This window comes from Pinus tabuliformis, chromosome 5_2 (assembly GCF_031772625.1).
Source record: "Pinus tabuliformis cultivar Carrire ecotype Pingquan chromosome 5_2, CPIR1, whole genome shotgun sequence".
Taxonomy (NCBI): Eukaryota; Viridiplantae; Streptophyta; class Pinopsida; order Pinales; family Pinaceae; genus Pinus; species Pinus tabuliformis.
The window spans coordinates 922,108,643-922,252,821 of record NC_142306.1 but is presented as its reverse complement, the minus strand read 5'-3'; positions in this window follow the sequence as shown (position 1 = coordinate 922,252,821).

The following is a 144,179-nucleotide window of genomic DNA, read 5'->3' as shown; positions in this document are numbered from 1 at the left end:
GATTCATCAGTTGCTCATGAATCTTATTGGAAATGTATGTAGCATAATCATAGTGCACAGTAGGAGGCTTTCCAGGGGAAAATATGGACAGCATGGCCATAATGGTGTCATCAACATCCTCAATTCCCCTGTACCATAACTGATCAAGTCCACAAGCATTTTACCCAAGTCATTGAGATATGGATTTCCAATAGGAGGTGTTCTCACAGCTTCAGAGCTTGGCTGAATAAATAACTGATTAATCTTGATGACTTGGGCACTGGACAGCTTGCCCCCCTTCTTTAATAAGTCCATCATAGAGAGAGGAGTTAGTGGCTTTGCAGTGTGAAAGTGCAGCATCTCATTTATGGCCTCAGGGGTGATATGGAACAAGACTGAACTTGTGGGACTGAGAACAGCTCTTTGACATGGATCATAGTTTTCACAGCATCTATGGATCAAGTTTGGAAGGACATTGACTTGAGGAAGGTTAAAAATGGGCAGATTGGAGTCCCAAATCCCTAAAATATCAGCTCCACTGAGGTGTTGAGCCTTTAACTCATTTAGCATATGAATGTTAAATTTGGAATTCATTGAGAATGTCTCTGTCATCTGATAATCTTTATCACCCAGGGCCTTCCACTCTAACTCTCTGTGTGGGGCATTCAGAGGTGGGACATTTAATGCTACTGGTGTTTCCATGGTTAAATAGTACTCTGAATTGTACTAGGACTTGTTCTACTGGACAAAGCAACACAGAGGGGTATTTTGCAAGAGTGAGGCAATTTGCAAGGAAAGAACTGGGTAAATTGTGGCGAGAACAATCGAAATGCTCCAAAGAGAGATAAATGAGCAACTGCTGGGACTAGTACCACTGTTTTCCCGGTGAATTAGTGCAGCTCAGGTTTCAAGTCCACGAATGCGCGGACTGACTGTAAGTTTATGAAAACTTGGCTAAGTGCGGACTTTGCAGGTGAATTTCGACCCTACAACTGAAATGAATGCTGGTCGCCGGGGATTTGCTGGCAAACACACTGTTTTTCACTCTTTCTAAGCTAGCTTTGGTGAATTATGCACGAAACCAGGTGCGGAGGGGAAACTTGGATAAATACCTGGTAAAGCTTTGGCAATGGTGACCAATGCAAGTGAATTTCTAGGCGCCCACGGTCTCCAAGTCGAATTTTGCAGGCTGGCGGCGAAATGGTCGTAATATGCATGTAGAACGAAGCAATAGTTCTTTTGCCAAAAGTGACAAAAACCGCGATTTTTGGCGAAAATATGGACTTTTTGGGTTATTGGCGCTTTTTTTGGGTGACGTCAGCATGACGTCATCAGGGTGGGGTCGGGTACGGAAGGGTGACGTGGCGGCCTGTGAGTGGTGCATGGGGATGTGACGGGATAAGCGGTAAACAATAAGTGGTAAGTGGTTTGCTCGGACCGCTCTGGATACGGTCGCGGTATTGTCAGAGGGTGGCCCGATAAGATTTGGGAGCGACGTGTGGCAAAGTCCTGACGTCACCCTCTGACAATTTCTCGGGAGGTAACATTCGGTCATCGGGGCCGACCCGATATGGATGAGGACCGTCGGATGGGAAAGCCCAGATCCGACGGTCGACGGGTCAATAAGGTGGCAGGACAATACGGCAGCGGGCGGGGCATATTTTATTGTTTTTCTGGAAATGTGCGCCCAAACGGAATCTTTAGACTTTGGCGGATTTTATGGGTTTTCCAATGCTTTTTTGTAAAAGTGCGCATTTGCAAATGAACTTTGGATAAAACGGAAAAATGGGTTTATTTGGTGTTTTTTGTGTTGAAATGTGAATTACAGCAAACTTAGGATAAGGGGTAAAGGTGGGTTTTACAAGGCCTTTCTGCAAGTAGAGTGGGTAAATGATTTCAAAGGGTGTTAAAGGGAAAAGGGGTATAGCTTAGGTTATCAAACTGACCAGAGGTCAATTTAATCCCTGACTTCATACAACCACATGCAAGCAGACTTTATTCCTGCATGATTTTCCAATATTCGAGCATATGGCTATAATGCCAAGGGGGAGGGAATATGTACATATTTGGGATTTGCTCTATAGGATTATCCTAATAATAGGGGAAAGGGAGTATAGGGAGTTAAATAAATAGGAAATTAGGAGTTAATATGAGTGGAAGAGGTGGATGAAGGGGGAAAGACACTAAGTTTTATATGGAATCAACTTAGTTCAGGAAGTAGATCAAAATGAAAAGAATTTTACACAAGAAATGTGGCTTTTAAAGAAACAAGAATCAACAAAAGAGTTTGACTTCTTTCATGAGCATAGGTAGTATTGGGATGTTAGCAATGAATGTGATGGGGGATAATCTGGAAGTAAGACATGCTTCATTGAGTTGCTGCAAAAACTACTGAATAAGAGACCTGCACTGGCACCATGTTTTTCCTTTGGTTGGTCCAGTGACATAAAGGAAATCATGCTTCTGCAACCCCATCTACCTACCCACTCTATTGCCTAGCATTTTTTGTTACTCCAAAGAGGGTGCACTTAGACTTGCAAACCCTTATGTGCCTTTTCTTTTCCTTTGGCTTTTTCTTTTGATTTTCTCTCTAAAGCTAGCCTTATTGCTTCCAAGGCCCCATATTAAACAGTTGGGAACCTTCATTCTCTACCTAACTACTTTATCTGCCAAGATTGAACTGTTTGGATAGATTTCTTTCTCTAATCTATAACCAGAAATTGAAACATGGCATGGCCCAGCTTAGACTGTTGGATCACCCATTCAGAAGTAGGACAACATCAACCAACTATAGCCATGTGCCTTCCACCAAAATATGAGATCTTTGCATCCTCAAAGTAGATCATATTGGCACTTCCCCTACCAATCATAAGAAATGAAACCTATTGGTATAGGTAGCTAACATCTCCAACTGGAAATTCAATCGAAGAAGTTACAAGAGCCATGAATATCTACCAATACCCACTTCGAATTTCAATAGGTTCTAGCTCTGGCTGTTCTATAACAGATTATAGGAGTTGTTTAACAACTCTCCCTTGATAAAATGGTGCTAAGAATTCCCTCAAATCTTCTTCCTCTGAACTTGCAATATGCAGTTCCTCAGATCCTCTGCTTGCTACTTCTTCTTCTCCGAATTGCACTTCTGCTATTGGAGGAGGTTTTGGTTGTGACATTGATTGTCCTCTAGATCTTGTATGAAATCTTACCCTATCAGCGGCTCGTGACAATGCTCTAGACTCATCCCTTGAGATGATCTCTTGGATGTAAGTTTTTCTACCCAAATCAACCCCTTTTCTTTTCTGGGGTCTCCCTCTGCCCCTTTTATTGGTCTCTGTTCATACAATCAGGAAATAAAAGGGAAACACTCAAACAAATTAAAATCTCAAGACTTGGAGCAGGATAAGAACTTCCCTCCCTAGGACGAGAGAGTGGCCCCTAAAGAAAACAAGAGAAAGAAAATAAACAAATCACAAAAATAAAGTTGAGGACCCGAAACAGGGCGAAAAATAAAACTTCCCTTCCAAGGATGAGAGAGAAATACTTATAAAAGCATAACAAAGAAATCTAAAGCTCTAGGCCAGGATCAAGGTGATAAAAAATTCTTTCTCTGGGATGGGAGAATAATCCTAAGAACACAAGAAAGACAAGAAACCAAACACCCAAACGATCTAATACTTAGGACCTGGAGCAAGTTGTAAGCTTCCTTCCTCGGGATGAGAGATCAGTCCTATGGTCAATAATGATCGTACTTTGGTGCCTTTGATAGCCTCCCTAGCAACGATGCCAAAATGTTGGTTTTCAAGTATGAATCATGCAATTCACCCAATCCACATTTAATTGTCAACTCGGGGTTCTACTAGTTGTTTCAAGGCTATCATGAACTGTATGTGCAGGCCATAGTTTCCCTACCCAGCATTGAACATTAATTATAAATTCATCAATGTGTGACAAGAAGAAATACTGTAACAAAAAATAAGAGTAACAACAAGTAATAACTGTAACAGCAATAAGAGTAACAACAATTAGGACTCACAACAACACACTGATAAACATTCACAACAACCATAAACTCACGGAAATAAACCTAACACACATCTAATCCAGCAGCACTTGGTCAAGAGAGTGGGCCCAACTCCTTGATCAGGGCTGTGGCGAGATCAATGAATCATGATATGCTAAGAAGATCAAACTGTCATTAATTAAATAAATATTACAAGTATGTTGTTACAGACTCAGAGTTAGAGTATTTCTCCTGTAACCTTAACGACTCTTAATAGTAATAGCTTTCACAGCCTGCAACTCTACTTTATACATTTTGTCAATAATATAGCTCCTAGAATTACGACACTGTCTGCCTTTAATTACATGGTGGTTTTTAGAAAAAAAGCAGAATGTAAAAGATAAAAGTGTGTCAATCGAAATATTGATTCACAGTTGTAGCCAATATCCAAGGATAGCGCTGCCAGTTTTGACGGTATCATCCAGTGAATCAAGATCTTGGTCATTCTCCCTTCAAATCTGTAGAAATAACTGAATTAGCAAGCCGCTTAGGTAATAGTCCCCTACAACTATGCTTCATTGACAAATAATCCATAAAGACATGACAAGAGGTATACCTATGCATTTTAAGATATCGATTTACCATTATAAGTGTGAAATGGATAAAAAGAACAAGGTAAAAGGGTGAGTAAAAGTATGTAAATCTAACCACCAACAACAACCAACTAGAAGAATTGGATTATCATGTGCATGCCAAATTGTTGTATAATCTTGGCAAGCTATGTGTTCCGTAGGGTGAAAGAGTCAACATCATAAGGGAAGCACATACTTCTCTTATTGCTGTCCATTTTGGTGTAGGAAAAATAATGGCATACTTACAAAGGTATTGTTATTGGCCTCGTATGACTGAAAGTATGTCATGATATGTAAAGGGATGTTCTTTGTGTTCTACTAGTAATCCTAGCAATAGAAAGTTGGGATTGTATACTCCATTTCATGTTCCTTCTCGTCCTTGGAAAAGTGTTTCTATGGATTTTGTGGGAGGGCTACCTATGTCTAGGAAAGGTCATGATTATCTTTATGTTGTTGTGGATCGTTTTAGAAAAATGTGTATTTTGATGCCTTGTAAGAAGAAGGTTACAACTAAACAAACTACACATATGTTCTTTCAAAATGTATGGGTTCATTTTGGGTTGCCCACATCTATTATTTCTGATCGATATTCTCAATTTTTCGGGAAATTTTGGTCAAGTTTATGGGGACTCATGGACACCAAGTTGAAGAAGAGCATGACATTTCATCCGCAAAGTGGTCATCAAACAGAAGTGGTGAATAAAATAGTAGTACATCTCCCTCGTGGTTATTGAAACAAACATCCCAAGCTTTGGGATGAACATTTGCACTACATCTAGCATGCTTGCAATAGGGCCAAGCATTCTTTGACTCAAACATCTCCATTTGAAGCATGCTTGGGATATTTACCAAAATATCCCTTAGATTTTATCTTTGGGAAAGATGTTTCTATTGAAGGACACAGTGACATAGATAAGGCCAAGTTCTTCATTGAAAAAGTTCAATTGGTGCATCAAATGGTTCAAGAATAGTTGGAAAAGAATCAAGCCAAGTACAAGACAAGACATGATAAGCATCGTGTTGAACACAATTTTCAGGTTGGAGATGAAGTTTGGCTTTACATTAGCAAGGAAAGGCTTCAAGGAGAAGGTAAAAAAACTAAAAAGAATCAGATATGGACCTTTTAAGATTTTAGAAAATATTGATAATAATGCATTTCAGTTAGATTTTCCTTGTTTAGTAATCTTCGGAAAAATCACATAATCAATCATATGTCGATGCGTTTCGAACCAACCAGTGTGGTTGATTGTCAGGACAAGATGAAGAACTGATCTGGCTTAGCTTGAATAAATAGAGTGTGCAGAGACTCCAACGACTATATTGCAAGGACTAATTTTGACCTGATGACCAAAGTCAAACTAATATTTTTATTGTTAATAGAGACATATTATTATTAGGTAATTGAATAATACCACAAATTTATTGTTTTAAATATAATGGTCAATAAATCTACATATTTATTAAAAACCTATATTTTTTATTATTCGTAGATTTTCCTTCATATATGAAAATCTATGAAGTTGTTAATGTTGAGAATCTAAGGTTATATGAGCCTCCTTTGATTGAAGATCAAGGAGAGCATGTTCAGATTCTAATAATAGAATAATTTTCTCCTGAATATCTTGAATAATTATAGCAAGATACTATCCTTGACAAAAAAACAAGGCCTTCACGAAGAGGTAATGTGGAATACCTTCGTGTAGGACTCAAGAGAACTGATCCAAGCAAGGCCAAAATGATTGAGATTGGAAGGGTGAGGGAGATGTATCCTCAATTATATATTGACCAAAAATAATATTTTTGTTGTCCAAAAGTTTCCAATGGGGAGGATTGATCCAAAGGACCAGAAAAGTGCTCAAAAATGAAAGTCCTTAGAAGTTCCTAAAACGAGTGCTAAAACATAATTCTCATTATTCTGAATCCAACACAACATGAATCGCTAAAACTGATATCGTATGCTCAATTTATGATGTTTTTTCCGTTTGGCTCAACAACTAAATATTGTTGCAGGTTGCTGACTAGATTGATGACTGTGTAGTCTATAGGTTTTAACCCTGTACAGAAATTACCTGCAGATGAATTCTAAAAAACAGAAAATAAACAATGACGAGACTATAAAACAAATACCCAAATATTTCCCCTGGATCCCAAAACTGGGACTACCAAATTGATTTTTAATTATATTCCTTCAATGTTACAATACTTATATATACATGTCGAAGCATTCATAAACCTCAATCCATTAACCCTGGATTAGAACATAATCATAGTTCCCTTGACTGGATCTACAAAATACGATGGGTAGAAAACCATCATGCCCAAAACTATGTGTAAAACCCTTGCACAAAACCATAGGTAGTTCTACCCACCTAATAGAGGGTCCAAAAAAAATTTCTCGGGGCAGGGGGCTACCACCCCCTAAAATCCCATGAAATGGGGGACTGTGCCCCCCTGTGACCTCCCTACAATGCCCAACACAATGAACAGGGGGGGTTATCAACACCCCATGCATGTGACTAGTCATGGAAAGAATATAACACACACAACATTCTCCCACTTGTTGTTTTCTTTTCCACACAAGGGGTAACAAGAGAGATTATTCATTGGTATAAGCTTGTAATGCCCATTATTTCTCTACACCAAGAAAACTTATCAGTGCTCACAAACTTCATCAATGAATCTGCAACATTCTTCAAAGTGTCCACCTTTACCAGCAACACCTTTTTGTCCTCAACCATATGCCTCACAAAGTGATACTAAAAAATCAATGTTCTTATTCTTTGAATGATAAGCAGGGTTCTATGCCAAGAAAATTACACTTTGGCTCTCATAGTCCATCCTTATAGCTTGTTGTACTAATCCACACTTGAACACAATATCTACAACCAAACTTCTTCCTTTCTTGTATGAGTGGCTACCATGTATTATGCTTCTTTGGTAGAAAGTGCCACTACAGGATGTCTCTTGCTCATCCAACTGATTGCACCCTGTTGTGGTCACCAACAACCCCCCTCTTTGTTTGATATTAGTAATAACATCAAGCAAAAGGGGACCCTTAACCAAAAAATCCAAAAAATATTTTTGTTTGAAAAAAATCTTTTGTATCAACCCCCTAAGAGCTATATCGCGTCGCAAAGGAAAAAGGAGCGCTTTCCCAAAGCACACAAACACACCAAGGAAGAGCGACGCAAGAACTCATCGCATTGCGTGCATCAAAGGCGCTCAAAAGAGGAGAACCTAAAGAAAGGCCGACGGCCGATATGCGACGTCGCACGTCGCAATGTCGCATGAGCAGCACGAAGTGACAAAGTGAAAACCTTGCGATCTTGCGATATTGCGATATGCGATCTGCGACCATGCAAAGCTGTGATCTGCGACCTATGGTTTGCGACGAATGAGACTGTCAATTGCTGCAACGCCACCTATTTACATCACAAATTTCAAGACTGCGATGCAAATCGTAGAAATCATTCATCGCAGGCATTCCTCAACATGATCTGTGAGCCCAAAATTAGGCGCGCACCTTACGGGAAATTAATGACCGCATGCTTGAGTATCCAGAAATGATTGCATCGCATTTATCGAAGAGTAAAGTCATGATGAATGTCAAAATTATGCATTCATTAGAATTTAATGCTTTCATGTCAATCTTTTCGTCATTTCCCTTCTTCTTTGCGTAAACTGCAAGACATGCTACTGATATAAATCTATATGCAGGAAACATCTAAGGGAAGAGCGCCAATAAGACAACAGAGAGAAGATGCCTCCGCAATTGGATGCCGCATGCAGCAGAACCACGGATTCCAGAATATCACCCAACAGGCACTGATGAAAATAGACTGTCCAAGACTCAGAGTCAAAGGCACACAAAAGCAGCGTGTTTACAAAATATCCTGAAGCTCAGACTTGGTAAAGCAGAGAAAGAAGCGCAAGAGAAGGAAGACGCTCCAGAAAAGCCTGGAACAAAGAACGGAAAAAATTCTCGAAACAGGGGATTTTCCATACAGCGCGACTTCTAACTCATTGAGTCATTCGCACGACCGGAAACCGAAATAGCAACAGCAAAATTAGTTCGAGAAGAAACTGGGTTGTACTAAGTGTGCGCACAGCGAATACACCCAGCCAGAGAAAGGTTTTCGAAAATATCTTCTAGCCTGTCAGAAAGAGGTGCCAGCTCTTGTTATTTCTAATTATCAAGCTCGAACAAAAGGAAAGGACAACCAGCCGACTCTTTCAAGGCGAATAGTGCATTGCTTACAGCACTAAAGAACAGATACAAAAACGGTTAGAAATTAGATTTGATTTTTAGAAATAAATTTGCTTTTAGTAAAAGGGCGGTCATTTGAAGCCGTTCCCTCAATTTGTGTAATTAAAATTAGCCGGTTAGTAGTATTTAACCCTTCTCGTTGCATTGGAGAAGGGTCCGGAAATTTTTCAAAAAACTTGTCCTCAGAACATGCACTTTTGCACCCTCGGAGGGGGTTTTTGATGAATGGACGGATCAAGATTTATTGATGTTTGCATTTTGATACCTGCTACTGATGTTGCACTTCTGTACTCTTAGTAGGCATTAGAAGTAAGTAGAAATAGATCATTATTGCTTCAGGTCTGTGAGTATAAAGTCAGTCATAAATGGTACTTTTATCTCTTGACGAGTTTCTGCTTGCATTCTTAGAGTAATATACAGCTGATGTTGTTTATATGTTAACGTATGAATGAGTGGACTACCATTTGGCACTTTTGTACGGTGGAGTCATTGATTTATGCTTAATACATGAATAACTGATTATGCGATATGTTGTTCACAATCGTTCTGCTTAACTTTTTATGCAGGATGGTTCATCTTAATTGATTTATATTCTCATAATAGCTGAATAATCTTCATTACTATTTATTGTGTGAAACCTTTCTAGATCGCATAATGGAAAAAGTTCTATCCCGGGTTAGCGTAGATTAGATGTGTTATTGTTTATAGATTAAAGTAGTATAAAATTCACTCTCAGAGTTCAGAACTAGATTAGCTTAGAAATAATTCTATATTTTCATTATCATATTCTACACACACACCCCCTTAGAACGGGAAGCTGGTCCCGTTATCCCCAGTCGCACCCGCTACACCAAACGGGCACAGAGCCGCCAACCAGGTTCCCGACCGGGTGGGTATCCCCCTTCTTGTTGACCTGATTTCAGGGCCCTCAACATATTTGGCGCTAGAAGGAGGGCCCGAACTATGAATGGCACCTAAAGAAATATCTAAATACCATTCTGAGAGTAATACACCCTCATCAACTCCCTCGACTTCTCCAACACGGTTAAACCTGGAATTTGAAGTCGCTCGAGTATCTACCACTGCTACATATTCGAATATATCAGACCAATCTATCATTGAACCCCCTAAAATTCGGACTTTGATTCGTAAACTCCAGGGATTTTCTATTTTTAACCAGAAGTCTGATAAGTCTAAAAGCAACGTGACTTCGCAGTATAACCCTGCTCATCCCCTTACCAGATCAAAGAGTGAAAAATTTGGCATACAACCAAGTGAATTCCCTCTCCCTACCAGGAAAAGAGCAAGGAAAACACCACCAGAGTCTGACAGTCGGACTCCTTCATCCACTTCGTCCATATCAACTCCCTCACCGCGAAGTCAACCACCCTCTCTTTCATTCCAACTCACTCACCCATCTTCTACAAACCTTCCTCTTCAAACATCAAAGATCTTAATATCTTCATCTTCTCAGCATCAGACTTCATCTTCTACACTTCCATTAACTAGCAGCTCAACGATGGCCCAGTCTCCATGGAACAATCTTGGGGCAGTTTTAATGCCTCCACCCCTGAGCCCTATACCGGCCCATCCTGAGAAATGGCTGCCTAAATTCAATCCGGAAGCAGGCATGCTAGCCGAGGAACATATCAATAATTTCATGCTTTCTATTAATCTCAACGGAGTCACTAACGAAGACGCTGTTGTCCGGCTGTTCCCTTATACAATGCAAGGAACAGCCGGGTCATGGTACTTTTCGTTACCTTCTGGATCCATCACTAGCTGGGACATTTTTCAAAGTCAGTTCCTCACCAAGTTTGGTGATGACAGATCCACGGCGACATTGATCAGTGACCTATCTAATCTTAAAGTTGAGGCTAGAGAACCCATTAAAGATTTTAACTTACGGTTCAATAAGATCCTCAACAAAATCCCCGCTACCTCACAACCCAGCGAGGAAGTAAGATGTGAATGGTACATCACGGCTTTACCTCCAAACTTGGCTATCTTCGTAGATAGGGAAAACAAGACCACCTTAGTCGACAACTTGACAGAAGCGTTAGCAGTGGAAAAACGCGTGGGAGCCCTAGAAAAGATATCTGCTATAGAAGAACGCAAATCTAAGAATATCTCTTTCAAAGAAGACACCAAGAAGAAGAAAACGAAAGATCCTTTCGATTTGGAAGGATTACAAAAAGTGTTGAAAACCATGTCAAATGAGATGATTGATATTAAGAAACAAGTAGCAGAGACTTCTTCGAAAAAGCCCTTTAGGACTTTTAAAAGAAATCCTCCCATGGAGGTAAGACCACCTAGTGTTGTCTCAAACGTTGAATCTGAAGAAGACGAAGAAGAAGAGAATACGACTGAAGGGCAGACCGACGAGGAAGAGGTCGTAGAACTACAAGGAATGTGGGACTTCATCCTCCCACAAGAAGAGGATCAAGAAGCATTTCCTGTTAGCATGAGAAGAAAAAATCAACTTGATCCTCCCATAACTACCCCAAAACAAAAGGGCGCAAGCCCTGCAACAAAAGAAAAGGTCACAACAAAAAAGACAACAGCTAAAGCGACCCAGATTAGCCCAGTCCAATCTGATCAAACGCCTCCATCAAGAACACTAATAGTGTCGGATGAAATGGAGTATAACATCATTGATGACATGAAGAAGACTAGGGCTAATATCACTCTGTATGAATTGAGTAAATTGAAACACCAGCAGAAAATAATGATGAAAGAATTACATGTTGTGCCTACTACATCTTTACCTACAGCAGTAGCTTCCCACGATCTGGGAAGGCCTCCAACCAACACGATCAATAAAATTGATCCAAATTACATCGCCTTGATTGGAGGAAGATTAAGATCTCATACTCCTCCTTTTCTTCTCACATATGAAATCTTCAACAAAAACGTGCACAATTGCTTGGTCGATTCTGGTGCTTCAACGAATATTTTACCCAGGTCAATATGTGCTAAATTGAATGTGCAACCTCAAAGATCCGCAGTACGCATAGTTCAACTTGATCGATCCCAAGTCGAAGTGATTGGTGAACTCAATCAGGTGACCATAAGATTGTCGTCTAACCCGAAAGTGTGTCAGGTTATCGACATTCTAGTAGCTGATATCCCTGAGTTCTATGGTTTGATTCTTAGCAGGGATTGGTCGGAAAAACTCCACGGATATTTTTCAACCGATTGGTCGCACATGTGGTTACCATACAATGGTAAACCAAATCAGATAAAGGTTGAACGAGAGTTGCACCAAAAATACATAGTGACATAACTGGAAGGAGAAAATGAGGCCATAACGTACAATAGCAGCATTGTAGGCAATTACGCAATAGATTCTTTCCTATGTAATTTCAATGCTCATATTTCACCATACTTAGAGAATTCAGTTTTATCCCAAGTTGAAAATTTCTCACAAACTGATGACTCAAAATGTTTTAGTTTTTTAGATAATTCTGTAAATACATCTTTATTTTGGAAATTATATTTTGACGGATCTAAATCAAATGAAGGAGCAGGAGCAGGATGCGTTCTGATTAACCCAGATGGGAACAAGATTATGCTCACATGCAGACTTGAGTTCGATTGCACGAACAACATAGCGGAGTACGAAGCCTTGGTTCAAGGCCTATACAAAGCAATCGGATTGAATGTTAAGTATCTTCAAGTCTTTGGAGATTCGGAGATCGTTGTAAAACAGGTACGTAACACCATACATTGCCTGTCAAGTCATTTAAAGCATTATCAATCATTAGTTCAAGATCTCACTGCACATTTCGTAGCATTCAACATCTCGTCAATTCCAAGAATTCAAAACGCGAGCGCAGACCTGTTAGCTAACGTAGCCTCTAGACTTATCCCTTCTGAAGATTTTAGTCCTGATAGGTTTTCAATAGAATTGATCTTTAAACCATCCATCCCTAACAATATCACCAATTGGAGAGTGTTCAACGACGATCCTGACATCGTAAATTTCCTTACTTCTGAAGGATCCTACTCAAACCAGATAATAGACGAAGACCATCATGATCATCAAATACAACAAAATAGCTCTGACAATGCTATACCGAAATCAGTGGTCAAGCTAGAAGATCTATATGATTTGAAAAGTCGGTTTAAAAGGTCCACCAATGCTAAACTTTGCAGTTCTACCCTAAACTATGAATTAGTAAACCTAGGGACCAATCAGAAGCCACAGAACGTTAACCTAGGCCAAGGCCTAGCCCCTGAAGAAAAATCAGCATATATCCGTCTTCTGAGACAATACAAAAACGTTTTTGCCTGGAATTAGGATGAGCTGAATACTTACAACACTTCTATCATTCAACATGTTATCCCTATGATTGACAATGAAAAACCTGTCCAGCAGAAGCTCAGAAAAATACACCCTAACCTAGAAAATCAGATAAAAACTGAGCTTAATAAGTTGCTGAGAGCCAGAATAATCTTCCCCGTCAGGCATTCTAAATGGGTATCCAATATGGTGCCCATTAGGAAGAAAAACGGAGACATTAGAATCTGTATTGATTTCTGAAATCTTAACAAAGCCTGTCAGAAAGATAACTTTCCCCTCCCACCTATGGAGCAAATTCTACAGGCAGTAGCAGGCTCAGAATTAATGTCATTCCTAGATGGATTCTCAGGATACAATCAAGTATTGGTGCATCCTGATGATCAGTTAAAGACTACGTTCCGAACCAAATGGGGCACTTATGCATATCGGAAGATGCCATTTGGTCTCATCAATGCCGGAGCTACCTTTCAGAGAGCCGTGGACATCGCGTTTAAAGGGTTAGTCAATAAATCAGTAGTGATTTACCTAGATGATATAACAGTGTACTCCAAAAATCGAAACAACCACCTCAAAGATTTTAAGCAAATCTTTCAAAGATGCTTGAGGTATGGGATTTCGCTCAACCCAAAGAAATCTTTCTTTGCGTTAATCGAAGGGAAATTGCTCGGATTCATAGTGTCGAAATCCGGTATTCACATAGAACCCGACAAAATCAAGGAAATATCTGAAATATCCATACCTCATAACAAGAAAGCAATGCAATCCTTCCTTGGACAGATCAATTTTGTCAAAAGATTTGTCCCGGATTTTTCACGTATTATTTCTCCCTTACAAAATATGATAAAAAAGAATTCAACTTTCAAATGGGGTCTAGATGAGCACGAAGCATTTAACTTAATAAAACAAGCTATCATCAATGCTCCATCTTTGGCCACCCCAAATTTTTCAGGATCTTTCATCTTATACACTTTTGCCTTAGAGAAATCCTATGCCGCGATTTTGACCCAAGCAAATCAAGAGAAAGCGGAAGCTCCAATTGCATTCTTTAGCTCGAACTTACAAGGTGCTGAAATTAATTACTCAGACGTAGAGAAACAAGCATATGCTGTTTTCAAAGCAATCAAATATTTCAGACCTTTCTTGCTTAAAGCCCACACCAAAGTCGTAGTGCCGTTTCCAGCCGTAAGAAACCTTTTGGTGCAGAAAGACGTGGGCGAGAAGAGAGCTAATTGGATTACCGCTTTACAAGAATATGATCTTGAGATCAAACCAGCAAACATCGTAAGAGGTCAAGGCTTCTGCAAGATGTTAGCCGGAGCATCGCAAATCCTAGAGAACTCATCTGAAGAGGTACAAGCATATGAGGTAAGCCTAAACGATGCAAAATCATTATATGCTGACACCATTTATTTTCTTAAGAACGGGTATGCTCCATCACATCTGGATCATACCAAGAAAAGAGCTCTGAGATTAAAAGCTAAACAATACCAGCTCATAAATGATGTCCTGTTTAAAAAGAATTACGATTCTGTACTCCTTAGGTGTCTTGAGAAAACTGAAGCCGAAAAGGTTTTTCAGGAACTTCACGATGGAGCAGCAGGTGGACACTATGCCAGAGATGCGACTGCACACAAAATCTTGCGTGCAGGATATTATTGGCCCACGTTGTTCAAAGACTCATACAATCACGTAAGGAAATGCCAAGTCTGCCAGACTGCTGCAGGAAAACAAAGGAAACCATCCATGCCGCTACAACCGGTCAACATCGACCAACCATTCAGTCAATGGGGATTGGACATAATAGGTGAGATCGTTCCTCACTCTTCTAAGCAACATAAGTATATCCTTACGGCAACTGATTATTTTACCAAATGGGTAGAAGCAGTTCCTCTCAAGACAGTTCATTCTGAAAACATTATTGAGTTCATAGACCAATTTATCATAACTAGGTTTGGATTGCCAACGGCCTTAATGTTTGATAACGCTTCATATTTTTCTGGAAATGCTATGACTGAGTTTGCGTTTAAAAGAGGGTTCAAACTGAAATATTCTGCCAACTACTATCCGCAAGGTAATGGATTGGCTGAATCAACAAACAAGAACCTAATCAGAATTATCAAAATAACAGTTGACCAAAACCAAAGGAATTGGCACAAAGCGCTGGTAAATGCTTTATGGGCTGATAGAATCACAAAGAAAGCTTCAATCGGCACTTCTCCCTTTAATTTAGTTTATGGGAGGGAAGTGGTTCTTCCGACTCACTTAGTCATTCCCTCTTTGTCTTTAGTGCAATACATCGATGAAGTACCTACTTCCTCATTACAATTAAGACAAATGGAAATAATCAAACTAGAAGAACAACGAGAACAAGCTAGGAAAACCCATGCACATCACCAAGCGCTAATAAAATCTTCTTTTGACTCAAGCATCATAACCAGAAAAAACTTTCAGATGGGTGAATTAGTTTTGAAATGGGATAAGGCTCATGAAGAAAAGGGCAAACATACGAAATTTCAGAAGCTGTGGCTTGGCCCTTTTCAGATTGTGGAAGTCGTAGGCCCATCTACATTCGTATTGCAGGATCTAGCAGGAAGGAGAGATTCTTTACCTGTCAATGGACTGATTCTTAAATTATATTTTCCATAGAATAGAAATCTTCTAATTTTTGTAGGATAGATTTAGTTTTTAGTTTTTATTTTTGTTTTGCTTTTCTCTTTTGAATAAAACCCGTTGTAGATGATCATTTAAAAAGGATTCATGAAAGAGCACGCCAATTCTCTATCAGATTTTGATTTCGCTTGTACAAATAGCAAAATTTTTGAAAAATCTGAATTTTATTATTGACAAATAGAGTTAACTTCACTTTGATTACGATACTCGTTACAACCTCTAAAAAAAAAAAAAAAACTTTGACAAAAGCAACCTCTGGTAAAAGAATTGTTTTGTATCAGCACCATGAAGGGTATCATCAATAATAAAATAAGCATTCTCTGCAAAGTTGTTGTTTTCAAAAACTCTATTATTGTCGTCCAGAGCTTTCTTAAGGAAAAACAATGACTTCCTCCCTGCAAAAAGGAAACTACAGCATCCAGAGAAACGATCCAAGCAAAACACTATATCTCAAAGAATAAGAGGTCTCATCACGAGCCGGCTTATCATGATCACAGATATTATAACTTGCTGACTTTGCCAATACTGTCTATCAAAACAGGGCAACGACTTAAGATTGTTGCAATCCAAAGACAAGAGGTCTCATCATGAGCCGGCTTGTTCAGTACAAGTGTAAATCAGGTGAATGACTGTGTCATAATTTGGCCACCAAACCAAGACATTGTTCTTTAGAGAATTAAAAAAGGAAAAGTGTGTTAAAAAGGATTTTTCTCTGGAATGTTGCGAGTAACCTCAAAGCAGGAAAAAGGATCATTGCTGGATAATATGGTAACCCTTTCGAGGCTATGGACGCTTGTGGGCAGCAGAGGCTCTACCTACGACAAATGAGCATACTTTTAAGCCAGTACGCAGAGAAGACCTTATTTTATCTTTTATCAAGACCAAGTAATGTCTGATGCAAGTGCAAGAAGAAACCTGAGGAAGCAAGAAATTGAGATATAAAACAGGTTGAAACAAAATATCGTCGACAAGGTGAGGGGCAATCTGCTCCATCTGTCCAGAACAAAATTTAGACATATAAAAATTTTTGCTGTTTCGGAAGTGAACGGTCAATAGAAATGCAGAGATAATTGGTTCTTCACAGTGAATCGCCATTGTTGTGGTCACCAAAAACCCCCCTCTTTGTTTGATATTAGTAATAACATTAAGCAAAAGGGGACCCTTAACCAAAAAATCCAAAAAATATTTTCGTTTGAAAAAAATCTTTTGTATCAACTTCCTAAGAGCTATATCGCGTCGCAAAGGAAAAAAGAGCGCTTTCCCAAAGCACACAAACACACCAAGGAAGAGCGACGCAAGAACTCATCGCATCGCGTGCATCAAAGGCGCTCAAAAGAGGAGAACCTAAAGAAAGGCCGACGGCCGATATGCGACGTCGCACATCGCAATGTCGCATGAGCAGCACGAAGTGACAAAGCGAAAACCTTGCGATCTTGCGATATTGCGATATACGATCTGCGACCATGCAAAGCTGCGATCTGCGACCTATGGTTTGCGACGAATGAGACTGTCAATTGCTGCAACGCCACCTATTTACATCGCAATTTTCAAGACTGCGATGCAAATCACAGAAATGATTCATCGCAGGCATTCCTCAGCATGATCTGTGAGCCCAAAATTAGGCGCGCACCTTACAGGAAATTAATGACCGCATGCTTGAGTATCCAGAAATGATTGCATCGCATTTATCGAAGAGTCAAGTCATGATGAATGTCAGAATTACGCATTCATTAGAATTTAATGCTTTCATGTCAATCTTTTCGTCATTTCCCTTCTTCTTTGCGTAAACTGCAAGACATGCTACTGATATAAATCTATATGCAGGAAACATCTAAGGGAAGAGCGCCAATAAGACAATAGAGAGAAGATGCCTCCGCAATTGGATGCTGCATGCAGCAAAACCGCGGATTCCAGAATATCGCCCAACAGGCACTGATGAAAATAGACTGTCCAAGACTCAGAGTCAAAGGCGCACAAAAGCAGCGTGTTTACAAAAGATCCTGAAGCTCAGACTTGGTAAAGCAGAGAAAGAAGTGCAAGAGAAGGAAGACGCTCCAGAAAAGCCTGGAACAAAGAACGGAAACAATTCTCAAAACAGGGGATTGTCCATACAGTGCGACTTCTAACTCATTGAGTCATTCGCACGACCGGAAACCGAAATAGCAACAGCAAAATCAGTTCGAGAAGAAACTGGGTTGTACTAAGTGTGCGCACAGCGAATACACCCAGCCAGAGAAAGCTTTTCGAAAATATCTTCTAGCCTGTCAGAAAGAGGTGCCAGCTCTTTTTATTTCTAAGTATCAAGCTCGAACAAAAGGAAAGGACAACCAGCCGACTCTTTCAGGGCGAACAACGCATTACTTACAGCACTAAAGAACAGATACAAAAACGGTTAGAAATTAGATTTGATTTTTAGAAATAAATTTGCTTTTAGTAAAAGGGTGGTCATTTGAAGCCGTTCCCTCAATTTGTGTAATTAAAATTAGCCGGTTAGTAGTATTTAACCCTTCTTGTTGCATTGGAGAAGGGTCTGGAAATTTGTCAAAAAACTTGTCCTCAGAACATGCACTTTTGCACCCTCGGAGGGGGTTTTTGATGAATGGACGGATCAAGATTTATTGATGTTTGCATTTTAATACCTGCTACTGATGTTGCACTTCTGTACTCTTAGTAGGCATTAGAAGTAAGTAGCAATAGATCATTATTGCTTCAGGTCTGTGAGTATAAAGTCAGTCATAAATGGTACTTTTATCTCTTGACGAGTTTCTGCTTGCATTCTTAGAGTAATATACAATTGATGTTGTTTATATGTTAACGTATGAATGAGTGGACTACCATTTGGCACTTTTGTATGGTGGAGTCATTGATTTGTGCTTAATACATGAATAACTGATTATGCGATATGTTGTTCACAATCGTTCTGCTTAACTTTTTATGCAGGATGGTTCTTCTTAATTGATTTATATTCTCATAATAGCTGAATAATCTTCATTACCAGTTATTGTGTGAAACCTTTCTAGATCGCATAATGGAAAAAGTTCTATCCCAGGTTAGCATAGATTAGATGTGTTATTCTTTATAGATTAAAGTAGTATAAAATTCACTCTCAGAGTTCAAAACTAGATTAGCTTAGAAATAATTCTATATTTTCATTATCATATTCTACACACACACCCCCTTAGAACGGGAAGCTAGTCCCGTTATCCCCAATCGGACCCGCTACACCAAACGGGCACAGAGCCGCCAACCAGGTTCTCGACCGGGTGCGTATCCCCCTTGTTGTTGACCCGATTTCAGGGCCCTCACCACACCCCCAAATAGGTTAAACACATACCCACTTGTAGATCTTCTCCAATCCATATCTCCATTCCAGGCCACATCAACAAAGCCATGGATGTCCAAAACTCTGTCCAATCCTTGTCTTCCTTGGTAACACAAACCATAATTACTAGTGCCATGTAAATACTTAAAAACCCGCTTCACTGCTATCCAATGCTCCTTCCTTAATTTTTACATAAACCTACTCAATACTCCCACTGCATGTGTAATGTCTGGTCTAGTACAAACCATTTCATAAATCAAACTACTGACTGCACTTGCGTATGGAACACGGGACATGTCCTCTTCCTCTTCTTATGTCTTGGGACACTGTTTAGCAGATAACTTTACACCTACAGGAATAGAAACCTTCACCGGTTTACTATCCTGCATATTAAACCTCTGCAATATTGTCTTGACATACTTCCTCTGGTTTAACCAGAGATTCCCTTTGCCTGATCTCATTTAATTTTCATGCCCAAAATATAGTTTCCAGCACCAAGATCTTTCATGTCGAATTTGGAGGGAAATTGAATCTTCAAATGTTGGATAATTTCCAACTAGTAACATATCATCCACATACAATACCAGATAAATAACGTAGTCACCGATTAATTTAAAATACACACAGTGATCAGCTTTGCTTTTAGTGAAGCCAAGTCCCCCTTTAAATGTATCAAATTTCTGATACCACATCCTTGGTGATTGTTTTAAACTATACAAAGACTTTTTAAACTTGCATACCAATTATTTCTTTCCCTTCACAACAAAGCCTTGAGGTTACTTCATGTAGATCTCTTTTTCCAGGTCCCCATGAACAAATGTTACCTTCACATCCATCTGTTCTACCTCAAAACTAAAAGAATCAACAATAGATAAAAGTAATCTAATAAAAGCTACCTTGGAATCAAGAGAAATAATATCACCAAAATCAATTCCCAACACCCAGAAATAACCTTTTTCTACCAACCAAGCTTTGTATTTATCCACCTTTCCTTCTGCATTCATTTTCTTCTTAAACACCCATTTTCTTCCAACAAGTTTCCTTCCAGCCGACAACTCCACTAGTTCCCAAGCCTCATTGTTTTCCAAATATGGCATTTCATCAACCATGGCCTCTTTCCAGATTTTTTCATCACGAACTGCACTTCTCACAGCTGTATTTTGTGGCTCTTCATCTTTTGATTCCTTTCCTGTTATAGAGTTTGGTTATTCCTCCTTTAGCTCAAACTCTATCTTCTTAGGTTCCGTTGGTAGAACTTCATGTTTAATAACACATTTCATCTCTCTAAACACCACATCTCAGATATACACAACCTTCCTTATTTCTGGGTTCCAAAGCCTATAATCTTTTAAACCATCCTTATACCAAATAAAAATGCACCTTTCATATTTACTATCTAACTTGGTTCTTTTCTCCTTTGGAACATATACATATGCATCACATCCAAATACCCTCAGATGTGAAAGAGAGGGTTTCTTACTAGCCCGTACCTCATGTGGAGTCTTATCCTCCAATACTGATGATGGTGATCTATTAACCAAGCAACATGTAATCTCCACAGCCTCTGCCCAGAATTCTTGTCCTAACTCAACACCACTGAGCATGCTTCTTGCATTTTCCATCAACGTCATGTTCATTCTTTCTGCAACTCCATTTTGCTGAGGTGTGTATGGAGTTGTCTTCTGTCGTTATATACCACACTTCTTACATAACTCTTGAAATTACTTCTTGCAGAATTCTCCACCATTATTTGTCCTCAACGCATTTATCTTCTTCTCTGTCTAGTTTTCCACCAGATGCTTAAATTATTTAAACCTCTCAAAGACTTCATATTTCTTCCTGAGGAAATATATCCATGTATTCCTTGAGAAGTATTATATAAATGATACATAGTACACAAACTTACCCAATGATGGAACCAACACAGGTCCAAACACATCATTGTGCACAAGCTCTAGCAGAAACTTGCCCGATTCTACTTCCCATATACACAATGTTCGTAGAAATAGAAATAAAGAGAGAAATTAGACATACCTTCTACCTTACCATTACCATGAAGTATTCTAAGGCCCTTCTCCCCAATATGTCTAAGCCTTTGATGCCATAGCATGTTCTTTTCTCCAGAGACCACTAGATTTTCTACACCTCTTTCAGGAACCACTGAACTGTTCCACCCATCAATAACAATACTACTCAAAAGCTTTTACATAGTTCCAATCCAAACTCTGCACATCAATACCAGTGCTCCCTGAACCATCTTGCAAGTATCTTTCTCGAACACTATTTTTACACCTACATCATCCATCTTGCTTACAAAAATCAGATTTCTGGCCAATGCAAGAATATGTAGAACACCCAGAAGTGTTATAATCCTTCCACCTTGCAACTTCAACTTGAATTTTCCACATCTGATGATTCTAGCCTTCCTGTCATCCCCTAAGAATACATCACCACCATCATATTTCTCATACTCACAAAACCACTCCCTATGGGGCGTGTAGTGAAAGGATGCACCTGAGTCAATTAACCATGCCTCATGATCTATATGTGTACTTGAAGAAGAAGCAAAGTACACATCCCCACCTACATATGAGGTGGTTTTTTTCCTCTGCAGAAGGATCATCATTAGATCCCTTTCCTTTCTCAGGAGATTTAGGTATATAGTCTATTTTGAAGTTCCATTCCTTTCTGCATTTCCAGCACAACTTTACAGGTTTTCATGGAGATTTAGATCTCCCACTCGAGGACTTAGTTTTAATGTTTCTATTCTGGGACCGTCCTTGTACAGACAAGGCATCTCCATTATGGCCCTCCATATTTTTCTGTCTCATCTCCTCCGATAGCAAGGATGAGACTATTTCGTCAAACTTCAAGGTAGTTGTATTGTTACCTATGGCAATAACTACAAAATCCCACAAATCTGGTAAAGAACACAACAAAGTGATGCACTTATATTCATTTGAAATTTTAATATCAACATATAAAAACAATATTACCACAATATTAAAGGTGTTCAGATTCTCTGTCACCAAGTCTCCATCCTTCATCCTCGGGTTACGAAACTTTTTCCATAGAAACAATTTATTCACCAGAGACGTAGATTGGTACAAAGCCCCAACTTGTCCCACAAAGCCTTCGTCAGAGCTTCTCCTAATACATTAAATAATACTGAATCCAAGATACACAACTGGATTGTGATATTTTCTTTCTGATCCAACTTCGTCGAGTCTTTATCTGACATTGTTGTTGGTTTAGTACTTGGATCTACTACGATCCGCTGATATTTATCCACCAACAAATCCTCCATCTTGAGTTTCCACAACTCAAAACTCTGACCATTATATTTCTCGATCTCTATCTTTCCACTGCTCACCATCTTCTTTCATCGCAAGAATCGATCCCACAAATATCCCACTCAATAGGGTCTACTACAGGTCCGAGAAAAAAAACTTAGTAGCAAAGGCATCCCCTTAAAGTTGAAACAACTCTGATACCAAATGTAGGTTTTAATCATGTACAAAAATTACCTGTAGACGAATTCTAAAAGATAGAAAATAAACAATGATGAGAATATAAAACAAATACACAGAGATTTCCCTTGGATACCAAAACTGAGACTAGCAGATTGATTTTAATTATATTCCTTTCAATGTTACAATACCTATATATACATGCTGAAGCATTCATAAAACCCAATCCATTAACCTTGGATTAGAACATAATCGTAGTTCGATTAACTTGATCTAGAAAATACCATGGGCAGAAAACCATCATGCCAAAAAACATGTTCAAAACCCATGCACAAAACCATAGGCATATTTGCCCACTTGATATAGGGTCCAAAAAAACATTCTCAAGGCACTGCCCCGGACCCTGTGCAGGGGAGCTACAACCCCCCTGAAACCTCCTGATAGGGGGGTCGGCGCTTGCCTTGTGACCCCGCTGCTACTCTTGGTGCAATGAACTAAATAATATAAACATTATAAGAACATGACAAAGGGCGAAGGTATAAGGTGAAAAGGCTGGGGGGAGGGGCTTAAGGCCCTAGCCCAACTCATATGATAGGAATAGGACCAAATGTTGTTGGGGAAATTATATGGATGATATATCACCACAATATTAAATATTCAACCAGGGATTCGTAACCAATAGAGTTGATATACTATGTGTGCCGATAATAGATAAGTCTCTATGTCTAATGAGTATTAGTCTAGATAAAAAGTATTCAAAACTAATACTAACTTCCTCACACAATTTGGAACCAAAACTCAGAAATAAAATATTAACGAAACTGTGAGCTAAATTTGTTTTCTCAGGGAACAAGTTTATCCATTTACAAGCTCATGAAACAGAAATATGGATCTAACTATGTTTTCTTGTAGAAACTTATTTTAATCACTACACTAGAATCAATTCACTGCATTTAAACAACACTCAAACCAACTAAGACTAATATTGAAAGAAACTCTGAATTCTAGTACAAGAATTGTATGACAAGAGTCTTCACTAACAACATATGTAGGTGAATCATGAGATCTTTGATCTTAGCTTCCCTCTTCTTCAAAATAGCATTCAACAATTAAATGTGCAATTTAAGAAATAAAGTTTGCATTCATAAAATTAATGAACAGTCACTCAAACAAATAGATTGCTTTCATATGATCAAAACTGGAATTATATTAACACTCTGAAAAATACTAAATCACTCTCACACATAAACCAAATCAATATTCACAATACTATAATGAAAACTTGCCTTGATGGCTTCGGTGGGCCCTTGCCGAGCTACCAAGGAAAGTTGGAAGAATCTATAGAACTAAAGGATCCACTAACACATCAAATTCATCAATTGTTGCTCATATTATTGATTTCAAAAGAAAAGGTTACAAAATCAAGTCTCCAACATAACAATAGAGTTAAAACTCTGTCTCCAACTAGTTATGTCTCACTTTCTAGCTAACTCTTTGTCTCTTACTAGCTATCTCTCTCTCTGTCTAACTTGCTATCATTTACAAGACTTCTCTTATAGAGAAAATGATGTTACATTTAAGGCTTAATAGAATAATAATAAATAAGTACAAAAAGTTACATTTTAGCTCATTCTATATGTTTGGCTTCATCCTCATCACATACAATGCATGAATGATGAAACATATCTCGATTTCTTATAACAAGATGATGCCTTTGACCAAAAATTTCCTCGGCCCCATCGAAGACAGTTCGTTCAGCCACCGAACCTAGAAAGTAGGGTATGGTATTGAAATAACATAGTCAATGCAGGTGGTATCGGAATAACACAGGTGCTGGATCGCAGGTACCAGATGAGCACAGGTGCCAGATTGCTGTTGTTGGTGTTAGATCACTGTGGTTGGTGCCAGATGGGCATAGGTGCTGGATCGCTAATGTTGGTGTTGAATGAGCACAAATACATGGGTGAATACAGATGATAAGGACCACAGGAAAGTGTTGTCAGGTAGCTGATAAGCAAACACACGGGTACTGGATGAGAACCCAAGTATTGGATGAGAACGCGAGTACTAGATTAATAACATTGGCACTGGATAAGTAGGAGTGCTAGTATTGGACCGATAATGCTAGTACTGGATGAGTAGGAGCACGAGTACTGGATCAATACACTCGTACAAGATGAGTAGAAACATGGTCTAAATATCTATGTGAGTCAATCCAATTAATTAGAGAGTATAAAGAATCAATCATTCTATTTCTACTACAACAGAACCTAAAAATCACACTTTGAAATATAAATTACCTCATAGATACATAAAGAGGCTAAAAGGTATATTTTTGAAGAAGGTAGGTGAATAGTGAGTATATTTCAAGGTAACGTTGATCAAAATAAGAGGAAAATATGGGGTATGAAAGGCATCAAAAAGGAGACTCAACTTTCCCCCATGCCTAAGTCATTTCATGTCCTCATGTAAAAAGTATTGAACCATCCCTCAAAACTTCAAAAATGGAGTCCTCTTGCCTGAACATTAGCTGTTTGGATCCAATAGATTCACACATGAAGCTTCTTCCTTAAGCTCCCTTTTAATGACTTTGGTATAGTGTATGAGGTGAAGAACCTTATTCAGCTTAGTGGAGGCCTCATTTCACTCCTCTTGTAACCTCTGATTGTTCTCTTTTAACTGATCATTTTATTTCTTGAGGTATTCATCCGACAACTTATATTCTTTCACCTCTACCCTTAGTTTCTCATTTTTCTTCTGAAGTTTTTCAATTTTGATGATCATCTGTTGTTTAGTTAAAGGACTAGCAGGTCCAATTGTGTCCTTCTTGGAAAATTTTCTCTTATATTCAACCTCTCTTCTAAATTCTTTCAAGGTCTATGTAGCTAATTCCTCAGTTTCATTAAGGGGTTCATCTTGTACATATTCCTTTTCAGATGGGACAAAGACATCTATTGGATTTTCTGGAAGAGAAGGAGTATGAGTAGTCACTACCTGTTTTGCCATGCTCCTAGTAGTTCGACGTTGAGGTGTTGATGACTCACCAAATTTTATAGCGGGAGTGAGGATGCTATCCTAAAAAAATCTTCTCTTCTTCCCTTTTGTCTGTGAGAGGGACTTTGTGAATTATTCTTTCTGTGCCTTTTTTTCTTTTTTCTCAGAATTCTGTGTGCTATTACTCCTTCACTAGTTCTAGGTTTCTTCACCTTTTTAATACTGAGTGTAGGAGTCTCTTCCTAAGGTAACTCAACAAATACCTCATAAGTAGTGCCTGTGAGCTCTCCTTTATCACTGTCAGTTGGATTTTTCTTCTTCTTCTTCTCAGTGGTTGATATTTTACTTGGAGTTGGTGAATCGAGAGAGGATATCTTACCCTTTGATGGTCACTTTATTATTGTTTCAGGAGTTCCCCCCTCTTCTACTGTTTTACTCTTGTCCAACTTATTAACGGACCTTGAGGGAGTAGGGCTATCAATGCCTTCTTTGGACTTCAACTTCCTTTGTTTCTTCTTACTGTTGTCTAGGTCCTTACTACTATCCCTGGGCATGCTTTCCTCTATGTGTTTAGAACCTTCTCCTTGAGCAAAATATTGTGAGATGAATGTCTTCCAATTGCTACCCTGCTTCTTTATCTCATGAGTAACTAACAATTTTATCAGCCCATGATGGTAGATACTAGTTTCAACCTTTTTAAAGGTCGATTTAACTCCTCTTTCCATCTTGTTTAGACTCATCCAAAGGAAGTACGAGAAATTTATCTGAGGTCCTCCTTCAAAATGTAATAGAAGCCTTAGGTGGTAAAGAAAGCTGAGTACATACCTGCCTTCACAAGTCAAGAACCTTTGAAGTTTGTTGAGCATCAACCTATATTCCTCTTTAACCTAATTCCTGGGGATGCCTTTAGCCCAATTAGGGTCCAAGTGTTCGACGGTCAAGAACTTTTGACAGAGCTCCTTGTTAATGCTCACACCCTTGAAATATTTTTCCCCTGCAATTGGTAATCCTGTGGCCTCTGCTATGGTAGCCTTTGTGATTTTCAATTGTAAACCTCCTAATTGAATGTTCTCACCATCATAATTTTAGGTGAAGGCATGCTAAACTCCATCATGGTACCCTTTGAACTTCTTAAGGAAGGAGATCCAGCCGACTTGCTCAATTTTTTCTTTACATAATTGATATTCCTCTATTTCTTAATAAAATTGGAACACCAGTTCGTGTCGATATACCCCGATGTCGGTCTTTAAAAATGGATCTTGGACTCGGGAAGGGTCTAGTACTGGATTTGACCGAGTACCGAGATGATAATAGAGTACCAGAATTGATATTACAGAGTACCAGAAGTGATATCATGGAGTATTGGAAATGGTTGGAAAAGTGACAGATGGAGCCATAAAAGAGTACTAGAAATGGTTGAGAGAGTGTTGGATGGGGCGATAATAGAGTACTGGAAATGGTTGACAGAGTGCTAGATGGGGAGATAAAAGAGTACTAAAAATGGTTGAGAGAGTGTCGGATGGGGTGATAACAGAGTACCAAAAATGGTTGACAGAGTGCCAGATGAATCAGTGGGGGCTCATGAAATGAAGGCCGAAGGCTAAGAAAAATAGAAATGATGCTCATCTGGATGGTGAAGCCATCCAGAGGAGCATTTATAATTCAAAATGGAATGGAAACGGTCACATTGTTTCCATAATTATTAGACAAGATCATATGGGATGATGGCGATACATTATATGTGGAGCTGATCTAGAAATAATTTATGTTGATGATATCCACTTCATGCGAATGAATGTTTAAACATGATGAATAGAATGTGGTTGAGTACAACAGTGCGGGACGATCCATATCAATGTTTTGATCATTCATCATCATCATTCACATTATGGTTATGGAATGGAGGTAACATCATTGCTTAAACAACCCATGGAGGTTCGATTTTAGAATTCATTTGCTCATATTATGATTTGAATTCATCCACTAACACTCATAATAAAATCATATTGAAAAGGAATTTTTCTTGGAACAACCGGGGAATGAAGGTAAGTACTTTAGGATTAGGATAGGGGCCTAACAAGTGATGGTAAATAAAAGTATTATGAGGATAATTATATATTCATTACATGATTAATATGAATCCTAATAGCATAAAACAAAATACTGACCTCATACCTCTATTACCAGATTACACATGAAAGCTTTTTAGTACCAAATGCACACATGAATTGATTTCCAGTACGGGATGAACACAGTTTTGCAATACCAGATGAAATTTTAATAAGATGCCATAATGAATAGTCTTGAAATTGGAATCCCGTAGGTTTTCCCTTGTAAATTAACATGTTCTGAAGGTCGATCTATAGTAGGTGCTAGTAATTACTGATGCTTCTTGTGAATTTTTTCTGTTTTAAGGATCACACAGGAAAAACTACAAAAAACACATTGGTACAGGAACTTTGAAATTGTGACGGAAGTCTCAAAAAGTGAGGCAAAAGAATTCAATGATCGGGCGCCAAGATTTTTAACAAGAAGGTATTCTGCAGTTGGACAACCTCCTCTTTTTGGAACCAAACTAATCACTGCTCCTATTGTTACTTCCATTTTATTGACAAATAAACCTAAATACTATTGTTCTGTGGATTTTTCTTGAGCCCATATCAGTTAATGCTCGCCGGTATTTTCAATTTTTAGGAGTCTGAAAAACTTAAAGAAAACTCCATTTCACTTACCCATGGATTTTTCTTGAGCTCGGGCCAGTTCATGCTCACTGGTGTTTTCAACTTTAAGGAGTCTAAAAAACTTAAAGAAAACTCCATAGTTTCCTTTTTCATAAATAATTTGCCAGCGCTGGTTAAAGGAATAAAATTACACTAGGTAAATATCCTTCTTTATTGTCTATCTACAGGGAAGGAAGCACAATTAGTAATACCAAAATCATTATCCAACAACACACCTATATACATATATGTACACAGTCAAATTAAATTATACAACAAAACTTACAATGGTGGATCAACAAGAGGAGAACTCCCCTTCCTAACCAACTATATTTCAGAATTTTGAAGAACATGATTCGTGAAATCCTCTTTAGATAGTGGCTTATGATAAAATTTCAATCGATGTCCATTCAAAACAAAGGAAGTTTGATTTGCATCGATAGTTTTTATCTTGACCGAGCCATTGTCATAGACTGTGTCTATCTCATAAGGTCCAAGCCACTATGTTGTCAATTTTACTTTGAAATCCTTAAATCTGTTGTCATACAACAGAGCCCAGTCACCTGGTTGAAAACGTTTATTTTTAATAAACTTATCATTCCATTTGGTTCTCTAATCCTGAACAAGCATTGTCCTTTGAAAAGCATCTTGTCTAATCTCATCCAATGCATTCAATTCCATTAGCCTTTGTTTCTATGCCTCATCTAGAAGCAAAACCTATTTTTCGTAAACCAACTCATATGGAGAATGTCATGTTGTGTTCCTCCACATTGTCCTATAGGCCCACAAAGCCTTTGGTAACCTATCAGCCCAGTCTTTATGATGCAATGGTATTGTATTGGTGAAAATGGCCTCAATTACTTTATTGGTGGACTCTACCTGTCCATTTGCCTGGGGGTGGTAAGGTTTATATTTCTGGTGTCTAATTTGATATTGCTTTGTAATAGCTTTAACCAATCTGGAAGTGAATTAAGTGCCCTGATCAGTTACTGTTTCCCTTGGTACACCAAAACGGGTAAATATTTCTTCAATTAAAAATTCAGCAACAGATTGTTCATTAGAAAAATATAGTGATTTAGCCTCTACCCATTTGGTTACATAATCCGTACATACCATAATATATTTATTCCTGGTCCTACAAAATCTAATGCTCATTTATCAAAAGGTTCGATGACTACCTGTGCTTGAAGAGGCATTTCATCTGCTAGAATAGATTTCCCCATCCTTTGACAATCATCACAACTGGCCACATATTTCTTTGCATCCTTGAAAATGGTGGGCCAATAATACCCAAATTTTAACACTCTATATGCGGTTCTCTTGTGGATGAAATTCCCACCACATGGTTCATTGTGGCATGATTTTAGAATGTCTTGCATCTCATATTCTCGTACACATCTTCTGAGCACCAAATCTGGTCTAGTATTGTATAAACAATCCTCATGCCACATATAATTGGCACTAAGTTGTATGATTCTTTGTTTTTCTCTTGAAGAAAAATTTTGTGGAAAATTTCTTGTAACCAGGTAATTAACTACATCTGCATACCAAGGAGTATAAGTAGAAATAACAAATAAATTTTCATCCGGAAAATCATCAGTAACTGGTGCACTATCACCTGTGTGAACAAGTCTAGACAAAAAATCAATGACAAGATTATCTTTTCCTAGTTTGTCAATAATAGTAATATTAAATTCTTGCAGTAGTAACAACCATCTAGTAACACGGGCATTAGTGACAGGTTTATTCATTAAAAATATGATAGTTGAATGGTTTGTATGTACAAAAACTTCATACTCAGTTATATAATATCTAAATTTATTAATGGCATGAATTACTGATAAGGATTCTTTTTCAGTGACCGTGTAATTCAGTTCTGTAGGAGAGATATTTTTTCTACCAAAATAGATGGCATAGGGAATTTGATTCTCTTTGGCCTAAAAAAACCCCCGAAGTTGTGTCTGAGGCATTGGTACAGATGTGAAAAGGGAGGGCCCAATTTGGTCCTCTTAGAACTGGAGCAGTTGACAATTTTTATTTAAGAGTTTCAAGGGAAATTTGACACCAAGAATCCCATTGGAATTATGCATCTTTGGTTAAAAATTTGAACATAGGGGTGCATATTGTTGTAAAATTTTGAATAAATCTTCTGTAATATCTGACATGCCCTAGAAAGATTCTAACTTCTTTTTTAGAGCTGGGAGTTTTGATTTGAGTGATTATTTCGGTCTTAGAATGATCTAGTCTTATCCCAGTCCCATAAATATGGTGGCCTAACACAACACCCTCTATAAGAATCATTCTAGATTTTTCATTGCTAAGGGCAAGGTTGGTCTCTTGACATCTGATTAAAACTTTCTCTAGGTTGTCTAAAGCTTGTTGGAAATCTTCCCCATATACTTTGAAGTCATCCATATAGACTTCCACACAGCCTTGGGTTAGGTTGGAAAAAATAGCAAGGAAACCCATTTGAAAGGTGGAAGGGGCATTGCATAACCCAAAAGGAAGCACCCTGTAGGCATAAGTACCCCACGGACAAGTAAATGTAGTATTTTCTTTGTCTTCGGGTGCAATTTGGATCTGATTATAACCGCTAAATCCATCCAAGAAGGAGAAATACTTCTTCCCAAATAAGACATCCAATACCTGATCGATAAAAGTCAAGGGAAAGTAGTCTCTAAAGGTAGCCTTATTTATTTCCCTAAAATCCACACAAATCCTCCATTTACTGTTTTTCTTAGGTACAATGACTAGTGGTGATACCCACTTACTATCAAAAACAGGGTAAATGAAGTTAGCATTTATGAGCTTTTTAAGTTCTTCTTTTACCATATCCTTTAGGACTGGATTCATCCTTCTTTGAGGCTACCTCACTGGTCTAATTTCATCATTTGTATATATGTGATGCATGCAGGTGTCAGGGTGGATCCCCTTCATATCAAAGTAATCCCATGAAAAAACACCACATTGTCTTCTAATCATTTGCATAAATTGTTCTTGTAGCTCTATTTCTAGACCAAAATTAACATATAGAAACTTCCCAGGGTTAATTTCAACAACATGGACAAAGGACTCTTTACCTTCACTTATTGTTGTTATGGAAAAGAATGTGGAGGTAGAGGCATGACATGCTTCTTGAAATTCAAGACTGAAAATATGTTCATATTCTTGAAAGGATTGCGGAAAATCAATACATCATGTTGTGGTTAAGAACAAGTTGAAAACTTGATCTTCAATTTGTTCTTGAAGACCTTTATACTGTTCGATTATTAACAAAGGTTCAGTACATTCTTCCTCTCCATATGGGTTCTCTATCCATAAGGGGATTTCTCTAAAGGATGGGCAGGAGGAAATAAGGTAATTTTTTGACTTTGACATCTATTGGAAATGGTCATATCTCCAGTCCTTCCTCCAATAAAGGCATCAAAAGTGGCTAGCTAAGGTTGGCCCAGTACTACTAGATGTCCACGTTTAGAGGATTTCAGATGGATCACAAAGAATTCCTTGGGATATTCCCAGGAAGCTAGTACGACTCTTATGTCATCTAGGCTTCTTGCAGGTTTAAGGATGGATTTGTTTGCTAACTCAAATAGTGTTTGAGTTGGCCTCAAGCCTTATAACTACAGTTTTTTCATAACATCCACAGTCATGAAATTTATTGCTACACCTAGGTCAACAAGAGTGTTTCGTAAAGATACACCATTAATTTGTATGGTCACGACTATATTCCCAAGACTAATGTATTTAGAAGGCATTTCTGACAATTGGCCAACTAATTTTATAACAAGGGGGTCCTTCCTTTTTCTTCATGGATTTTTAATGCACAGATCCCTTAAAATCTTGGCGTAGATAGGAATATCTATTATGTCTTGAAGCAAGGGTATCTTTACACAAATACTTCGCAATTCAGTTTCTAACTCATATCCTAGCGGGACCTCAGGATTTTTGACAAGCAATCTCTTTGGATAGGGTGGTTGGGTAACCTTCTCAGATGGTTTAGGTTGTATGGTAGAATTGATGGGTGTTGAGGGAGGGATTTCCTCCTCATCATGATGAGAAAATTCCTCTTGACTACATATGCCCTTGTCTTTAGGAGGTGATTCTATTGGTTCTTCTTCTTGAATTATCACTACAAATCCTGTTTTATTTAAGACCTTCTCAAATCTTAGTCAAATTTCACTGATTGGAATTGAAGTGATAGTATATTTAGGGAAGGTTTTCAGCTCCATATTCTGTACAGGTTGAGCCACTATATTATTAGGGTTTGGAATGGGCTATGCAGGTAATTGAGTAGTTCGAGGAGGATCAGGGTTTGGTGGAATTTGTTATTGATTCAAATTCATGGGCATAGCAAGTTGTTGTGGAGTTGAATTCATGGGTAGTTTTTGTTGACTTGGATTCATGGGAAGAGAAGGTTGTTGTGAATTTGAGTTCTAGGCAGTTGTTTTTGAGGAAATGAAGGTAATAGAGTTGGGTTTAACCCTGACAATAAATGAGAAATATTTGGAGGATATTGTGTGCAGATTGGGTAAGAAGTTGCTTGGTATCGTTGTGGAGGAATATTCACATAAGGAGTCCCCCTCCAACCTTGTTTCCAAGCATGTCCTTGTGATGATTGAGGCCCCATTGGGAGTAAGGAATTTGAGAGGCCCACTATGGTTGTGCAAATTGCATGGAAGGATCTTGGAACATGGAGGGGTTTTATTGCCTCCATGGTCTCCTAGGAGGATAAGATGGATCTTGTGGTTTTGTTCCCCCTTTCTAAATGGCTTGTAACACAGATAATGAAGGGAATTCATTAGTTGGGTGTTTATCCATGCAAATTCCACAAATTTCTATGACATTAAAAGGGCATTCTTTCTTAGGATGCTTCTTCTTACAACGAGGGAAAAAGATAGCTAAAGCAATGTTTTCCTCTTCTTGTTTCCTCTTACTATTGAGGGTATCTAGTTGGTTACTAATTGTGCTAAGGATATCCATTTTAAGGTTTTCCAATAGATTTCCCAAATCTATTATGGTTCCACCACTTGTATTGGGATTTCCAACTCGACTTGTAAGTTATCTTACGATTTTCCCAGCTTTGGCTTGACTACAGGAGTACTTCTTGCAGTATTCAACAATTTCAGTAAATGATTTTTGATAAACATCGCCATAACTCATGAGATTAAGTACTTCCATACAGTCATCCCGTACTCCTTTTAGAAAAATGGTTCTAACTGTGGCTAGGTCAAGAGAAACTTGCTTGGGTTTTTGGTAGTTGTAAATGAACCTTTCTAGGTAGTCTTTTGGGCTTTCTTCTTCAGTTTATTTCATTTTAAAGATGTCATTCTTGTCATCCCTAGGTCTAAAGTAATCTTGGCATTTTTGGAGAAAGGATTCTTTCCTATCATCCCAAGATGTAATAGTGTGTTCCCCTAGACTCATGAACCATCTTAATGCTGAGTTTTTTAAGGTGGTTGGAAAAAGCTTTAACTTTTGAGCATTATCTGTATAATTATAACTTATGCACAGTATATCAAATTCAAATAAAAATGAATCGATGTCTTCAGAAGACATATCATTGAAGTGAGGTAATGATGAAAAAGGAATGTTCTTCATGATGACATTCCTAGTAATGTCAAGAATTGGAAATCCAAATGTTTATGGATCATTGTTGGCTTCATTTTTTTCTGGATTGTCTACTCTTCCTTCTCCTTCCATTCTTTCTTCCCACAACTTAGAATTTGTGGAAGTAGGAGATGCCTCTCCTTCAGGACATAATGGTTCACACACTAGGTTATCTGCAATGTTCCAAGGTACTATCTCCAATGTAGTCTGAACTTCTTCTACCATTGTCTTTGTTTCTGTCCCAAGCTAATTTATTGATGTTTATTATGTTGCTACCACCAAACTTTTCTCCTCTAGAGTTTTCCTTGCATAGTGATTAGCAAAATTAGTTGGATTAACAATTTTGGGACCATATAGGTTTTCTGGGATTTTTTATGAAACAAACCTACCTTTCCTATCTCTAATTCTTCTCATGAAATGAAAACATCAAACTTTAACTACTTACCAAAAGAGAGGACAACTTAACTTTGGAGAAACCCCACTATAGTGGATGCGTGGCTCTTCACTCACGTCTTACCGTATTCTCTCCACCCTTAGGTCATCCTCAATATCACTCAAAATCCATCAAAAGACAAATCATTACCTATTACCATTTACAGCTCCCCGACAACAACGCCAAAAATGTTGGGGCAATTATATGGATGATATATCGCCACAATATTAAATTATCAAACAAGGATTCATAATTAGTAAAGATGATATACTATATGTGTCAATAATAGATAAGTCCCTATGTCTGATGAGTATAGTCTAGATAAAAAGTATTCAAAACTAATACTAACTTCCTCACACAATTTGGAATAAAAACTCATAAATAAAATCTTAACGAAACTATGAGCTAAATGTTTTTGCTCAGGTAACAAGTTTATCCATTTACAAGCTCATGAAACAAAAATATGGATCTAACTCTGTTTTCCTGTAGCAACTAATTTTAATCACTACACTAGAATCAATTCACTGCATTCAAACAACAATCAAAACAACCAAGACTAATCCTGAAAGAAACTCTGCATTCTAGTACAGGAAATGTATGACAAGAGTCTTCACTAACAACGCATGTAGGTGAATGGTGAGATCTCTGATCTTAGCTTCCATGTTCTTCAAAATAGCATTCAACAATTAAATGTGCAGCTTAAGAAATAAAGTTGCATTCATAAAATTAATGAACTGTCACTCAGAAAAATAGATTACTTGCATATGATCAAAATTGGAATTGTATTAACACTCTAAAAAATACTAAATCACTCTCACACAAAAACCAAACCAATATTCACAGTACTATAATGAAAACTTGCCTTGATGGCTTCGGTGGGCCCTTGCCAAGCTACCAAGGAAAGTTGGAAGAATCTACAAATCTAAAGGATCCACCAACACATCAAATTCATCAATTTCTACTCATATTATTGCTTTCAAAGGAAAAGGCTACAAAATCAAGTCTCCAACATAAAAATAGAGTTAAAACCCTGTCTCCAACTAGCTATATCTCATTCTCTAGCTAATTCTCCCTCTGTCTCTTACTAGCTATTTCTCTCTTTGGCTAACTTGTTATCATCTACAAGCATTCTCTTATAGAGAAAATGGCGTTACATTCAAGGCTTAATAGAATAGTAATAAATCACTACAAAATATTATAGTTCAGCTCATTCTACATATTCGACTTCATCCTCATGACACACAGTAGGGTTTAGTACTGGAATAACACAGCCAATGAAGTTGGTACCAGGATAACACAAGTGCTAGATCGTAGGTACCAGATGAGCGCAGGTGTTGGATTGTTGTTGTTGGTGCTGGATCACTGTGGTTGGTGTCGGATGGGCATAGGTGTTGGACCGTTGTTGTTGGTGCCAGATGAGAACAGATACATGGGTGAACATGGATAAGAAGCAACATGGACAACTTTTGTCGAATAGTTGATAAGTGAACGCATGGGTACTGAACGAGAACACAAGTACCATATTGATAACCCTAGTACCAAATAAGTAGGAGCACTGGTACTAGACCGATAATGTTGGTACTAGTTGAGTAGGAGCATGAGTACTGGATCAATATAGTGGTACCAGATGAGTAGGAACATGGTCTAAACATTTTGTGTGAGCTAATCCAATTGATTAGAGAGTATAAAAAATCAATATTTATTTCTACTATAAGAAAACATCAAAATCATGCTTTGAAATATAAATTACCTCATAGATACATAAGGAGGAAAAAAGGTATATTTTTGAAGAAGGTAGGTGAATAATTAGTAGATTTCGAGGTAAATTTGATAAAAAATAGAGGACAATATGAGGTATAAAAGGCATCAAAAAGGAGACTCAAAAAGCGTGGAGACAGTTGGAGCTACGACGAAGTTTAAGCCATGAACCTCGGTTTCGTGAACAACCATGTAACCACCAGCAAGAATCAGGGGCTACTTCAATGGGGTTGGACTGTTAGCTTCAGCCCCCATCCCCATGGTGTCAATGCAATGACAATAATAGACGGTAGGTGCGAAGTGGTGGGGGTTGCAGTTAACCTAGCCCTTGACCACATGGCAATATGACCGAGAATGGGGCCGAGATTTAGGTGCATAGAGTTATTGGACATTTTAACTGTTTGACAAATTGCACTTTTGTCGGCATGAATCCCACCGGCGTCAGGCAAAATTTCCGCTCGACGGGCTGTAGAATGGTGGAAAACATATGACAGTTAGCCAATTATGCTAGTTTGTAGAACAATTTGTTGCAAAACTTCCAAGAGCCATAACTTGATGAGTTTTTGGCCCTTTTTTGGCCAACAAGAGCCCATATAGGGATTTTTGGTCTCCTGGAAACCATTGGAGACATTATTTTTTCATTTTGAGCACTGTAAACCTATGTAATTACAGATTTGAGCACTTAATTGAAGAGGCCCAACATTGGAAGTTGGACCAGGAGATGTAGCCCAGGAGGGGTGAACTCCTTTATCAATTTGTTGTACTGTATTGTTGTGTATGGTTTATTTGTCTTTGTTTATTTGCTGCAAATTGAGTTTAAAACACTAATTTATGTACTTTTGCAACTTGATCCATTGCCTAAAAGACATAAAATTTTACTTGCAAATTTTCCATAAACCTTCAAGTTTGTAATTCAGATCAAAGGAAGACTCCACTCATTTTGTAGGTCAAAAGTTCAAGTGTAGGAAATTCCCTTTATAAGGCCATGGGCATCACCATTTTTATGTTAAAGGGAGGAAAGGATTTTGGTGGAAAATGTTCTCTTCTAGTTGGATATAGGTCACACTAATGCTTGGGCTACCACATTTTAATTTGTTGGTATATCTTTAATTTAAAAATTGTTTACACTTCTGTGGCGCATTATTTTTGTTTTTAAGAGAAGGATATTTTGGGAGGAATTCAAACCTCTTAATATCTTGATGTAGCTAAATATATTAATGAAGATATTTTTTTTTTACACTCATCTTATGACTATGTATTTTTGCATCATGTATTAGTTGGTGTTTAATGATTATTTTCTTTGATGGTTGCATCATATTTTAGTTGGAATTGAGTTAATATGAAATAACATCTTGGAGAGTTTTCATTAGTTCCATGTGTCAATGCGGTTAACTTAATTAAGAATGCTCATGTGCTACATAACTTGTTGTTTTTTCTTAAACATTTCAGGTGTCATCATCAACTTATGCCTTGACTCCGTGTACCCAAAGGACAAGGAACTAAGGCTTGCTTGTCTTCTCACATTAACATCTAAAACGTCCAAAAATAACTTCATTCTATAAATTTGAATTTTATATTAGCTTCGATAGGATATATTGCTAATATTATTAGGGAATCCACCCTTGTGCCAAACAATACCTAGCCTATAGTGAGGAGGACACTAAGGTGACAGTGAGTGGTATGTTCAAGTTCTTATAGATTTTATATTATTTAGATGATTGAAATTATATTTTTATGTAGATATTGTAGGTAACATCATTGATCAAAGTACATATGTCAACATGAAAAGAATGGAATAGAAAACAACATTATACATAATTGAGTAGGATAATGAACTAGCTTTTTTATACTTTATAAAACTATTTGATTTAAGAGAGTCAAATATGATATGGATCGGATCATTATATTTTTTGTCATCCATATTAATGCTTTCAGAGAGGACAAAGTGGAGGAATCAACTCACAGGTTCATTTTTACTACTGGGACCCAGTTTGCAAAAATAAGGTATGAAACCTTCCAGAAGCGTTTTGAGGCACCAAACGACGTTTTTTCGGGGTAAAATTTTTTCCGCTCTAGTCGCTTCAGCGCCAAAAATTTTCATGTTATTATACACATAGAAACCTTTACAACAGTGCAATAATCATGTCAATCAGATTTTGTATGCGAAAGTCATGTCACTTAGAAGCTAACCTTCATGTTTTCACCACCATGATTCAAGAGGATGCCACGTTATCCCCTATTATTCATGAAAAAGGGTCTAGCCACATGAATATGATGTAGAAGACTCTAGAAGAGTATATATTGTAATTCTAGTTAAGAGTTGAGGTAGTCAAACCTACCACTAGTAGTCTATCGGGTTGTGTTATAATTGGGCCACTAGGAGGAAAGGGGTTCCATTCTTTCGAGTGCATTTGTTCCATAGTTGAGCAAAAATAACCGCAAGGGATAGGAGGTAGAGCACACCGAGAGGATTTGTGCACTGTAGTAGCCAGTGGGCCAAATGCCATACTTCTTTGTGCTTGGAACCATATTTCCATTCAGAGAAAAAGAGCAGAGCAACCTCACCTTCCAGTAGGGTTTTTCTCTCGAAAGGGTGTCCAGGAGCATATCTTGTGTTATATGTGTGTGAGAGATTTTATTTTACCATTCTCTTTTTTTTGGCACAATTTTTATTCACATCCATGCACTATTAACAGCAAAATCTACAGATATGAAAATCTAACAAAACTATAAGTGTATAATTTCATATTTCAAATATAATTTTATCATATTTGTTGTGATGAACTGTGTAGTGGAATATCCACGACAATTTACAGATCCAAATACCACTTAATATAGATTAAAATTGATAAATATTAGCACTAAAAATAGCACAAGAAGCATTAAAAACCCTTCATTAAGATTGTGCAATATGAAGGAATGTGTTTTCCATTACAATAATACAGAATCTTCATTACAAATTTAAACTCCAAAATTATCATAATTAATGTAAAATGATTAAGAAAGGGCTCAAAATCACCCTAATTTGTAGAGGCATCTAACTCAACCATCTTCTCTCCCTATTAATTATATGCCATTTGTTGAGAATTTGATCACAATTTGATCCTCAAATCTAAAATTTACGGAAAACAAAGAAATGTCATAACAACTCTTAAAAGTGAAAATCGTGACTTATTTGTAGACCATTGTTCAAATCTAGAAAGTCGGTATGGACATGGCATATTTGCTCAAGTTGATGGAGTTCTAGGGGGTGCACTCTTCACCATGAGCAAGGAATCCTTTGTTAACTCCTTGACTCTCATAGGGCATTCCCATTAATCTTGATGTTGTGAAGACATTCCCCACCTTTGTGTTCATTAGGCAATGGTAGAAAGAAGGAAAATCCATCTTAGTTTGCCTCTCTTCACCTTTACAACAAGAAAAAAAGAAGTGTGCCTACTTAACTTTCAATAATATTTTTTAATTGAAAAAACTTTGCAAGAATGAGCAATGAAATAATGGATGGAAGCTAATTATAAAAAACCTTAAACCCACATAGTTTAGATGAGGGGCATGCCCCTAATTTCCTTGGCAACAAGGCTTTTGTTTCTTAAGTTTTGGACTTTTCTTCTTATGTGGATTAGTTTCTCAAATTCATCAATACTAGTGTTCCTTAATGTTTATAAATAACTCCTAAATTTGAGTGACCTTTTGGTCTTATGAGCTAGGGAAATTTTGATTGTTTGTTCCATAACACACAATTTGTAAAGAAAGTGTCTACATTGTGTTTTCCCCATTGTAGGCACATCTTAACTTAAATTTATTAAACATTTTAAAAAGATAATAAAGAAATCAAAATGGAGACCTTAAAATTTCACTTGTTTTTTTTGGTAAGTCAGCACCCACGAACTGATTGGAACCAATGACCTATCACATGGAGTTCCTTAAGGGTGCACCCTTCACGTCGAATGAAATCCCCCAAAACGATTTGACTACTAAAATCTACAAAAACATACATATTCTACCCCTCTAATTTTAAACATATAACTTTTTACAAAAAAAACACATACTCTTAATTATTAAACTCACTCAAAATAAAAATAAAAATAAAAAAACATACTCTTATAAATTACTCTATTACTCTTATAAATCACGTGTAATAAATCAAATTTATAACCCACCAAACTATAAATATAAACATGAATATATAATAGAATTTGAAATAGCATTCCACATCGGAAGGCGTAAGATAAGGAACCGACCCTTTTATAGGGTTTATTAAAATTAGGGAAACCAAGGTCGTGTTGAGATTGATAAAAATAATGATCCGAAAATAACATGAAAATTATTTAATTTTTTTCAAGGATTTTATATTTGGTAGTGATTTTTTCGAAGGGTGATTTTGTAATTTGTATAATCTGAATTTAAATTGTTTTTAATTCAAAAATATATTTTAAATAACAAAGAATAATTATTTTTTATAATTTTTTGGATTAATTAAACTGTATCATTTTTATATGTTTAGTTTTTAGATCAATCATATATAGTTTTATAGGTTTATAAGTTTAGAACCAGGTTTATCATTGGGTTTATAGTAAGTGGGTCCCAACCTGTAAACCTAAAAAGTTATATGTGATTGATGTGGAAGAAGTATGAATCACAGAAATCTATATTCAGAGGTAGCACTTTTGTTCAAAAATATATGTGTAGTTTAAACATGCTACATTCTCCTGGAAAACAACAGAAATTTAAGAGTTGTTTTTTTTTAAATCGAAGTTAAAACTGTCAAGCTTCATGATTTTGGGCGCACAAAGAATTTTTGATGGTGTTGGATCTATTTCAACCTCCCATAGTTGAATGTCTAAAATAATTTCTAACTAAATTCTCCAGACAAAAAATAACCAAAAATTCGAGGTCCAACCTAGAAATATGTCATACAATACCAAAAATATATTTTAAATAACTAAATTTAACATCTTACCTAAACTTTTGCATTAATTAAACAGTATCATTTGGATCTCCGAAAATTACATATGACCTAAATTAGTATAAAATGATTGACAAAGGGCCAAAATAGTACTCTAGAATTTCCTTGCTCGGTCGTCCTATATCTTCCCTGTCAAATTACATCCTCTCCTTTGTTGACAATTTGATCCCTGAATTTAAAAGTCACATGCAAACAAAGAAAGCGCTGAGCACCACCTGAAATGGCATTCAATCAAAATGCTTTCTGAAATTGCCAATAAGCTTCTGGGAACTGGATTCCAAGTTACAGCTGTGTCAAAATGCTTTTGTCATTGCCAATAAGCTTCTCTGAGAACAGGATTCCAGCTTTTCCAGGCTACAACTGTGTCAGAATGTTGAGCACAATGCCCCAAACTACCACTTTGCATTCATTTCTGGGTCCATCCGTGTATATGATGTCAGGATTCAATGTATTAGTAGCCCCTGCAACGACCTCCGCCAATCTCTGTCATTTCAACTGCAATCGTTGTTGTCAAATTTATGGTTTGTCGCAGAAAGCAAAAAAGTACTATATTCTGCAGCAACATATGCTCTCTTTGCATTCCTTTAAAAAACACTAAGTCCACCATATTGTCATCTGTGCTTCGCCTGCTGCTCCAGCAGCAAGAATCGTATATCCAAATAGTCTATTCTGTCTGTTAGATTTGTTTGGGGCGGTATTTTTTTTAACATTTTTTTTTCTTAAAATTGTTTAGAATTATTTCAGTGATTTGTTGAAATTACTAAATAGAATTGTGAATCTTTTACAATCTTACCAAATAGAATTGTGAATCTTTTACAATCTTATCAATATGTGTTTTTAGTGTTAAATTCATATATACAATCAAAATTTTATTTAAAAAATAAAAAATTCCACCCAAATTTTTGACAAAAATTTCTCATAACTAAACAATCCCTTCCAAAACTGATATTAATATTACCATAAAAACACCCAACTGCTTGTTGAATAAAAACCAGTATAAAAATTTATGCCCTCTATGTCATCTGGAAAAGCCTGGATGTCTAAATGCTTGATGGCCATGAAAGAATTAAAAAATACACTAACTGGAACTCCAGAGCTGTCAACATACAAAAAATTACCAAAAAAATACTATGAGAACTTGTCAATAAAAACCAGTGTAAAAATTTATGCCATCTATGTCATCTGGAAAGGCCTGGATGTCTAAATGTTTGATGGCCAAGAAAAAATTAAAAAATGCACTATCTGGAACTCCAGAACTGGCAACATGCAGAAAAATACCAAAAAATACTCAGGGAACTTGTCAGTACTGTGGAATACATATGCCATTGTAGAATCCTTGAATATACGGTTCCGCTGTTCACATTGCTGCTATATATTTAGCTATAGAATTCATTAAGATGTGTGGGGTTGATGATGTGATTATTTGGAGCCTCGTCTTCTGCATGCGTGCATGTTCTGTGTTTATCCATGTATTCCATCTGTGTGTGCATCTTATGTGTTTATAGGGAGCTGCAGACGGATTGAGAGGGATGTAAGTATAGGTGAGTGAGAAATGAGGTTAATAGAGGGTAAAACGAAGGAAGTGATTTTCGAAATTATTTCGGGTAAATAAAATTATATTTATATATATATAAATAATTTGTTTAAATAATTTTTTAATTGATTTTATTTATTTATTTAAAAAATATGGTTTTTTGTTTTTATTTTTATTTTTTATTTTGGTGTTATTTTTCTCACTTCTCACTTTTATATATATATATATATATATATTCAAATTTTATGGTTTTGTTTGCAATAATATTGGGTTTTAAGGTCATTGTTTTAAAAGGTGGAAAAAGTAGAGAGTGCTATTGATAGAATATATTTATTTTTTTATTTAAGGGTTGCTCTTAAGATTTTGGCTGCAAACATTTTGGCTTTTAAGGTCATGATTTCAAAAATCATATTTTGAGCGACATAAAAAGAAGCGGTATCACTCGAGCATTATTTTCCACTTTAGGGTTGATTTTAAGTTTTTTTGTTGCATTGGTACCAATTGCTAAGTATGTGGTTTCAAAGTAGTTGCAATTTTAGCTTCTAAAAAATGTTTTTGTTGTTGTTAGAACCACTTTTGGGTTGGGGGGTTGGTTTTAAGGTTCTCACTAGCAATCGTACAAGACTGCTAATGACATGGTTGTAAAAGACTTTTTGATGTGGGGATTGATTTTGGTGTTTTTTACAGAAAAATATAGATTTCTAGGGATAGAGTTCTCATTTTGAAGTCATAATTCTCATAAGTTAGTAATTGTGTTAATAGTTATTTGTGAAAGATATATATATTTTTTTTTTATCGATAATACTACTCTAAGAAATTATATTATGTACATGGAGAAATTACAATCAGTGAAACGAGTTTTCCAGACCAGCGACAGCACTGTGACATTGCAGCCAACAGTGGCTTGCATTGAGCTCTGGGTACCCAGAACCTCCTCCAAAAAGCCAGAGTTTAAACATAGACATAGCCCACGCAGGGGTTGAGATGCAAAAACAATACCCACGCTGGGGCAGAGGCCCAAAAAACATTACCCACGCAGGGGCAGAGACCCGAAAAACATCACCCACGCAGGGGCAGAGACCCAGAAAACATTACCCACGCAGGGGCGACCCTGCACCTTAGCAAATTTCCTTATTAATCTAGATGGTGAAATGTAAAACACCGCAGGCTCGAAAAAGAAAACAGAGCAGGCCCGTTCGACCCAGCCAAAGACCCAGTGACCAAACCAAACATAAGCAGACGACCAGACAAAGACCCAGCGACCAAGACCGTGGACATCAAAATCTGACCTGAACGGCGAGCGGGTGATGCAACTATGCGTCTGGCTCCAAGTCGTCCAGGTCCAAGTCGTCCGGGTCCATCTCCACAATCGGGTACCCGAAGCCAAAGGGAACGTCCAGGTCCTCGTTCGCGGCCTCTTTGGATGATGACGCCCCCTGCGCCATAGTCTGGAGAGGCTCCTTCCCTTTTGTATCTTCCACCTGAACTTTGTCTTGGTCCCTCGGATTCGCAGAGGGTAATTCATGCTTGTTTGCCCCTTCAAGGTCCATCGCTTCATCTCTGACAAAGAGGATGGAAACGTGGACATTGAAATTGCCCATCTTGAATACCGCAGTGCCGAATGCTGGGCTTCCAGGCTGCCTTGGCGGTTTCTCATCCGGATCGTATGTATCCATGAATTGAGAAACTTGCAGATGGGGAATTCCTGCCCGTCGTAGACTACAACAGCAGCAACATTGATGCTGCCCTTCTGCCATTGCGGGGGGGCGAGAAGGTGCCCCGCGTCCAGGTCCCCTTCGACATGGCTGTCTTTCTCTAGTTCTTGCCATGTGAACAGAGAAGCTGCCCACACTACAAACCCAATAACAAATCTCCAGAAGCGTCCAAGCACAGAGAATGTTCCCACTCTTCTGCAGAACCAGAACTCGCCGAGAATGTCGCTGCAACATTCTGGCTCCATACTTAACCTCCTCTGCCTTCCCTCGGCACCAGAGCGCCATGAATGCTCTTCTCTCCCCTCTGCTACCAGCATTAATGGACATTAAGGATTCTTGGGGCAGAGGCTTATGTTATTTAAGCCTCCGTCCTCTTCACGTGGCTCCGTCCTCTCGGCAAATGGCATTGTCCTCTCAGCATGTGGCACCATGCCCTCCGCCACCACATCACCCGCATCCGGGGTATTTGTGAAAGATATTGATAATGATATTACTTTCAAATTTATGTGGTTTGAAATGACCATATTGATCATTTGATAAATTGTTGTACAAATTGTCAATTGCTCTCGACAATATTTATTTTCATCTCATTTTCACAATGTGCAATAATATTTATTTTCATCACATATTTACAAAGGCTTTGACAGTTGTTTGGTCAATTTAATGTTCTTAAATTGCAAGCATAAATTATGGACCAGAGTTGGTAAACTTGTGAAGTGCAGGTGCACTATATATGCTAGAAGCTTATTCTTTCGTTTAGTAAGATGATGGTTATGTTTATTTTGATATTTTTGTTGTTTATCTAGATTTTCATTAGAGTTAGATTTCTACAACTTAATACTTGAAAGTTAAGCTATTGTGAGAATGAATGAAAGTTAGGATATTGTTAGATCAATCTATCAAATCATATCTAATTAATTATCATCTAGAAAATGTCTTATGTTATTCATCCTAAATTTATGAATCTATATAAACACTTTGCTGCTATGAAATAGAGAATTAAAATCCAAAAACTTTCCTATGAAATATATACTATTCTGAGTTTAAAGAACATGAAGGAAGTTTCTAATTACTAATTATAGAATGATATAAATTCTAACTCTAAAAAGCATGAAGATACTGAATTTAATGAAGTGAAAAGCATTGAAGGACTAGACTATGTGAAAGACTATAACTATAAACGAAATGAAAAACAATAACGAGATAACTGAGTCTATACGAAATAACGAAAGCAATGAAATAATTAAACTAGAATGCAGTGAGAATAGAAAGTATTTAAATGAATGTAATTACAAATCAATGAAATTAAAAAATTAAAACCTTCACTGTCTGCAGGGGCCCTCCGCATCTAATAGGTATGATTCACAATCAAATACGCATCAGATCAACAAAGTAACTTCAAATTAATGCAAAAGTGAAAGCCTAGTTCACAATTTCTTCAACAATTAACTTAATACTTCCTCCCTATTATTGTTTACAGAGAATACATATTTATATAAAATTTGTGCTCAATCTATTGAGACTTTCATGCCTATGGATCTGATGTTTAATCATAATTCAAATATGAAACTTAAATAGGAAAATCATTATTCATCGATTTTCTATTTAGAAAGCTAATCACAAAAATGTGTTGCGTCTGGACTCCTTGATGCTACGTGTTGACCTGTATCTTTGACCGTGTTGTTGTGTGATCCTTTTGATGAACTGGATCGAGTGAATAGGAGGAGATCCATGAGGGGATCAATCCTCAACTACCCATATGCTTAGTTGTTTCATTAGCACACCAGAACCCCGCGAACCATGGAGGTAGCTGCAGATTTACAAAATGGTTGCAGAATCATGTTAATTATGTAGCTAATGCACTCTTTAATATAACAATAAGGAACATTAATGCATATGAGAAATAAGGCATGTAATAGCTATTACCTTATCAACATCTATGATTTGTTGCCTTTATTGAGCAACTTGATAGTGATGATGAAAAAGAGAAAAATGGTGGAAAAAGGGTGTCAAAACAAAACAGTTATGGAACTTTACATTCCCCCACATTGAAGATTTTGTATATCCTCATACAAACTGCAAAATTGATATCTTAAACTACTGCATTTGCTAGGATACTTCTGCTAGTACATCCAACTTCATCTTTTTCACTTTCTTTCTAGTAATTGTCATCCTTGGTGTCCTCATGAGGATCTTGTATGTCAAGTTTACAACCTATTTATGTAAATCCTCATTTTTTTCTTTAGTTTCTTGTTCTTATTAAACCATAGACTTAGATGTAAGAGGAGATTATCACTCTTAGCTATTTGAATGTTGTTTTGTGCTTTCAAGGCTTGATTTTCATTTTTGATATACCTGTTTAATGTCTCCAGTTCAAAGATTTATTGTTTCTATATATTGACCACTAGAGGTTTTTGTGGTTCTTTAAACTGATTTTCGTCTTCCTCTTGAATTGGAATTTATGTTCTTGATGGATCCGTTTTCTCCAAGGACTCTATATAATCATAAATCTCCTGTTGCACTGGATCGACCTCTGGTGTTCTTTGTCTTGGAGTCTGAGGAGGCGATGTGATAGCTGGTGGTGAAACCCTTGGTGGTGAAACCTTTGGAGATGAAACTCTTGATTTTTCTTCTTCGGATTCTGAGTTTTATTCTATTTCTATACTGACATGCTTTGTGCTCTTTTAGGGTAGTCTTTTTGCTGAGTTGAGTCTAGTACTCCTTCTCAAGGCTATGAAAGGAGTCTTTTGAATTTTCTTCTTTTCTATTTTAGGCTTCTCTGCTTGTGATGGAATCTCTATTTAAAGTGGGATGTCATCTTTTATGGCTCTTGTTCCTGTGTCTTATCAATATTTCTTCCCCTTTTAGGCCTGCTGCTATTTGGCTGCCCATCAGTTTCTTCCTGAAAGTGATTTATAACTAAAAACCTCTCCCAATTATCACCTCTGTTTTGGAGATGAAATTCAACAAGTATTTTGACCAAACCATGGTGATACATTATATTATCTATAAATTGAATTCTCCTTTGTACATTTCCTAACATCTTCCTAAGAATATTCAGCAAGAAATATGGAAGGTTTATTTCATTTTCTTCAAGGAAATTCATTAGCAACCGAATATGATAGAAGAACATACACCCAAACCTTCCTTCACAGGTAACAAATTTTTGAATTATTAGAAGTAGGTTTCTCCACTTACTTTTCAGTGCTATGCTTGGGATGCCCTTCTTGAAAATGGTGGTATCCATGCTTGGCTTCTTTCAGAAAAACTTCCAATCCTCTGTTTCTATTCCTCTGTTCTTGAACCATTTTTCTCCAATCCGCGGGAGTCTAGTGTCTTCGGCTATAAATTACTCTGTCACTGTGAGTTTGATGTCCCCTATCTCCACTTCGACTCCATCAAATGCCTTAGCGAAAGATTTAGTCACTTCTTTATGGAAGCCATCAATTTTTTCTACAAATTCGAGCCATTGTGATTTTTGTAGTAATTCTTTCATTTTAGGATATCCCTCCAAGAATTTCTTGCCTACTGGCTGTGTTCTCACTATCACACCCATGGATGAGAAGCTTTGTTTCACAACTATTTTGTTTGATAGGGTAGAATGCTTGGTAGGGTGGATAGCTTGGTAGGGTTTCTAGAGTGGAGAGGTTGAGAGTATGAGTGATGGAACAATGAAAGCGTAAGTTGTGAGGATATGATGTAATGAAGCAGAATCTAACCTTTAAAATTATTTATGCTTCTGTCTTGGGCGGTCGATTCAATGGATCAGGATATGAGTGAATGACGGCTTATGCAAGACTTGACATGACACAACCAACTCTTTGCAATAATGATTTTGATTTTTGGTAGTACTATGTCTTATAATTCATATATCTAATGTTTTAATCCCTATTATTAAATTGAAGCAATGCATACCTTTGAGTTATTTTCTTGTTAACATTTGGTTTCTTTTTATGTTATCTTCAGGTACCTTTCCAGTTGAGGGAGTCGATCATTCCTTAAATTGCATGACCAGAGGTGTCTGTCACATAGGCTGTAGAAAATCATTACAGTTGTAGAAAATCAATGATTCTGTAGCTATTTTTTTTTTTTGGAAAAAGAGAGGGATAAAAGAAAATGGGATTCTAGAAAATGGAATACAAAGAAAATTTAATATGCCAAGAATTCTTGTTTTTCATCTTGAATTTTCTTCATAAACATGCCAACAATTTGTTGGTTTTCATGTTTATACATATTTATTATTATTATTATTATTATATGAAAAATAAAAATTCTAACGTGGAGAAGAAGAAGAGTTCTTCTTAACCAACTTCAAATCATAGTTGTCTTGTAAAATCTTTACAAATTCCTCTTTTTTCATTGGTTTATGATAGATCCTGAGTCGGTGCACATTCACTAGGAGAGGAATTTTTTCTTCATCAATAATCCTAATTCTGACTGCTCCATTATCAAAAAAAAATTCAATCTCATAAGGCCCAAGCTAGTGAGTTTGAAATTTTCCTTTGAAATTTTTGAACTTTGAATCAAAGTATAATGCCCAGTCTCCTAGCTGAAATTTTCTTTCTTTGATGTACTTATCATGCCATCTGGATCTCTGTTGTTGAATTAAACTAGTCTTATGGATATCATCTTGCCTTATTTCATCAAGCTCATTGAGTTATCCCATTCTTTGTTTTTGTACTTTTGATAAGTCAAGTCCCAACTTGACTATTGTCTTATAGGTCTGGATCTGGAACTCAATTGGAAATAGGACCTTCTTCCCATAAACAAGTTCATAGGGAGTATGTCCTGTAGTGTTTCTCCATGTGGTATGGTAGGCCCATAAATCTTCTGGAAGCTTTTTGGCCTAGTCCCTTATGTGCAAGTGAACTATCTTGGTAAGGATTGCTTCAATCACTTTGTTGGTAGATTCTACTTGTCCATTTGCTTGTGGATGGTATGGAGTAAACTTCTGATGCTTGATTTTAGATTCTTCCACTATCTTTTGCACTACTCTAGATGTAAATTGCTTTCCTTGATCTGTTATAATTTCTCTTGGGACACCAAAATGGGTAAAAATATCCTAAAAAAAAAATGAAATTACAGCATTTTCAGTAACAAAAGGAAGTGCTTTAGCTTCTACCCATTTAGTGACATAAGCAATGCATACAAGTATATATATATATATATATATATATATATATATATATATATATATATATATGGATTAATTGGTCCAAAAAAATCCAAAGCCCATTTTTCAAAAGGTTTGATGAGTACTTTAGGCTGTAGTGGAATTTCATCTGAAGGAACAGGTTTCCCCATTTTTTGACAACTATCACACCTCTTAACATATTCCTTCGCATCCTTAGAAAGGGAAGGCCAATAATATCCTAAGAGAAGGACTTTATAAGTAGTTATTTTGTCAGAAAAATGACCCCCACATGGTTCATCATGGCATGCTTTAAGTATTTCAGGTATTTCATCTTCTCTTACACATCTTCGGATGATGAGATTTGGTCCTGTCTTGTATAATTCTTAATTTATCCATGAATAAGATGCACTTGATTGGATTATTCTTCTATTTTCTCTAGGAAACAAATAAGAGGGTAACTTTCCTAAAACTAAATAATCGGCAATATCTGCAAACCAAGGTGATTTAGTAGACACTGCAAAAGGATATTCATCAGGAAACTTATCTTATACATGTATATCATTGTTATCATTTTGAATTCTAGATAAAAATTCAACAATTGTGTTTTGTTTTCCAGGTCAATCAAGAATGGTGATATTGAATTCTTTTAACATTAATAACAATTTTGTTACTCTACCATTAGTAACTGGTTTGTTCATTAAATATCTAATGGAAGATTGATCTTCATGAACAAAAGTTTCATAGACAATAATGTAATGTTTAAATTTATTAATGGCATGAATGACAACTAAAAACTCCTTCTCAGTTACAATATAATTTATCTCTGCAGGAGTTAAATTTTTACTGGTATAGTAAATGGCATAAGGAGTAAGGTATTTTTATCCTAACACAGCTCCTGGAGCTGTATCTGAAGCATCAATTGATATATGAAAAGGCAATTTCCAACTGGGTCCTTTTAAGATAAGTGCTTCAAAGATCTTTTTTTTCAAAGTTTCGAAATCCTTTTGACAATCAGAGTTCCAACTAAATTCACAGTCCTTGGTGAGTAATTTGAAAATTGGAGATGCAATCTTTGTGAAGTTTTCTATAAATCTTATATAATATCTAGTAAAACCAATAAAACTTCTAACAGCTTGTTGACAACTAGGGATTGATAATTTGGAAATAATTTCTACCTTAGATGAGTCTACCTTAATTCCATCTCCTGAAATATGGTGACCTAAAAAAATTCCTTCATTAAACACTATAAACACTTTTCACAACTTAATGAAATATTTGCTTCTTTACATCTTAGGAGAACTTTTTCTAAATTTTCAAGTGCTTCTTCGAAAAAATTTCCATAAACCGTGAAGTCATCCATATATACTTCCACATAATCATGAATACTATCAGAGAAAATTCCTAGTACTTCCCTCTGGAATGTTTCTGGAGCATTGCATAGTCCAAAAGGAAGTACTCGGTAAGCATAAGTCCCCCATGGAAAGGTGAATGTGGTTTTGTCTTGATCTTCAGGTGCTACTTGAATCTGATTATACCCAATAAAACCATCCAAAAATGAGAAATATTTCTTCCCTGATAATGTATCTAAAACTTGACCTATTAAAGGAAGTGGAAAGTGATCTTTCAAAGTTTCTTTATTCAATTACCTGTAATCAATGCATACTCTCCATTTTCAATTTTTCTTAGGAACGATTACTAGGGGTGAAACCCATTGACTTTTTGATATTGGATAAATAAAATTTACATTTAACATTTTCTGCAATTCTTCTTTAACAATTTCGTGAAAGTGTGGATTCATTCTTCTTTGTGGTTGTCGAACTGGTCGAGCATTCTCTTCAATATAGATATGATGCATGCAGGTTTTAGGATCAATTCCTTTCATAGCAGTATATTCCCATGCGTATGCAAAAGAGTGTTTTTGTAATATTTCTACCAGTTTTTTTTTTTTTTTGTTTTCTATAATTCTTCGAGGTTTTCATTAATATTCAAGGTTTTTCTTGGAAAACATTCTATTGAAGAATTTCCAAATTTTTCTATAGAATGTAAAGACATTTGTTTAGATGATAGATATTCGATATTACATTCTTCTTGAAAATTTTGACTATCATGACAATGTAAAAAGGGTTCATGATTTTCTATTGAATTTAAAATTTGATCCTCCTCATTTATTTGTGAAATAGTGAAAACTGGTTGTATATTGCTATTTTCATCCATCCATTCTTCATTTTCTAGTTTTATCATTGTTTTTGCAGGTGGGTACAATGTAAATTTCTTTATCGAGCTTCCATTTGAGATAAACATGTCTCCTGATCTACAACTGATAAAGGCATCGACTGTAGCTAACCATGGTCTTCCTAAAATTAATAGATGTCCTCCTAAATTATTCTTGGGGGTTAAAACCATGAAATCAACAGGATATTCCCAAGAATATGAGGGTACATATATATCTTCTAACACACCATCGGTTTAATTACAGATATGTCTTCTAATTGTAACAATGTTGGTGTGTATTAAAGATTAGGAAAGTTTAATTTATCCATAGTTTGTTTTCTCATTATGTTTATGGATGCTCCTAGATCAATCGGAGTGTTTGGTATTTCAGTTCCATTGATGTGTGTTTTTACAATGGGGCTTCCTAGATCTAAATACTTCAGGATTGTTGTCTTCCCCATCATAATATCTGCAATTTTCCCGACTAATTGAATTCTTTTTATTTCATTTATTTTTCTTCCCGATCCTTTAGTACTCAATTCCTTAATTGTTTTTGCAAAAATCCATATTTATTTTATTGCTTGTCATAAAGGAATTTTTATACAGACATTTTTAAATTCGTCTAGCATATCATAATCAGGCAATATGATTTTCTTTTCTACTCCTTTATCAATTTTCAAACTTTCAGGAAAGGGTAGTCTTAGGATAGACACTGAAGGTTGTTCTATAATAGGAGTATTATTAGAATGTGTGGGACTTTTTTCCATTTCACTATTTTCTTTCTGAGGAAGGAAAATTTCTTCTTCAGAGTTATTATTATCTTTTTGAGAATTGTTTTCTATTTCCTGAATAATAATAGATGGTTTCTTATTTTCTAATACTCTACCAGACCTTAATTGAACATTATTCATATCCAATGGAGTTATCATATAATTTTGAGGATTCTGTCCTTCTAAGTTGTAAACAGGTTGTGAAGTTTTATTGTTTGGATTTGGAAGTGGTTGAACAGGTAATTGATTTGGTCTTGGTGTAAATGGAAAATAAATTTGTGGATTCACATTTTGAGCTTGAGCTTGAGGTAACTGGTTGGTTTGAGGGAAGTATTGTGGTGGAAAATTTGGATAAGGTGGTGGATATTGTTCATATTGAGAATATCTTCCATAAGGATTTTGCAATCCTTGAATCCAAGGTTGTGGTGGTTGAGCCCAAGGCTGCCATGGCATAGGTGGATTCCAAGTATTTTGTGAAGATTGTACAAATTGTTGATGATTAAAACCTTGATTTTGATTTGTTTGAGGATTTTTCCATGGTCTTTTGGCAATAAAGTAAAGGGGGTCTACCTGATTTGGCATTCCTTCTTCATTAAATACAGCCTTAAGACCTGGTATAGAGGGACATTCTTTTCTATCATGATTTTCTGCACATATAACACATGTTGATATGATTTTTAAATCCAAAGGACATTCTCTTAGAGCATGTTTCTTTCTACGCCTAGGATAAAAGATGGATAATGAAACGTTTTCGACTTTCTACTTGTTTTGTATTTTAAGGGTGTCAATTTGTTCACCGTGACTCACTAAAATATCTATTTTAAAATTATCAAACAAACTACCTAATTCTGCCCTACTTACTGTCCCAGTTGCAAATTTATTTACTCTTGATAAAAGAGGATCCTTTGAACTTTTTCCTGTTCTTGCTTTACCTCTTGAAATATGTACACATAGATCACAAATATCTGCAAAGGGTAACTAAGAAATATCTCCTTTTCCCATTAGATTGGGAAGATCTATCCATTCATCTTTAATGGATTTGAGTAAGAGAGCTTTCAAAGTTTCCTCATCCAGATTGTTCATTTTTTCCCTTTTGATATTATAAACAAATATCTCGATAAACTCTGCAATATTCTCATCTTCGTTTTGTATAATTTTGAAGACTACATATTTGATACTATGAGGCATACAATAATCCTTATATTTCCCTAAAAATGCATCTTTTATTTGTGCCCATGTCCTTATAGAATTTGTTTCTAGACTCAAAAACCATTTTATTGCTGCATCCTTTAAGGTGGCAGGGAAAATTTTTAGTTTTTGAGCATCATGCAGATAATCATATGATCTACATAATACCTTAAATTCAAAAAGAAATGTCTTTGGGTCTTCCCTTCTTATTCCATGAAAGTTGGGGAGAATAGAGGGTGAAATATTCTTCATTGTTAATGTTGTATCCTCATAAAGGATAGGGAATCCAACAGGTTCTGGATCTCCTCTATTTCCTCTACCTCTACCACCCCCTCTATTTCCTCCTCCTCCTCCAATCCTATGTTGTTCACCATTGAAATTGTGTACTCCTCCTTCTCCTTCTTCATCCATGATGGGTTCTTTAGAAGATATATCTGGTTATTCAACATGGCTATCTAGTTTCTCCTCTAGTTCTTCTATTACCTCTATCAATTGTTTGAAGTAAATTTCTTATTCTTCTTCTTCAGAAGGAACTTCTAACTCTTGAGTTAGAAGTTGTTCTCCAGTTGAAGATAGAAAAATTATTCCAGTCGTTGGAAATGTAGGATTGTCTTATATTACAACCTTTGTTGATGAGGTTGGTGAACCTTTAGATTCGATTTTGGATCTTAAGACTTCAGGAAGTTTACATTGGCTTGCTATGGATGGAATTTGAGTTTGTGTGGGTGGTGTGGCACTACGAGGTCGTGGTGGAGTGAGTGATGATGTAGAAATTAAACTTCTTCCTCGACCTACAAACCTACCTCTAGAGTCTCTTTCCCTATGCATGTCCTTTTTTTATTTGATTTTTTTAAGGCTTCTATTTACACTTCCCTCGCAACGCCGCCAAAATGTTTGGTCAATTTATTGTTCTTAAATTGCAAGCATAACTTATCAACCGGAGTTTGTAAACTTGTGAAGTGTAGGTGCACTATATATGCTAGAAGCCTATTCTTTCGTTTAGTAAGATGATGGTTATGTTTATTTTGATATTTTTATTGTTTATCTATATTTTCATTAGAGTTAGCTTTCTACAACTTAATACCTGAAAGTTAAGATACTGTCAGAATGAATGAAAGTTAGGATATTTTTAGATCAATCTATCAAATCATATCTAATTAATTATCATCTAGAAAATGTCTTATGTTATTCATCCTAAATTTATGAATCTATATAAACACTTTTCTACTATGAAACAAAGTATTAAAATCCAAAAAATTGCTTATGAAATATACACAATTCTGAGTTTAAAGAACATGACGAAAGTTTCTAATTACAAATTACAGAATGATATAAATTCTAACTCTAAAAAGCATGAAGATATTGAATGTAATGAAGCGAAAATCATTGAAGTAATAGACTATGTGAAAGACTGTAACTATAAATGGAATGTGAAACGATAACAAGATAATGAAGTCCATACGCAATAATGAAAGTAGTGAAGTAATTAAACTAGAATGAAGTGATAACAAAAAACATTTAAATGAAAGCAATTACAAAGCAACAAAAAAAAAAAAATTAAAACCTTGACTGTTTGCAAGGGCCCTCTGCATCCAATAGGTATGATTCACAATCACATATGCCTCAGATCAGAACTGTAACTTTAAATTAAAGCAAAAGCGAAAGCCTGGATCATAATTTCTTCAACAATTAACTTAATACTTCCTCCTTGTTATCGTTTACAAAGAATACATATTTATATAAAATTTGTGCTCAATCTGTTGAGACTTTCATGCCTACAAATCTGATGTTTAATCCTAATTCAAATATGAAACTTAAATAGGAAAATCGTTATTCGTCGATTTTCTATTTGGAAAGCAAATCGAGAAAATGTGTTGTGTTTGGACTCCTTGCTGCTACGTGTTGACCTGTATCTTTGACCATGCTGTTGTGCGATCCTTTTGATGAACTGGCTCGAGCGAATAGGAGGAGATCCATGAGGGGATCAATCCTCAACTACCCATATGCTTAGTTGTTTCATTAGCGCACCAGAACCCCGCAAACCATGGAGGTAGCTACAGATTTACAAAATGGTTGCAGAATCATGTTAATTCTGTAGCTAATGCACTCTTTAATATAAAAATAAGGAACATTAACACATATGAGAAATAAGACATGTAGGAGTTATTACCTTATCAAAATCTATGATTTATTTCCTTTATTGAGTTGATAGTGATGATGAAAAAGAGGAAAATGGTGGAACAAGGGTGTAAAAAAAAACGGTTATGGGACTCTACAATAGTTACATTCAACCTTGGGAGACATTATTTCTCAAACACTATCCTAGAGGGAAAGATATTAGCCTCCGTCGGAGAGCCCAAGGGCAACTCTAAAAAAAGCCATCAACCATTATCTCAATAATCTTGCCTCACACTTTAAACTAAAGAAAAAGATGTTTCATTCAAGAAGGAAACCTGTTAATTAATCAAAATAAATCATTGTATAAGATAAGCGCCTTCCTAATTTAGATTTGACAAAAAAATATCTAACCATTATCACTCAAACTACTTCAAAGAATTGAAGACAAGTTAGAGTGTATAAATAGTTCATTAAATAGACTAAAAAAATTTAAATGGTATAAATTGTGCATCTATGAAGTTGGAAATGATTTTGAATTAATGGTGTGAGTAAATCAAAATTTTCTTATCCTCACACATCAACCATGAACAACATAAGAAACCATTGGCTTAACATGAAATTAGATATTTTAGATTTTCTTACAGTGCAAATAAATCACGAAATGCTTAATGGGGAGCTAAATTCCATTTTCAATGTGCTTCAAATGATGTTATTCACTTGGTTAAATGCAAACTATTCCAATCTAAATAGACTAGAAAAAAATCATTACTTAGATTTCCACTATGAAAGTATTACAACAAATAAGTAACATATTTATACATGTTTTATTAGCCAAACACTCTAGAATCAATGTGTTAATTATGTTAAAACCTCAATATTTTGGATACCAACTCGAAAAATATACTACAACCATTAATACTCAATAATGTCATCAATAATGTCATCGAAATAAAACCATTAGCTCAACATAAAATTAGATATTTTAGATTCGATTATAGTGCAAATAAATCACGAAATGATTAATGAGGAGATAAATCCCATTCTCAATGTGTTTCGAATGATGTCATCCTCTTAGTTAAATGCAAACCATTCCAATCGAAATAGATTAGAAAAAAAAATCATTACTTAGATTTCCACTATGAAAATATTACAACAAATAAGCAACATATTATACATATTTTATTGTTAGTTATGTTCAAACCTCAAGTTTTTGGATACCAACTCGAAGCATATTTATAGACTTCACCCATTAACGCTCAATAATGCCATTAAAATGATACAAATCATAAATACTTAAAATGAAGAACCATGGTCATAAATACCTAAAGTGAAGAACCATAGAAATGAATTTATGAGACTTTCCACACACTTAAGAAAAATGTATACCATGTATAGTGCTTAGGTTATAGTGTTATAGTCAACCATCATAGAGACCTTATCCCACACAACATAATATGTATCAAAATTTTTGTAACCAAGTGTTAGAAGTTTATAACCAAATCATGTTATAAATAAATATGTTTAACCATGACATTAGCATTAAAACAAACACTATTTCTCTTAGATCATAACGTGATTAAGCTGTGGTAAAGAAAGAGTAATGAAATCAACCAACAAAATATTTATGGATAATAGAGTTAAATATATTTTTTTGAAGTGTGTTTAAGTGTATTTTTCATCTCCCTTACCTTTATTTAGTGTGAAAGAGATACTACAATCAAACTTTAATGGTGAAAAGTGAGGAAGTGATGAATTCAAGATTTGGCTTGACCTCTTAAGCATGCCATTTCGAAAAGTAAAGTATAGATTAAACCTTTAAGATTGTTTAGATTAACCTTTAAATGAAACGTGGCATAATAAAGTGTGCTCAACATACAAATTAACATTTCAACCAAAAAAACCAACCAATAGCAATTGGCTTGAAATACTTGTTACAAAGAAGATTAAACAACTTTGTTTTCAACCATGGATATGTCTATCATTCCTTTCACACATTTAAATTTGTTGTACAAATGAAAAATAGATTATCCAACATATAAACTCTCTTTTAGATCAATTTCTAGCCAATCACATGAGGCATTTAGTAAAATGAGAATTTCTTTCCAATATGAGATATGACATTGATTTTTTACAAATGAATGTCAAGTTTACTTAGAAAGAAAAGCATTGATCAAATTGAAGAGTAATGTTCAAGTCATTAGGAATTATTTCCTTCCCAATCTGTGAGTATAAGAAAAGTATTCTTTTTTTACAAATGAATGTCAAGTTTACCTAAAAAGAAAAACATTGATCAAATTCATGAGTAATGTTCAAGTCATTAGGAATTTTTTTCTTCCCAATGTGTGAGTATAAGAAAAGTATCTTTAAAACCCTATGCCACAAATGAATTATCTCATAGTTTTCAATTTCAACCAAGATCTAAATTTATTTGACTAGCTATACACTTATTAAAGCACAAACTATCTAATTTACGCAAATCAGTAACATATCGATCACTTAGAGGACTTGGCTTGCATAAACCACTTAGAATATAGTTAGATTTAGGAAGGATAGACACAAGATTTGATTCCTAGCAATCTGCATCTACAAAGAATAACTTTAAAACCCCCAAATTGAAAATAAACAAAAAAAGGAAAAGATGAAATGAAATTTTCAACTTTTGGTCGACGAAATTAAGGAAGAAGACTAGTGCCTATCATTGCAGTATTGGGCCACTAAATTTGTTAGGGTCCAACCCTAACCCATTTATTTATGTAATAAGCCCAAGGGACCTCATTAGAGTCATAGTTAGTTAGTTGAGTTAATAAAGCCCGTAAGTAGTTATCCACATTAATAATAATTGTAAGTGGTTGACCTGCATTATATAAAAGGGATCACAATTAGTTGTAAACAGACCATAGTTAATAAATAAAGTGGTTAACCCATATTATGCAAGGGACCACTAGTAGTTAGGGTTTTAGATGTCATAAAGTTATAAATAGTCTTAGATAACAAGGGAAGAAGCATAAGGTTTTATTGTAATTGAGCTTTGCTCTGTTGGAGGTTGCCCCCTCGAAGAGGCAAGTGAACATTGTATTCTTCTTTTGAATAATCAAACATCTTTGCAGCATGTCTCAATTCTTGTAATATTTATGTGTTTTTGGAAATATTGTTTCGTATTTCTGGCATTCTATTATTCTCACATGTCAAGTGCATAACAAGTTGTATCAGAGAAATTTCCAGGGCCGGTTGTACCTCAAATTTTGGTAGATTTTTTTTTAGGCTAGAGACTTGTTCCAATGTCTTTAAAAAATGGGATATGTTGTTGAGTGCATAAACCCGTGGATTTGGGGAGGCATGCACGCAAGAACTACAAGTGGTGGTCACGCTTGTTGGATTCCCTTGTAGCCCTTGTGGGTACCTGTTCAAGTAGTATCAAATTAAAAAGAATCACACACGGACTGCACTCCCACGTACCCTTGGGTATATCAAAAGCCCCTTTAGGGTATCCTAAAACCTAACCTTAAATAAGTCGTGGGTTGTCTTGCTGCTACAGTACACTAAGAACAACACTTGGGGAGATTACTCAGACGTACAATAGGGTAGTCGGGTAGTACGACTAAGGGTACTGGAAATCCTCCTTATTTAGCACTCTAAGAGATTGGGTCGAGTACCACTGTTGGAGCCCTACGTATATCGCGATCTATAGCACCATCGTTCCCTCAACTATCTGAAGATTTCCCTTTACCTTTTTGTCCATATCAGATCCAGCAGTTAGGGTTCGACTGCTTCCATACAAATAAGATCCAACAGTTGGGGTTCTACTGCCATCATACAAATTAGATTCATCAGTTGGGGTTTTCACAACACATATCAGACTCTTTGTGCAAGGAGGGTTTTGACCGCTATAGTCCAGATCAGATCATCACAAAACATTTTACTGTTTCGAGACTTTAGGGTTTCTGCTACTACAGTCCAACCTTGATTTCTGTAAGATATTTGGAAGTATCAATCATTTTGGATTTCAGCCACTGCAGTATTGATCAACTTGCAAGAGACATAGCCCATAAGATTCAAGAGAAAAAGTTGATTGCAGTGGTACCATTCCCCTGTAAGCCCCCAATTTTTTCTCGACGTGACTTCAAGTGACCCACATCACTAGGCTCCTAAGCATGCCCTCTCTCCAACCATACTACTCTTAAGTAATATCAAAATTTGACCAATGCTAGTGTATGCATGGTACCGGGTATCAATTTATGGTTGGAAGGTGATTGATTCCAAATTTGTGTTGCATACTTGGATTTCATTTGAAGTGCCTCTAGTAGCAATTTCCATCTTGGGAGGGCCCCTCAAGATTGGTAATATGCTGCTCATTCTATTTTTAATTTAAATTTATTATTTGCTCTATTTGCATGCATCTAGTATCGTAGATTTCTTTTCAAACTCTATTTCACGGGTTTTATGTTAGAAATATTGTTTTCTATTTTGAAGAACATGAAAGGTTAAGACAAGAGATCTCACCACTCACCTGCATGTTCCATTAAGTGAAGACTCTTGTGATATCTAAAATTTCATGCAGTTTGTTTTATTTAGTTTAATTTGGTTTTCTCATAGCTTAGCTGACCATTATAGAAAAAATGAAGTAAGCTACTCACAATTTCTTACACATGAAAGACTGTGATCTGAGCCATTATAACGCAAGTTATTTATGTGTCCCAATGATGAATCCTTAGTTGTAATTTCCTGTAGTTTTTTTACTTTTCTCATATTGTCGCTGACTTTAGATTAGGCTAGACAAGGCTCCAATCTTGCATTTCCTGTGCTTGCACCTCTAAGTCTATGACTCCCTGGTTGATCATTTAATATTGGGAATCAATAGTGTAAATATTTAGCCCGACACATGTTTACAAAATCCATTTGTGACTGCTTTGATCGGGAATCTCACTTTTTGGGTCATCTCAATAAGCTCAGGAAAACATGTATAGTATGAGACTACATTGCTTCCTTTGAATAATTAGCCATATGGACTGGAGGACTAGGAGATGCCTTTTACTTGGAATGTTTCATCAGTGGTCTAAAGGAAGCCATCCAAGCCCATGTTCGAATGTGTTAACTAGCTACTTGGTTAGAAGCAAGGCCTTAAAGGTAGAAGTCAATTTAATTTCCCAATCGAATCTTCCAAATTTCATCGCACGGGCATGCCCCACCCCGGCTATAGACCCCACCCAAACACTTAAGATTCAAAAGGCGTCACCGACAGAAAAGGCCAAAAGAAGGAAACAAGGACTTTGCTACTATTGTGATGACAAATAATCCCAAACACATAAATGAAAGTAACCAAAATTCTTTCAAATCAGAACTACTCAAAACAAGTCCTTCAATGAAGCTCTATCCACTAAAGTTCTTGAGGAGGAAGAGGGTGAACCCCTAACATCCCGAGACACTGATCCAAGACACTGATACTACAACTACACCAAATGAGCTAGTTATCTCACTCCATGCTCTGGACAAAATTTCTTCTCCCCAAACCCTCAAAATCCAATGTTTTATTAAACATCGGCTAGTAGTCGTGTTGATTGATAGTGGCAACATGTATAATTTTGTCCATAAGAGAGTAGCAAAAGCAATTCATTGTTTTTTCATGGTGGTATCTAATTTCCAAGTCCTTATTTTTTATGGGGGGACCATGAAATGTGAAGGACGTTGTGAAAATATTAAGCTTCAAATGGGGGATTATCACCTCAAAAGCCACATGTTTTCCTTTGCAATGGGTGGTTATGACATTTTCCGGGGTGCTAAATGTCTCTACACACTGGGTCCTATCACAATGGACTTCTAGGATTTATATATGAGATTTAATCAGAATTACCAAACTCATACACTGCTGGGACTCTAGGTAGGTTCTACTACTATCATAAACTTGCATCGAATTTAGAAGCTTTTAAAAAAGAGCCATCATGGGATAATAACACAATTTAATGTCATCCAAGCCATTGAATCCAGTCCTCCTAACATTCATCCTGAATGCAACAGGTATTAGATCACCACTTGATTGAAATTTAAACATGAGCACAACAAATTACAGATACAACCACAAACACAGAGATGCAACAGAAATAAAACTTCATTTCATGAATATCAAAGAACTGAAATATGCTTACATACATAATGGAAATAAACTAGCTCGGGCGATGGTAGCTTATCTTTGGGAAGAGATGTGGCAGCTACATGCCTCTAAATTGTATTACAATGAGGCTTGATGGCATATTTATTGTTGAGAAGCAATGGAAAACCCCAAACATCCAAAAACCTAACCCTAGTAGATGAAATGCCAAACTATGGGCCCCATTGGGGTAAATTGGTACATCAACTTCCTGGGGTCGTAACTTTGGCATACAATCTCTGTTTGATGCATATGATACCTCGTTAGAAAGATATATCCGAGGACTACAACTATTGACAATGAATACCAATTTGATAAATGATCTTTGCCACGTGATTTTCCCAAAAAATGTCATTTAGAGCCTCAAAACAGCTCTAGAAGTTTAGGACCCAAAAAACTTCCAAAAATAGTAAACTATGCTACAATTAAGGAAACTGAAAAATTGAAAGAAACAATGGTGGGGGTCCATGTGGAATAGGTGGGTGGCCACCAATATCCATTGGGCTCACCACTAGTGGGTCTTTGACAAACATATGTAGCTCCCACCCCCTAGGGGTGAACATGATCATATCATCCCTTTGCTCCCAGGTACCCAGCCACTAAATGTCTGCCCCTATAGATATCCTTTTGACAAAAAGAATGGAATTGAAAAAATAATCAAGGAAATCCTCAAAGCTGGTGTTATTTGTCCCAACACTAGCACTTATCCATCTCCAGTGGTCATGGTTTTAAATAAATACTGTGAATGGCACGTGTGTCCCAACTTTAGGGCCCTTAACAATCTCACTATCAAGGACAAACTTCCAATTCAAGTAGTTGATGAGCTGCATGGTGAAAACTATTTTACCAAGCTAGACCTCCAATTAGGTTATCACCAAATATGGATGAAGGAAGTTGGCATTCCCAAGACATCCTTCTAAACTAATGAAGGGCATTATGAATTCCTGGTCATGTCATTTCATCTATGTAATGCCCCATCCACTTTTCAGATCCTAATGAACCACCTTGTGAAACCATATCTTAGAAAATACATTTTGATTTTTTTTTTATGACTTTCTCATCTACAACATAACATGGGACACACACCTTCAACATGTTGACTAGGTATTGAAACTACTCCAAGATCACACATTACTTGTCAAATTATCCAAGTGTTCCTTTGGCATGGAAGAAGTAGAGTATTTGGGACACATTGTCAACTGTGAAGGAGTGAGGGTTGATCCGAAAAAAATTTAGGCAATGTAAGATTGGCCCCAATCAAAAACCTTAAAGATTTTGAGGGGATTCTTGGGTTTGACAGGCTACTATCACAAATTTGTTAGCAATTATGGATGCATTTACCGACCCTTCACTAGTATTCTCAAGAAAAAATCATTTCAATGGACTAAAGCAGCTTAGCAGACCTTCTTGGCTCTCAAACAGGCTATGTTCTCCACTCCAGTATTGGCCTTACCATACTTCACAAAACCTTTTGTGTTTTAATGTGATACTTCAGGTACATGCATTAATGCAATATTAATGTAGGAAGATAAACCATTGGCTTTCACCAGTCAACAACTAAGTGGCGAACATCTTGGTTAATCTAGATATGAGAAAGAAATGATGGCCATATTACATACAATAGACACTTGGCTATCATACTGATTGGGGCATCATTTCCAAATCCACACTGACCATCATAACTTAAAATATTTCCTAGAGTAGTGTCTATTGTTGTCACAATAAAATAAATGGACAATTCTTTTGGGATATGATTATGAGAATTTACAAGAAGGGGTGTGATAATGTATTGGTTGATGCATTATCGCTATAATTTGAGGAAGAGAGAACCATGTTATCTCTCTCTCTACCTATACCATATTGGATTGACACATCCCATCATGAATGGTTCTACCACCCCTCTTTGTCCCAGCTCATTAATATATTACGAGCATATCCGAATTCCTCAGAGGATTACCCTTGGAAGTATGAACTTCTGTGTTATAGGGATTAGTTAGTGCTATCCCCAACCTCCACCCTCAAACCCTATATCTTGGAAGAGTTGCACTCCTCTACAATTGTTGGGCATTCAAGATTTCAGAAGACTTATGCATGTGCATGTCGCTCTTTATTTTGGACTAGCATGAAGTACAAAATACTTAATTTTGTAGCTGAATGCGAAGTATGCCAGTGCAACAAAGGGAAAAATATCAAGCTATCGAGAACCTTACAAACCTTTCCACTCTCTGATTCTGTCTGTACGAATGTTTCCATGGATTTCATTACAAGTCTCCCAAATTCAGAAAACAAATTAGTCATCATGGTGGTTGTTGAAAAACTTTCCAAATATGCTCATTTTTGCGCTCTACCGCACCCATTTGCCCCAACATTTGTGGCTAAGGTTTTCATGGATCAAATATCCAAACTGCATGGCATGCAAACTTCCATTGTGTCTGATCAAGGCCCCACTTTCACTTGCAATTTTTGGCAGGAAATTTTCAATCTATAGGGAATGCAACTCCAACTGAGTATAACCTATCACCCCAAATCGATGGTCAAACATAAGCAGTCAACAAATGTTTGGAGACCTATCTACGGTGCTTGACTTAAAACAATCAACATCAATGGTTACAATGGACGCCTTTAGCTGAATGGTGGTATAATACTAACTATCATGAAGCCAATAAGATGATGCCATATGAGGTAGTGTTTGGCCAACTTCCACCTTCGCTAGCTTCTTATATCCCTAGATATTCCAAAGTACAAGGAGTTAATAAGCTCTTGCAAAATTGTGCCGCCATGATCGCTCATCTCAAAGATAATCTACATCAAGCTCAGAATCAAATGAAGCAATAGGTCGACCAACACCGTTCGTAGAGCTCATTTTAGGTAGGTGACCATGTGTTCCTATGAATCCAACCTTATAAGTAGACATCTCTCAAGGAAAAGAGTTGCTAGAAACTAGCCCCAAAATTCTATGGGCCTTATCAGGTACTTCAATGCATAGGATCAGCCACTTACAAATTGCCCATGTCAACTACTTCAAAAATACACCCAGTGCTCCATGTATCTTGCCTCAAGAAAGTTGACGGGAACAATTCCAGGGTTTAAGCAAGTCTTCCAGAATTGGATGAGGAAGGTTCACTTTTGATCTGACCCAAAGAGGTCCTTGATACTCACAAAATACATCTTTGTAGACACACGATCAAGAAAGTCCTCCTCAAGTGGAAAGACACCTCTCCATAAGATGGAATCAACCACTATTCTTCAGTACTTTTAGTAGCTTTAGCCTTAAGGACAAGGCTTCTTTTGATGGGTGGGGGGGGGGGCATGTTAGGGTCCAACCCTAACCCATTTTTGATGGTGTTGGACCTGCCAACATGTCAAGGGATCTCCCTAGTAAGAAGTGCCAACTAGACCTCAGACCGTTTGGAGTAGGAGTCCCAACGGTGGGTAGTAAAGTAAAGCCTTGACTGCAGTAGCACATAGAGGTCAATGCGATAATTTTTTCTAAAGTGTGTGACCTTGCAGCGATTCAAGTGAGATGCATGGGGGTTCTAACAAATGGAATGGAAAAGAAAGTGTGTCCCTTAGAAGCCTATAATAGTACGCAGCCTAAAAGCAACACATGATCAGAATGACATCACAAGATGGAAAGCAGAATAGTCCACAAACCAAAGTGACGGGTTAATTCAACAACATGTGTGCAAAAATATCCATACAATTGCATACAAAATAGTTCATACGTGAATGCATAAGTTAAATAACATGCATTGCTAAAGAAACCATAATAGTCCAACTACAATAACAACTTATGCATGAAAACGTGTTGGCTTTGTTGTATATTATTAAGTGAAAGTTCCATCTATACATACACCATTGATAGCCACTAGCCCCAATAATAAAATATTACATTCAACACCGCCTGCTCCTCCAAAATGATGTACTCGCTCTACACTATGGAGAAGCCAAGGCTCGTCACAATAGTCTCCAAGCCTTCTCTAAGAAATGCCTAGCCAAAATATTAACTTCAAAAAACCTGTATTATGAGTTATGAGGTTCTATATATAACAAAGGGTGGGGTGACCCTTGAATTTCCCTTTTGACTCTTTGACTACCCTCATGACACTTCACATTACATAGTGACTATTCACATTCCATTAATGACGCTTGGAATTTCACTTACAATATATTTACAAATAATAATACAATTTCCACATATACCCATGTGGGAAAAAATAGGCTTGAGTCAGCCTAACAAGACAAACATCATCACTCGGGGTCTTGGGGAAAGATCAACTCAGAAACATCCTCGTGGTGTTCTTCGGTGACGAACTGATACCAAGCTTGGTAATGCACTATTGTGTCCCCATACTATTTGGTGATGTCTTTATCGAAGTAGACTCTTGTCTCCATGGCTTCTAGGTATATGGTTATGAAATCTCTGTCCAACTCATCCTGAAGCATATGCAGCACTATCTTGAGTGTGACTAGACCACTGATATACTTCTACATGTTTCTTATGTTGAGTTGTAAGTCATCACTAGTGGCTTCATGCATCAACTGCTCTATGTACCTGTCGACCTCTAGCATGACTTGGTTCTTCTTCATGGCTTGAGTGAGGTTTCTGATTGAAGAGATCTTGTGTGTCCTCAATATGATAACCAGACTCTTGAACAACCATGCATAGGAAGCCTCAATGCTGATGATGAACGGTGGGAGCTGCTCATAGTTCTGGATCAACATATGAGTTTGTGCTTTGTCTAGCTCTTCCTGTGGCTTCATCATCTTGTGCAAGTTGTTAGCTACCTATACCAATAGGTTTCATATTTCATGATTGGAAAATAAAAGTTCCAAATATGCTCTGCTTTGGTGATTCAAAGATCCCATATTTCCATAAGAAGACAAGGTGTGTACAAAAGCTTGATGTTGACTCAATTTTGGATGGATGGTCCAACAGCCTAATCTGGATCATGCCATGTTTCAATTTTTGTTGTAGAATAGAGAAAGAAGTCTGTCCAAACTGTTTAATCTTGGCAGACCAGTAGCTAGGTAGAGAAAGTAAGGTTCCCCACTGCTTAATCTGGGACCTTGGAAGCAATAAGGGTAGCCTTAGATAGAAAGTCAAAAGAAAAAGCCAAAAGAAAAGAAAAGGCACATAAGGGTCTGCAAGTCTAAGTGCACCCTCCATGAAGAAACAAAAAATGCTAGGCAAGTAGATGGGTAGGTAGATGGGGTTGCAGAAATGTCATTCATTTCAACTGAATCTTGCTGGTCTAGCATAAAGGAACCTCAGTGGACAGAGAAGCTCCTCTTCTCCATCATGTTGCAGCAAAGCAAAGGAGCATGACTAACTCCCTTTTCTCCCCTTTCACATTCATTACTAACATCCCTTCATCAGTTGTGTTCATGAAAGAGAATCAAAGTTTTATGGTGGTTCTTGTTTCTTTAAAAAGCCACATTTCTTGTGTAAAATTCTTTTCATTTTGATCTACTCCCTAAGCTAAGTTCTTTTCATATAAACTTAGTGATATCACTCCTCATTCACCTCTTCCATTCATATTAACCCCTAACTTCTTAGTATCTAAATCCCCTATGTTGCCCTTTCCCTATTATTATAAACACTATGGTGTATAAACCCCAAGCATTCTATAAATATCCCTTCCCCCTAGCATTATAGCCATATGTTCACATTTAGGGATTAAATTGACATCTGGTCAGTTTAAGAACCCAAACCCTACCCCTTTTCCCCCTTCAGAAGTCATCCAAACCATTAACCCCTTCACTTGCTAAAAAACCTTGTAAATAAACCCATTTTCACCCCTAACCCGCTCATTTGCAAAAACACATGAAAAACCCACTTTTTCATTTTACCCAAAGTTTGGGCGCTATGCGCGTTTTTTATAAAAATACATTGAAAACCATATAAGTTTGCCAAACTCCAAAGGTTCCCGCCTGACGCTTCTTCCAAAAAATATATTAATTTAAACCCCGCCCACATCCGTATCAACCTGGCATCTCAACGATCCGTCAACTGTCGGATCTGGCCTTTTTCATCCGACGGCCCACATGCATATCGGAGCGGCTCCGACGTCCGAAGGATAGCTTCCGAAATTTGTCAGAGGGTGACGTCAGGCCTCTGCCACGCGTCACCCCCAAATCGTATCGGAGCGCCCTCTGACAATCCCGCTTCCGTATATAAGGCGGTGCGATATCAAACCACTTACTGTTTCCGGTTTCCGTTAACCCGCTATGCCAACGTCATTACCATGTCACTGCTACATCACCGCCGCGTCAGCGCCCCCGTCCGCCACTGCTCTGACCTGCCCACCACCTCATCATCCCCGTGGACCACTCTCAAGCCGCCACGTGTCTCGATGACGTCATGCTGACGTCATCCGACCTTGACCCCACCTGATGATGTCATGCTGATGTCATCCAAAAAAAGCGCCAAATAACCCAAAAGTCTATATTTTGGCCAAAATTCATGTTTTTCGTTACTTTTGCAAAAAAGACTGTTACTCCCCCTGCATGCATTTTACGTCCAAATCCGTAGCCAACCAGCTGAAATCAACCAGGAGACCGCCGGCGCTTCCTTCCCACCTGCATTTGCAAACTTTGCCAAGCAATTCACCAGGTATTTATCAAATTTACCTCCCTTGCGCTCGGTTGTGTCCGTAATTGTCTAAAACAAAATTAAAAGAGTGGGCAAGCTTATAATTTACCGGCAAATCCCCTGTGGCAAGCCTCCATTTTCAACTGTTAAGTCAAAATTCACCTACAGAGCCTTGTCTACCCGAATTTTCACAAAACATACAGTTGGTTCGCGCATTCGTGAACTGAGAACCCAAGCTGCACCAATTCACCGTATAGAGAGTTTCTAAAGCCAAGCATTTTCCCTATCAGTGCTCTGTGCAGTATTTCAATTGCTGCCATTGCCATTTTATCCTCTGTTCCTCAGTAAATCACCTCTCTTTCCAAGAAATACTCCTTTGTGTTGCTCTGCACAGTAATGCCACCTCATACCAACACAATCCTAAAATAACCATGGATGCACCAGTAGCTCCTGTAGCCTTGAATATTGCTCCACTAAATGCCCCTCAGAGAGAATTGGAATGGCAACCATTAGCAGACCTGGATTATCAAATATCAGAAGAAATGCTAATGCACAGCAAGTACCACATCCACTTGTTAAATGAATTGAAGATTAAACATGAGGCTGGAACAAATGTATTGGGCATTTGGGATTCTTTCCTCCCTCTCTTCAAGCTCCCTCAGGTCAACCAGTTTCCTGACCTAATCCACCTATGTGATGAATGCTACGACGCCACTCAGAGGGCTGTGATTGACCCTTCAGGCTCAGTTTTTTTCTATGTCACCCCTGAAGCCATCAGAGAGATGCTGCACTTCAAAACTAAGAAGAAATTAGTCCCTTTATCACTGGTTGATCTGATAAAGCAAGGAGCTAAATTGACAGATGCTCAGGTCACCAAACTAAATCAATTGTACATTGACTCTGACACTGTGAAGTACCCTCCCATTTCTCATGTTTACCTCAACCAATTGGGCAGGGACCTTGTAGACATGATCAGTCCCATTCTGGGCTATAATTCAATTGAGTTTGTTGATGAAACTGTGCTGGTGATGATGCTCATGTTCTCCCCTGGCAAGTCTCCAATCTGCTATGACTATGCCACCTACATATCTGACAAAATACATGAGAAATTGATGAACTTGTCAAGAGAAAGGGTGTTCAGATACACCTCCTACATCTACCACTTAATTTTGTATTATCAACATGAGAAATTTCATTTTTCTATGAAGAGAGTGGATGCACAAGGCAATCCAAGGTCAGTGGTTTATTGGTACTCTGCTTTCCACTGCAGATCTTGTTCTCCATATACTTATTGTGAGTTCATAGACCTCTTCATCCACCCAGCCATGTCTCTGCTTATGAGCTCACCTCCTCCAAGAATAACTGATGAGATGCAGAGGATTCTTCAGTTGTCTAAGGTATACAGCATTGGGGATTGGTATTATTACCAGAACCACACAGTCATCGGAATATATGGTTGTGAGTTTCCCCCATACAGATTGCCCAAATATGTGCCCATGAGACTGTTTGCCCTTGAATACTTCAGGCAGTTTGGGAATGCTGATATGCTGCATTTTTCAGGCAAAGATAAGAAAGCACAGCTCAAAGTAAGGAACCAATTAGGCCACTTCATTTACAACAAAAGGGAGGAAGGTTGGCAAGAAGCAGACAGAATGCTAGAATCCCTTGGCCTACAGACCAGTTTCCTTTGGAAACCTTATGACCCCAATCACTTCATAACTTTAAGAAGGGTCAAGTATAGGCTGGCCAGTTATGACCACGTAAGGTTGCCTCATATAGAAAAATATGCAAATCAAATAAAGTGGAGGAGAGGCACCTTAGAGGAAGCTGTCACACAAGAAGATTTAAATCAAAGAGCAGTTAAAAATATCCAAAAGATGGCTGACTTAGAGCTTTGTGCACAGGTATTTGCTCTTCCAGGCACTCAAGTGGGAGCAGCTACCTTGTCCTCCACAGCACATCAGCAAGTAGCCAAAGCTACTGATCAAACCTCTAGCAAAGGCAAAGAGAAAGAGATGGAGCCACAGCAGCCGCCTCATGAACAGGTACAGCAGCAGGAATTTCTGCAACAGCCACAGGTACAACAACAACAAGGGGGGCAGCAAGAAAAAGAACAGCCAGTGCAGCAAGAGCAAACATCACAGGCCCCAGAATCCACCAGGCAACAAGCTCAGGACACCCTGCCTCCTAGGCAGGAGACAACAGTAGAGGCCTCAGTCCTCCAAACCCCACAAAAAGAAGACATAAGCAGAAAGAGGGACAGAGAGACTCCCCTCACAACATCAACAACTCATGGGGAGAAATGACATAGAATGAATCCCCTCTCAGAGGAAGAAATGCCTATAGGGCAATATTTGGGCATGGGCCCACCTAGCATGGAGGCATCTGCAAGTTCCTTCCAGCAGGAACAAGAGAGGACAGTGGGAGGAGAAGTCAACTCCTCAAGCCAGCAAAGAGGAGCTGAGGTGGGCATCAAGCAGCAGTTCATTGACATAAAGAAGATGAATGAGCCCATAAGAATACAGCTATATAATCATTTGTTGAAAATGGCTCCCATTAACCAGCAAAGACTAATGTCTGCATATGATGTCCAGGAGGGCAAGATGATCATGAGCCACTTTATGCCAGCAGTGTTGCAGCCGCAGTCAGCTGCAGATTACATAAGGACCAACCTTGAGGTCCTTTCCAAGGACATCCACCCAATGGATAAAATCGAATTACATAAGCAAACAGGTGAGATGGTGTATGCCTCCTTGGCAGATAAGACATTGGAGAACTACAGGCTAGAAAATAGCCTAAATAATACAGCTGCCCAACTTGAGTTGGAGAGAGCATCCTCTCAAGCAAAGGACAACAGAATCAAAGCCTTAGAGGAGATAATCATAGAACTTGGGCATGATCCCAAGGACATCAAGGCTGTACAAGCATTATTGAAGTTAAGGGATGCAGATTTGGCAGCACTAAGGAAAATGGTAAAAGTCCTAGCAACCATTCACCCACAAACTGGAGAAGTTGCCCAGCTGAGACATGACCAAGATGCAGCAGCTATGCTAGTGTCCCTATACAAACAGCTGATCCAAACACAGGAAAAATTGGGAGAATCAGAGGCTGCACAGGCTGCACTGCAGGCAGCATTACAACAAAAAGAAGGAGGACAAACATCTCAGCCTCCTCCAGAAATAATTAACCTGGAGGAACCTCCTCAGACTATTGCTCCTCCTACTGCTCCTCCTACTGAACAGACAACACCATCTACATCAGCAACTGCACCAACAACAGAGCAGGCTCCAAGCCTGGATATGCAGAAGCTCAAGAATGAAATCCAACCCCTGGAAGCCCAAATGGCAGAGATAAATGAGGCCAGGGAGAGTCTAGCCAAGTTGAATGAAAAATATGATAAATCAAAACAAAATGTTGCTGAGAAAGGAAGAGAGATAAAGGCTCTCAAAGATAAGATAAAGGAGCTGGAGAAGGAGCTCACACTTGACAAAGTGATAGCTGAGCTTAGGACAGTTTTATGGGCCAACATTGGCCAATCAATCACTGATCAATGGCAATACATTGAGACCATTCATGAGCAGATAGAGCTCATAGGGAAAGCACATAGAGAAATCCAAAGAGCAAGGGCATCTCTAGGCAATATGCCTGAGGTTGCCAACAGAATGATTAATGTGCTTAATAACAGAACAAGTGCTCAGCTGGCAGCAATGGGAATCTCCAGTAGAACTGAAACCATCCAGCTGATAAAGAGGGTCCTCACACTGAGAAACCTGGTACAAACACTGGAAAGAAGAAGACAAGATATGCAGACAGAGGTTAATAAGTTCACGGACAAATTTGTGGCATTGCAAAACAGAGGTCTTCCTAGCTTACTGAACAGCGCAGGAAGACTACTTTCTCATGAACATTATGCCAAAAGGGTCAACACATTTGCTACAAATCAGATTACAGAAAGGCCCAGTAGTTCAGAAGAATCAGGGCCAGCATCAGGGCAGAGTCTCTACAACAAGGTTGAGAATTTATTTTTCATTATGAATGAGATCCAACATTTGTTTGAAGTGCCTCCAAATTTCTACAAATACATAGAGGCAGCTGAGACTCTAGAGGCAATCCTGAGACATCAATTGCCCACACAGGAATTCTGGACCAAAATGATACAAATAATACTGCAACCAGTGCCTGGATTCAAGTTTTTTCATTTAAACATATAAGTTATCATACACAGGAACATTTTTGATAAAGTCGGCGTGCACAGAGAAGAATGGGCTGAGTCAACTCAGCAAAACTATTCGGCCACTAAAGCAGCACTGAAAGTCATAGGTGACAGGGCCGAAAAGCTATAGGAGGACAGAGATACAAAGACACGTCATTCATCATTTATAACAAAACATTCAACCGACTCAGTGGCCTCCAAAGGTCAAAAAGTCTTTTGACAGAATTGAAGAGCATTTATGTTGTATTCAAAGCTGTAATAACTTCTTATCTGTTGTTCTGTACAAGTTGGTGAACATATTTATTTCTCAGATGACTCAACGCTTCAGATATTTTGTATGACCGTTTGTATATATACCCCCCTCACATAAGTTTGCAGGTTGTTGTTGATTTCTCTTCTAGAGTTTCTTATGCTGTAAATTTCCAGAGTATTAATACAAAAGTGATGGAATTTCCAAAGCTCTGTGTGATCTGAGGCATTCTGGTGTTTTGCTGAAAGTTACAAGATTCCTGCGTATTTCATGGCACAATAAGTTTTCCTTAAAACTCTTCGTTATGTGTTTTGTTATATTTTCATAGCTCATTCATGTTTCTGTGTTTCATAATTTAATGGCAAAGAAAAAGAATAGTTCCAGGATTTATTCACAGAATACCCTGAACTCAATCTAAGATGTTATAAATGTTTTTTCTTCAGTTATAGTCATAAGGTGTAATTCTTAACTGCTGCACCTCCAAGCTATATCTTTCACAGTGATTGTTGTTTCAGGAACTCAAGTATGCTCCTGTGCAACATATCTCTTTCCTACACCCTCACCTTAGTGGAAAATTCTTAATTTCTTTTCACTGGCTAAATCACAGTTCATCATCACAATTAAAATTTTGTTTCATGATATATTTGAATGGCCCTGCAGTTTCAGCAACTCAACTTAATATCTCAGACGACCTGTAGCCACAGACTCCATTGCCCAATGGACTGATACTACCTGAAGACTTCCACCTTAGGTACAAAAGACATCCCTCAACCAAAACATACAACCAAACCCTGAATTCATAACTAGCCTAAAATCTTCACAAAACAGAGACAAACCTTAAAGAGAGAGCGCTCTCTGATTACAGTTTGGCTAGAAACTGTAATCCAAAGATTGGTTAGTGGTTACCCCGGCCGTATTCCCTTGGGAGTCAAAGGGAACAACCTGGGTGTTAACATAATTGGCGACTCCACTGGGGAATTCCTCAGGATTTTCTAATTTCTATATATTTCTTAAAGCTGCTTCAGTCAATTTTCAAGCTAGCTCTAAGATATACACAGTCACTCCAAAATCTTGTCTGGCCCTTGTAGACACAAATATTCCAAAAAACATACTCAAAAACAATTTAGAAGCTGGCTCCCAAGAATAATCTGCGATATACAAGGTCAAATCCTGACCCCAATCCACCAACTATTTTTGAAAATCCTAATACAATCCCTAAAATCATTAGGAAGCAGCAAGGACAGGAAACTCTTGCTGATTTAAGTCCTGAGACAGCTCATCCAAACCCTGTTCCAACTCCAATCAAGGTTCTATTTCGGTCTACCCTTGATTCCCCCAGTTTAGCATCCACATCTCAAAGCCCTCCTTTCACACCTCCATCCACTGCACATGTTCCCTTGAAAAATACTCTAGTTTCTACCGTTCCAACTACCCCTATTATCCCAGTTTTCCCTGTCAACCCTATAAATCCTGCAAATATGGCTAATAGATATGCACCCCTACAGTTCCCTGCTAATGCTGCAGCTCTACCTCAGGACTACCAATCCAAGATCTCATATTTTGACTCCATTGGCCCTTTCACAGCAATTCAGCATGCCAAGAGGATGCAAGACCATTTTGAGAACTATGAAATAGATGATGATAGTGTGAGAATGAGAATCTTTGTTCAGAGCCTGACAGGGGATGTAAGAACTTGGTTTAGATCACTGGCTGTAAATACCATCACAACTCCTGATGAGCTTTATCAAGCCTTTACTAACAGATGGGAGAAAAAGAAAGATCCCCTGCACATACTTGGTGAATATGATACAATCAAACGAGGTCCTCAAGAGACCGTTTTGGAGTATTGTGCAAGATTCAACAACATATATAACACAATACCACAGAATTTAAGACCTCCTCCTGATTTAGCCTTGTACAAATTTCCGGATGGTTTTGACCCTGATATGGCATATCAGTTGAAGGAAAGAGCTCCTGAAACCCTTGAAGATGCCCAAAAGGTTGCTGTCACAGTAGAGGCTAACTTGATTGCCAAAAGAAACAGGGCAAGATTGGAAAAGAGAACCACCTTCAAGGAAGAACCCTCAGCCTTTGATCAAAAACTGGATGCAATACTCACTGGTATGAAGAGATTGGGTGATAGAGTAGAATCAGTTGAGAGAAAGTCATCATGGGAAGCACCACAAAATAACCCTATCAGAAATCCCAATTTTAGGAGAAATCAAAACCCAAACGTGGGCAAGGCCGGTTCTGATCCAGACATAAGACCTCCCTTCCAGGAAAACTATACTGAGGCATCCACTTCGAATGAGCAAACAGATGACACCCACATTAACCTGATGGGCCTGAATGATGAGCAGCAAGTTTTTCTGAGTCAAGAAGATCATAAGGATGATGACATTCAGCAATTCCAAACCAGGTCAGGTGAGTCATTTGACTTTAAACAAGGATATGACACAACTGTTTATGAAGTTCATAAACAATACAAGCTAAGAAGCAGAATTATAAATGTGACACAGCCTGAAAAAACAAAGGATAGCCAGCAGCCCAAAAGAGCCATAGTCACAGAACCAAATGACAGAACTGATTCAGTTACAAATGAAATAACCCTTCAAGAAGTCACTGAACCATTTCCTTCAAAACAACAGCCTATGGCTACATCACCCTTGCAGCCCAATCCGAGTAACACTTCTCAAGAGATGAGTAAGAAGGACAAGACTCAAGATCAAGATAAGAATCAATAAGAAAACCTAGTAAACAAGGAAAAGGCTGTCACCCACAACACCAAGATCCAATCTGAAAGACGTTTTAACTTAGAAGCTGAAATTGGCAAATTAAAGGTAGCTATTCCTATTTCAGAACTAGCCAAGCATGACACTTATAGACGGAAAATCAAGAAGTCCCTTCAAATTACTCGTAATAAAGATAATGTCAATGTGTTGGATGACACCCCAGAATTGCTTTTCGGTCCAGAGGTTGATGGAAAGATAGCAGTTACAGGGATCTTACCTTTCTATGTCAGCCTGCATGCCCATGATAAGATACTACACAATGCAATGTTTGACTCAGGTGCCTCTCACAACTTGATGCCTAAATCAGTCATGGAAAGATTGAATCTAGATATTACAAGACCATATAAGGACCTATTCTCATTTGACTCCAGCCAAGTTAAGTGTTTAGGCTTAATAAAATACTTATGTGTGTCCCTAGTTCAGTACCCAAATAAAACAATTCTAATGGACGTTGTAGTTGCTGATATCCCACCCAAATATGGGATGCTGTTATCAAGATCATGGGGGGCTAAACTCCAAGGTTCCCTACAATTAGACATGTCGTATGCAACCATCTCAGTCTTTGGTCAACCCAAGAGGTTATATAGAGAGTCACTTATGAAATACATGGTTAGCAGTGAAGAAAAACCTCAAAACTTTCCCATATATGTTGTCCATTCTGATATAGATTCATATATTCTCTTCAATGATAATTCAGGTCTCACAAATGATGATGAAACCAAGACACTCAAACAAGATCAGGACATTAATGAACAAGCTGCTGCTCTAGAAATAAAGCTAATCCAAACAAGTGATCAGACTGTCCTAAAAAACAAACTAAATGAAAAACCAGAACTTCAACTCACACTCCCAGATCACAGAGAAGTTATTAAGTCTCCCCTAGAACAAGAAGTCCTATGGTTCCTTGAATTTGATGGGTCAGTCAACAAATTAGGGGCAGGAGCTGGAGTTTGGATACATAATAAACAAAACAGTCATGCAAAAGGCTGAGCCTATAGGTTAAACTTCAGGTGCACCAACAATATGGTAGAATACGAAGCTCTCTTACTAGGCCTCAAACTAGTAAAATCCTTACAAGCCATAAAAGTTTCAATACTAGGAGATTCAGACCTAGTTGTCCAACAAGTAAAGGGTAATTTTGTCACCAATGACAAAAGACTGAGATCTTATAGATCTGCTGCTGCTGAAATACTAAACTCCTTCACTAAATTTCAAATCACCAAAATTCCTAGAACCCATAACCTGCATGCCCATAGTTTGGCCACATTTGCAAGCACCTGTAAACTACCCTTTGAACCTAGCCATTGCTTTACAGCTGAGGTAAAACACAGACCTTCTGTCCCAAACAATGTTAAAGATTGGCAAGTATTTGAAGATGATATACAAATAAATAATTTCTTGACCTTGCAACAAGAATTTGCAGGATTAAACATTGACACTGAGGGAGCAAGTCAATCACAAATACAGAGTGAACAGAACAACAAGCCAATATCACCCAAGACAACTCACCAAATCCTACATCCAACAATTTTTAACAAAAACAACATACAAGAAATTCAACAAACCAGTTATGAAGAAATAGCTGCTACAGAGGCTGAGATCATAGAGCTGAAAGACAATTTTCTTCCAACAGGCCTAACTCCATTAGAGGACGTCTTTGACTCAAATGATATCCCTAGAAAACCGAAAATGCAGCCCCTTAATGCTGCCATTGAGGAATGCAGCATTGGAACTATTGAGAAGCCCAAAATAATAAAATTGTCTGCATCCTTACCTCCTGATCAAAAACCCAAATATATTGACCTCTTCAAAGAGTTTCAGGATGTCTTTGCATGGGGTTATGAGGATTTAAAATCCTATGACACCTCTGTTATCCAGCATACTATCCCTCTCAAGCCTAATCAAAATTCATTTAAGCAGAAATTGAGAAGGATCAATCCCATGCTTCTCCCTTCAATCGAAAAAGAAATGCAAAAAATGTTTAAAGCTGGCATCATAGCACCCATCAAGCTTTCTGATTGGATTTCTAATTTGGTACCTACAAGAAAGAAAACTGGTGAGATAAGACTTTGTGTTGATCTTAGAAATCTAAACCAAGTGTCCCTCAAAGACAACTATCCCTTACCTAAGATGGATCACATTCTCCAAAGAGTGGTAGGGGCCTCAAGGATCTCATTACTTGATGGATTCTCAGGCTTTAATCAAATCCTAGTGCACCCTGATGATCAGGACAAAACTGCATTCACAACCCCATGGGGAACTTTCAAATATGTAAAAATGCCTTTTGGATTGAAAAATGCAGGGGCAACGTTTCAAAGAGCAATGGATATTGCTTTTGCCAAAGAGATTCATGACTTTCTTGTCATTTATTTGGATGACCTCACACCTTTCTCAAAATCTGACCAAGAACACTTGAAGCATTTAAGGCAGATCTTCTTAACATGTAGGAAATATGGAATTTCCTTGAATCCCAAGAAGTCTCTATTTGGTTTGGAAGAAGGTAAGCTGTTAGGGCATATCATTTCAAAGGATGGCATAAGAATTGACCCAGACAGGATACAGGCTATCTTACAAATGCCCCACCCAAGAAACATCAAAGAATTGCAAGCTTTCTTAGGGAAGATCAATTTCTTAAGAAGGTTTATCCCAAATTTAGCAGAACTGATCAGATTATTAAACAACATGCTAAAGAAGGATTCAAAAGTGAAATGGACAATAGAAGCAAATAAAGCCTTTGAAGGTATAAAATTGGCCCTTACCCAAACCCCAGTCTTAACAAATCCTCAGTTTGATAGAGAATTTATCATTTTCTCTTTTGCCTCCGAGCATACTATTGCTGCTGTTTTATTACAGAAAGATGACCAAGGAAATGAGAAACCCATTGCTTTCTTTAGTAGAGCTCTTAGAGATGCACCTCTGAAATATCAGATCATGGAGAAACAAGCTTATGCTTTGGTCAAGGCCATTAAAGACTTCAGGATTTACATCCTTTATTCCCATGTTATAGCTTATGTGCCAAGTCCCATTGTGAAAGACATACTCACTCAAGAAAACTTAGAGGGCAGAAGAGGAAAATGGATTGCCAACATTTTGGAATTTGATATAGAAATAAAACCTACAAAACTAATAAAAGGGCAAGGTTTGGCCAAACTGATGACAGAAGCAAACTTCCAAGCCTTAGACATAAACCAGCTGGACAATGAACTGGAGCTGGCGACTCCAAAGATCAATGTAGCCTTTGAACAATCCCCTTGGTATTCTGATATCTGTTATGTGTTACAAAACCTGTGTGCTCCCCCAGGATTGTCCAGAACTAAATGTAGGTTCCTAAAAATGAAAGCTTCAAGATTTTGTGTTAGAGATGGAGATTTTCTTTGGAAAAGCCATGAGGGTATATTGTTAAACTGCCTGATTGAGAATGAGACTAACAATGTCACCAAAGAATTTCATGCAGGTGACTGTGGTGGACACTTGTATTGGAAGTCCACTGTGGATAAGATACTGAGGGCTGGTTACTATTGGCCCACTGTTTTCTCTGATGTCAAGAAATTTACCACCTCATGTCATAAATTTCAAGTGTTTGAGGGAAAGAGAAAGTTACTGCCACTTCCTCTGAGGCCTATTGCAACAGAGAGACCTTTTCAACAATGGGGCTTGGATTTCATTGGGGAAATTCACCCCTCATCTTCGGGCCAACATAGATGGATTCTAATAGCTACAGACTACTTTACTAAATGGATTGAAGCTGTTCCATGCAGACAAGCAAATGATTCCACTATCATTCAGTTCCTTGAGACCAATATTCTTTCTAGATTTGGCTGTCCTGATAAGATAATAACAGACAATGTTGCTGCCTTCATATCTAAGAAGATGGTGAATTTCTACCACAAATTTCACATTACCTTGGGCCATTCTACTGCATACTATCCCCAAGGAAATGGCCTAGCAGAATCATCAAATAAAAGCCTTGTGAACATCATAAAGAAGATGTTGGAAGAAAATAAGAAAAATTGGCATAAGAAGCTTGTCAATGCCCTATGGGCAGATAGACTAACAACCAAAAGATCAATCGGGATCAGCCCATATGGGTTAGTTTATGGATTAGAAGCCAAATTCCCTTCATCACTAGGGATCCCTGTCATGAAACTTCTTCAAGAAAGCCAGGCAGAACCAAATGATGTGCAAAGAAGGGTAAATAAAATTATATGTTTGCAGCAAACTAGAGACCAAGTCTATCACAAAGTTCAAGTTTTACAAGAAAAGTTAAAGAAAGCCTTTGACAAAAGGACTAAGGCTGAAGATTTCAACATAGGTGATAAAGTCCTCAAGTGGGATTCAAGAAGGGAAGATAAAGGAAAACATGGAAAATTTGATTCCCTTTGGAGAGGACCATTTGCTGTTCAAGCAGTGCAAGGAAATAATACTTACTTCCTTAGGAATCTTGATGAAACTGATTTGGATGAAGGTCCTGTAAATGGCAGGATGTTGAAGCACTATTTTGACTACTATCCATAACTGCAGCCTAAGTTTCCCTTGTACATATTCAGGTGTATATATTACTTTCTGTCAACATGTAAAAATTGCAGTTTCTCAAGTTTTATTAGTTATCAGCAAAAGGGAAATAAGTTCAGAGATGCACCAAGAGGGGAAGAGCACAATTTTGAGATTTCAAAGAGAAGTACTCCAAGTTTTGATACAAGAAGTCAAGGGCCAAGGCATTCTGACCTGTTGTTCTTGGTCTTTCAAATGGAAAAACCATCCCCATGTGGAGCCACTGTTAGCTACCTATACCAATAGGTTTCATATTTCATGATTGGCAAATAAAAGTTCCAAATATGCTCTGCTTTGGTGATTCAAAGATCCCATATTTCCATAAGAAGACAAGTTGTTTACAAAAGCTTGATGTTGACTCAATTTTGGATGGATGGTCCAACAACCTAATCTAGATCATGCCATGTTTCAATTTTTGTTGCAGAATAGAGAAAGAAGTCTGTCCAAACTGTTTAATCTTGGCAGACCAGTAGCTAGGTAGAGAAAGTAAGGTTCAACTGCTTAATCTGGGACCTTGGAAGCAATAAGGGTAGCCTTAGATAGAAATTCAAAAGAAAAAAATCCAAAAGAAAAGAAAAGGCACATAAGGGTCTGCAAGTCTAAGTGCACCCTCCATGAAGAAACAAAAAATGCTAGGCAAGTAGATGGGTAGGTAGATGGGGTTGCAGAAATGTCATTCATTTCAAATGAATCTTGCTGGTCTAGCATAAAGGAACGTCAGTGGATAGAGAAGCTCCTCTTCTCCATCATGTGGCAGCAAAGAAAAGGAGCATGACTAACTCACTTTTCTCCCCTTTCACATTCATTACTAACATCCCTTCATCAGTTGTGTTTATGAAAGAGAATCAAAGTTTTATGGTGGTTCTTGTTTCTTTAAGAAGCCACATTTCTTGTGTAAAATTATTTTCATTTTGATCTACTCCCTAAGCTAAGTTCTTTTCATATAAACTTAGTGATATCACTCCTCATTCACCTCTTCCATTCATATTAACCCCTGACTTCTTAGTAGCTAAATCCCGTATGTTGCCCTTTCCCTATTATTATTAACACTATGGTGTATAAACCCCAAGCATTCTATAAATATCCCTTCCCCCTGGCATTATAGCCATATGTTCACATTTAGGGATTAAATTGACATCTGGTCAGTTTAAGAACCCAAACCCTACCCCTTTTCCCCCTTCAGAAGTCATCCAAACCATTAACCCCTTCACTGGCTAAAAAACCTTGTAAATAAACGCATTTTGACCCCTAACCCGCTCATTTGCAAAAACACATGAAAAACCCACTTTTTCATTTTACCCAAAGTTTGGGCGCTATGCGCGTTTTTTATAAAAATACATTGAAAACCATATAAGTTTGCCAAACTCCAAAGGTTCCCGCCGGGCGCTTCTTCCAAAAAATATATTAATTTAAACCCCGCCCACATCCGTATTGACCTGGCATCTCAACGATCCGTCAACCGTCGGATCTGGCCTTTTTCATCTGACGGCCCACATGCATATCGGAGCGGCTCCGACGTCCGAAGGATAGCTTCCGAAATTTGTCAGAGGGTGACGTCAGGCCTCTGCCACACGTCACCCCCAAATCGTATCGGAGCGCCCTCTGACAATCCCACTTTCGTATATAAGGCGGTGCGATATCAAACCGCTTACTGTTTCCGGTTTCCGTTAACCCGCTATGCCAATGTCATTACCACGTCACTGCTACATCACCGCCGCGTCAGCGTCCCCGTCTGCCACTGCTCTGACCTGCCCGCCACCTCATCATCCCCGTGGACCATTCTCAAGCCACCATGTGTCTCGATGACGTCATGCTGATGTCATCCGACCTTGACCCCACCTGATGATGTCATGCTGACGTCATCCAAAAAAAGCGCCAAATAACCCAAAAGTCTATATTTTGGCCAAAATTCATGTTTTTCATTACTTTTGCAAAAAAGACTGTTACTCCCCCTGCATGAATTTTACGTCCAAATCCGTAGCCAACCAGCTGAAATCAACCAGGAGATCGCCGGCGCTTCCTTCCCACCTGCATTTGCAAACTTTGCCAAGCAATTCACCAGGTATTTATCAAATTTACCTCCCTTGCGCTCGGTTGTGTCCGTAATTGTTTAAACAAAATTAAAAGAGTGGGCAAGCTTATAATTAACTGGCAAATCCCCTGTGGCAAGCCTCCATTTTCAACTGTTAAGTCGAAATTCACCTGCAGAGCCTTGTCTACCCGAATTTTCACAAAACATACAGTTGGTTCGCGCATTCGTGAACTGAGAACCCAAGCTGCACCAATTCACCATATAGAGAGTTTCTAAAGCCAAGCATTTGCCCTATCAGTGCTCTGTGCAGTATTTCAATTGCTGCCATTGCCATTTTATCCTCTGTTCCTCAGTAAATCACCTCTCTTTCAAAGAAATACTCCTTTGTGTTGCTCTGCACAGTAACGCCAGCTCATACCAACACAATCCTAAAATAACCATGGATGCACCAGTAGCTCCTGTAGCCTTGAATATTGCTCCACTAAATGCCCCTCAGAGAGAATTGGAATGGAAACCATTAGCAGACCTGGATTATCAAATATCAGAAGAAATGCTAATGCACAGCAAGTACCACATCCACTTGTTAAACGAATTGAAGATTAAACATGAGGCTGGAACAGATGTATTTGGCATTTGGGATTCTTTCCTCCCTCTCTTCAAGCTCCCTAAGGTCAACCAGTTTCCTGACCTCATCCACCTATGTGCTGAATGCTACGACGCCACTCAGAGGGCTGTGATTGACCCTTCAGGCTCAGTTGTTTTCTATGTCACCCCTGAAGCCATCAGAGAGATGCTGCACTTCAAAACTAAGAAGAAATTAGTCCCTTTATCACTGGTTGATCTGATAAAGCAAGGAGCTAAATTGACAGATGCTCAGGTCACCAAACTAAATCAATTGTACATTGACTCTGACACTGTGAAGCACCCTCCCATTTCTCATGTTTACCTCAACCAATTGGGCAGGGACCTTGTAGACATGATCAGTCCCATTCTGGGCTATAATTCAATTGAGTTTGTTGATGAAACTGTGCTGGTGATGATGCTCATGTTCTCCCCTGGCAAGTCTCCAATCTGCTATGACTATGCCACCTACATATCTGACAAAATACATGAGCAATTGATTAACTTGTCAAGAGAAAGGGTGTTCAGATACACCTCCTACATCTACCACTTAATTTTGTATTATCAACATGAGAAATTTCATTTTGCTATGAAGAGAGTGGATGCACAAGGCAATCCAAGGTCAGTGGTTTATTGGCCCTCTGCTTTCCACTGCAGATCTTGTTCTCCATATACTTATTGTGAGTTCATAGACCTCTTCATCCACCCAGCCATGTCTCTGCTTATGAGCTCACCTCCTCCAAGACTAACTGATGAGATGCAGAGGATTCTTCAGCTGTCTAAGGTATACAGCATTGGGGATTGGTATTATTACCAGAACCACACAGTCATCAAAATATATGGGTGTGAGTTGCCCCCATACAGATTTCCCAAATATGTGCCCATGAGACTGTTTGCCCTTGAATACTTCAGGCAGTTTGGGAATGCTGATATGCTGCATTTTTCAGGCAAAGGCAAGAAAGCACAGCTCAAAGTAAGGAACCAATTAGGCCACTTCATTTACAACAATAGGGAGGAAGGTTGGCAAGAAGCAGACAGAATGCTAGAATCCCTTGGCCTACAGACCAGTTTCCTTTGGAAACCTTATGACCCCAATCACTTCATAACTTTAAGAAGGGTCAAGTATAGGCTGGCCAGTTATGACCACGTAAGGTTGCTTCATATAGAAAAATATGCAAATCAAATAAAGTGGAGGAGAGGCACCTTAGAGGAAGCTGTCACACAAGAAGATTTAAATCAAAGAGCAGTTAAAAATATCCAAAAGATGGCTGACTTAGAGCTTTGTGCATAGGTATTTGCTCTTCCAGGCACTCAAGTGGGAGCAGCTGCCTCGTCCTCCACAACACATCAGCAAGTAGCCAAAGCTACTGATCAAACCTCTAGCAAAGGCAAAGAGAAAGAGATGGAGCCACAGCAGCCACCTCATGAACAGGTACAGCAGCAGGAAGTTCAGCAACAGCCACAGGTACAACAACAACAAGGGGGGCAGCAAGAAAAAGAACAGCCAGTGCAGCAAGAGAAAACATCGCAGGCCCCAGAATCCTCCTGGCAGCAAGCTCAGGACACCCTGCCTCCTAGGCAGGAGACAACAGTAGAGGCCTCAGTCCTCCAAACCCCACAAAAAGAAGACATAAGCAGAAAGAGGGACAGAGAGACTCCCCTCACAACATCAACAACTCATGGGGAGAAAAGACATAGAATGAATCCCCTCTCAGAGGAAGAAATGCCTATAGGGCAATCTTTGGGCATGGGCCCACCTAGCATGGAGGCATCTGCAAGTTCCTTCCAGCAGGAACAAGAGAGGACAGTGGGAGGAGAAGTTAGCTCCTCAAGCCAGCAAAGAGGATCTGAGGTGGGCATCAAGCAGCAGTTCATTGACATAAAGAAGAGGAATGAGCCCATAAGAGTACAGCTATATAATCATTTGTTGAAAATGGCTCCCACTAACCAGCAAAGACTAATGTCTGCATATGATGTCCAGGAGGGCAAGATGATCATGAGCCACTTTATGCCAGCAGTGTTGCAGCCGCAGTCAGCTGCAGATTACATAAGGACCAACCTTGAGGTCCTTGCCAAGGACATCCACCCAATGGATAAAATCGAATTACATAAGCAAACGGGTGAGATGGTGTATGCCTCCTTGGCAGATAAGACATTGGAGAACTACAGGCTAGAAAATAGCCTAAATAATACAGCTGCCCAACTTGAGTTGGAGAGAGCATCCTCTCAAGCAAAGGACAACAGAATCAAAGCCTTAGAGGAGATAATCATAGAACTTGGGCATGATCCCAAGGACATCAAGGCTGTACAAGCATTATTGAAGTTAAGGGATGCAGATTTGGCAGCACTAAGGAAAATGGTAAAAGTCCCAGCAACCATTCACCCACAAACTGGAGAAGTTGCCCAGCTGAGACATGACCAAGATGGAGCAGCTATGCTAGTGTCCCTATACAAACAGCTGATCCAAACACAGGAAAAATTGGGAGAATCAGAGGCTGCACAGGCTGCACTGCAGGCAACATTACAACAAAAAGAAGGAGGACAAACATCTCAGCCTCCTCCAGAAATAATTAACCTGGAGGAACCTGCTCCTCCTACTGCTCCTCCTACTGAATAGACAGCACCATCTACATCAGCAACTGCACCAACAACAGAGCAGGCTCCAAGCCTGGATATGCAGAAGCTCAAGAATGAAATCCAACCCCTGGAAGCCCAAATGGTAGAGCTAAATGAGGCCAGGGAGAGTCTAGCCAAGTTGAATGAAAAATATGATAAATCAAAACAAAATGTTGCTTAGAAAGGAAGAGAGATAAAGGCTCTCAAAGATAAGATAAAGGAGCTGGAGAAGGAGCTCACACTTGACAAAGTGATAGCTGAGCTTAGGACAGTTTTATGGGCCAACATTGGCCAATCAATCACTGATCAATGGCAATACATTGAGACCATTCATGAGCAGATAGAGCTCATAGGGAAAGCACATAGAGAAATCCAAAGAGCAAGGGCATCTCTAGGCAATATGCCTGAGGTTGCCAACAGAATGATTAATGTGCTTAATAACAGAACAAGTGCTCAGCTGGCAGCAATGGGAATCTCCAGTAGAACTGAAACCATCCAGCTGATAAAGAGGGTCCTCACACTGAGAAACCTGGTACAAACACTGGAAAGAAGAAGCCAGGATATGCAGACAGAGGTTAATAAGTTCACGGACAAATTTGTGGCATTGCAAAACATAGGTCTTCCTAGCTTACTGAACAGCGCAGGAAGACTACTTTCTCATGAACATTATGCCAAAAGGGTCAACACATTTGCTACAAATCAGATTACAAAAAGGCCTAGTACTTCAGAAGAATTAGGGCCAGCATCAGGGCAGAGTCTCTACAACAAGGTTGAGAATTTATTTTTCATTATGAATGAGATCCAACATTTGTTTGAAGTGCCTCCAAATTTCTACAAATACACAGAGGCAGATGAGACTCTAGAGGCAATCCTGAGACATCAATTGCCCACACAGGAATTCTGGACCAAAATGATACAAATAATACTGTAAACCAGTGCCTGGATTCAAGTTTTTTCATTTAAACATATAAGTTATCATACACAGGAACATTTTTGATAAAATCAGCATGCACAGAGAAGAATGGGCTGAGCCAACTCAGCAAAACTATTCGGCCACTAAAGCAGCACTGACAGTCATAGGTGACAGGGCCGAAAAGCTACAGGAGGACAGAGCTACAAAGACACGTCATTCATCATTTATAACAGAACATTCAACCGACTCAGTGGCCTCCAAAGGTCAAAAAGTCTTCTGACAGAATTGAAGAGCATTTATGTTGTATTCAAAGCTGTAATAACTTCTTATCTGTTGTTCTGTACAAGTTGGTGAACATATTTATTTCTCAGATGACTCAACGCTTCAAATATTTTGTATGACCATTTGTATATCTACCCCCCTCGCATAAGTTTGCAGGTTGTTGTTGATTTCTCTTCTAGAGTTTCTTATGTTGTAAATTTCCAGAGTATTAATACAAAAGTGATGGAATTTCCAAAGCTCTGTGTGATCTGAGGCATTCTGGTGTTTTGCGGAAAGTTACAGGATTCCTGCGTATTTCATGGCACAATAAGTTTTCCTTAAAACTCTTTGTTATGTGTTTTGTTATCTTTTCATAGCTCGTTCATGTTTCTGTGTTTCATAATTTAATGGCAAAGAAAAAGAATAGTTCCAGGATTTATTCACAGAATACCCTGAACTCAATCTAAGCTGTTATAAATGTTTTTTCTTCAGTTATAGTCATAAGGTGTAATTCTTAACTGCTGCACGTCCAAGCTATATCTTTCACAGTGATTTTTGTTTCAGGAATTCAAGTATGCTCCTGTGCAACATATCTCTTTCTTACACCCTCACCTTAGTGAAAAATTCTTAATTGCTTTTCACTGGCTAAATCACAGTTCATCATCACAATTAAAATTTTGTTTCATGATATATTTGAATGGCCCTGCAGTTTCAGCAACTCAACTTAATATCTCAGACGACCTGTAGCCACAGACTCCATTGCCCAATGGACTGATACTACCTGAAGACTTCCACCTTAGGTACAGAAGACATCCCTCAACCAAAACATACAACCAAACCCTGAATTCATAACTAGCCTAAAATCTTCACAAAACAGAGACAAACCTTAAAGAGAGAGCCCTCTCTGATTACAATTTGGCTAGAAACTGTAATCCAAAGATTGGTTAGTGGTTACCCCGGCCGTATTCCCTTGGGAGTCAAAGGGAACAACCTGGGTGTTAACACAAGTAAATCAAGCCTCCCTTGTACCACATTGTCCATTCATGTACATGTGCAATAGCAGCTTGGATGTCTTTGAGAGTTTGAGTTGTCTTCGTGCACTGCTGCTAAAAACTGTATAGATGGAAAACCTCTTTGTGCATGGTGACAAATATGTTATACAATGTTAGCATGGTGGTCTCTAGAGTTGATACTTTAGCAAGTATTGTTTTCCTCATTCCTGCCATAGAGGATCTTGCGGACTACTCTGTTCTCAACCTTACCTCTTGCAATTCCTTTTCCATCCGATCATTTTATGCTATCAAGAACTTGACCATTGTACTCATGGCTTCTACATTTTCCTTAGAAGCCTTGGCCATGGAAGTTGGATGTCTTCTAACATCTGATACAATCAACCTTTCTTCTATGTGTGCATGTAATGTGTGATCATCCAGGAGCTACTTTCTTCTTGCCTGTACAATCCTTTGTTGTGACTCATCAAATGAAAGATTTTACACATCCATCACCAGATCATCATCAAGGAGAACAACCTCTCCTTACTCGCTGGGGACTATTTGTGATTCTAGAGGTGGCAGAGACCGTGGGGAGACCTCAGATGCTCTTGGCATGATATCAGCGTCTTGTCCTTGTGGATCCTATTCTGTCTCCATGTCTATTGCCTCAACCATGTGCTCACCTACTGAGTAAGTTCCTGAACCTACACCCTCTCACCTTTTTCTTCAACTGCTGGCTGCTCTACTTCCTCAACCTGTATAGGCATAGTTTTCTCTGTCAGAGCACCTTTCCTTTCCTGTTGTTCTTGTTTCTTATTTTATTACCTTTCTCTCCCCCGGGTCTCTTTCTCTTCTTTCAACTTCTTTTCTATTTCCTGCAACTTCCTCTCTGCATATTCCAACCTTTGCTTCTCTCTCTTCCTCCGTTCTACTCTCCTTTAGTGTTTTCGCCACTTCGCTTCTCTTTCCAAAGCTACTTTCTCAAAAAGAGGATCTTCTCTGAATTTGTAGCTTTTCTTGGCCTCTGGGTTCATGACAATCTTCCTCTTTCCTTTGTCATGCGCAAGTTTGTTTCTCACTGTTACTATTGTTGTTGCTTCATGTGGTGTTGTTTCCTGCAGTGCTGCTTTCCATTCTGTAGCCATGCTGACCGGTTCATTGAACCTAGAGGAGTTGTAACAATACCTCCAAGGGTCTTCCTCTAGCCAATGACATGCCCACTAGATCCATGGGTAATACAACTTCGCACAGTGGTTCTTGCATATGTAGCAGGGATCACACAGATTAAAACTCTTGGTGCCAAAATCAAAGTTATTCAAGTCCTCAGCCTCAGCATCCGCATCCTTCAAACTCTATATCTCGTACAATCCAATCCGCAAAGGAAGAGTAGGCCATGGTGCCTTCTTCCTCCTGTGTAGTTTTATTGATAACCTTGTGGAGATGTGATATGAAACCTCTTGCATGACTAACTTATCCGTGACAAAAATTGGTAGCACATGCAGAGGCTTCTCTCCTCTAAACATCCTGATGAAAGTGCCACTAGGTGACGCATACCAATCTGCAATATTAAGAAATTCTTGCATCGCTTCTTGGGACAACAAGGTGGATCTTGTTTGAATATCATCTTGTAAATGAGGGTGATGAAGTGGTCATAAAACCTAGCCATGACTTCTCGGTAGTTGCACTCAGAGAGAAACTTGCAATAGATGTTCACAACATCATCTGATGGTGTCCACGTTCAAACCTATGCCAGGGAATTTATGTTGGGCACAAATTACATCAAGCAGATACACGAACATAAAGCGTCATGTGTGCTCATCCTTAGGTGGATTTCAGGAATTAGACACATACACTTTCAGTTGAAGAGCCAACATGTTCGATCTATTTAATGGCCTTCCTTCATTTTCCAACTAATCCAACATAACCACCCAACTCTGTGGAAATGTCTCCGTGCTCTCTTGACCATACAAGCGACATGGAAATATGACCAAGAGTTGGTAGGCCTTCCTGAGTGACTTCATCTTGTAGAATTGGTTGGGTGTCACCCTTATCTTAGATGGTTCTTTTACCCAATGCTTCATGATGTCTCTAGTTCACATTGTTGTTGGGAGTGTAGAAGAGTACATCCATGTGGTTCACTGATTGCGGTAAGTGATACATATGATGGTAGTTTTCAAACCTGTAGGTGGCAAGTTGTGTTCCACTTGTACTTTTCAATTTCATCGTCACGAGATTGTTATGTGAGACAATCTAGTGAATTATATATGTGCATGGGAAGGCAGGGTACCTGCATTAAACCCTGTACAAGGTTGACTTGTGGATGTTGACATAGAATTGTCGATCTTCCAGATCTTCCTTGAGACAACCTGCCAATATGTCCTTTATTTCCTGCCATGTAATCTTCATGTCCTTCTCTACAAACAACTGTGTGTCTTCTTAGATGGGAAAGTTCATTGGCATCTGTTCAACTACATATCTATTACTTCTCTCTACAGTATCGTTTGATCCAACTCTCTTGGAAACCATCTTGCCTGTACTGCTGAGAGACTTCTCAACAACTGATGTACCTAGAGACAGAGCAGACACTCATGGCAAGAAAATGTCAGCTTCAAAACAAAAGCACTTCAATGATTGATCATGCAACAAACTAGGTAACTATTGGGTAAGATTGAGCAATTGTCACTCTCATAGGTGAGGGAATGTCATCTGGATCTACACATTGCACAGTACCAGATTCCTGTTAGAGGTATTGATGAATGGAACTACGTAGAGCGCAGTCCAGTGTAGCTTGCTATGGACTGGAATTGTGCAATGCACAGTTTAGTCTCGCTTGATGTTGGCTAGGACTACGCCTTGCGCAGTCCCAGTGGGAAAGACTAGAGACTGACTCCTGGAACTATGTAGAGTGTAGCTGGAGCCAATCATTGGAAACCTCTGCACAGTTCCTGGAGCTAAGGCAGAGCCTTGAGTTCCATAAATGCGTAGTGCATGTCGAGAAGAGCTAGATTTGAGCCAAGGTAACCTGGACCTTCCCAAGGGCTATTTGAAAATGAGTAGATTTGAATGCATGAGTGAAGGATGGTGCAGATATGAGTGAGTGGTAATTCATGCAATAAAAAAATGTGGGAATCAATCAAAGAGATGAACAACGAAGCTTGTGGGGAGAGACGCCACAACGACGACCCATAGTGTAGAAACTCAGTTATGCATGCGATGCTTAAGAAAGGTAATAAAAAAATTGAAACATCACTTCTACAAGTTAAAACAAAGAAAAATGTTAGTGGTCATTCAATAAAACATGAATAACAACACTCACACAAGCCAAGGAAACAAAAGCGACAGAAAAAGCAACAAAATACTTGAAAAGAAAAACATACCTGGAAAGGTTGTGCCAATCATGCCAAAGGTTTCTAGATGCCTTGGGAATGCCAAAGCTCTAAGATCGAATGTCAAAATTTGTCAGACCAGGCAGTAACTCCTCAAAAACAATTCGTTGATTTTCATTCAGGTTGGTCTTTATTATATACATGAGGGAGAGACTATTCATTTCATCTCCCAGTGACTATTCATATTCTTTATTATTTATTTACATCAAATTCAGTTATTCACCCAATCCTGATGATTAGGTGTCAACATTCCCCACCTTAATATAAAGGGATGTTGGTGAGTCCAAGCATTGTTCTGAATCTTTCAAGCTTTTCTCTTCCAAGATCTTTGGTGAAGATGTCTGCAATTTACTCATTAGTGGAACAATGGCGGAGATGGATTGTTTTGACCTCAACATGATGTCAAATAAGATGATATTTAGTATTCATGTGCTTCGTTCAATCATGTAACTTTGGGTTCTTGGCCAATTTTATTGCCGAGGTATTGTCAATCATGAGTGGAGTCGATTGTACTTGTTTTACCTACAAATCTTCAAGAATTTTCTTGAGCCACACAATTTCTTTTATTGCCTCAGCTGCTGCCACATATTCTGCCTCTGTTGTGGAATTTGCTGGAACTGATTATTTTTGTGATCTCCAGGAGACAGCTCCTGATCCAAGACTCATAGCATAACCTGAAGTAGATACCCCAGTTTCTTTGTCTCCATCGAAGTTTGAATCAGAGTATCCAATCAAGCTGAAGTCGTCCACCTATGTATACTTGATTCCAAAGTCTTAAGTTCCCTTCAAGTACCTTAGAACTGTTTTTGCAGCAGACCAATGTCCCTCACAAGGCTTTTGCATAAAATTGGAGAGGATTCCAAGAGAAAATGAAATGTTTGGTCTGGTAGTAGTTAGGTAGTTGAGACTTCCTACAAGTTGTCTATACTTTTTTGCATCCTCAAATTCCTTTCCTCCAATGGATGTGAGCTTTAAGTTTTGTTCCATTGGAGTAGTAAGAGGATTGCATTCTGTCATGCCAAACCTGTTCAATAGATCTCCAATGTACTTCTTTTGGGAAAGGAATATGGACTTCGGATGTTGAGTTACTTCAATACCAAGATAGTAATGAACATAGCCCAAATTAGTCATTTCAAAACCTTTCTTCAATTCATTCTTTATGGATGCAATGTAGCTTTCATTGTTCCCTGTCATCAAAAGATCATCTACATATACCACAAGATATACAACTGTTTTGCCAACTTTCTAAACAAATAAAGTTGCATCATCAAGATCATGATGTTTGAAATTGAGTTTTAGAATATGCTTAGTTAGTTTTTCATAGCAGGCTTGCGGTGCTTGTTTGAGGCCATACAAGGAGTTCACAAGTTTGCATACTTTAGGTTCATGTCCTTTCATAGAAAATCCTTCAGGCTGGGACATAAAAACATTCTCTTTTAGATCTCCATTCAAGAAATCAGTTTTTACATCCATTTGATGGAATTTCCAACCTTTCTGAGCTGCTAGGGCAAAGAGTGTTTGGATGGTAGCCCATTTTGTTGTGGGGGAAAAAGTCTCCTCATAATCGACCCCTTCCTTCTGTGCAAAACCTTTTGCCACAAGCCTAGATTTGTGCTTGTCAAGTGAGCCATCTGCTTTATACTTGTTCTTGTAGACCCACTTACAGCCAATTGGTTTGGTTCCTAATGGAGGATCAACCAGCTTCCAAGTGCCATTCTTTATCAAGGCATCATACTCCTTTTTCATCGCTTCTTTCCATTCATCATGTGAAGCAGCTTATTTGAAGAAATTTGGTTCAAAATATGTAGAAAAATTCAATTCAAAATCATAAGAAACATCCATATCAACAGGTGAATCAAAGTCATCTACATCACCTCCATTTTGCCAGTTTGAATTTCTAGTTCCTGTCTTTCCAACCTCATCAGGATGAACACCTTCAAGTGTCTTTGTTAGCCACTTTGGGGGACCTTTCTCAGATGGTATAGGCTGCTCCGTTGATTGAGTTGGGACTGAATCAAGATTGAGTCTCCCAATTCTATCAATCACATCACTAAACGTATCATCCGTTGTTGGAGTTTCATGTGGGGGAGAGAGTTCTCAAGAAGAAGATTCCACATGTTGATCTAGTATAGGAATCCCCCCTTCAAGATGTGGAATTTGATTATCAAATTCTTGAAATAATTTTGCATTTGCAAATCTATCCAAGCGATCAAGTTGTCGCTCAACAAGATTATCAGTTTTGGATGATTCAAGAAAGATTACATCTCTAGATACAACAAAATTTTTATTGACTTCATCATAGAGACAGTATGCTTTGGAGGTGTTTGAATACCCCAAGAAGATACACTTACGAATTCTTGCGCCAAGTTTGTTTCTATGTACCTTTGGTATCAAGGCATAACAGGTGGAACCAAAGACCCTGAGATGATTTACCGAAGGAACGTGCCCATACCATATTTCATAGGGAGTCTTGTTTCTGATAGCATTAGATGGACATCTATTCTTTATATATACAACACATAGAACTGCATCATCCCAAAACATCAACTTTACATTTTTGAAAAAAATCATGGAGCGTACCATATTTAAGATTGTACCATATTTAAGGCATAGTTGTTTGATGTTTGATCCCATGTTGGCAAAGATAGTTTTCAAATTCATTTGAAGTGTATTATTTTCCATTATTAGTGCGAATAGAGCCAATATGAGATTGTGCATATTTTTTAATCCATGTATGAAAGTTCTTGAATGTTTGAAAAGCATCAGATTTGTTCTTCAACAAATAAACCCAAAACATTCTAGTGTAGTCATCAATAAATGTCATCATATATTTATTTCCATTTGGAGAAGGAACATGCATTGGACCACATAAATATGAATGAATGAGTTCAATTTTTCTATGTGCTCTTGAATGTGAATCATGAAAATACTGTTTGCTATGCTTTCCTAGAATGTAAGCATCACATTGCTTAAGTTTCGTAGGAATTGTAGGCAAACCAACAACACCATTTTTATTCAACAAGTGAAGGCTGTCATAGCTCAAATGTCCCAATCTAAAATGCTATAATAAACTTGATGGAAGTGTACCTTCTTCATAATGAGAGTTGTATGAGAAATGTTGTGCACGAGCAGAGGTACCCTGCAGCTTGAGAAGCCTTTCTTCTTCTATCCCCCTCATGACAAGTGAGTGGTCAGATGCTTTTCTCACCTCAAGCTTGCCATTAAACATATGAATGGAGTGACCTTGCTGGCAGATGTGGACCAAGGACAAAAAGTTTCTCTTCAGCTGTGGGAGATATAGAACATGATGCAGAAGAAAGTCTGCAAGACCAGGCAATTTAACCTTGATTGTGCCAAGCCCTAATGGCTTGATTTTTGATTGGTCTACAAAGTATATTGCTCCATCAACATTGTCAGTAAATTATTCAAAAAAATCTTTTCTATGAGTCATGTGGCAAGTTGCTCCTGAATCAAGCAACCAATCATTTTTCCAAGAAGCAAGTGAAGCATTAAATAAATCTTCATTTACTCTGATATTACATTGTGCCACAACATAATGAGCAGATTCAGGTGCTTTACCTTTGTCTGTGTCATTAGTTTTACCTTTGGGTTGGTTTCTTTGCTGCTCAATTTTGTCCCAAGGTAACTTGCATGAGGAGGCATCATGTGATCCATTTCTTTTGCAGCTTATGCAGTGCAAATCTGCCTTTTCTCCTTGAGAGTGTCTGCCCCCCTACCTCTGAAATATCTTCCTCTTCCTCTTCGACCACCTCTTCCTCTGGAAGAATCTTGGGAAAGATTCTTTTCTTTATGAGCAAGGCACACAACCTCTTCAGAAGATTCAAGGGTTGTCTTCTTTCCAAAAGCTTTCTCTCTTTCAACAAATTTTTTCACAAGAGAGTCAAAGGAAATATCTTTGATATTTCCATTTGCTTGCAATGATTCAAGATAATTGGAGTAAGTAGGATAAAGTGCCTTGAGAAAGGCGATAAGAGGAATATCCATATCAACCTTAGTGGCTTTGATATCATGCATTATAGATTTTACTTCGGATGCAAGAGCAAGAGGATCATTATTTTGTAATTCAAGAGTGAAGAGTTTAATCATGAGTTGAACAACTTCAAGTGTAGAATGTGAGTCATAGAGTTCTTTTAGCTTTTGTAAGGCTTCAAAAGCAGTTGAAAATGGCGTAATACGATGACTCACCTCTTCACTTATAGATGCTGCAATTAATGCATAGGCTTTGCTGTTCTTATTTTCCCAAATGGCAAACTCTTTGTCTGAGGTAGGTTGTTCTGGCTCTTTGTCTCCATCTCCAATACACACTCCTTTCCACAACTCATTGAAAATGAGGGTGTGTTTTATCATTCGGGACCACTCAGGATAGTTCTCCTTGCTAGTGAGAACTATTCCCACAATGGATATGATTGAATGCATTGTAAAATCTGTGTACTGTAAAAAAATACTTCTGGTGGCAAACTCTGTTTTAACTGGTGGAGGGAGTATTCAAACAGCAGTGTATATTAAAACCAACAGTCTTAAATATGCCAGCACATATGGATAGAATAGGCAGCGATATGTATTAAAATGAACAGCATATGGCATATGACAGCGCGGTATTACCAGTATATAAATGTTATATAACTGCTGAGAGTGCACAAATAAATGTTATACCAAGGATGGTTTCCAGGAAGAAGCATTCTCCATAAACTTCAACGCCACGCCATTTTTTCCTGCTTCATCAAATATTTTGACAAGCATATTTCAAATGAGATTCAACAACGGAGGTCTCAGTTCTGGTAATGGAACACTGGCAGTCATGTCAGACCAGCTAGCGGACTTATGTGAAAGCGCTGTTATATAATAACAAGTTGGCTAGCAGAGGTCTGGCAATGGAATGTTGGCCAGCAGCGTGGAGAGAGAAGCGTATGGAGGGAGGCCAATCAGCGTGGAGAGAGCAGCGTATGGAGGGAGGCCAGTATTATATGAAAACAACGCATAGTCTGAGACAACATTATATGAAAACATCACATAGAATAGAGACAACATTGTATGGTGTATTCAATAGTGTTTATGGACAGATAATATATATTATGCAGGCGACGAAGGTGAGGCGTATACCATCTTTTGGTGAGCATTTTGTAGGAGTAGCATAGTCAGAGGTAGGTAAGATGAAGCTCCAACATACATATGATTGCTGCAACATAACTTCTTCAAGGATAAAACCCACAGAGGATAGACAGTCGCGCTTTGGATGGAAAAAATTGTTCTCTGCAGGGATTGACGAACTGTAATTCTCCACTCACAAATGGCCTCCTTGCTCTGTGATCTCCATCACAATCAAACAACATCATATTGGCCATGCATTTCTGCACAGGTTAGGCTTAATGCATATACAGTAAACGGGCAAACAATGAGATCAATGCTAAATCTTCAACACAGAGCATTGGGTATTCGATGGGTATACCAAGCGTTACCCAGATTATCACACAGAGGGTGGACCCGGATTATCATGCAGAGGGAAAACCCAAATTTCTAAAAAATGGCAGAAGGGAGTTACAATGGTAGATAGAAGCCAAAAATGGGGTTGGCTCTGATACCATGTCAGACCAGGTAGTAACTCCTCAAAAACAATTCGTTGATTTTCATTCAGATTGGTCTTTATTATATACATGAGGGAGAGACTGTTCATTTCATCTCCCGATGACTACTCATATTCTTTATTATTTATTTACATAAATTTCAGTTATTCACCCAATCCTGATGATTAGATGTCAACAAAATCATCTCTGGAAACGTCCATTAAATAAATTTGACCGATTTAGGGTTTATGATGCACATTCCAAAAATATAGGAAAAAGCGACAAGTGGCGATAGTCTAAATTGAATCAAGTGTAACTTCTAGTCCTAAAAATATATCCCTATTTTTTAGGGATTATTTTTCTTTTTTTATTCTTTTGTTTTTCAAGAAGTCCTGCCATGCATGCATGGAGAACTTGCGTAGTTCTAGAGGGAACAAAGCAACATTTCTGGTACATGCATCCGACAACAGTTGAAGGAATGCTTCTACATAATTCAAAGGTTGAGTGGATCTAGCTACCTCTCATGCTCTGCGCAATTTCCCAACTGAAGAAAAGTTTTCAGCTGGGTCTACGTAGTTATGGAGCCAAAGCTCACTACTGGGTTTATCTGCACAATTCTTGAGAGCAAGGCTCTCTATTCGGTTGCACTGCGCAATTCCTAAGAGAAAGGGTGGCTTCCCTCTAGGACTATGCAATTTTCCAAGGTAGTACAACAACCGGATGCAACCAAGTCATGGGGGTTAGCTTGTGGTTAGAGAACAAAGCAAGTAAGCAACACAAGATGTAAACATAAAGATAAATTAAAATTAAAACACAAGTACCTGGGTAGTGTAAGAAAATTTGTTAAGATTTTATGAGGGAGGCTTCAAAACAAAGTGAAGGAAAAATTTTGGAGGGATGTTGTACTCGCTACAATACCCCTTTATTTATGTAATAATCCTAAGGGGCCTCATTAGATTCATAGTTAGTTAGTTGAGGAAGAGGGAACCCTGTTATCCCTCTATCTACCCATACCATATTGGATTGAAGCATCCCGTCATGAATGGTTCTCCCACCCCTCTCTATCCCAGCTCATTAAGAGATTATGAGCATATCCTAATTCCTCCTAGGATTACTCTTGGAAGGATGAATTTATGTTCTATAAGGATTAGTTAGTGCTATCCCTGGTCTCCACCCTCAAACCTCATATCTTGGAATATTTGCACTCCTCTCCAATTGTTGGACGTTCAAGATTTCATAAGACTTATGCATGCGCACATCGCTCTTTCTTTTGGATGGGCATGAAGTACAAAATTCTTACTTTTGCAGCTGAATGCGAAGTATTCCAGTGCGATAAAGGGGAAAAGATCAAGCTATCAGGAACCTTACAACCCTTGCCACTCCCTACTTTTGTCTAGACATATGTTTCCATGGATTTCATTACAGGTCTCCCAAAGTCAGAAAAATAGTCAATCATCGTGGTGGTTTTTGACAGACTTTCCAATATGCTCTTTTTTGCACTCTACTACACCCATTTAGCCCAACATTGGTGGCTAAGGTTTTCATGGAACAAATATTCAAAATGCGTGGCATCCTGACTTCAATTGTGTCTGATCGAGACCCCAATTTCAGAAACAATTTTTGGTAGGGACTTTTCAATCTATTGGGCACACAACTCCAACTGAGTACAACTTATCATCCCCAAACTGATGGTCAAGCAGAAGCAACCAACAAATATTTGGATACCTGTGTACGATGCTTCACTTCAGAAAAGAAGCATCAATCGGTACAATGGTTACCTTTAGCTAAATGGTGGTATAGTACTAACTATCATGCAACCACCAAGATGATGCCATATGAGATAGTGTATGGCTAACTTCCACCTTCACTAGCTTCTTGTATCCTCGGATATTCCATAGTACTCGAAGTTGATAATATCTTGCATAATTCTGTCGCCATGATCGCTCAATTCAAAGATAATCTACATCAATCTCAGAATCGAATGAAGCAATAGTTCGACCAACACCATTCAGAGAGGTAATTTTAGATAGGTGACTAGGTGTTCCTACGAATCCAACCTTATAAGTAGACCTCTCTTAAAGAAAAGGGCTGCCAAAAACTAGCCCCAAATTTCTATGGGCCTTATTAGGTACTTCAACGAATAGGAGCAGTCACTTACAAACTGGGTCTGTCGATTGCTTCACAAATACAACCAATGTTTCATGTGTTCTACCTCAAAGAAAGTTGTGGGGAACAATTGTAGTGTTCAAAAAAATCTACCAGAATTGGATGAGGAAGGTTCACTTTCGATCCTACCCAAACATGTCCTTGATACTCACAAAATAAATCTCTATGGACACATGATCAAGGAATTACTCATCAAGTAGAAACACACCTCTCCAAAATATGTGACATGGGAATCAACCACTATTCTTCAACAATTTCCGTAGCTTCAGTCTTGAGGACAAGGCTTATTTTGATGGGGGGGCACACGTTTTAGGGTCCAACCCTAACCCCTTTATTTATGTAATAATCCAAAGGGGCCTCGTCAGATTCATAGTTAGTTAGTTGAATTAATAAATCCTGTAAGCAATTATCTACATTAATAATAATTGTAAGTGGTTGACCCACATTATAGAAAATGGAACACAATTAGTTGTAAATGAGCCATAGTTAATACATAAAGTGGCTAACCCATATTATGAAAGGGAACACTAGTATTTATGGTTTTGTATGTCATAAAGTTATAATAGTCTTAGATAGCAAGGGAAGAAGCATCGAGTTTTATTATAATTGATCTCTGCTATATTGGAGGTTGCCCCCTCGAAGAGGCAAGTGAACACTATATTCTTCTTCTGAATAATAAAATTTCTTTGTATCTTGTCTTAATTACTGTGTTCCTAGTAATATTGTTTCGTATTTATGGCCTTCTATTACTCTTGCAGGTCCAAGAGCATAACAATATCAACTCTTGAGTGTGATTTTATTATATTAAAAGTGTCAATGTTAAAGGCAACAAGGATGATCTAAATTGGGACAGATTAGTAATGCTATGCTAATTCCCCTCATCAAAATATAAAAATGTGCTTGAGGTTTGACTCCAAAACAGCAAGTAAAAGCATGAATTTTATGTGTTTTTACTTAAGTTAGTTTCATGAAGAAAACTTAAAACATGAAACCAAAACACTGAATGGAACCATGCATCAAAACAATAATGCACCATCCATTGATAAAAGAGTTCACTCCTCCTGGGCTACATCTCCTTGGATCATCTCTAAAGGCATGACCCCTTCTCATTATGCTCAATATCAAGAAAAGAAGAGTACATAAGCTGCTGAAATGGAATGGCTAGTTTCTCCTTCAAAGAAACAAATTCCTACAAAAGTTCTCACTCAATAAACATGTTAACCTATAGTAAAAATGTAAATCTTCAGCGAACATAGGCATCTTACACCAAGACCCCATACTCCAACTTCGAAGAACATAAACAGTACTACAATCCACTTGAAGTACTTAAGAAATGCTCTTTCTCCATACACATATAGAGAAAAGAAGAAATAAAGCTACAACACTGCTGCAATGGATTCTGCAGAAAGCACATGGAGGCTGGAAGACCTCCACAAGGTCATCTCCACCTTCATACTCCTCCATAAACTAAATCAACACTCTGGTTGACCAGAGCACCCATAGGCTTCAATTTCCAAAAATCCTATCCAGAAGTGCTCATTTTCTCTTGAAACATGTTCCAATGAGTTCAAAATTCCCAAAAATGGCAATCTAGCCTCTTTTTGAAACTCATTTAGTCGAAAATTGCCTTAGTTATGACTTATGTCCGTCTCTCCACAATTTTCTCCTCCAAATCTGGCTTACTACCAATTAAATTCAATATCCACTGTTAAAACTGGAAGTCCCACCTTAATCAGTGGTTCCACCATCATTCTAGCCGATCTCATGGTTAAGGGCCGAGTGGTCACATGCAGAGTGGTGGTTCGATAGTTAAGGCTATAATTCTGCAACCCTGTCGGATATCGCAATCAAAATCGGCTATCGGCAGAGAGATGGACGTCAACACTCCTTCAAAAACTGTGATCGTCGATCTAGCAGACCCGACGAGTTATAAATTACAACTCTGAAAACATATTGCGTCCAGGACTTATCACAATTAGAACTCATCGCATTTCGCTATCAACGATCACTGCCGGAACTATATTGCAAATCACAATCATTTTCTGCGATTGCGATATGCGATAAATCGCATCGCAACTTGCTTTGTGCCAGGGAATGATTATTCAGTACTTGTCCACCTTCGATATGCGATTTGTGGGGGCCAATGGAAACCTACCACTTGGCACCTCCTGATTCTCTGGGACCTTTGCCATGTCATCCAGTCAACCTTGAACTTTGACTTTCTCTAACTTCTGCATACGATCTCGGATTTGAGTGTCGTTCACACCAATGGATTCAGAATGATGAGATCTTCTATTTGAAGCTAGTATTATTAGGATTATGATATTTTGAGATTTTGGCAAATGTTGAGCTCTTAATCACTCTTCTCCACTGAAAAAATTTTGGCCTCCAAAAGTTTAAATAATTTTCAACTGCTCTATACTTTGTTTGCACTACAAGTGTCTTACAGGTCATCCTTCCTTCTCCTTAACCTTTGTTCTTCGGAGCCATAAGTGATGAGCCGATACCTTTCCATGTCACTATGGCCATCCATGACAAAATCCTTCCCAAGAAGAATTCCAAGAAGATGAGTACCTTGGAATTTCTTATCTACAAAATCCTTATCAAGGATAAGATCCTAAAATACTTTGCCAAATGAACCCAAACAAGCTTCACATAATGAATACTTGTATAACTTGAGTACTACACACATTTGGAACATACTAAATGTGTTGCAACTACTCATACGACAGTTTTAAAATGCCATTTTTTATTATTATAAAATGGAACAAAATTGACTCCCAAATTTCCATTCAAATTGACTATCAACAAGACAAACTAGAAATGTAATTTCTTAAAGAAAACATTGTTGCATATAAGTGATTTATTTATGAACATCACTTTTACAAATTAGCCAACTATGGGGATATGCAAATAGTGCAAAACAAAAGTTTACAAACTTCAGCTGGAGAAATAGTCCATCCATTTCTTACCCAACTAGGTAAATGAACCCTCTATTTGAACTTTCTCTTCTTCTAAAGCTGCTTTTGGGATGGTCACATCTTGCGCCACTTTTTCTGTTGTCACTTCCTATTTTGGTTCTTGCATGATTTGATTTCCCTTACCAAGATAAGTTGTGGAAACAATTTCCAACACTTCTGCACACTGATATTACAGTGAGTACAAAAGTTCTTTTGAGCTCCTCTCGGCTCACTTGCCTTTATCCTTGGATGAGATTTTCTCCTTTTGGTCTCAATTCCAGTAGACATAAATATCTTCTTGATGATTACTTTCCTTTTATCGCACTTATCTACACAATGGTTAGATGAAAGGAAAAAGGTGCATGGAAACATTTTCCTCAACACGTTATTCAAATTTGCGTGTTGTTTCCCATCATGAAAAACATTCGAATTAACAGAATGGTTATACCTCTGCTTGTTCTTTGGTTTACACTTCCCACGTGAGGAACTTGCGTGGCAAGAATAACTCATCTTTCCTTCTTCTTGAGATTTGTCATCTCTCTTTGGATACGTTTTGCACTTCAAGTCCTCCTTATGCTTGAGGAATCAAGTGAGAACGATTTCTATATGCAATTCCCAGCATCTTGCCTCCTCGTGTCATTTCTTACGGAAAAAGGAACACGATATGCATGAACTTTCATTAGAAGACCACTCTTCTTTTGAAACATAGCCTAAGCCTTCATATTTAGGCCTCTTCTTGGCCGCAATTGGATTTTTAATGCCTTGCTGGTTTATGCCAAGGCCTCCTTGATGAGCCTCGATATTGCAACAAGAATGTTGCAACTCCCAAGGCTACCGAATTTAATTATCGACTTGGGGTTCTTACAAATTTAAGAGGTATCGACACTATATGTGGAGAATACAATGCGTCCTTCCTTTTCTGTCATGATGTAATGGAGTGCATGTACTGAAGTCAAATCCTAAACTAATTGTAGAAAATGAAATGTTCAAAATGGAACCTTAACCTATTGCAAGAAAGAAAGTAGAAGGAAAGAAACATATTCTAATTGCATAAAGATCATGAACAAATGTGAAAGAAACCTAGCTTAACCCTATTTATCACATGTGATGATATAAACTAATTGAGCATGAAATCTTATCTAGAGAGTCCTAACTATTTTGTGCATGTATAAATATCAAAGAACTCATTTTTTAAATCTTTTTGCTTTATAAATGCAAATGCTATTCTTTCCTTGATCTCTGGTAGGGGAGACAAGTGTGGAGCAAGAGGGTTAAAATGGTATTGATGGCATGGAGGTCAAGTAGATGCCTAATCCCAGCTTCAATGATGGTTTTTCTCAATTCGGGCTCAAAACAGGATTTCCTACAGGATGCAGATTTCCTACAGGATGCTACAATGATTTCCTACAGGATCCCCTGATTTACTACAGGATGTTACAGATTTACTATAAAAATTATAATTCATTGAATGACCAAAAAAATCAAATCCAAATTGTATGGGACTTGTTATTAACTAGGATTTATTAGGTCCAAATTCCAAGTGGAATCACTCAAAAAGACCTCTGTTTACCCATGCTACAAAATAGAAAAACATTACTAGTTGAAAATCTAGAAATTCGAGAACTAGTGAGCTAGTAAATCTAAAAAATGCCTAACCTGATCAAGTGCAAATGTAGTGGGGTGATTTTTGTTATGAACTAGAATGTTTTTGTGATCTAATACAAGTGAAACTAACTTGACTGAAGCTCATTAACATGCTCTAAAAAATAACAGAAATTTATTGTTCTTTGCCACAAAGGAGTTCCAGAAATCTAGATTTGGGAACAAGATAGCTAATCCAAGTAGCTTAATGATTACTATGACCTTCCAAAGATTTTCCAAGTATTAAATAATTATTTTGATCCTACAAAAGAACTTACATTAACCATTTAACTCAATCCTACAACAAGAAATCATTAATACTAAATGTAGAAGTAGAAAAAAATAAAAACTAGAGATGTATGTGAATAAGCAGTGAAAAGAAGGAAAAAAAATGATACAAAAGGGCTCTGAGGCTCTTGGGATGGCCAAGCCCAAGGAAAATCTGATACCTATGGAGGAGAACAAGATTTAGAAACTGAACATGACATTAAGCTTCATTATTTTCATCAATACAATTACATCCCTGCAAGAAAATGCAATGGAGCGACAGAAATAAGAGTTCTCTCCACAAGAACACTAATGAAAATATCTCCCCTAGAGGAAAATTCGACTTGGTAGTTATGCAAAATGATTAGGAATCATTCCTCATGAAAGGAGGAAGTTTTCCCCACCACAATACCTTGATTAGTGGATCTGGTCCCCAATACTAGGAATCTGCATTAAATGGCGGGGAACACATTCCTAGATTTTTTCAGTTATTGGAGTTCCACAATCTATGCCATAATTCCATAATATCTTGTTGATTTATTATTTATTATTGATCCTCCTATAGTAGGGAACAAGTAACTAAATTATCTCATCCTCCAAATATTCATAATTTGCCCAATATTCTCATAATATTCCACAAAAATAAATAATATTAGGCACAAATATGCAATTATTCATAAGCCTTCCTAATGAATATATTAAAGTTAAAAATACATTATATGATGCAGAAAGAGAGGTTTAATGTGCTGAAGGATGGTCATAGGCCATAATTTATGTTTAATTTAGAGGCATGGGCCTTAATTTATGTCTAACTTGTAGGCCCATCACTCCTCCCTTTTAACCCATCTTGGTCAAGATCTTGGATCCGATGCATTTATTGTGTTTTTCGAAGGCTACAAATGAATTTACGTCAATACTTTCACGTAAGGAAGAAGCATGTAAATTCTTACCATTTGCTTCATCTTTCGATTGACACATGAAGATGTTTTCAAATTCCCTTTTGATTCGAGATGTCTCCTCTTGAACTCTTCGGTTCTCTTCTTTTAGCTCCTCGAATTTGGGTGTTGATAGAACCACATCTTCCACATCATGTGGAAAAAAGGTACAAACTTGTCCATCTACCTTCTTGGAGGGACTTTCTACACTAGCATCTTTCATAATAGCTATAGAAAAACATGAATATTGTGGAGAAGATGGTGGTTTATAACCATTCTTATTACCTTCTTCCCTTGGAGAACATTCTCCTCTTGGAGGTCTAGAACTTTCTGTTAGCTCTGCTACATATTTCGGCATTTGTTGGGTCAAAGACAACTTGCCCATGTTGTTTGTGCTTAAAGAAAGCTCACGTTAGTTGCCTATTCCCTTTCACCCCACTGCCTCCACTTTCTCCTTCTTCATTCCCCTTATACTCCCCTAGCCCCGCTGTCTCTTTTCCTTCCTAAACCTCGCCTTTCCCCGTTTAAAACCCCTGAAATCCATCAAAGCCCCATTTCAATATAGCCCCGGGTGCTAATGGTGTTAAACCCATATAGCCACGCACCATCGCAAAAAGCGCTTCCTGCGAAGTCCTTCCTTGTCACATCAGTTATAAACACGTGCTCTTAACCCCCCCGCCATCCGATCATTTACCGTGAGATCCGACGGCATTCGCACCTCCCGCCGCCGAAACATGCCCGCACTTTAACTCGCGGGGAAAGCGATTTCCTGCCGGTCCCATCTGCCACGCGTCGCAGTTATATTGGATCGCGAGCCCACGTACGAATACCGCCCACCTCCGAAAGGTGGTGCAGGGAATACCATTTACCGCTGTCCCGCCCATCCCCACCGATTAAATCCTGCACAGCTTTCGCCCCCGATCACCGTTGGATCTGCCCACCTCGCGATCCAACGACCCTCGTATGTTCACTCCCATTTTCTCCCGATACCCTCCACAAACCGATCCCCTCCATCGATCACTGCGATCCAACGGTTGATGTTCGTCCTCCACCCACTCGTACACCCACCATGAAGTCTTCGCTACCTTTGACTGAGTTGTGCTTCCGAAGGACAATGGCAGCCATCTACCAGTACCCTATGCAATTATTCTACAACAACTGCAATTAACAAGGAAGAATGGCTGAGAAGAGAAGGGAAACCTCGAGCTGTTAAAGCATTTATCAGTTATGGAGCTTCCATTGTACAACACTCCACCTATTTAGGAAGGACAACCAAGCACCAGAGAATGTAAAATTCATTCATTGAAGAAGCAGATTGTAGCAGAGACTCCATCAGAGAGTTAAGGTGGTTGGTGGTCCATTATGACCCCTCCACGCATAGAACAAAAAGATATTTTTGTAATGAAACTCTATATATACCCAGAAAGAAGATGTAATAAGGGTTGATGGTTGTCATTTTGATGTAAGGTTCAAATTCTAGAGACTGTAACTACTGTGATACCTGCAGCATCTGGTCTTCATTTTCAGCTAATACAAGCTTCTTTTGCTGTTAATTGCTCACTTTCAATTTCTGCTATATTCTAGGCTGTGCCTGTTATGCATTTTTCATGTGCTCTTGATGTTTAGCATCAGAGGGGCTGTCATCCCACCTCTGTGTTAGAATCTAATGTGTATCATTGAATGTGTTATGCAGGTTTCTATTCACTTAGTGCCAAAGAGCTGTCATCCTGTCTGTGCATTAGGAAATAGATTTGCAGACCTCTTTACTGGTTGTAGCTAGCCATCACATGGTCTTGTCCATCTGCTGGTGTGATCAGTATTCTCCATGTTCACCTAATCCTCAAACTATGAGTAATTGGTGGTCTAAAGCCTTGTAGTCTGGGGGTGTTCACCCATGTCTGGGGTTAAGTAGAGTAGGAGTGGTTATCTGGCTTGAATATGCATCATTCCTTCCATTCATCCATTTCCAACATTTTTTTGAGTTTGTAATGTTCCTGAGCATCTCTGAGATACAACCTAGGAGAGTTTCTTGCGGTGATAACATAAATTGGCGCCGTTGCCAGGGACAGGAGATTGAAGCTCAGCTTCCTTGGGAGAACGACACAGTTCCAGAATTTTATGATAGACAAGGTCTGGACACATTTCTGGTTGTAATCATCTATCTGGCGATTCCATTGGAGGAAGAACAACCTTTGGCGACTCCACATTGCAGTTCTGGCTCAGTTTGTGAGGCACACTCGAAGAAATCCTCAGAAATCACCAGCTGAACTAGTGCCTAACCCTAAGAAGATTGTTAAACCAAGGAAAACATTGCAGAAAGGAGCAACAGGATCAAGTAAGCCCAAGAAATATTATTTGTCTCTACATGAGGAGTTTTTAGTTGAGAATACACATTTTGAAGACTTAGAGCCTAGTGTTGCTAGTGAACAAACACCTACAGAGATTCATAAAGCTCCTTGTCCATCTAGTTCCCCTTTGAATCTTGGTCCAAAGAAAGTTTCCCATACAGTCTAGAACATCCCTTTGTCTCTGTCATCCATTTCATTGTTTCATACTGCTCAATCTGCCAGTGTCCTTCCACATACCCCAGTCATGGCAGGCCAACAAGCACCTACGAAGATAGAAAGAATTGTAGCTGCCAGGTATGGACCTTTGGTCTTGCCCATTCCTTTGAACGATATGCCTGTAGGAGAATATCAGAAGTATATGCCCAAGTTCACTGGTATAGAGGGAGTAACAGCTAAAGAACACCTTGAAGCTTTTTATAGTTATGCTGATAACTTAGATATAAGTGAAAATGATGTGTGGATGATATTTTTTGTACAGAGCCTTGATGGAGAGGCCAGAAAGTGGTTCAGAGAACTAGCCCCTAGATCTATTGCTGATATTGAAGCCTTAGATGATGCATTTTTGAAGCATTGGGGAGATAAAAAGGACTTGCTATATTACCATACTGAGTTTGGTAACCTGAAGAGGGAAAATGAGGAATCATTGTCTGATTTTAATAAAAGATTTAACTGTATGTATAGTAAGATACCAGCTGAGGTAAAGCCTACCCCCATGTCTTCCAAAATAATTTATGCCAATGCTTTTGACTCTGGTTTCTGCCTATTATTGAGAGAAAGAAGATGTGCCACTCTAGCTGACATGCAGGATGCAACACTAGAGGTGGAATCTAATATTATGGCTGCAGAAAAACTAAAGAGTCATGTTGATAGAAGGAGGCAGAGAGGTGAGGCTTCTTCTTCCTCTGCTTCATCTTCAGAGCCTAAATTAGATAAAATGACTAAGATGATAGAGTCATTGGCTGCTGAAATATCTAAGCTGAAGGTTGAGCAGAATTCAGGAAAGACAAGGCAGCAGAACACATTTGCTCCAAGAAATCCAAATCCATTCAGAAGAGAAAATGAACAGTTACAAATAATTCAGAGAGGAAAAGAACCAAATGAAGAACAAAAGGTTAAAGCTCATTTCCAAAATGTATTCATGGAGGAGGAATAGTTTGAAGATGAGGATGAAATTCACTGCATGGAAGATAAAGGCAGTGCTACATTTTTGACATTGGCTGCATATGAAGAATCATTGCTGCAGGAACAAGACAGTCAGGAGTGGGACAGAGAAGCTGTTCTACAAAATGAGGAGCAACGGAGATATAATCTGAGGTCAAATGAAAAAAATGTCAAGGAGAATCCTGCCCAAAGAGCTGCTGTCCAAACAGAGTCATAGAATATCAGACAGAGAAGACCAGCAACTGACCCAATCATCCTCAAAGCTCCAGTTCAAGAGGTAAGAGGTTCTGATAAGTTACCTTCCTTTTTCAGCTTTGAGTCAGAAGTTCAAAAGTTGAAAATATATGTGCCTCTGGTAGAGTTGGTAAAGAGTGACGTGTTTAGAAGGCCTATCCTTGAAGCTCTTGAGCTGGAAACCAGACAGACCTCCACTGACTCTGTCCATTTGCAAGATGATAAACCTGTTGTTGTGCTTAGCCCCATGATTTAAACTACTGATAATAATTCTCCATCTTTCTATGTCTCCTTGACCATTCATGACAAAATCCTCCACAATTCCCTGATAGACACATGGCCCAGCCACAATTTGATGCCTAAAGCTGTCATGGAAGAGTTAGGCCTTGATATCACCAGACCATACCATGATTTATTCTCTTTTGATTCAAGGAAAGTGAAATTCCTAGGATTGATTATAGATCTGGCCATTACCCTAACTCAGCTGTCCATGAAGAGTATGATGATGGATATTGTGGTAGCAAATGTCCCTCCTAAGTTTGGCATGCTGCTGTCGAGAGGATGGATTAAGAGACTAGGTGGGACATTACAGAATGATCTATCTTATGCCATTGTCCCAGTTTTTGAAGGAGAAAGAAGGAGATTGTATAGAGAAGCACAGTTGGCATACATCATCAGTGATGAGAAGAATCCTACTAATCATCCCATTTATGCTGTGGACACTGATTTTGGAGCATGTATTATCCAAATAAAAGAGTCTCAGAAGACCTCAATGCAGATCAGGAAACTAGTGAATCAGGTTGGGGGAGAGCAAGGAGGTCAAGTCTGGGAGATGTTCTTTGATGGAGCATGTTCCATGGAGACTGCAGGAGCAGGGGTGGTGCTGTTATCTCCAGAGCAAGAAAGCACACAACGTTCTTTTAAGCTGGCTTTTCAAGTCACAAACAATATAGCAGAGTATGAGGCTCTACTGTTGGGCCTTAATGCAGCAAAAGACAGAGGAATCAAGAACATAAAGGTGTTTGGAGATGCTGATTTGATCATTCAGCAAGTAAATAAAACATTTCAGAGAAAGCACCCAAGGCTGAAAGCATACAGAGATGAGGTATGGAGACTAAAAGATTCATTTGATTCTTTCTATATTTCATATATCCCTAGAGCCCAAAATCAGCTTACTGATTCCCTTGCTCTGTCTGCTAGTCCGTTTATCCCTCCCATGCCTCCTAGACTAGTTTATGAAGTCCAAATGAAATATAGACCATCCTTGTCTCACAATGTCCAGCATTGGAAAGTTTTTGATGATGATAATGAAATAAATAGGTTTCTGCAAGTCATTGATGAGTTTTCCGAAATGAAAATTGACCAAGAAAATGAAGCCTTGGAAGAAAGTCCCCTGTCCCAGCTTAGAAACAAAATTGGCAAAGATAACATTGTCTAGCTTCCCAGCAATCATATTCCTAGGGGTTTAATTCCTTTAGAAAGGCTGTTTGACTAGAATGATGTACCTTACAAGGCGACCTGGATTTAAACAGGAACACAATAAAATACAGAGATAACCATAAAGACAGATATGCAGTGGAAATAATACTTCATTTCATTACTGTAAAATACTGAAATATGCTTACGAACAGAAATTGAAATAAACCAGCTAGGGCAATGGTAGCTTATCTCTGAGAAGAGATGTGGCGGCTACATGCCTCTGAACTGTCTTACAATGAGGCTCAAGGGCCTTTTTATTATTGAACAATAATAGAAAACCCTAAACAACTAAAACCCTAACCCGAGGAGATGTAACACCAAGCGTTTGTGGGCCCTGTTGGGGTGAGTTGGACAGCCAACTTCCTAGGGTCGCGAATTGGTCATATTATCCCCGTTTGACGCGCATGATAGCCCGTTGGAAAGATATCTCCGAGGACTACGACGTAAAAAATGATTTTAGGCAAAAAATTGCTAGCGATAGATTTCCAAAAAAACGTCGTTTAGGGCCTCAAACCGGCTCTGGAAGTTTAGGACCCGAAAAACTGCTAAAAATAGTAAACTGTGCGATAATTAAGGAAACTGAAAAACTTAAAGAGACAGTTGTGGGGGCCAAATGGGATAGGTGGGTGGCCACCAACATCCACCTGGATCATTCCTCCCCCCTTAGGAAGCAATGGTCCCCATTTCGTTGAGTTCCTCCCTGAGATGAGGAAGCTTCTATTGAGCTGGGTCTCTAGTGAGCTATTCTACAATCTCTGATGTGTCCAGAAATGGTGGGAAGCATGGCTGACGACGGTCCAAATTGAACACTCAGTGCAAGCGAAGGAATGGAGGAATGTTGTGCTTCAAAGTATTGTTTCCCGTAGCCTTGTTACTGGTGTAAGGACCATGTCGAAGTGGTGTGAGTTTCTGATGGGTTATGGTAAGGCGTTCTCTCTGCAGATGTAACCAAACTTTGTCACCCACCTGAAACTTGTGTGGTACCCCTATGGGTAAGGAGAAGTTGTTCCTGTGTTCTATCATGACTGTATCCCTCTGTTGCTGCTGCTGCATGGAGGAACCCTTCGCAGGGGTCATGGATGTAGCAACGATCTTCCCCTTACTTTGGGAGCGAACCAGAAAGAAAATAAATTTCCTACTCTGTGAGATGAGCTTGCCACCTTTCTTAGCAGTGATCAAAGAGGTGGCGGTCGGTGGAGCTACCTCTGGTATCCTGTATAATGAATTATTCAAAGAAATAATGACAGCACGAGGCCTTGACTCATACAAAGCATGTCGCCTCCACAAGTATGGTTGGCCTAATAGTACGTCACAAACATCCAAAGGTGTAACATCACACAATACTTCATCTGTGAAAAGATTGATGCTGTAGGGAAGGCGGCACTGCTGGCGAACTTTGAGATCTCTTCCTTCGTGAAGCCACCCGATACTGTACGGTTGTGGGTGTGGTGTAGTTGGTAGGCCCAAGTGCTTCACGACCTCTGCTGAAATGAGGTTCTTTTGGCTGCCACTATAAAAAATGAATTGCAGCGGCGAACCCTTCACCCACATCTGTGAGTGGAAAAGACATTCCCCCTCCTCTAGATATTTGGGCTCATTTTTCTAGATCTTGGAGGTGGTAACAGTGGTGCTAGGCTCCGCATCAATGATCTGCTTCCCTTTTCCATTCCCCTTGTGAGGTTCTGGCTCAAGGTCGGAACATGCATCTGATTCGAAAGCCTTAAACTCGGCCACTAGTGACTGCTTGGTCCGACACTCACTTGTGTTATGAGTGGGACTCTTGTGGAACTCACACCACTTTCCTGTGTCCTTCTTTGGCTTTGTGGGGTTGTCTTGGGTCACCCCACCTTGGATTTGTCCTTTGGGCTTCGGATTTGCAGATCCAAAGTCTCGCTTCTTCTGTTTGAACTTTTGCTCGATTTTGATAGCATATCAGTATGTTGTTCCGAGTGAGGAGATGTTCAAGAACTCCATCTCTTCCTGGATGTATTTGTGTAGGTAGCCGTGATATTTGAGTACCAGATGCAGCTCAGAATCTTTGATACCCAATTGTGTGCGAAGGGTATGAAAAATGTTTGTGAAGTCCAGCACATCTTGGTTTCGTCCCTGTTGTAGTGTGGTCCATTTGATGTATTTGTCCTCATAGCTTTTGATAGGGTAGTACTGCTCCTTGATGGCATCCCGGAAGTCATTCAAAGTGGGTGCGGCTGAAAACAGTGAGCCTGTACTTTCGTCCTTCTTCTCGCAGTAGGTTTCCCACCAGTCCTTGACGTGGGGGACTACTTTGAGAAGAGCGAAAACAATCTTTTCCCGACTTGAAAATTCATGAACAGAAAAATACCCATCTAGTAGATTTAACCATTTATCTACAGCATCTGCATCTATTTGACCCTCGAATATGGGGATTTCAAAGTTGACTTGTACCTTAAAGGGTGTGGCATTTCTAGAGTAGTTGTTGGAAGCAGATGCGTCGCCTCTAGGTAGCCGCTGAAGGATCTGCACAAAGTTATCCATCATCGCGTTCCTTTGCCGCTCGAGCGCTTCTCCGAGCAATATTTTGATAGGATCTCTTGCCCCCTCGTCTTTCTTCTCATCCGCCATGGGAGGCCATCGGGATTTGTGAGGCTGGTCTTGCAAAGGTTCAACCAGTTCAAGCCCTAACTCCTTATATCTTGACCTCGTTCGGGACATGCAAAGAAAAACAGAAAAAAAAAAGAAGACCACTCTGATACCACTGATCCGGATTTAAATAGGAACACAATAAAATATAGAGATAACCATAAAGACAGATATGCAGCGGAAATAATACTTTATTTCATTACTGTAAAATACTGAAATATGCTTACAAATAGAAATGGAAATAAACCAGCTAGGGCGATGGTAGCTTATCTTTGAGAACAGATGTGGCGGCTACATGCCTCTGAACTATCTGACAATGAGGCTCAAGGGCCTTTTTATTATTGAATAATAAGAGAAAACCCTAAACAACCAAAACCCTAACCCGAGGAGATGTAACACCAAGAGTTTGTGGGCCCCGTTGGGGTGAGTTGGACAGCCAACTTCTCGGGGTCACGAATTGGTCGTATTATCTCTCTTTGACGCACATGATAGCCCGTTGGAAAGATCTCTCCGAGGACTACGACAAAAAAGATGATTTAGGCAGAAAATCGCTGGCGATAGATTTCCCAAAAAATGTCGTTTAGTGCCTCAAAACGGCTCTGGAAGTTTAGGACCCGAAAACGCTGCTAAAAATAGTAAATTGTGCTATAATTAAGGAAACTGAAAAATTGAAAGAGACAGTTGTGGGGGTCCAAATGGGATAGGTGGGTGTCCACCGACATCCACCTGGATCATTCCTCCCCTCTTAGGACGCAATGGTACCCATTGCGTTGAGTTCCTCCCTGAGATGAGGAAGCATCTGCTGAGCTGGGTCTCTAGTGAGCTGTTCTACAATCTCTTATGTGTCCAGAAATGGTGGGAAGCATGGTCGACGATGGTCCACATTGAACACTCGGTGCAAGTTAAGGAATGGAGGAATGTTGTGCTTCAAAGCATTATTTCCCGTAGCCTTGTTACTGGTGTAAGGACCATGTCGAAGTGGTGTGAGTTTCTGATGGGTTCTGGTAAGGCGTTCTCTCTGCAGATGTAACCAAACTTTGTCACCCACCTAAAACTTGTGTGGTACCCCTATGGGTAAGAAGAAGTTGTTCCTGTGTTCTGTCATGACTGTATCCCTCTATTGCTGCTGCAGCGTGGAGGAACCCTTCCCAGGGGTCATGGATGTAGCAACGATCTTCCCCTTACTTTGGGAGCGAACCAGATAGAAAATAAATTTCCTACTCTGTGAGATGAGCTTGCAGCCTTTCTTAGCAGTGATCAAAGAGGTGGCAGTAGGTGGAGCTACCTCTGGTATCTTGTATAATGAATTATTCAAAGAAATAATGACAACACGAGGCCTTGACTCATAAACAACATGTCGCCTCCACAAGTATGGCTGGCCTAATAATATGTCACAAACATCCAAAGGTGTAACATCACACAATACCTCGTCTGTGAAGGGCTTGATGCTGTAGGGAAGGCGGCACTGCTGGCAAACTTTGAGATCTCGTCCTTCATGAAGCCACCCGATACTATACGGCTGTGGGTGTGGTGTAGTTGGTAGGCCCAACTGCTTCACGACCTCTGCTGATATGAGGTTCTTTTGGCTGCCACTGTAAAAAATGAATTGCAGCGGCGAACCCTTCACCCACATCTGTGAGTGAAAAAGCCATTCCCCCTCCTCTAGATCTTCGAGCTCATTTTTCTGGATCTTGGCAGTGGTAATAGTGGCGTTGGGCTCCGCATCAATGATCTGCTTCCCTTTTCCATTCCCCTTGTCAGGTTCTGGCTCAGTGTCGGAACATGCATCTGATTCAGAATCCTTCAACTCAGCCACCAGCGACTGCTTGGTCCGACACTCACTTGTGTTATGAGTGGGACTCTCGTAGAACTCACACCACTTTCTTGTGTCCTTCTTCGGCTTTGTGGTGTTGTTCTTTTCTTGCAGCTTCGAGGGGTTGTCTTGGGTCACCCCGCCTTGGCTTTGTCCTTTGGGCTTCGGATTTGCAGATCCAAAGTGTCGCTTCTTCTGTTTAAACTTTTGCTCGATTTTGACAGCGTATCGGTATGCTGTTCCGAGTGAGGAGATGTTCAAGAACTCCATCTCTTCCTAGATGTATTTGTGTAGGTAGCCGCGGTATTTGAGTACCAAATGCAGCTCAGAATCTTTGATACCCAATTGTGTGCGAAGGGTATGAAAAATGTTTGTGAACTCCGACACATCTTGGTTTCGCCCCTGCCGTAGTGTGGTCCATTTGATGTATTTGTCCTTATAGCTTTTGATAGGGTAGTACTGCTCCTTGATGGCATCCCGAAAGTCATTCCAAGTGGGTGCGGCTGAAAACAGTGAGCCTGTACTTTCATCCTTCTGCTCGCAGTAGGTTTCCCACCAATCCTTGACGTGGGGGGCTGCTTTGAGAAGAGCGAAAACAATCTTTTCCCGACTTGAAAATTCATGAACAGAAAAATACCCATCGAGTAGATTTAACCATTTATCTACAGCATCTGCATCTATTTGACCCTCGAAGATGGGGATTTCAAAATTGACTTGTACCTTAAAGGGTGTGGCATTTCTAGAGTAGCTGTTGGAAGCAGATGCGTCGCCTCTGGGTAGCTGCTGAAGGATTTGCGCAAAGCTATCCATCATCGCGTTCCTTTGCCGCTCGAGCACTTCTTCGAGCAAGATTTTGATAGGATCTCTTGCCCCCTCGTCTTTCTTCTCATCCACCATGGGAGGCCGTCGGGATTTGCGAGGCTGGTCTTGCAAAGGTTCAACCAGTTCAAGCCCTAACTCCTTATATCTCGACCTCGTTGGGGACATGCAAAGAAAAACAGAAAAAAAAAGTAGAACGCTTTGATACCACTAATCTGGATTTAAATAGGAACGCAATAAAATACAGAGATAACCATAAAGACAGATATGCAGCGGAAATAATACTTTATTTCATTACTGTAAAATACTGAAATATGCTTACAAACAGAAATGGAAATAAACCAGCTAGGGCGATGGTAGCTTATCTCTGAGAAGAGATGTGGTGGCTACATGCCTCTGAAATGTCTTACAATGAGGCTCAAGGGCCTTTTTATTATTGAACAATAAGAGAAAACCCTAAACAACCAAAACCCTAACTCAAGGAGATGTAACACCAAGAGTTTGTGGGCCCCGTTGGGGTGAGTTGGACAGCGAACTTCCTGGGGTCGCGAATTGGTCGTATTATCTCCGTTTGATGCACGTGATAGCCCGTTGGAAAGATCTCTCCGAGGACTACGACGGAAAAGACGATTTTAGGAAGAAAATCATTGGTGGTAGATTTCCCAAAAAACGTCATTTAGTGCCTCAAAACGGATCCGGAAGTTTAGGACACGAAAAACTGCTAAAAATAGTAAACTGTGCTATAATTAAGGAAACTAAAAAACTGAAAGAGACAGCTGTGGGGGTCCAGATGGGATAGGTGGGTGGCCACCAACATCCACCTGGATCACAAGGCTGCCCAAAAAGAAGACCAATCTGCAATTTGTAAGCATGACATAGGGAGTCCAGGTCAGCCTAGATACATAAATCTGTCCACTCACCTTTCTGCTGAACAAAGTTCAGAATACTGCAGTTTAATGAAGCAATTTGCTGATGTCTTTGCTTGGGAGTATAGTGACCTGAAAACCTAGGATAAAAATATTATTCAACATAAAATCCCTTTGGAGAAAGACACCATTCCTTTCAAACAGAAGTTGAGACCAATAAATCCTATGCTTCTTCCTCTGAGTGAAAAAGAAATTAAAAAGTTGCTGGCTGCCAAGATTATATTCCCTCTTAGATATTCCAAGTGGGTAGCCAACCTAGTAGTAGTGAGGAGGAAAAATGGAGAAATCAGACTGTGTGTTGATTTCAGAAACTTAAACAAATGCTCTAAGAAAGACAACTACCCTCTACCCAAGATGGAGCGTTTACTGCAGAAGGTCTCAGGAGCCAAAGTAATGTCTTTCCTGGACGGATTTTGAGGGTTTAATCAGATTGTTGTGCATCCAGATGACCAAGAGAAGACTACATTCACCAGTCCTTGGGGCACTTTTATGTATGCCAAGATGCCTTTTGGATTGATGAATGCTGGAGCAACCTTTTAGAGAGCTATGGATATAGCGTTTGTGGGAGAGAAGGATAAGTTTGTCCTCATCTACCTTGATGATATAACAATATACTCCAGCAACCATCAAGATCATCTGCAAAATTTGAAGAAGGTGTTCCTGAAATGCAGAAGGTTTGGGATTTCAGTCAATCCTAAAAAATCACAATTTTCTTTAGAAGAAGGCAAGTTGTTGGGACATATTGTTTCTACTGCAGGTGTCTGAATTAACCCAGAAAGAGTAAGGGAAATATAGACTTTGTCTGTCCCAAGATCAAAGAAAGATATCCAGTCCTTTCTGGGAAAAATAAATTTTGTGAGGAGGTTTATACCAAATTTTATAGAACTGGTGAAGCATATTACCTCCATGTTGAAGAAAGGGTCAAAGGTCAGATGGACTGATGCAGCAAGAAAATCATTTGAGTCTATTAAAAAAGCGATTATGGAGGCTCCCACTTTAAAAAGTCCAGATTACAGCAAGGAGTTCCATATATTTTCGTTTGCCTCTAATGACACCCTTGCAGCAGTGTTATTGCAAGCAGATGAAGAAGGTTCAGAGCATCTGGTGGCATTTTTCAGCAAAAGCTTAAGGGATACTGAATTGAGGTATGACATTATTGAAAAACAAGCATATGCTCTTATCAAATCCTTGAAAGATTTCAGAGTTTACATTTTGCATTCCAAGATAATTGCATATGTACCTTCTGCTGCAACAAAAGATGTCTTAAAGCAACCTGATGCTAATGGAAGAAGGGATAAATGGATTGCAAAGTTGATTGAATTTAATATAGAGCTGAAGCCCAACAAACTTGTAAGAGGTCAGGGTCTTGCCAGATTGTTAGCTGAAGAAAATTGCATATCATTGGATATTGATCTCCTGTGTACAATTGTAGAAATTGGCCAGACAAATGAAAAAGAGGAAGCAATTGAACTAGAGAGAAAGCAGCAAGTAGTAGAGAATCTAGCTTCTTGTGATTGGTATTCTGAAATAATTAAATTCTTGCTGAAGCTAGAAATCCCTCGGGGCTTAAGCACAAGTCAATCCAGAAGTATAAAATTTAGGGCAGCAAAATATTGTATCCATGAAAATCTGCTCTACTAGAGGGATCCATCTAGGGTGCTTTTGAGGTGTCTGGACAAAGAACAGTCAATAGAAGTTATGCAGCAGTTTCATTCCAGCATGTGTGGAGGACACCATTATTGGAAGACTACAACTCATAAAATCCTTAGAGCTGGGTACTATTGGCCCACTTTGTTTTCTGATGTATTTTCATTTGTTAAATCTTGTGACAGATGCCAGAGATTTGAAGGAAAGCAGCAATTGAAGTCCCTGCCCTTAAAAACAATACATGCAAAAGGACCTTTTCAGCAGTGGGGCTTGGATTTCATTAGAGAAATAAATCCACATTCTAGTGGCCAGCACAGATGGATATTAGTAGCCACTGATTATTTTACTAAGTGAATTGAAGGAATCCCTACTAGGAAGGCTGATCATAAGGTGGTCATGAAGTTTTTAATTGAAAATATCTTTACCAGGTTTGGTTGTCCACATAAATTAGTCATAGATAATGCATCAACCTTCAAGGAAAAAGAATTGGTGGAAATGTGTGATTCAATGGGTATTAAATTGGTTCATTCCGTCTCGTATTATCCTCAAGGAAATGGTCTAGCAGAATCCTCTATCAAAATCCTGATAAGGATAATCAAAAAGCTGTTGGAGGGTAACAAAAAGAATTGGGATTCTAAGCTCAAGTATGCACTGTGGGCTAACATAGTGACCATTAAGAAATCCACAGGGAATTCTCCTTTCAAGCTGGTATATGGTACTGAAGCTGTATTCCCAATTCAGTTAATCCTCCTTCTGGCAAAATTCTTTCAAGAAGAGCAGAATGAGGAAGAAGACATGGCAAAAAGGATCACTGATTTAGCAGAGTTACATCAAATTAGAGAACAACTGGTTGAAAAGGTTGCAGCACATCAGAAAAAGATCAAGGATGCTTTTGATAGGAAGACAAAGACAAATAATTTTCAGGTTGGAGACTTGGGGCTGAAGTGGGATGCATTGAAGGAAAAGAAGGGCAATCATGGGAAGTTTGATTCTTTTTGGACAGGGCCTTTTATCATTTCTCAGATTCAAGGGAACAACACCTTCATACTGAAAAGTATGGGAGGAGAGGCAGTTTTTGATGGCCCAGTTAATGGGTGGTTTTTGAAAGTTTATGTTGTTTAAGGTCTTTTGGCCTTAAAATTGTAAATATTTGATTCTATCAGTCTTAGTATAGGTTCAGTCAGACTCCATGCCCAATGGAACAATAGGAATTTTGCTAATTTGTTTTCATTAGGAAGGCATTGATCTGCAGGTTCTTGAGACCTCACAGGGAGGATCTCATCCCCAGAAGGAGCCAGTGTTAGCTCTGCTACATATTTCAGCATTTGTTGGGTCAAAGACAACTTGCCCATATTATTTGTGCTTAAATAAAGCTCACGTCAGTTGCCTATTCCCTTTCACCCCATTGCCTCCGCTTTCTCCTTCTTCATTCCCCTTATACTCCCCTAGCCCCACTGTCTCTTTTCCTTCCTAAACCTTGCCTTTCCCCGTTTAAAACCCTCGAAATCCATCAAAGCCCCTTTTCAATATAGCCATGGGTGCTAATGGTGTTAAACCCATATAGCCACGCGCCATCGCAAAAAGCGCTTCCCGCGATGTCCTTCCCTGTCACATCAGTTATAAACACATGCTCTTAACCCCACCGCCGTCCGATCATTTACCGTGAGATCCGACGGCATTCGCACCTCTCGCCACCGAAACATGCCCGCGCTTTAACTCGCGGGGAAAGTGGTTTCCCATCGGTCCCATCTTCCATGCGTCGTAGTTATATTGGATCGCGAGCCCATGTACGAATACCGCCCACCTCCGAAAGGCGGTGTGAGGAATACCATTTACTGCTGTCTCGCCCGTGCCTGCCGATTAAATCCTGTGCAGCTTCTACCCTCGATCACCGTTGGATCTGCCCACCTCGTGATTCAACGGCCCTCGTACGTTCGCTCCCGTTTTCTCCCGATACCCTCCACAAACCAATCCCTGCCATCGATCACTGTGATCCAACGATTGATGTTCATCCTCTGCTCACTCGTACACTCGCCATGAAGTCTTCACCACCTTTGACTGAGCTGTGCTTCCGAAGGACAATGGCGGCCATCTACTAGTACCCTGTGCAATTATTCTACAACAACTACAATTAACAAGGAAGAATGGCTGAGAAGAAAAGGACAACCTCGAGCAGTTAAAGCATTTATCAGTTATGGAGCTTCTTCTGTACAACACTCCACCTGTTCAGGAAGGACAACCAAGCACCAGAGAATGTCAAATTCATTCATTGATGCAACAGATTGTAACAGAGACTCCATCAAAGAGTTAAGGTGGTTGGTGGTCCATAATGACCCCTCCACGCATACAACAACAGGATATTTTTGTAATGAAACTCTATATATACCCAAAAAGAAGATGTAATAAGGGTTGATGGTTGTTATTTTGATGTAAGGTTCAACTTCTGGAGACTGTAACTATTGTGATACCTGCAGCGTCTGGTCTTCATTTTTAGCTAATACAAGCTTCTTTTGCCATTAATTGCTCACTTTCCATTTCTACTATATTCTAGGCTGTGCCTGTTATGCATTTTTCATGTGCTCTTGATGTTTGGCATCAAAGGGGCTGTCATCCCACCTTTATGTTAGAATCTAGTGTGTATCATTGAATGTGTTATGCATGTTTCTGTTCACTTAGTGCCAGAGAGTTGTCATCCTGTCTGTGCATTAGGAAATATATTTACGGACCTATTTACTGGTTGCAGCTAGCCATCACATGGTCTTATGCATCTTTTGGTGTGATCAGTATTCTCCATGTTCACCTAGTCATCAAACTGTGAGTAATTGGTGGTCTAAAGCCTTGTAGTCTGGGGGTGTTCACCCATGTCTGGGGTTAATCAGAGTAGGAGTGGTTATCTGGCTTGAATATGCATCATTCCTTCCATTCATCCATTTCCAACATTTTTTTGAGTTTGTAATGTTCCCGAGCATCTCTGAGATACAACCTAGGAGAGTTTCTTGGGGTGATAACACTTTCACCTTGCAATTTGGTACTCCTCTCTTCATAGCGAACTTTCACCATTTCTACCATGTCCAAAAAAACCTTCCTAAAAGCCTTTACATCCTGTGAAATTCTTGCAGGCTCTCCTCCTTGGGACATGCTTTGCTTGAAGACTCTACTGCAATTTGAGGTAGAGCTTGGTGGTAGAGATTGTAACAATCTTGCTCTCCTTTTAAAAACCTTCTCCTCAATGAGCTTCAAAGTGTTATCACTCAGGTTGTTCCCTTTTACTCCCAAGGGAATACGGCCGAGGTAACCACAAACCAATATTTGGACTTCAGGTCCTAGCCTACCAGCAGTCAGAGAGGGCTCTCTCTTTATGATTTAGCTTTGTTGATGATGATTTTAGGCTAGTTATTGAGTACAAGGGGTTTTGTTTTGATTTTGGTGGGAAGGATGATGCTTTCAAGTAGAGAGGAAGGGATAGCATGAAAGTTTTAGAACCATTGGGCATGGAGTCAAGGAGTAGGACTGTTGGTGCGTTTTCTTGGTCACAAGAAAGGGATATGGAGCAAGCTAGCTGCACATGAAACAATGATTCAAGCTTAAAAGGATGGAATGAGGGCTAAGGAATGAGAGGCAGTTAAGAATCTCTCGTTCAGCTTAACAGAGGGAAGGTGAATGAGCTCTATCTAGGAGCAGTGAAGAATCCCTAGATAACTGTCAAACATGAGTGAATTAGGGGAAATATGAGCCACAGGGAATTCATATTCATTACTAATCCAGATGAAAACATAAAGAAACAACAGAAATTGAGCATAGAGGGCAATTAAACCAAGTCTAAACTATTCATTCTTTCTGCTATTTTAGATGGTATATCAATGGAAAACAAAGGTAGGAAACACTTATTGAGTCATGTTGCAGCACAAGAATTCCATATTCATCCTTCAACCATTAAACACACAGCAAACAGTCATTCCTCCAAGCTTTTGAGCAGTCTTTGATTAATGAAAACATAAAGTATACAGAGTGAGTCTCTCTTGGAGCTATACAACCAACCCACCCTCTAAACAGTAAATTAGGGTGGTTTTATAAGTAAAATATCTACAAAATCAGATCTCAGACAGATCTACTGTAATAAGTGTCTTTAACCTAACATATGTCTGAAATAAATGCAAGAAAATATCTTCGAGCTGCGCTGGGGCAACTGTATCAAAAAGAATTAATATGTTGTCTTTATGGCTCTGTGCTGATCACTTAGCCATAACTATGCTTTGGGTTTTGATCCATGCTCTTGAGTGGTTCTGAGGTGAATTAACTGTGATGGGAGAGCCTTGATATAGCTCCACCATTTTTTTTGACTTTGTTGGAGGCCATTCAATGTTCACCTGCTTTCGGAATAAATATTTCCATTAAAACATTTAACTGATACTCTTTGCCGCTTCCTTGATATGCTTTGGCACTGAATGTGCGCCTTTTCTCACCGCTGATACTCTTTAAACTGTCCCATCGACCTCTTATGGCTGTTGCTCGGCCCTCTGTTGCTTTAAAAACTGTCTTTGCCCCTTTCTGAATCCTGCACGAAGAAATTATTGTCACTTTGTGACTTTTGGGCCTACTGGTGGCCGAGCCATGAAAGGGCTTTCCATTTTGGCCTATTTCTAATCGCGCATCAAAAACTGCCTCGGTTTTTCATTCCGGGCATCCGTTGTGCAGATTTCGCGCATTGATCTTTTTGACGATGACATCAGCAGTGGGTCCCAGTACGGCGGTGACGTGGCAAGGTGACATCAGCATGGTGACGTCAGTAGTACGGTCGGGTGACGTGGTGGTACGGTGGAGGTGATGACGTGGTAGTGATGTGGCAAGGACACGGTGGCAGGAGGCCGACGCAGGATGATGACGTCATGGGGGAGACGTGGCGCCGACGTCACACAGGGGAGGGCAGTATCTAGTTTCTTGTCACACTGCTTTTATGCAGAAGCGTTTTCGGAGGAGGGGGCTCCGCCACAGCCGGGAGGGTGACGCGTGGCGGGAGTACGACGGGAAAACCGCCCATCTCCCAGACGCTAACCCTCGGCATATCGGGGCACAAAAAGACCCGCCCACCGTAGATCTCGGGCGCGCCAGATCTAACGGATGATAAGACAGACAAGGTGGCGGAGAGTTAGGGACGGGGCCCGCGCGTATATAAAACAATATTTATGCCAAAAAGGGGGCTAAAACTTTGGTTAACGCGGGTTTTATGGGTTTGTTAGTGGGCGCGGGTGGTTATTAATTTGATCGAATATCAAATTAATCCCAAATGGAATGTATGCGCGGAGGATAGTGTAAAGTTTATGTGTGGGGGGGGGGAACTGTGGTTGTTAATTTAACCGAATGTCAAATTAACCCGGGTTAGGACGCGGAAGGGCTAATGCCAAGCCCCAAATGAACTCAACATTTCCCAGACTTAGGAAATATGGCTATAGTGCCAAAGGGAGGGGCTATTTAATATTTTTGGGGAGTTTTTATAGCTTTTTTGTATAATAGGGGATGGGGAAATGATCTAGGGAGCTAGATAATAGAGTTAGGAGTTAATATGAATTTGTGAGGTGAAGTGTAGGGGGGAGGCTAAGTTTGTGAGCTGAAACTTAGACATAGGGAGTGAATGAACTGTGGAGACATGATTTTTACACAAGAAATGTGGCTTCTTTTCAGTGAAGAAAGTCAAAGCTTGACTTGGTGCTTTACAAAAATGAAGTGATAATAGGACTGGTTGGGCAGATCCCAAGGTCCTCAAGGGGATGTTAGTGAGTGATTTGGGGAATGAGAAGAAGGGGGAGTTAAGCATGCCTCGCTTGAGCTCCTCCAAAGGGGAATTGCCTTGCACTTGTGATCTGAATAGATATAACATTTGAAAACATGAAATGGATCACATATCTTGATTCTGAAACCACAAAACTACCTACATAGCCTACTTACCTAGCATTTTTTCTTCTTTTTGCATGGGTGCACTTGGACTTGCAGACCCTGATTATTCATTTTTTCTTTTTTTGCTATCTTCCTATCTAAATCTACACTTATTTCTTCCAAGGGCCTAGATTAAGCAGTTGGGCTCCTTTGTTTCTCTACCTATCTACAAATCTGCCAAGATTAAGCTGTTTGGACAAATAATGATTCTCTATATTCTAAAACAAGAAATTGAAACCTAGGGAGGCCAAGATTAAGCTGTTTGGCCTTCCCTTAACAAAAAAAATTCTTCAAAAAAGATTAACTCATCAAAATTGGAATACAGCAGTGGCATTTAGACTGGCACACTTTCATGGCCTCTTCTTTGGCCTCTTTTGGAAATATGGAGCATTGCAGCATGCAAAGTATGACATATTTGGCACTTTCAATTGTCAATCATGAAAGATGAACACCTGTTGCAACAGGAGGCTAACAGTGGCTCCACTTGGGGATGGCTTTTCCTTGTGAAAAGCCAAGAACAGCAGGTCAGACTGCCTTGATCTTCTATTGTTGCTGTGGACTGAAAAATTTCTTTGTGCTGGCTACTAAAAGTGTGAAACTTTGAAATATGAGCAGCCCTCTCCTCAACTGAAATATTGTGAAATACATAGCACTGCCTGCTTTCTTCTGCGTGCTTGATATTATATACAATGTTGCTTGAGCATTGCCTTTGAAATAGATCCAAAATATGGATCAAAACTGATGTATTTCTCTTAACCTCTGGTCTAGAAACAGTTGCTGATGTGAAACTAAAAAATGCTCCTCTCTTATTGATACTGTTTGACTGAAGACTGCAAGCTGCAAACAATTTCTTTTTACCACGAATTGCTGTGATATGATAGCGCTACTCTTGTTGTTTTGCTGAGATTAATGCAGAGACAGAGCTTTAAAAATGGAGTACTTGCATTGGCTGTGTCTTCACAAACTTTGTTGTTGCTCCTCTAACAATCAGACTACTTATACAAAAAATAAAAACAAAGTGCTGATATATACAAATATCAATGTACAAAGAGATATATACAGAGCTGCATTGTACCCCTTAAAAGGGATCATGGTAATGTTTTAACATTCGGCCATTAACAGGGCCCTCTTCAGCAATGATGCCCTCTACAGATTTGAGGAAATATGTGTTATTTCCCTTAACAACAGAAATAACAAATGGCCCTTTCCATAAAAAATCAAATTTTGCATGTTTTCCCTTGTCTTCCCTTCGTGAGTCCCACCTTAGAATTTTGTCGCCAATGTAGAAATCCTCAGCCTTAGCTCTCTTATCAAACATCTTTCTGAGCTTCTCTTGCAAAATTTGAGCCCTGTCATAAACTTGCTCTCTGGTTTGCTGAAGATGAATGGTCTGATTGATTCTTCGTTGAATGTCATTTGGTTCTGCCTGGATCTCTTGTAACAGCTTGATGATAGGAATACCCAAGGAAGATGGAAATCTGGCCTCCATGCCATACACCAACTCATAAAGGCTCATCCCAATGGATTTCTTTGTTGAAAGTCTGTCTGCCCATAGGGCATTTGTGAGCTTTCTGTGCCAGTTCTTTTTGTTTTCTTCTAAGATCTTCTTGATAATATTAATCAGGCTCTTGTTAGATGACTCGGCCAAGCCATTACCTTGAGGGTAATAGGCTGTGGAATGGCCCAAGGTAATGTGAAATTTATGGCAAAAATTGATCATCTTTTTGGATTTGAAAGCAGCAGCGTTGTCAGTAATGATCTTCTCAGGGCAGCCAAATCTGGAAAGGATATTGCACTCAAGGAATTGGATAATGATGGTGTCATTGGCTTGCCTACATGGGATGGCTTCAATCCATTTAGTGAAATAGTCGGTGGCTGTTAAAATCCACTTGTGCTGGCCTGAGGAAGAGGGATGGATTTCCCCAATGAAGTCAAGACCCCATTGTTGAAAAGGCTTTTCGGTTGAGATGGGCTTAAGAGGCAAAGGTAACAGCTTTCTTTTGCCCTCAAAGATTTGGCATTTATGACATGAGATAGCAAACTTCTTTACATCTGCAAACAAAGAGGGCCAATAGAAACCAGCCCTTAAAATTTTATCAGCAGTGGACTTCCAGTATAGATGTCCTCCACAGTCCCCTGCATGGAATTCTTTCATGACATTGTTAGTTTCATTCATGGTTAAACAATTAAGCAATATACCTTCATGATTTTTCCAAAATAATGCACCATCTATGACACAAAACTTTGAAGCTTTCATCTTTAAAAATCTTTTCTTGGTTCTGGATAATCTTGGTGGAGCAAATAGGTTTAACAATACAAAACATATATCAACATACCATGGAGATTGCAAAAAGGTTTCACTGATCCGTGGAGTCGCCAACTCTTGTTCATTGTCTAGTTGGTTAATGTCTAAGGCTTGAAAGTTTGTTTCGGACATCAGTTTGGCTAAACCTTGTCCCTTTATGAGCTTGGTTGGTTTTATTTCTATGTCATACTCAAGGATGTTAGCAATCCATTTGCCTCTTTTGCCCTCTAACCCCTCTTGGGTTAATATGTCTTTTACAATAGCATTTGGGACATAAGCAATCACATGTGAATATAAAATGTAAACTCAGAAATCTTTGATTGCTTTGACAAGTGCATAGGCCTGCTTCTCCATGATTTGGTACTTTAAAGGGGCATCTCTTAAGGCTCGGCTGAAAAATGCAATTGGCTTTTCAGCTCCTTGATCATCCTTTTGCAAAAGGACAGCAGCTATGGTGTGATCAGATGCGAATGAGAATATGATAAAGTCCCTATCAAATTGTGGACTTGTGAGGACTGGAGCTTGGGTTAAGGCAGATTTGATACTCTCAAAGGCTTGTTTGGTTTCAAGAGACCATTTTACCTTGGCATCCTTTTTTAACATGTTGCTTAACAGTCTTATCAGTTCAGCTAGATTTGGGATAAATCTCCTTAGGAAATTAATCTTCCCAAGGAATGCTTGCAATTCTTTTATATTTCTTGGATATGGGATTTGCAAAATGGCTTGGATCCTTTCAGGATCTATTCTAATCCCGTCCTTTGATATGATATGGCCAAGAAGTTTGCCTTCCTCAAGGCCAAAGAGAGACTTCTTGGGGTTCAAGGAAATGCCATATTTCCTACATGTCATGAATATTTGCCTCAAATGTTTTAGGTGCTCTTGATCAGATTTGGAAAAAGGGGTTAAGTCATCAAGGTAGACAACTAGGAAATCATGTATTTCCTTGGCAAATGCAATATCCATTGCCCTTTGAAAGGTAGCACCAATTTTTTTAAGTCCGAAAGGCATCTTCACATACTTAAATGTTCCACACGGTGTGGTAAAGGCTGTCTTGTCTTGGTCATCCGGCTGAACCAATATTTGATTGAAACCTAAAAAGCCATCTAGCAAAGATATTCTAGAAGATCCCACTACTCTTTGTAGGATGTGGTCCATTTTTGGCAAGGGGTAGTGGTCTTTTAGGGAGACTTGGTTTAAATTTCTTAGGTCTACACATAGCCTAATCTCACCTGTCTTCTTTCTTGTGGGAACAAGGTTGGATACCCATTCAGAAAATCTGATGGGTGCTATTATGCCTGCTTCAAACATTCTTTTCACTTCCTTTTCAATCAAAGGGAGAAGCACAGGATTGATTCTCCTTAGTTTCTGTTTGAAGGGCTTTTGATTTGGTTTCAAGGGAATGGTGTGTTGGATCACTGAGGTGTCATAGGACTTCAAGTCCTCATAACTCCAAGCAAATACATCTTGGAATTCTTTGAACAAATCGACATATTTTGGCTTTTGATCGGGTGGCAAAGATTGAGATAGTTTGATCATTTTGGGCTTCTCTGCTGTCCCAATGTTGTGTTCTTCTATAGCAGTGTTTAGGGGCTGTATTTTTGGCTTTTTGGGAACATCATTAGCATCAAACATATCTTCTAATGGGGTGAGGCCAGCAGGGAGAAAGTTATCTTTTAGATCAACGACCTCGGCCTCTGTTTCTGCTATTTCCTCCAAATGCATCTGTTTCAGCTCTTCTATGTTTGCATTGTCAAAAACAATTGGGTTTAGCATTTGTTTGGCTGTTACAGCCTGCTGATTTTCATTTGTTTGCTGTTGTTCATCTGTCATAGCATCTATGTCAATGTTCATATTTGAAAACTCATGCTCAAGAGTGAGGAAATTGTTAATCTGGGCATCATTTTCAAACACTTGCCAATCCTTAACGTTATTTGGGATAGCAGGCCTATGTTTTATCTCAGCAGTGAAATGGTGATTTGGCTCAAAAGGAAGTTTGCATGTACTAGCAAAAGTGGCTAGGCTGTGTGCATGAATGTTATGCTCTCTTGAGATCTTGGCAAGCTTAGATTCAGTGAATGTATTGAGTATATTAGTGGCAGCAGTCCTATAGGCTCTCATTCTATTGTCATTAGTGACAAATTTGCCTTTCATTTGTTGTATGATTAAATCAGAGTCACCTAGAATGGACACTTTTGCAGCTCCTAGAGCTTTGAGTAGTTTAAGGCCTAAAAGGAGAGCCTCATACTCTGCCATGTTATTGGTGCATTTGAAATTTAGTCTGTAGGCATGGCCTTCTGCATGATTGTTATGTGTATTGTGAATCCATACACCTGCCCCTGCTCCTAACTTGTTAACGAAGCCATCAAACTCTAAATACCATGTGATTTCTTGCTTGTGGTTAATATCAAGAGTTTCAGTCATTTTAGGATTGGGCAGATTTGAAATTTCTATTTGGGGAGGTTCTTCTTGTATGCTGGTTGCCTTGATTGTTTTGACAGTTTCATCAGTATGGGCAACCGATTCTTCATTCATGTGTGTGTCCAGTTCTAAAGCCAACGACTTATAATCAGTGGGAGGATTTGTTTTATCATTAAATAAAATAAAAGAATCCATATCAGAATGGATTGAGTGAATAGGAAAATTTTGGGGCTTGTCCTCACTAGTTACCACATATTTCATCAGTGTTTCTCTATATAGTCTCTTTGGTTGCCCAAAGACAGATATAGTGGCATAAGAGAGGTCTAATTGGAGGGATCCTTGGAGTTTTTCTCCCCAAGATCTTGACAATAGCATGCCATACTTTGGTGGAATGTTAGCAACCACCACATCCATGAGGATTGTCTTGTTGGGAGATTGGACTAAGGAGACACACAAGTCTTTGATGAGGCCTAAACACTTGACTTGACTTGAGTCAAAGGAGAATAGATCTTTGTATGGCCTAGTGACATCAAGGTTTAGCTTCTCCATTACAGCTTTGGGCATAAGATTGTGTGAGGCACCTGAGTCAAACATAGAATTGTGCAAGACTTTGTCATGTATGTGCAAACTGACATAGAATGGTAGAACATATCCATATGTTGATTTTCCATTAACTTCAGGACCAAACAGCAGTTCAAGCTGATCATCAAGAACATTTACATCATCCTTGACCTCTGGCATTTGAAGTGATCTTTGAATTTGTTGCCTATACACATCATGTTTGGAAAGTTCAGATAAAGGGATGGATATATTTAGTTTACCTATTTATGCCTCTAAGTTAAATGGTTTTTCAGATTTGGTTTTAGTATTGTGAGAGGCAGGCTTCCCTTTTTCCATTAGAGTATCAGCAATTTGCTCTTGTTTATCAACGTTATAGGAATTGATTGCTTGCGGTTGTTCAGTTTTAGGAGGGCTTTTTGGAACGCTGTTCGAGTTCTCTTTCGAGGAAGAAGGTGGCAAAGGTTGATCATTAGAGGACTGCATGTCTGTGACATCCTCTATGGTGACATCCTTTGGATTTGGGAGTGTTTTATCAGCAGTTTCTATGAGGGCAACCTTTTCTTTGATCTTCTTTGGTTGCTTGGTATCATTTGGTTTAACCTTTTCTGGCACATCTATGGTTCTTGTCCTCAGCTTATACTGTTTGTGGACCTCATAAACAGCTGAATCATAACCCTATTTAAAGTCAAAAGACTCACCAGATTTAGTTTGAAATTGATTAAAGTCATGCTCATCTTGGTCTGCTTGGGTTAGGAAAATTTGTTGCTCAGCCTTCAACTCCACTAAGTTCATGTGAGTATCCTCTGTGGGCTCACTAGATGTAGATGCTTCAGCATAATTTTCATGAAAAGGGGGCCTTACATCATGGTCTGGGCTAGACCTACCAGCATTTGTGTTCTGAGTTTTCCTGAAATTTGGGTTCCTTATGGTATTAGGTTGTTGTCCTTCCCATGATGATTTCCTCTCAACACTCTCTACTCTGTCTCCTAGCCTGTGCATGCCACTGATAATAGCATCCAACTTTTGATCTAAGGCTGAGGGTTCCTCTTTAAAGGTGGTTCTTCTCTCAGTTCTAGCTCTGTTTCTTTTGGCAATTAGATTTGCCTCTACGCTAACAGCAACATTTTGCATGTCTGAAAGGGTTTGAGGGGCTCTTTCCCTTAACTGATAAGCCATGTCAGTATCAAAACCATAAGGGAATTTATACAAAGCAAGATCAGGTGGAGGTCTTAAGTTTTGTGGTATTGCATTATAAACATTATTGAATCTTGTACAATAGTCCAAGACAGACTCTTGAGGGCCTCTTTTGATGGTGTCATATTCAGAAAATATGTGCAAGGGGTCTTTATTTTTCTCCCATCTGTTGATAAATGACTGGTATAAGGCTTCTGGGTCTGCTATAGAATTGCCTGTGAGTGCTCTAAACCAAGTCCTGACATCACCTGTCAAACTTTGGATGAAAATCTTCATTCTCACGCTATCATCATCTATCTCGTAGTTCTCAAAATAGTCTTGCATCTTCTTGGTATGCTGGAGGGCTGTGCAAGAACCAGTTCCATCAAAATATGTGATTTTAGTTTGGTAATCCTGAGGAATAGCCCCAGGATTTGCAGGTAATTGCAGGGGTGCATATCTATTGGCCATGTTTACAGGGATAAGTGGAACAATAGGAACAACAAGAACAGTTGTAACAACAGTGGTGGTAATGGGAGTATGTGCAGTGAATGGAGGTGTGGAAGGAGTGCTTTGAGAGGTGGATGATGAACAAGGGGAAGTGGGGGTTGAACGAAATAAAACTTTGACAGGGGTTGGAACACAGCTTGGCTGAACTGTTTCAGGGCTAGAATCAACAAAATCCTCTCTTTGCTCTAGCTTCCTGAGGTTCCTTGGGATTAAATTGGGATTTTCAAAAATAGCTGGGGGGTTTGGGTCTGGATTTGACCTTGTATAATGTGAATTCCTTTTGGGAGCCAGATTCTGAACTTGCTTTGGTATTTTACATGAATGTTTTTAGAATTAGCAAGGAACTAATCAAATTTTGGAATAGCTATCTATAGCTTAAAACTAGCATGAAGATTGACTGAAGTAGCTTTTATTTACTCCTGTAAATGCAAAGAAAGAACAGTTTCAAAGGCTTCCTGGTTGACATTCAGGCTTCATCTGTAGTTTTAAGGAATATGCAGCAATTGGAAAATTCATTGTTCCGCAGTGGAGTCGCCATTATGTTATCACTCAGGTTATTCCCTTTGACTCCTAAGGGAATATGGCCGAGGTAACCACAAACCAATCTTTGGACTGCAGGTCCTAGCCTACCAGTAGTCAAAGAGGGCTCTCTCTTTATGATTTATCTTTGTTGATGATGATTTTAGGCTAGTTATTGAGTACAAGAGGTTTTGTTTTGATTTTGGTGGGAAGGATGATGCTTTGAAGTAGAGAGGCAAGGATAGCATGAAAGTTTTAGAACCATTGGGCGTGGAGTCAAGGAGTAGGACTGTTGATGCGTTTTCTTGGTCACAAGAAAGGGATATGGAGCAAGCTAGATGCACATGAAACAATGATTCAAGCTTAAAAGGATGGAATGAGGGCTAAGGAATGAGAGGCAGTTAAGAATCTCTCGTTCAGCTTAATAGAGGGAAGGTGAATGAGCTCTATCCAGGAGCAGTGAAGAATCCCTAGATAATTGTCAAACATGAGTGAATTAGGGGAAATATGAGCCACATGGAATTCATATTCATTACTAATCTAGATGAAAACATAAAGAAACAACAGAAATTGAGCATAGAGGGCAATTAAACCAAGTCTAAACTATTCATTCTTTCTATTATTTTAGATGGTATATCAATGGAAAACAAAGGTAGGAAACACTTATTGAGTCATATTGCAGCACAAGAATTCCGTATTCATCCTTCAACCATTAAACACACAACAAACAGTCATTCCTCCAAGCTTTTGAGCAGTCTTTGATTAATGAAAACATCAAGTATACAGAGCGAGTCTCTCTTGGAGCTATACAACCAACCCACCCTCTAAACAGTAAATTAGGGTGGTTTTATAAGTAAAATATCTACAAAATCAGATCTCAGATAGATCTACTGTAATAAGTGTCTTTATCCTGACATATGTCTGAAATAAATGCAAGAAAATATCTTCGCGCTGCGCTGGGGCAGCTGTATCAAAAATAATTAATACGTTGTCTTTATGGCTCTGTGCTGATCACTTAGCCATAACTGTGATTTGGGTTTTGATCCATGCTCTTGAGTGGTTCTGAGGTGCATTAACTGTGATGGCAGAGCCTTGATATAGCTCCACCGTTTTTTTTTTACTTTGTTGGAGGCCATTCAATGTTCACCTGTTTTGGGAATAAAGATTTCCATTAAAAAATTTAACTGATACTCTTTGCCGCTTCCTTGATATGCTTTAGCACTGAATGTGCGCCTTTTCTCACCGTTGATACTCTTTAAACTGTCCCATTGACCTCTTATGGCTGCTGCTCGGCCCTCTGTTGCTTTAAAAACTGTCTTTGCCCCTTTCTGAATCCTGCGCGAAGAAATTCTTGTCACTTTGCGACTTTTGGGCCTGCTGGTGGCCGAGCCATGAAAGGGCTTTCCATTTTGGCCTATTTCCCTTAGCGATGCGCAATTAGCGCTAAGCGCTAATTGCGCATCAAAAACTGCCTCGGTTTTTCATTCCGGGCATCCGTTGTGCAGATTTCGCGCTTTGCTCTTTTTGACGATGACGTCAGCATGACGTCAGCGGTGGGTCCCAGTACGGTGGTGATGTGGCAGGGTGATGTCAGCAGTACGGTCGGGTGATGTGGCGGTACTATGGATGTGATGACATGGCAAGGACATGGTGGCAGGAGGCCGACGCAGGATGATGATTTCATGGGGGAGATGTGGCGCCGACGTCACACAGGGGAGGGCGGTATCTGGTTTCATGTCGCACCACTTTTGTGCAGAAGCAGTTTCGGAGGAGGGGGCTCTGCCACAGTCGGGAGGGCGACACGTGGCGGGAGTATGACGGGAAAACCGCCCATCTCCCAGACGCTAACCCTCGGCATATCAGGGCACAAAAAGACCCGCCCACCGTAGATCTCGGGCGTGCCAGATCTGACGGATGACGGGACAGACAAGGCGGCGGAGGGTTAGGGACGGGGCTCGCACGTATATAAAACAATACTTATGCCAAAAAGGGGCTAAATCTTTGGTTAACGCGGGTTTTATGGGTTTGTTAGTGGGCGCGGGTGGTTATTAATTTGATCGAATATCAAATTAATCCCAAATGGAATGTATGCGCGGAGGATAGTGTAAAGTTTATGTGTGGGGGGGGGAAACTGTGGTTGTTAATTTAACCGAATGTCAAATTAACCCCGGGTTAGGACGCGGAAGGGCTAATGCCAAGCCCCAAATGAACTCAGCATTTCCCGGACTTAGGAAATATGGCTATAGTGCCAAAGGGAGGGGCTATTTAATATTTTTGGGGAGTTTTTATAGTTTTTTTGTATAATAGGGGATGGGGAAATGATCTAGGGAGCTAGATAATAGAGTTAGGAGTTAATATGAATTTGTGAGGTGAAGTGTAGGGGGGAGGCTAAGTTTGTGAGCTGAAACTTAGACATAGGGAGTGAATGAACTGTGGAGACATGATTTTTACACAAGAAATGTGGCTTCTTTTCAGTGAAGAAAGTCAAAGCTTGACTTGGTGCTTTACAAAAATGAAGTGATAATAGGACTGGTTAGGTAGATCCCAAGGTCCTCAAGGGGATGTTAGTGAGTGATTTGGGGAATGAGAAGAAGGGGGAGTTAGGCATGCCTCGCTTGAGCTCCTCCAAAGGGGAATTGCCTTGCACTTGTGATCTGAATAGATATAACATTTGAAAACATGAAATGGATCACATATCTTGATTCTGCAACCACAAAACTACCTACCTAGCCTACTTACCTAGCATTTTTTCTTCTTTTTGCATGGGTGCACTTGGAATTGCAGACCCTGATTATTCCTTTTTTCTTTTTTTGCTATGTTCCTATCTAAATCTACACTTATTTCTTCCAAGGGCCCATATTAAGCAGTTGGTCTCCTTTGTTTCTCTACCTATCTACAAATCTGCCAAGATTAAGCTGTTTGGACAGATAATGATTCTCTATATTTTAAAACAAGAAATTGAAACCTAGGGAGGCCAAGATTAAGCTGTTTGGCCTTCCCTTAACAAAACAAATTCTTCAAAAAATATTAACTCATCAAAATTGGAATACAGCAGTGGCATTTAGACTGGCACACTTCCATGGCCTCTTCTTTGGCCTCTTTTGGAAATATGGAGCATTGCAACATGCAAAGTATGACATATTTGGCACTTTCAATTGTTAATCATGAAAGATGAACACCTGTTGCAACAGGAGGCTAACACAAAGCACATTCACTTGCAAACAACAGTCAATTCCTTCTTGCATAAAGAAAACCATAGCTCTAATACTAAATTTATATGAATTGGGACATATTAGTAATGTTGTGCTAATTCTCCTCATCAGAATATAAAAATGTGCTTGAGGTTTGATTCCAAAATCACAAGTAAAAGCATAAATTTTATGTGTTTTTACTTAAGTTAGTTTCATGAAGAAAACTTAAAACATGAAACCAAAACACTTAATGGAAGCATGCATCTAAACAATAATACACCATCTATTGATAAAGGAGTTCACCCCTCCTAGGCTACATCTCCTTGGATCATCTCTAAAGGCATGACCCCTTCTCATTATGCTCAATATCAAGAAAATAAGAGTACATAAGCTGCTAAAATGGAATGGCTAGTTTCTCCTTCAAAGAAATAACTTCCTACAAAATTTCTCACTCCATACACATGTTAACCTACAGTTAAACATGTAAATATTCAACAAACACAAACATCTTACACCAAGACCCCATACTCCAACTTCCAAGAACATAAATAATACTACAATCCACTTGAAGTACTTAAACAATTCTCTTTGTCCATACACATATAGATCAAAGAAGATATAAATCTACATCACTACTGTAATGGCTACTACAGAAAGCACATGGAGGCTGGAAGACCCCTTACAGGTCATCTCCACCATCATACTCCTCCATGAAATGAATTAATACTCTGGTTGACCAGAGAACCCATAGGATTCACTTTGCAAAATACTATCCATAAGTTCTCCGTTGCTCCTAAAACCTATTCCAATGAGTTTAGAATGCCCAAAAATGGCAATCTAGCCTCTTTTTGTAACTCATTTGGTCAAAAATTTCCTTAGTTATGACTTCTACCATGCTCTCCACAATTTTCACCTCCAAATCTGGCTTACTGTAAGTTAAATTGAATATCTGTAGTTAAAAATGGTAGTTCCGCTGAAATCGGCATTTTGCCATCATTCATACCTATCTCACGGTTAAGGGCGAGTGGTCACATGTGGAGTGGTGGTCCAGCATTAAAGCTATGGTTCCACAGCCCTGTCAGATATCGCAATCGCAATCGTTTATCATCGGAGAGACGGATGTCAACACTCCTTCAGAAGCTGCAATCACCGATCTAGCACACTTGATGAGTTATAAATTACAACTCTAAAAACGTATCACATCTGGTACTTATCACAATTAGAACGCATTTCATTTTTCTATCGGTGGCCACTGTTGGAACCATATCGAAAATCGCAATCATTTTCTGCGATTTCAATATGCGATAAATCGCATCGCAACCTGCTCTGTGTAGGGGGTTGATTCTTCAGTACTTGTCCACCTCCAATATGTGATTTGCAGGGGCTAATGGCAACCTACCACTTGGCACCTCCGGATTCGCTGGGACCTTTGCCATGTCATCCAGTCAACCCTGAACTTTGACTTTATCTAACTTCAACATACGAGCTTGGATTTGAGTGTCGTTCACACCATTAGATTTAGAATGGCAAGCTCTTCGATCTAAAGCTAAGCTTATTAGGATTCTGACACTTTTCTTTTTTGGCAAATTTTGAGCTCTTGATCAAAGGAGGATTGTCTTGTAAGGATTGGCTAAACAAGTTGAAACCCCAAATATGGATGGTGGGTATGGTCCCTTAAGAATCCATTCCCAAGTATTATAAGATGAACTCTAAGTTTTGCCAAATGTAAAATGGTAGATCCCTAGGATTTCCATACTCAATGTAAGAGAAATAAAAGTAGATGATCACAAGAATTTGGCCAATAAACATTATACCTCAATTACCTTCTCAATGGAGTAGGATTCCCTTCTCTAACCTTGTAGTAGGTCATTCCTCCAAAATAGTTGAAAATAAAAAAAATTACTTGCAATATACCCTTGAACATACCTTCGAGAAAATACATACAAAATATAAGCAAGAATAGACAAATCTCTTTCAATATTTTCCAATAGTGGAAAGTGAGAAGTCACCTTCCTTATATACACAAAGAGTCTCTTAATACAATGGGGGTGTTGTGGTTAATTCTAGCACCTGTAGAATCAATGCTTCAGGGGATAAGAAAATCCTCCTAGAGACAGCCTCTAGGTTGATTATAGACTAGTGCCTAGTACATCGTAAGTAGTGTTATCTGATTCATCTTGAGAGGTTGCAACACTAATGTTTTTTGTCACAAATAATTTGAATGGGATTGGTTCAGAATTGTTCATGAAAGCACAATGTAAGTAGCATGTGTGAAAAATTCCACAGGGAGTAATAATCAAACAGTGGTGGCCAAAGGAGATTGAAACTTGCAGCAAATCAATTGTTAATGGAGATGGAATAGTAGGAGACAATAGAGAGAAAATCCATCAAAACATAGCTTAGACTTTAATAATTTTGTATCTCTAGATTTCAAGGAAAATTGGAGAAATGAAAAGCTTATGAGATGTTGAGATGCATGGAGCACCTTTTAAAGACTTTGTCACCATATCAATACATGCATTCTTTATCAAAGACTTGACTTAAATGAATCTGCATATAATGGGATTGTATCTAGCTGCTACTTACATGCAATCTGAGGATAATGTCAAACACATGTGGAAATACTAAGAGAGAAGAACATACTTCAAATCAATGAGTTAGAACCACCACAATTCTTCCATTAAATTATCTAATAGAGGGCATACATCAGTGTTCATACAATTTCCTTTTTGAAACAAGAAAGGGATCCACTCAGGAGTTTCTTTCCAAACATTCTGAACCTTTGTTAAGGGTTTCTTCCCTCTATTTATCTGGAGAGGGGATATTTGAACAGTGGTTACAAAAAATATCTCTACCCAGCCTCAACTGTCAGATCAACTAACTGTCTCAGCCTAGGATGGCTTTGTGGCCCAAAAATGACTACAAAAGATTAATTTCCTCATTAAATTGTGACACAATACATGATAACAAAACAAGTCAATAACAGATGAAAACTTTAGCAAAATATCTCCATGCCCATCTCTGGGATCGCCTTTGCTCAGGTCACTACTTGGTCATGATCTACTTCCTCTGGTACTCAGTTGGTTTCCATAGATTCTACCTTTACTGTTTATCACTCGCTCTCTAGAGTTGGGAGTGATAAAACTATCAATTTTCATGCCAGATACAAAAATAGAGGTCGTCTGGGCAGTACTTTATCTTCCCTCTGCATTGAGCTCCATGCTGAATCATTAAGTCCTCCTAAGCTTCCATTCATTCATTTACTCTGTCTGTGTTGACCCGAGTTTCTTGTCATGAGGGGCTTTATAGGGTCAGCCCATGCTGATTTATAAATGCTCCATGACCTTCTTAAATGTCTCAGTTGCAGACCCACTACATCTTTAGAGCCTTGTATTCCAATATCGAGAAGTTATTAGCTCGAGAATTTTGTATTAAAGACATCACAGAACAATGTTTTCCGATCCACTTTAGCCCCTTTTTCTTTGAGCCCCTTCCCACTTTTTCATCATATGACCAAGGGCTATGACCAGGTGCTTATTCCTTGGGTGCTAAGCGCTTTGGACATGTGTCTGAGAGACTCATTCCTTGTTTAAACAAAACCTCGCATATTGGAAAAATCCTTGACATTTACATTGGACAACCCTTGCAACATTGCAAGTGCCAATCACCGATTGGGCCCACATGGAAATTGCAATCAACACATCAATGATTTCTGAACCATGCCACTCGTGTGAACTCCATAAGTTGTGATTGTTGATTACCCTTCATGCCTAGCCCCTAGTTCTTTGGCACTTTATGTGACCATGGGCCAACCCCTGTATTAGAGCCCCTCAATTGGAGGTTTGTTATCGACGAATTCCATTTTGATGCACAATGTGTTGCTACCGTCGATCGTCGGTCACCAACTGGTGACATCATCAGTGCCATGTGTCTCTTCCTAAGGGGGGAACATGTCACTTGAATATGCCCCCATAGGACCCCTGAAAATGCCATATCAACATACCATGTGTCCTCCGTATTGCCATGTCAAGGTGACATCAGCGCCACCATGTCTTTATCGGATCCAATAATATTTTGCCACGTGGCCCCCTAGAAGAGAGAGAAAAGGCCCGCCTACCCCTAGTTTTAATTTGATTTCCTTTTTCATGCTTTTCGAGGTGCTTCCTGAAATTTTACGATGTTGGCTCTTTTCCTTAGTGATTTCTTTGTGGTGATCATTGGTAGAAAGTCGCATGTGTGCTCCCCCACAAGTGCACCCTCTAATGAACCATGCTAGCCACCTCCAAAAATTATGTGCATGGTTAAAAAGGTGTCAACTAAAATGGATGTCTCCCTAACGATATTCCTAAGGCAAGGAATAAAGCATCTCCAAGTGAAAGATGTCCCAAAGTGTGACGACATCATGACACAAGTGTGCAGTGTTAAGTGTGATGGTTTAAAGATAAATGGTACATGTGGTACCATAGGAAAGGTTCTCCCTCAACAAATTATTTAAATGTCACAACCATCACCACAACAACTTGTAACCAACTGTAACCCCCCCAATAACCTTAATAATCCCACATGTGTGGTTAACTATGAACAATAAGCCACACATGTGATAATAATGGTCCAAAAAAACAATCAAACACTCCAAGAATGATCCATGTGGTGGAGTCATTGTCATCTTCCAATGCGTTGTCATAGATCTCAAAATAGTGATATATGTCCCAATGATGTGCATGAATCCTAACAAAAATGACACACATCCCAATGTAGATAGATATGATTGTATATAGGTACATATATCCTAATGCAACATCATATATCCAAAGACAGTTTCATGGGTCCCAAGCCGAGTATAAATATATTGAGGCATGGTACAAGGATTTTATGTCATAAATCCCACCCCATGTGTATGTACACAGATCTCAATACATGTCACCCACTTATAATTCTCGGTCTAACCTCCTTATTAGTCACTAGGTGTTGCCCACATAAGTGATTTATTCTAGCACCAACATAACACAAGGTAATTTTAAAAATTTCCTTAAGTTTTACCATGGGAGGAGTTAGAACAACCTTAACCTTTATACATGTGTTGACGGTGCTGGACCCGCAAACATTCAGGGGATCTCCCTTGTAAGAAGTCCCAACTAGACCTTAGAATGTTTGGAGTAGGAGTCCTAGAAGTGGGTGGTAACGTAGTGCCTTGACTGCGATAGCATGCAGAGATAAGTTTGATGACTTTGGTCGGAAGAAAGTGTGTGACCTTGTAGCGAGTTAAGTGAGATGCGTGGGGGTTCTAACACATGGAGGGGAAAAGGAAGTGTTCCCCTTAGAAGCCTGTAATAGTACGTAACTTGAAAGGAACACATGAGTGGAATGACATCACAAGATGAAATGTGGAGTAGTCCACAAACCAAAGTGATGGGTTAATCCAACAACACGCATTCAACAAGATTCATACAATTTCATACAAAGTAGTTCATAAGAAAATGTGTAATATAAACAACATACATTGCTAAAGCAATCAGAATAGCCGAATTACAATAATAACATATGCATCAAAGTGTGTTGGCTCAGTTATTATTATTATAAGTGAAAGTTCCATCCCTACATACACAATTGAAAACCTCTAGCCCAATAGTGAAACATTACAGTCAAGAACACCTTCTCCTTCAAAGAAGTATACTCGCTCAACGCTGTGGAGAAGCCAAGGCTAGTCACAATACTCCCAAGCCTTCTCTAGGCCTAAGCCTAGCCAAAAGCTTGGCTCCCAAAAGAACGTTCTATGAGTTATGAGGCTCTATTTATAAAAAATGGTGGGGTGACCCTTGACATTACCCTTTGTGACTCTTTGACTACCCTCACAACTCTTCAACTTCTTTACAAAAACTCATTATATTACATAGTGACTATTCACATTTAAGAAGTGACACTTGGAATTTCACTTACAACATATTTACAAATAATGTACATTTTCCACATGTACCCATGTGAGATAAAATAATCTAGAGACAACCTAACAGGACAAAACATTATGACTCTGAAGTTTGGGGAAAGACAAATTCAACAACCTCCACTTGATGCTTCTTGGTCACGTACTGATGCCATGCTTAGTACTGTGCGATGATGTCCCCAAACTGCTTGATGGTGTCTTTCTGATAGCAAACCCTTACCTCCATATATTTTGGGTATATGGTCTTGGAACGTGTGTCCAACTCATCCTGAAGCATGTGCATCACGGTGTTGACCATGACAGGACCATCAATGTACTTCTGCATGTTTTGTGCACTTAGCTCCAAGTCATCCCTAGTGGCCTCCTGCCTTAGCTGCTCCATGTACCTATCAATATCTAGTGGACTTGGTTCTTTTTTTTAGCCTCAGTGAGGGAACCTCCTTCTGTTCACTCTCTTCCTTAGTTGCTGACTATTCTGGCTCATCAACATGTATTGGCACTGATTACTCTGTCATTGTGCCTTTCCTTTGTTCTTCTTCCTAATTTTTCTTCTCTTCATGTTCTTTCCTCCTTGGCTCCCGTTCTTCCTTCAGTTCTTTTTCTTCTTGCTGCGATCTCAGTTTTTCTACCTACTTTTCTCTCTTCCTCTACTCTATTTTTTGTGTCCTCTGATTCATTTTTCTTTTGTTGTCAAAGTTTCTTGCATGATGATTGAATCTTCTTCCACTTTGCATATTTATTCTCCCTTTATTATGTCAACAATTTCCTCTTTCCATGACCTTTTACTAGATTACTGCCAAGTTAGTGTTGACTCATTTTATATAAAAGATTGAGTGTCTGCATATATTGGAAAGTAAATTGGCACTTTCTCAATAACTTCCCCAATACTAATTTCAGTGGTCTCTCTTGAAGAAGCTCTCTTTGGTGCCATGGTACAATGACTACTGGAGAGAATTTCTTCATGAGTGTGGTACCTGTGGGAGAAAAAGGACACTCATGGCAAGCAAATATTGGCTCTGGAAAATCTAACTTCACAACATGATCAAGCAGCAACCTGAGCATCTGATGAGGGGAATTATGCAATTTTCACTGACAGGGGTGACTCAATGACTGTGGTAACTACGCATTTCATAGAGTCGTCCCAACAGGCAATGTGGAAGTCTAATGACTGGTGTTGAGTGATAAAAAGGAGTCTTTTTAACCCCTACTTACCCTACATTAATTATCAATCCAGGCACGATTTTTTATCTCAAGAATGTACTCAGTCTGAGGCGGTCACTTGTTCAAGAGTAATGCTCACAGTATAGTGCTTAAAAAAGTAAATGAATGCTGGAAACAAAATCTAATTGTAATGGAAAGAAACTTAAATGCTCTGTAACTAAATCATTCACTCAAGAAACTACAACAATCATCAGTCAAGGATGCAGTAATGATAACTCTTTCCCCTGTAAACTGATGTAAATGAAAATCAATCACAGAAAAGATCTCCAATCTGAGAACTTAGACAGTAATAGTCAATGTTCGTTACAGTTGTAGATCTTTCTATCCACACTAAAGAAAATGCTGGAAATAACAATTCGATTAACAGAAAAGGAACAACAACTAATTCTATTGAAAAGATCAAACAACAAAGCTTGATCTACAGAATTGAATTAAGCAGCAATCTTAACTGAAATAAATTGAATAGTAATCTTCAAATAATAAAGGAATCTAAATGACAATCTAAGAAAGGAACAACAAACCTAAGTAAATCTATAGAAATTGAACATCAAACTTAATTAAGTGTAAACACACAGCAACTATAGAATCAGTAATCTTATTCTAGCATACAGGACATTAACCACAGGTATAAAGGAATGACAATTGCAGTTATAATTGAACAACAGTCAAATGAACAGCAATCGCAATTGTAAGTGAACCATACTTAAATGAACAACAATTGCAACTGTAAATGAACAACAATATCAATCTGTAAATGAACAACATAATCTGAATTAGACAGTGCAATATTATTTCAGAATGAACAACATGACATTTTTGGTTGTAAATAATAATCTTGCTATTCAATTACGATTTCGATATAACAGATCAATTCAATGAAATGTTTAGAAACAGAAGATTACTGAATAAAGCAAGTTAAGGAAATGCAAAGGAAATCAAACCACACATGACTGTAATCGTAAAATAATGATACAAGAAGAAAGTGATCCACTAGGGCTAGGCCCTTAGCCACCAGGGAAGCATTGCTGCGGTTACTCCAGGATCAGATAATGGAACAACAACTGAGTTATATATTAATCATAAATGGCAAAGTTACAACTATCGCTCTTCAAAGAGAGTCGATGATCAAAGTTAAGATTACAACAATAAGTTCTACAAATTGACAATAATATCCGTCCCTTGGGCTACCAGCGCTGTCCCTTTTTATAATGGCTAGGCGGAAGTATCAAGAATACAGATAAGCCTTGAAACAACAATCCCTCAGGATCAAAGTGTTGAAAAGTGTGCAACAAGAAATGCTAAATTTAGAATGCGCTAAAAATAGACCTGCTAAAAATAGCATGTCTAAAAATAGCAGTTTGGCCAGTGAGGTCATTGGCCAAATTGGGTGAGAGGTGAAACTACTAAAAATAGAAAGTCTAAAAATAGAATTTTTGGGTCCCTTCCTATTTATAGCAGTCCTTGTCTATCTATATGAAGTAAAATTAATTTTGGTCTTAACAACAGTTTGAAATATTAATTAATTAATTCAATTGAGTTAATTAATTAAGGAAATTTGAATTTGAATTCTTTGTGAGCATGCACATGAGTTTCCTCCACTGATTGAGGGAACAAGCATGAGTTCTATAATGATAGAATCAGTTGACTTAGTTCTAAGTAGTCAAGTCCAGTTAGATTATTTTAAAAAGTTGTTAAAATAATAAAATATAGTTTGTTAATGCTTGCATGCATGTGACAACTATTATTTTAGATAACTAAGGATTCACTCATGGATAACTATTGCATGTTAGTTCTGTTAGAGACCCAGTTGAGATCAGATGTGCGACAGTGTACTATTAGATGCTTAACTATTTCTAGTAAGTAGTTTTTGCATGGTTGAGGAACTAGTGTTCTCAAGGAATACATAGTTGGACCATTGGTTGTTTTTTGGTATGTTGGAATTAATAGCATATGCTTTTGCTATTATTTCCTAAGCAAACTACGTAAGGACCATAGGGAAAGCCTATATTAACAGGGCTTGGGTGGTTCATGAGACATATCTTCATAGTTCATTGAGAACTGAATAGCTTGAGAGCTAATTGTTCTTGTATTGTGAATAGGATTTCCACTTGATTGATAATACATGGTTGGGGTTTTACGCTGGTGCTTTCGCCTGGATATATCTTGTGTTATGTGTGATTAATTCTCTTGATCAGTTATGCATGTTTCTACTTGATGTTTCTCTTGATTTCGATTATGCTTCCGCTTAATGTTTTGTAGAAGTAGAACAAGTATTATGCTTTAGGACATTGCATATATCGGTTTGTTCTACAGGTGAAATTTCTACATGGTATCGGAGCACAGGTGATCAAGCAAGAACAGTATACTAGCAGGAGGAATTCGAAGTTTCTTATTCTTGATATAGATCTCAAGTTCTTATCACATCTATTTCATCGATGGCGTTCAATGGTTTGAGGCTTGAGTATGCCCTTGATGGCAGCTCAAACTATATAGCTTGGAAGGATCGCATGGAGGCAGTTTTGGAAGATAATGGTCTTAAGGATTTCATTGATCAAGAAGTCCCTAAGCCTATTGACAAGACTGAGTTGGTGGAATGGGGTAAGTGTGTGGCTAGAGCTAGGAGAATTCTCTTAGAGGGTGTTCGAGATCACATA